This window comes from Pholcus phalangioides, unplaced genomic scaffold (genome assembly GCF_987345545.1).
Source record: "Pholcus phalangioides strain wild (caught in Gottingen) unplaced genomic scaffold, Ppha-v1.0 ptg000015l_1, whole genome shotgun sequence".
In the NCBI taxonomy this organism is placed as follows: Eukaryota; Metazoa; Arthropoda; class Arachnida; order Araneae; family Pholcidae; genus Pholcus; species Pholcus phalangioides.
The window spans coordinates 20,113,899-20,258,077 of record NW_028301608.1 but is presented as its reverse complement, the minus strand read 5'-3'; the positions used below and the strand labels follow the sequence as shown (position 1 = coordinate 20,258,077).

Genomic DNA, 144,179 nt, shown 5'->3' with positions numbered 1-144,179 from the left:
TTTATTTAATACTAGCTATAATACCCGGCGCTGCCCAGGTTTTCTTCAATGAGGCTTTTTTGGATCACGTGATATCTCCCTCTCTTTTTCTTGAGGGACATACAAACCATGTCCAAGTTAACCAATATGGCGACCTGCGCGATTCATGAAATAAACAAATCTAGATTTACACAGAAACGTAGAAATGAATATATATTTTTCTTTTTTTAAGGGCCGCTAGGTATTTCGACCCCCCCCCCCCACCCCTGAACTTCAAGTTATCCATCTGTCTGTTCCAGCTTCCAAAAATCCTTAGTTAAAGCTGTGGAATTTTTTCGATGCACTTTTCACGTGCTCGTAACTAATTTTAAAATATCCTAACCCACATGAATTTATGCAAATAAATATCAAAAGAGACAATATGGAGACATTAATTTTCATACTTGAGAAGATATAAATGAAATCAATGATATTGCTCGAATATCCAACTCAAAAGTATAGGTTTGGCTAATTACTTCATATTTAATCTCCTGGGCTTCGTATGTCTCTAAGCGAACTGAATATTTCAAAAATCGAGAATTCAATACAATTTTTAAAATTATTGATAGGGCGGAAAATCCCACTAATTTCCGCATTTCTATAGTAAAATCGACAATTTTAGCACTGATTTCTATGAGGATCACCCTTTTCCTGACTCTCAAAGCGATGCTGATGATGATTATGACGTCTATTCAAAAAGCCTCATTACTGAGAGTATATTGAAAATGTGGCAAACCATTATAAAGGCATAAACTATTATACATATACTAACAGGATTAAAGAAGTGACAAACCGTTGTAAAGGCATATACACGTCTGAAACGCATTGCTAGGGAACCACGGTAACCAAAGTAAACGTTCGGAAAGTGATTGTTGAGGCCCAAAAACCATTGTTGCCGGACAGTTTTTTGCCCATTTGTAGTTTAAAGTAGCCTATCGTTCAAGTCGGGCCCCATTTGGTATATATGCAAAATTTGTCGACGATCGATCTAAAATTGTAGATTTGTATAGAGAACATTCACACACAGACAGACAGAAAATCAATTTTATATATATAGATTTCGTCCGGTGTTCAGAGCCCCCTCCTACAAAGATGAGTGAAAGCTGCAGCAACGGCACATGGTCCCAAAATTTGATGAGCTCCACACTTGCGTAATAGAAATGTTTTTTCCCTTTTTTTTTCTAATAATAGTTATACTGCTCTTCATCTATTACAATGATTATCCATTTCAATAGTTGATTGTATGATTAGATCTTTCTCTAAAATGCTTCCCTTCCCCCACCTTGGTATTACTACTACTTAATCACACATGCACCTCGTCCATATTCCTCTGCAGAACTTCTAACAAATAGATACATGTTGGAATGTGCATGTATGTGTGTTGTGAACCTAATGTTAAGTTGGTTTCTGTGTAATGCTTGTTATGTGTAGTGCTGCCATCAATTTTTTTAACTATGAATGAAGTGTAATGATTGAATAATTGTATCGTTGGAGACCTGTTGTGTGCTCTTGTGGGGAGAGTCTGTCACCATGACCACTCGTCGACCACCACAGCAGTCCCTCATTGGTACTGAAAGCTTTCGTGTCATTACAGAGTGAAATACCATGTAATAAAGCTCTATTCCACAGGCCCGAATAAAATGTCCGAAACGGGGGAATGGTCATTATGGACAGTTTTTCTGTACAAGAAACTAGAGAAAACTATTTGTGTCTGTGAAAAAGGTCTCACGTATGGGAAGGACAGCCCTGTTGCATCTGATCTATTATGCTATGCATAGCGCAAGAATTTGAAAACTTTTATGAAAACTAATAGATGGAAATAAATCTACACACTTTTCAATAAAAAAAGCTCATGAATTTCATATAAATATTCAGCCTTTGGCGGTAAATGGGGTCTTTATTACAAGTCCCTACAGAGAGCACATTATTCTTGTCTTTGATTTATGCATACTTACAAAAAAAAACTGACATTCCATGCAACTTTAAAGCTCGGCAGAATACTGTATATTCACCAAATATTCCCTCATAGACGTGTCACCCAGTCTCCATGTGCTGTATATGTACATTGTCTATTGTTGTTTTATCTTAAACCTTATATATTGTTATATATTTATCTTTACACACAAATAACATCATCATGACCAGTTTGGAATCCACACATGGAAAAAAATATTACTAGGCATCTCTTTTTCTCCTCCTTATTATGGAGAAATATAGTTACTATTAGTACTTAATTTATTTACGGAGAATAATGCTCCTTATACTCATTTTTCGAGAATATTCTCACATCTATACAATATCATGAGATGCTAATAAATGCCATCTACTGTATTTCCAAATAGTGTCTGTAAGCCAGTATATCTATTAAATTCAACGTATATGTTTTATTTAAAGAGTGCTAGTTATAAATTGAATAGTCTTGATGTTAAAATATTACTATTGAAAATTTTCAAATTAATGGGGTTTTTGCGCATTCCTTTTTTTCAGATGTCTCACCTCAAAAAAGTCATCAGCTAAACTCTCCAAGAAAACCAGCGAGAGAAAGAAATGATTCAGATAGTGATATCTCACCAAGAAGAAGTGGAGGCGGTGGTACTGGGGACAATGAATTCATCAGCAAAAAACGTCGAAGACACGATTCTTCTGATTCTGATAAATCTCAGGAACCTAGAACTTCCGATCCATTTTTCAAAGATTTGAGATCTGCACCATCCCCATCTGAGAAAACTGTGAGACATTCGGGAGCTGTCGCGACTGGACAAGATTCGGACAATGATTTATCACCACCTCGTATTCGAGAAGAAAGCTTCTCTAAACCAAAAACAGTTGACAGCGATGGGGATTTATCACCTCCTAGGCAAAGAAATGATATAAGATCTGTGATGGACTCGGATGGTGATCTTAGCCCAAAAAGAATACATGCTTCATCCACTTGTATGTCTGTCAAGGGTAGCAGAGCAGATTCTGACAGTGATTTATCACCGGAAAGGATTGGCAGTGATAGCAAGGGCTCAAGCACAAAGTTTAAAAAGTCTTCCAAAGGTAATTTCTGAGGATTGATTATTGGGGAGGAACAGGGACGTCATTTCAACTTTTTCCAGGGGGGCAAAGAACATGTACTCAATGTATGTATATATATATATATAAAACATGTTATTATAATGTTAACATGTGTTATTATACATTGTTTAACATATGTTATATAACATGTTATATACCATTTTTAGTGTATTTGGGGAGGAAAACAATTATGCAAGCAAGAGAGTGTGTCAGTAGTGAAGATGTGTTCTACTATTCTAAAACCCCTTGTTTTCACTTATACGCCTATCTCACTTACACGTCTTTTTTTCTTGTCCCATTGCATGGACACATGAGTGAGAGATTACTGTAGTCAGTTTTAACACATTGTAGACAGATTTTTTTAATAGCTCACTCATCACTTCGACTATGCATAAGTTTCAAAACACGAGTTACTCTTTGACCGCTGAACAATGTGTTAAGATGCTTTGATCTGAATATATATATTTTTTCAAACTAATAGCCATATAGGCTGGTGACAAATACTCATATCGGTCTACAGGTAGGCTAAGAAGGAAGTGACGATTTTGATACTACAGTGCATAAGGATTTCATGGTTCTCAACAATGTGCCCCATACCTTTTTTTACCTGTGCAGACCTGTTGTTGCTGTGTGCACAGAATATTTGGTCGCTGCTTCTACGGTATGGTGAATTTCTTCTGTGCATGCAGAAGCATTTTTGGCCATGCACACAAAGTTTAGAGGGAACATTGGTTCCGTACATGTTAAAGTTAAAGATATACAGTGGTGGGAAAAAAACTGTAAGGCCAGATGAAAAATTCCGATTAAAAAAACTACAAGCTAGGCTTGTCCAAAACATTTTCACAGATGATGAATATGATGAGAAATAATACCTTGAAAACTCATCGAAAAATTGACCATACTCCTTCAGTAAATATTATGTATATTTTTTTCTGATTTGGAATTGTCAGTTTGGTAATGTCACTTATACCTTATTTGTGTATCCTTATGGCTAGACATTTCCTCAAGCTTTTCAAATAAGTCGACAGGGTTCCCCCCCCCCCCCCACTAAGTTTGATTCGTGAAGAGAGGATGAGGTGTAAGGCTATCTCTTATAGAAAAAGGTAAGATCCTCATTTCAAAAAAGGGGGAAGATTAATCTCTGGAGAAATTGGATAGAATTTAAATATATGTATATGACACTCTGTTAATAATTTTTTCAAAAACAGTGAATTTTATTCTGGTTATAAAAGGATGGTTAGGCTGTGTGTTCTGTTAAAGGTTAGCTGAATAGAAAAGCAATGATGCGGGATGTGAGCAAAAAGAATATCTTCAAAGGAAATTGTGAACGATTCAAAACTCTCTCTCTCTCTTTCTTGTATACCAGTAGAAATCCCCACAATAGAAAATTAAGAATTCTACATACAATGTGTTAAAAATTACAGGCTGCTGTGACCACCTCTTTACAAACAAAGTATATTGTAAGGGACTTTTTGTATGCATTTGTAAGGTTGTTGGTTGTTGCATTTGTCGGTCAAGGCAGCCTTCAATTGTGAATGCACTTTATGGGGAATTCTTAATCTTCTAGTGTGGACATTTCTATTGGCACGTGAGAGTTCCAAATTATTTAAAATTACATTTTTTTTTTTTATTGCTCCCATCTCAAAACATTGTTATAATTCTCTTCGACTTACTGTTAAAGTAGACAGCCTAACCATACTTTATCACTCAGGATATAATTTGTTGTTCTTCAAGAAGTTGTTGACCAGTGTCTTAGATGTATTAGTATTCTATTCAATTTCTCAAGAAATTAATCAAAACTATTTAAAACAAAGATCTTACTTTTTTCCACAAGATAAAAGTAGCCTTTCACCTCATCCCATCTTTGAGTATCGAGCTTCCCAGAAAGAAAAAAAAAAACTTTTAATTATTCAAGAAGCTTTTTTGGAAATGATGCCTGATGATATTCAATCGGTGGATATGCAAATAAGGTAAGTGGCATGAAAAAAGGGGAGTGGCCTTATGCAGTTTTTTCTAACTGCATTACACACTGTAAATCAAAAAATATATATTTACTAAAAAGTATTGCTAATTTTTGAATGGGTTTTCAAGATATTATTTCTCATCATATTAATCATCTGTGATAAAAAAAATTGAACAATTCCAGCTTATACCTTTTTTTAATCACCATTTTTCATCTAGTCTTATAGTTTTTCCACCACTGTAGCTGTTCGTCCACTTTTGTGATCCCTTTATTGTCATTAGCTTCATTTTTAATGGCAATACATTTTCAAACTTATATATTTCTTCATCACTATAGTCCGGATTACATGCGCTAAAAATGTAACAAAATATGTTCTGAAAATATTCAAATATGCACTAAAAACTCAAAATATGCACTAAAAACTCAAAATATGCACTAAAAAACTCAGAATATGCACTAAAAATTACAAAATTTGCTCTAAAAATCACAGAATAAGCATTTTCTTTCAAATGGAACAGAGCCCAGGCTCTATTGGCTTTAGCCAATTTTAGACATAGCCTATGTGAATGGGCGGGACTTGAAAAATCACAAAAATGTGCAATGGAAAATCACCAAAAAGTCACTGAGAAATCTAGAACATGTATTAAAACAGAGAAAATATGTGTTAAATACTCTACAAAAAAACACTTGCTTAAAGTGCATATTTATTGACAAAAGCAATTCTCATGCAAATAAATTTCATGTTTTTTACTCAGTATGTAATTTCTTGTGAGTGGGGCAGTAGCTGCTCAAAAATAAGAAAAAATAAAATTGCATTGTAGAGAAATGAAGTGTGTGTGTGCACTTTAGTAACAAAACAGAAATACCGTAAAAAGTGGCTAAAATAGTGGGTTTATACAAATAGCAGCTAAAAGTGACAAATTTTTTTATCTGAGATTTTAGGTTTTACAAAAGGAAAGCCATGTGGCAAACAAATAAATTACTTATCCTCTAGTGAGTTGGCCATACACATGGCTCACCACATTCATCAAACTATTACTTAAAATACCAAATTTTTCAAGCTTACATAAGTAGTTTAGCCTCATAATTATAATATTTTAATTTTGATGACCTTAGTGCTACGCTAGGATAAAATTTGTTTAAATGTGAAATTTCCGAATTTCCTGGGAAATAAGGGTAGGTTGGTTACCTTAGTAGTGGTGTGCAGTGCACTACAACTTATTATTTTTTCAGAAAGTAATTGGTTTGTCTTACATTAACTAAAAAAGACCTGTCAAAAATTTTAATTGCTGCTCTCGGAACAGCGTAAAAAAAGATAATTTGAAACCCAAACTCTATAAACTACCAGCTTGAGTAAAGGCTGCTACCATCTTTAGTAATTCACTTAAATTCTTCTTTCTTTAAATGTTGTTCAAATCTTATATATAGGGAGAATGCAAACACTTCACTACTGATTATTGTTCCTGTGTGGGGGAAAAAATTTATGTTATGAGCTTATAATAAGAAATATTCAGTTGGAAAATTGTAAAAATGTGATTGAGCTTTCATAAAACTTGTAAAATATGCATTTATTCTGAAAATTCTTCCATTTTATATGCATTAATACTGAAAAATGCCAAAATATTATAATGCATATAATCCGGGCTCTATTCATTTCTAGAGAAAGATTATATCACAGAGAAAACTGACACTGGTTCACATAGTTTCAAATAATCAATGATAATCTGTAATGTGTCAGTTTATTTTCCATTCAGCTGTATGGAATATAGTAATTATTTTAATAGGTATATTGTATTTTTTCATTGGAGATTATAGAAAATGAGTCAGTTCTTCAAAAATATTAGGGGGAGGAAGGGCCCTGTGGCCTTATGTTCATCCATGCACTTAAAAATGAGTTTTGATAATTGGTGAAATATTTTGATTTTTTAAAACTCTATTAAGTACTGTCTATGTAAAAAAAAATTAATGATCAGTTTTGAAATTCATCTGCTTATAGCTCATTCATTTTTTGCATATTTTGTACAGAGAAAAGTCGACCTGAAACTACACTGAGTGGGTTGAAAGCTGGACTACAGAATGCTTCACTTCTTCGTGAAGAATCCAAGAGATTTAAAGAGCGGCAAATGAAACACATTCAACAGGTTATTTACTTTTGCTTTCATAAAATTTTTGATGCAGTGGTTCCTCATGATTTGACAATAATCTGTTGCCAAATTAATGTTGAATCATAGGGCAATATTTCTCATAAGCAAGATATACGGAAGACTGAATGTTGTGAAGATATTTATTATTTGAGATGTTAATTTTTTAAGGAAGGGAAAAAAACAACTCATCTCTGCCTCTACCGGGAGTAAGGCAGAGATGAGTTTTTTTCCTTCCTTAAAAAATTGACATCTCAAATAATAAATATTTTCACAACATCCAATCTTCCATATATCTTGTATTAACAAGTGGAGAGCGACATTCATGTCATATATATAGCCATCTGGTAGCTCGTCGTCCATGAGCTATTAGCTGATCGGTTCACCGTCCATTGCACGGTTCCTTTCGGCACATATACGCTCTAGCGAAGGAAAATCTCTATCTCCTCTGTAGCTTAGTGGTCAGAGCACTCGTCCGGCAATCGAGGGACCCGGGTTCGACTCCCGGTAGAGGCAGAGATGAGTTTTTTCCTTCCTTAAAAAATTAACATCTCAAATAATAAATATCTACACAACATCCAGTCCTCCGTATATCTTGTATTAACAAGTGGAGAGCGACATTCATGTCATATTTCTCATAAGGGTCGTTTTGTTTCTTGGCCCTAACCTATTCCTATTACTATGAAGGGGGGGGGGGAGAAAAATACTGTATTCTAACACATTAGCCGGCATGCCAATAAATTTGAGTCGCATATTCTGGAAAATTCTAAAATATTGGGTTTCTAAGAATAGATTGAATTGGCTAATTTGTCTATTTTGACCAGGATCCTTTTTGTTTGACTAGATGTGTCAGAGATAGTTCAAATTTGATGTTTTCTTTTGCTACCATAAATCTCAGTTTATTACAAAGTAATTTTGAATTTTAAATTTGAATAGGTAGATGAAAGAATTGCAGAATTTCACAGCAAAACATGATATTTTAATACTCAAGGCAAAGCATTTCTTCAATCTCTGAACATGCAAAAAAGAAGTAGTAAACATTGTATCTGTATTTTGTATTGAGCTGCAATAATTGAGTTTGAGCGATAAGTAAATGCTTAGTTTCCATTACGGTTATAGAATTCCTGGACAAAACACGTTTGCTATAATGAAATACCATTAATTTATTCAGATTCATGTATTTATTCAGTATTTAATATAGATTGATATCAGTCTTTTGAATTTATTCTTTAATCCTTATTGAACCTGTTTTCTCCTGGCATGCTAGGAATGGACCAGCTCCAAAATTCGAGCCCGAGTGGCATGGTGGAAAGATGCTTGTCTACCACCGTGAAGGTTGCTGTCACTGTCCTGTGTTCTAACCCGTGGAAAGATGTAGATAAGATATTTTCCCTAACAAACTTGAGCCACCCACCAATAGACAACAGCTTCATTTCAAGCCCATCTCATTAATGGCAGTAAACTGCAATATAGCGATATGGCCAGAGTTAGTGTTTGGTGAAGTAGTAGCTAAAAAATTAAAGAAGCTGGTGTCGGATTTTTCATGGCTAATGTGGGAGAATGGTATATACAGGGTGATTCAAAACTCGTATGGGAAAACTTTGAGGAGTGATGAATAGAACACGTCTGAACAAGCAATTTCCATCATGCAAGGCATGGTCGTAATGCCAGTAGAGTACCCCTAGATGACGCTACCATGTAATGTGTAATGCAATGGTTTTTCCACAGTTTTTTCACTCTTCATGTGCAAAATGGGCTTTTCGTGTTTTCAGGGTGATGGCGGAATGATGTATGATGATAGCAAAAAGTTTTTGCACAAGCAATTGACACATCTCTCAGTGAGACATATGGGCAAGAAGTCAATTAGAATTGGCTGTGAGTCCTAGTCTCTAGTTCCTGACAATAAATGACATTAAGGTATGACAAGAATTATCAAATGAAAATCATGTAAATAGAATATCAAACGAGATCATGATTCTGCACATAAATTACGACTTTATGGGGGGGGGGGTCTAAATATCTGACCAAAGTATTGGAAAAAATAATAAAATATTTAATTATTAGATTAGAAAAAAATATCCTAGATTTTTGGAAACGTTAGTTTGATTAATTTAATATATTTTTACTTCTGATATATACATGCAAATAGATGAGTGATGAAATATCTGGGCGCAATGCTGAAGTCGTTTATAGGAATCGAGCTACTGGAGCTAAACGTGATCTGACAGCTGAAAAGAAGAAGACTGAAGAAGAACAGAAGAAATCAGCTGAACGAGAGAAAAAATATGCTGAATGGGGAAAAGGGTAGGACAGCCTTTTTTTCCCCCAATAGTTTTCTCTTTATTCCTTGATATCAAAAAGCTAATTGAATGCTGAAAATATGGGAGTTATTTGCTAAAAATTAAAGTTCCTCAACCTTTTTACAACTGTGGACCGGTAAAAGTAATTATGATGAAGCGACTGTATTTGAAAAATAATTCGCGAATCCACAAAAAATAAATGAATAGGAGAAATGATTTAGGAAACAAATGGGAGAAATAATTTAAGGATTGGTTAAAAACAAATTAATGGGAGAGATAATTTGCAGTCCTGCTGATTGCAAAGGTGATGGCTAAGACACAAATAGACATCGATATAGGGATGGTACAATATTTACAGACCTGTCAACTCTCCAGATTTTTTGCCCTTCCTCCCGCTCTCCAGATTTTGGCAGAAAATTAGATTTAGAAGAAAAATTTTTCAATTTTTTATAGATTTTCCCTGAGCTTTCACAATGTCATGATATCAATGACTATGATCGCCAGGGGGGAAGCACCTATAGATGGTAGCCAAAGTTCATGGAACTTACATACTCGGTTGACGACATCACTCTGTCAAGCAGCCATCAAAAAAGTCTTGGTAACTGCATTTAAGCAAACTAGAAACAACTTGACTTTGTTCACGTAGCATTTATTGACAACCATTCAAGAGATGGTCTTAGTTACCAAAATCCTGGTATAATCATCATTGTATTCTATTAACAACCACACCGCAAACACAATAGCAGAGAGAGATTGAGAAAATATAGAATTCAAAAGTTTCAAATTCAATCAGTAAAGATTATAAGCTTGAAAAAGCAAGACTGTTTTCCAAGATTGATTGTACACCACATGATATGTGATACCACTGGAGCTTTTTTTGTCAGCAGCTTTATATTTTGAAGTTTTTTCTGGATTCCCCCCCCCCCAAAAGTTGGCACGTTTGTATTTAAGTAATACTAAGCAATGACATAGATGCTGGAACCTAAGGTCATTTGAGCACTCCCTCCGAATAAGTAATGAATAAACGATGCAATGCACCTTCCCTCCCCTTTACTGCATACATGCTGGAGTCCTCTATACATGGGATGACCAGAAAGTTTCAGCCCCCTTCCCAGTGTTTTTTTCTTTCAATCAAAAAACGTAGAAAACTAGAATTTTTTTCGAAAAAGTTGGATGGGTGAAAAAAAACAAAAAACTGGGACCTATGCAAAACAATTTGAAAAATCACCCCTCCCAACAGCGAGTTCTAGATCCGCCCCTGGCAGCTATATACAAATACAAATGCAACGCCAAAACAGGCAAATTGCCCAACGAGGTGGCTGACTTAAGAACATCATGGATCCCCGAGCCATTTTTTGGAGGCCCTACCTACTACTGCTACAACACACATGCACCCCCGTCCCGCGGAACCCCCCCAATGAATCGGTACATGCGGGAATGTGCGTGTATGTGTATATATATATATGTGTGTGTATGTTATTGCCAAAGCCAAATGAAGTGACGTAAAGCTAGTTTGCTATGGGTGGGGGGGGAGCCTTCTCACTTTGCAAATTAGCCAAGAGTTTTGGCCAAACTCCAAACTGCAGAAATGATTCGTACTTTGGCTGGAGATACCTGGCCAGGCTTAATGGGCTTATGTAAGACGGGACAGTAGGAGCCAAATTCATTTTTTAATTGCCAACGTGTAATACATGTCTATATATATAGCATCTGTATTGGATTAGCTCCATGTGATGAAAGAGAAAAAAGTTATATTTGAGAGAGAAAAACTAAAGTAATTGTATAAACATATCACAGGTCTGGAAGCTAATAATGGGTGGGAAAACTTTTCATTTAGCGATACTGTATGCGAGGACAGTACGTAAACACGTCAAGTTTCACACGTGCTCAAAGTTCTTACCATTCATAGTTATGCAAATGTTTTTTTTTAGTTTTTTTTCTGATACATTCCTATGTGATTGTTTTGTTTTTGTGTTTTCTACCTTCCCTAAAAGTTTGTACGTTGAGTTTTGAATCACCCTGTGTGTGTATATACATGTATCCTTGGTCTGATGATGGGAGGGGGGCATCGACATTGGTGACAGGGGTGCAATATTGCACCTAAAAGAAATGATAACACACTTTTATGATTACACTTCAAAACCTCCTGCATAAGAAGTGTTAATGCATTGTATGAATTTTATGCATCTAAATCAACTCCTTGGTGTTGGAATTTTTTTTACATCCAAGTCTGCAGGGCCGAAACTAAAGGGGAGGGGATGACTGCCTGCGTGGCAAAATTTAGGGGGGGGGGTGGCAATTTTAGGTGGAAACAACAAAGAACACCATCATAAAATTGTGAATTTTAAAGTTGTGGGGCAGCAAAAATCTTAGTTATAGCCCTGAATGTATGTATGAAATTAGGCTTTAGTGCTATTAATTTAATACTTCTTTCAAAGTATGAGGTATTTAGAATTGTGTAAAATTACCCAAATTAAAATTGTGACACAGTTTTGTGGTGTAATTCAAACTTTGGTGCAATGTGGTTATTATTCCAAAACTCATGCATTTATATAAATCTCTCTACTATTCTTTTTACATAGAAAAATTGTTATGTTCAAGGCAGAGTTAAAAAAATCAAAATATGGTATGTTCTTTGTTTTTAATTGTTCTCAACAATATTTTATAGAATGGAACAGAGAGCTGAACAGACTAAGCGGTTTGAGCAAGACTTCTACGAAATGAGCAAACCGTTAGCCAGGTACGAAGATGATGATGATTTAGATCAAATTTTGAAAGAACAGGAACGACTTGGTGATCCGATGTTGGAATATATCATGAAAAAGAAGAAAAAAAACCAAAGTGAAGCTGGTATGTATTTATGTTACCATTAAAGTGTATAATTCATTTATTTCATAGAATAACTGAATTATACACTTTAACGGTAACATATACACACACAAAAAAAACATTCTCTCTCAGCATTTCACTTCAAATATACAAACAACATCTATGAACCAGGGGCAGTACTATCTGCTTATGCTTATTCTCATTCCATCTGAATTATACGCATAGGTTCATAAGCATTACTTTATTCCATATTTCCTAGCAGAAATTACAGAAAATTGTGATCTATATATACTGGAGAAAACTGGACATCACCAGTTGTTGGGAAAATCGAAGGCTATCAATCTTGGTCAATTGGAATAATTTATCTAAAAACACATTCAACGTAACAATAATTTCCACAGTAAATATGAGAAATTCATGGAAGCATTATTGTAAAACTGGACATGTTTTTAGAATAGTCGGGTGACAAATGATAACGAAAAATATGGCTATGTTTCTTAAATTATGGCAAGGTTCCCAGCGACCTGGAAAGTCAGGGAGAATCACTGAAATGAAAAAATGGTTGGAGAAAATGTAAAATATTTGGCAAAACTCAAGGAAATATTCAAATATCTGATGAAGGTCAAAGCAAATTTCTTTAAAGTGGAAAGGAATTGAAACTCGAAAAACAAAGATTGGAAATTCGGTAGGTTTAGATTTTGAATTATATTTCTTCTGGAGTTTTGGTCAGGGAAAGTTGGAAATTTGAGTTTTTATCAGGGAAATGACCAAGCAGATTTTGCTGGAAACACTATGTTTGTAGTGTGGTGGTAACAATATGAATGCTTCTTATTTTAGTTCTGATTATGCCCATAAAATATTTTAAAAGTTTAAAAGTATGTTAACTGCTTGTCAGATTTTTAAGTAAATTACCAGATTTTCATAAGAAAACTACAGGGTTTTAACCTTCTGAAAGTTGGCAGAGGTCTGCTGTCTTCAACGGAATAAAAAGATAGTCCCATCTATGATTAGTGCTTCCACGTGCAAGTTTTTCATTTTTCAACCTTCTTTTCTCCCTTGCTATAGTTTAGTGAAAAATAGTATTGCCTAGAAAAATTGGTAAACCTGGTCTCATTTCCCCCCTCCCCCCACCCACCTCCTTTCATTTACTATACGTTAACAATGATACCACTTTTTGCGATTTCAACTACTGCTACTAAACCACATATGCACCTCGTCCACATTTCTCTGAGAAACGTCTAACAGATTAGTACATGTTGGAATCTGCATGTACATGCTGTGAACCTGACTTGAAACTTGTTTCTGTGTAATGCTTGTTATAGTGCTGCCATATGCCATCTGCTTTTCGAACTGAGAGTGGAGTGTAATGATTGAAGACTTGTATCGTTGTAGGCCTGTTGCTCTCTGTGGCGAGACTTTTCAATGGGGAGATTTGCCTACATTCTCGAAAAGGGAAACCAAAGAGAACCAACTTCAGCCGATCACCACTGTAGTGACAGTGAGGTTTGAACCTGAGTTCATCACTATAATGACTCGACATCACAGTGGCTGAGATGTCAACTGCACGTTGTCCAAATTTGTTGCAAAATTAAAATTATGTAAAACAGTGACAAGTTATAACCACAATGACATAACAAATGCTGGTTTAGCAATAATAAAAACAGTGAAAATTGCAGAACCAGCTTTTGTTATGTCATTGTGAATTTAAGTTAAAAAGCTACATTGAAAACTCACATTGACGATGTGGAGACTTATCATTATTTTTTGAAGCAGCCTTGAATTGGCGAATTATTGGCTTCCTCACAATCTCACCAAGCAATGAATTCCATACGTGATCTGTCCAAATGAAGAAATTGTAGTACCTTGCATTATTTTGGCAGAATGGAATTCTAATTGGGAATTCATGAGTTCTTGTTGTTGAGTATGTTCATGTATTGAGATTGGCTGTGATGCGTGTTAGTTATCTCTGTATTTTGTTAAGCAATACTAGTATATTAGTAGAGATCAAGGAAGATCCTGTGCTATTCAAGTGAGGGTTGATTCAGATATTAGTCTTTCCTGCATAGGATCTTTTGCAAAGACCTGGTGGGTTTTTGGTGAATCTTTTTTGTGCTTTCTGAGCATTTTAATATGTTCTACCCATACCATATGAATTACAATTTATTTGAATTTCGGACAAATAATCTTAGATAACCAAGAGATATTTTCAGAGAGAGTATTCAGAGATTCAGTCATGCTTTTTTCCCTTTATTTTGGGAAAGTGTGTATTATTGTGTCAAAATATGCTTTTTTACATGTTACTTTTTATTTTATCTTGTTGAAACAAAAAAGTGGTATCTTTGTTCACGTGTATGCAGCATCTTTCATAAGAAAATTTAAACAAGCTTATCTTCCTAGCAGTGTACAAGAAAATAATTACTTTGAAACCTAATTACCTTAGAAAATATATATGAGAATATTAAAAAAAACCGTGTGTGTGTGTGCATGCGCAAGCATATAACAAGTATAGACGTATGCACAATATTTGTATAAATCAAACTTATGAATGCAAAATTGTTTTCTGTAATAAAACTCAGTAATTTTTTACTGTCTCTCGTTTCATTCTCATTTGAGAAAAACCTTGCACAAATAATACCTTTTTTTTTTGTTAGTACGGTATTTGGAGGGATTCTTTACTTTTCAATGATGAACTTTTTCTTGAGAATTTGCATTTTTTCTATTGCATCAATAATTTGTTTTCTTTTTTCTTTCAACTATAAAACTTTCAACTTTTGCTTTAAAATTTTTTACAAATTTTATGCTCAATCCAAATTTGTATTGATGTTGGAACACTGAATGAACTGGGAAAAAAATTATAACAATTTCGATGTGACCATACCTGCCATAGATGCAGAAACAGATGACCAAGTTTATTCTCATGTGTCAGTGTTTATCAGAAACACTGAAGTGAAAGGGGGAGGGAAGAAAGAGGTTTTTTTTACTTGTGAATTAAAGAAAAAAAGAATTACTTGAAACTAATTTGTCACTGGGAGGGTAAATGCAATTTTTTTATTAATCCATCTCATACCCAAAAGTTTCAACTTAAGGGAAAATTTTAACACCAAAATAGTATTGAAGGTTCTGGAGTCAAGAGAAAACTTTGACCAAAACAGATATTTGACTTGTTAAGAATCGACTGTTTATAATTTCATTATAGTCTGAACACACTTTGTAGTTTGTACAATTTTTTAATCTGAATAACGATATTGTTTTCAGGTTTGAGTTGGTTTTTTTTTTTCTTCTCCAGGTTATCCAGAATACAAGGGACCAGCACCTCTGCCTAATCGTTTTGGCATAAGACCAGGTTATCGATGGGATGGGGTAGATAGGTCGAATGGATTTGAAAAAAGATACTTTGAAAAAATGAATTCCACAAAATCAAAAGAAACGGAAGCTCATTTATGGAGCGTCCAGGACATGTAAAATGAAAATAAATTGATATTTTAAGACATGAAATCTTTCATTTACGCAACAACAACACCCTCAAATTAGGTAACCAAACTGGTTGCATACTCAAAAAAATTCATTGGGGAATGTACAGGAGTGTACGCAGGATTGACCTTTCAGGGGGTGGGAGGCACAAGGAATATCTTTCAGTAAAATTTTGAGTTTGCAACCGATGGGTGGAGATACAAGCCCCGCTTATAAAATTTCCCGCTTAGTACAACTTATTTTCGCCATCTAAACTCAGTAATTCACATTAAGATTTCCCATTTAAAGCGTTTTACCACTTACAATGTTCATTGTGATTTATTTTTTTTTAAACATTGTGAGCGGCATCCACTGTATATGAATTGGCATCATCATACCCTCACCTTTAATTATCGTCTCCCCCCAGCCTTTCATGCATATCTCCGCCTATAGTGTGACTGTCAAAAAACTTTTCAACTGACAAAAATTGATTACAATAGCATGTAAAGTATTTTTTTATCAATTTATTTTTGCACCAGCACCCTTGTGTACGCCTCTATTAACATGGAAATTGGTTACACTGCAAATGGTTGAGGTGTTCAAGAAGAATGTGTTTTTAAAAATACAGTGAAACACACATATGTAACCATACTTAAGGAATCAGAGAAACATATCGTTCTAAAGGAGTTATTGTTATAGATGGAATATACTAACACTATGAAAAGTGAATTGAGACTTAGGAAGTGGGGAGGAGGGCATTGGCCTTCATGTCACCTCTAAGGTTCAATCGGAGGCAGGTTTAACAGCGGCTGCACTGGGCTCCGAATTCTGAAGGACCCCACAAAACACAAATTTTACATTTTTTTCTAATTCAAGGGTTGCTCAATATTTTCTTCTACTCTCAGGGTCTTAATTCGCTTCTGGGTTAAATGACATATTTCACTGGTTAAAATATATTAGAATTCATAAAAAAAAAGTTATTTTAGAAAATTAATTATTGAATGTAATTCACTTCTAATTCATTAATTATTTATTGATGATTATTTTATTCAAAAAATAATAATTGATTACAACTTCTAAAAATCATGCTGACTCAGTGCTTGCACAGTAGTGATTAAAAATTTCTGGGCATGTCTATGTATCACACACACATGTAATAGGTGTCATCTGGTTCAATCTTGTTTTTCTTTTGGGATCACGAGAAATCAGCTCGAATACCCAGTTCTATTTTATGTGGGAGATCCAACAAGAGAAAACCCGCCCCCCCCCCCCCCCCCCCAGGGTCGGTCTTAGACCTAGTGGCGCCCGGTACAAAAACAGTAGTCAGCTCCCCATCCAACACGCGCGAATCCAGAGTGTGTCAAAGGAGGCTTTTTTTGCTAGTCATTACTGTCTCCTATAATACGGGGCATATTCATTCTACCATATTATCAGACTCTTGGTGTGGTGATCGTCCCCACACCTCTTGGTCTAGAATGGGATTACTGCTATTCAACTTGTAAACAAGCATAAAACCCAACTTGTTTGATTTAATTAAGAGATTTAAAAAGCAAAACGTCACACATTTATGCAGGGTACTTATTACAAAGGATCTATCTTCATACTTACTTTAATTGAGTTTTATGGTGAAATTCGTGTAGTGCACGCATCACGTACGGGCTAAGATGATGATAAAAGTGGTTAAATTGAAGTGATATATATTTCCGTATGATTTCTTTCTTCTTTATAAACTCATAAACTTCATTTGAAATTATCCCTTTCAGACCCAGTACTAAGAAAAAGAAGGGGGCAGGCAAACACCAGCTAAAGCACCGGGCCCTGCAACTTGGGAGGTGCGACGAGCCGAATGGGGGGCGCTTGTAACTCCTTTTCTGGGCATAACCATTTCAAAGAGACTCTAAGAAAAGACTGCCTCCGGGAAAGCACGCTGTGGCCCTGGGGAAGGGGCAGGGCCGTCTTAAGAGCATCATGGGCCCCCCCGGACCAAGTGGTTTTTCTGAAGCCCTACCTAGTATATTCTAGAGAATGGAAATGAAATTTTAACTAGATCTCATTTTCGTGAGGCCTCTACTCCTGAGGCTCCCGGGTGGGCGGGAGCAGGGAAACGGCACTGGGAAGAGGGGTTGTTTTTCATCTCTAGATTTTTTTTAAAACCTCAGGGACTTCAGCTTTAATTTCAACGATAATGCACAATTCTTGAAGTTTGAGCTGAACATCCGAGGTTAAAAAAAGAATATGTAAAGTGAAAAGAAGCTACCTCGTTTTAATTTCCAACATACGTTCCTCATTAGTTTCTTGAAAGGAAATGATGTCTTTCTGGAGTCCCGTTGTGGCCACAACTTACTAAGGCCTCCTAGACAGATATACTGTCTAGGAGCCTCATGTGAGGCTTTACCGTTTCTGACCGGGTATCTGGACAAGATCCATGAAACTCCGAAAAGATGTTCATTTGTGAATATGTACGGTTTGTTAAAATTTTCCATACACATATGTTGCACTCAGGGGCGGCTCAAGACAAAATCGCTACCCGAGTGGGACCTATTTTTGGGCTTCATGACCTCCCCAATTAAAATAACTTGTTTCAATCGCTTCGTTTTGATGCGTTCTAAGGAACAGCGATATTTTATGTCATAACATACGTCGAATTTCTTTCGGCCTTTTACCTTGGGTTTGGCGCTCCTACTAGAGGGGGCAGAAAACATTTCCCCTAACCTTTTCGCCCTGTCTACCTCAGACTTGGCGCCCCTCCTATAGGGGGAACAAATAATTTTTATAAATTTTTCTTTGCCCTTTCACTTTGGATTTGACGCCCTTCTAGAGCACATCGAACTGCCCTTGGTTGAAATAATAGGAAAATCTGACTAGTCGGGAGACTGGCCAGTGATGGGGAGCGCTAAAGTGCATGGGTTTTCTCGTGTGAGAACATTTTTGTTTCTCATCGTGTAACAGGTAGGAACGAGGCCCAAGTGGAGGACCCCTATTTGAAATGGTCAGCTAATCATAGGTTTTAATTCATTCATTTTTTTTCTTAAATGTTTTTTTCGAAATACTGTGTTATATTGGCTAGGCTATTCGATTCTGCGTTTTTAATAAAAGTAATACAAGTCGAGAAAAAAGGCATGAAAGGCCTCTGGCTCAATCGAGAAAAATCTTTCCCACGTCAGAAGGCACCTTCAATTCCTGTAATACTCCCCACAACACAGGAAAACACTTTTGCTCTCGTTAGTAAAAAAATTGGGTGACCGAGGACGATTCCTCCATTATTTTTATTTTTTACTGAACAACAGAGAAATTGCTTCTCCCCTAGAAAATCTCCTGCAGGGGTAAACGAAGAGCTCGAGAGTGTATATTTATCTAACCAAAATCGCTATGTACTGTAAAGTATATAGAGAGGTGCACGGCCCATCGATTATCTTTTCGAAAAATAACCGTAATATTGTATACACTCAAACCTTTTCTTTTTTTTTAAATTCTCATCTCGGTCATTTTTCATGTATATTTAAGTTATTTTTTTATGAATACGTATCTTAAAGGTATTTTTCTAATAATGCATATTTAACGCGTTCGGCGCCCCTTCTCATTTGGCGCCCGGTGCAGTTGCACCGGTCGCACTGCCCTAAGACCGCCCCCCCCCCCAGGTATAGTAGAATCCGAACTATCAGGCCGAATGTGATGGAAAGACTGGCCGAATTTCTACAAATGCTCAGTTCCGACCCCCACCCTACCATCAAAAACACCATTTTAATACCAAAAACCGCCTCCTATTCAAATTTTCAGACCTTTTGGTACAGGTCAGCACTTTATGCATACATTTAATGTCTTTATACATAAATTTATGTTACTGTGTCAAAGCCCGAAATTGTCCATTTCGTGAACTGTCCGGTTCAGGTGTCCGAAAGTCGAGCTTTCACCAGCCCCTATATACAGTGGGACCTCCCCTTTAACGAACACTTTTCTGATCCCCGGTCCCGTGGAATAGGGCTTTAATGTATTTCACTCCCCGTTAGCGGACAGTAACATCAAGCAAACTCTAATTTCTGAATTTACGTTCTTAAATCGAGAATTTATCATATTCAACGGCGATTATGTATAATCCCATTTATTATGGACGGATGACGGATTATCATATTGGTAAAAATATGATAATTCGTCAGTTAATTGCTTGATTAACTGAACATAACTATGATCCAGGATGCTAATTCCGCATGGTAATGTTAATATTTTGTTTGCATAGGTGATACGTATGAAGAATTTTTATTGCAAAATATGTGTAGTGCTCGCATAGTACATGATACGTGCACTACAATGGTGTGTACTACAATGATGCGTGCACCATTTCGGGTAAAAACAATTAATTGGTTTAATGAAGAGAAGAAAGGTTATAAATGTTTCTGTAGTTTTATTAGACTTTCCAACTTTATTTGGGAATTACGCATAATCACCGGTAAAAGTGATATACGTAGTGAAATTTAATCAAATTTTCTTCATCAAGACCATTGATGATTATTCACAACCGCCGGTGTATCACTTTTACACACAGTAACATATAGAAACCAAAAAATTATATTGGACTTCATGAATTCTGAATTTCCACCATGTCTGGAATTGCTTTTTTATCCCTAGTATAGTACTTGAAAGTAAATCTACGCTGAATGATATCTATATGAATCTACGTTTCTCAGACGTATAGGTATACTATTCTAGGGTTAATAAATTCTGAACTTTCACCAACTCTGAATTTTCAACATCTCTGAAAATTTTCACCAATTCCGAAAAATTATTTCTTTCATTTATTCTGAATTTTCAATGGGTGCTGGAATTATTTTTGACATTTATTCTGATTACTCTCATAATATTTTCATTTTCAGAATACTTCTGATTCCCCTCTCTCACACAGAAGAAGGGGAAAAAAAACATTGCCAAAAGGGCCCCCGTTATTATTTTTCGCACCGGGCCGCCCCGCGTCCGATAAAAGCGGCCCTGTTTTACGATCGTCTTTTTTTTTTTCAACCACCTCATTGGGCATCTTACCTGTTGTGACTTTTGTATTCTCAAAAAAAAGTCCGTGGTCATTTCATTCCCTCAAATGGTCTGCGAAACAGAAAAAGGTTAAGAGCCCCCCCCTTTCGAATGTTTTTTTTTTTGCAGTTCGGTATCCAGTGATAGATATTCAACCCAAAATAAGTCATTACAAGCAACATCTTTTTTTTTTATCACTTCTGTGATAAGTTTCTTTTTATTGTATTCGGGTCACTATTTCTCGCGCAGCCTATTCATTTCGAAAGCGGCTATAAAATAACAGAAATGATGAAAAGGAGAAGTTCTTGTATATAGTTAACTGAACAAGGTACATAGAAAAAAACAAAAAAATTAACTAAACTCAGGGGAGTGATCCAGACAGTGTCTGAGATGTAAAAGGGCGTCATTGGTACAGGTAGGGGCCAAAAAAACCGGTATTCGGCCTTTTGTCACCACATTTTAAATTCTTTTTTTTTTTTCCTCTACTCTATATAATACCGTCTCCTACAACTATCTGCATTCCTCGGCTCATTTTTGTTTTTGTCTGCTTACTTTTTTGTTGTAAGGATATAGGTGGGAAAAAAAAAGTCATTAAGAAGTTCTTACAAGTGGAACCTCGTTTATACGTCGCCGCTCAGTTACACGACTTTCACATTTATACGACGTTTGGCTTCGATCGCAATTGTGGTTCCTATACATCAGAGGTCTTCAACCATACGATTGCACGGAATCAGGATGATTTCAGTCCTTGAATTTAATTTGGGCACGAGGTGCTAAATTGGAATGTTCATCAAGAACACAAAATCGGACGCGAGCATCGAGCACTTTGGGGACTTTAGGGGAAGCACCGTGGTCAGACAAATCATTTACGGGGGTAGGGAGCGCTTGTTCCTTCCCCCGGCTTGAAAAATACACTAGAAATGGTATATATATATATATATATACATACACTGAGTACATGCTCTTTGCTCTCCCCCCCCCCCCAAGAAAAAGTTGAAATGACGGTCTTGACCGTGGTGCTCCCGAGTAACGGGTTGAACATGCCTGCTATACATCAATTGTGTTTCTACTCAACCTTTAATTTGTCTGCGGGGCACTTCATTGGTTTGAAAATAGCCCACTTAGGTGAGTTGTAAAGGTGGCGCGCTTCACTTGAGTGATCTGGAACTGCGACGCGAGTCACTTAACTAATATGTCAATGTGTCGCGGGTCACTTGCATGATCCGGAACTGCGCCGCGAGTTTCTGTAAAATGATCTATGAAAGTTCCGTGGGTCATTTAAGTGATCTGTTAATGTGTGCCGCTTTAGTAATCTTGTAATATGTCGTGGGTCACTCAAGTGATATGTACATGTGCCGCGTGTCACTTGAGTGTCATTGGTACTCTATCTTTCTTCTCTCTCTCTTCTTGTTAACTTCTTTACTTGTTACTTCTTTAACTTCTTATTAATGTCCCGCGAGTTTCCTAAATGATGTGTTAAAAATGCCGTGGGTCTCTAAAAGATCTCTGAATTTGCCGCCAAATTATTCAAATCATCTGGAAATGTGCCGCGGTCGCTTAAGTGCTCGTGAATTGTGCGCGAATCACGCAAGTGATCTATATAAATATTACGGGTCACTTAAGTGATCTGAAACAGCGCGAAGGTCATTTGAGTGATCTGTAAACGCACTCCGCACCACTTAATTGCTTTGGAACTGTGCCGATGATACTCAAATGATATGTAAATGTTCCACGGGCCACTTAAATGATATGGACCTGCACCGTAGGTCACGTGAGTGATCTGCTAATATCACTCAAGTGACGTGGAACTGCACACCGGCTCATTTGAATAATCTATTAGTGTGCCGCTTAGTTCATTTTTGAACTAGGCCACATCAGATGGCTCAGAGTGTCACGTGAGCATATATGCTATACATCGAGGGTGCTCAACATTTTGGGGAGGGCGGGCCACTTCATTAATTTGGAAACGTGTTGTGGACCGTGTTGTGTAAGTTATAAGGGAATGTGCCTCGACTCACTCACGTGATTCGAATCAACCGTTGGCTGGCTTGAATGATCTTGTACGAGCTACTTACATGAACTGAAGGTAGGGGGAGGGGGGTGCCGCGGGGCGAAGAGTGATTTTGAAATGTGCTTTGGGGTCGTTTTAATGATCAGGATATGCGCCGTTGGCAGAGTTGAAGATCTGGAAATATACCGCGATTCACTGAAATAATCTGGAATTTTGTGCCACAGGCAACTTAAGTAGTTTGAGAATATTCCTTGGACCTTTTGAGTGGTTTGGTTATTTTTCGCGGCCACATTAGACTCCGAGGGCCACATTTGGCCCGCGGGGTATAAGTTGAGAATGTATGTGCTATACATTTTGAAGTTAAAATCAGGATGGTCACAGAAGTGTTTCAGACCCGTGGGTGCTCGGCTTGAATATTATGCGGAGGGCGTAAAGATAGTGTTATCCTATAAAACATGTGTCTAGGTTATCCCGTTTAACCTTTATTCTATGTCTCTACCCGTCTTCGTTCGAAAGATATTAATTGTTAATCATCCCCTGCGTATTTTCTATCTCAAAGCTCCAATTATTGTTGGAAAAAAATAACTGTTGCGCCTGGAAAAATTTCGGAAATGATTGTGTTATAATGTAAACAAATAAAGTTCAATGTCAGGTCAAAACATTGTTGGAGGCCGACCTTGCTCAAGGTCATAAAAGAAAGCATTGTTGTTGAGAACGATGTTTATTTACCAACCACGGTTGCTAAGTAACAATGTTTAGTGGGGGGAAAAGAATATTTGGCAGGCAGCGCCTCCAGCGGAAAATGAAAGAACCTATCTCGTAAACAAGTGGGAAAATATCTATAATTTTTTTGCTTTTAAGGCAATGATTCCTAAGCAGGGATGGGCCTAAATATTCTGCGCCCCCCCCCTCCCCCGTTGCAAAAATAGCTTTGCAGCCCTATAAAACACGTTTTCCTATTCGTCCAGTGTCGGTGGCACCCTGGTATACATTGGCATCCGAATGAATATCAAACTACTATTTCATGTAATAAATAACCATTCTCTCAATTTGGATGATGGTGCCCAGGGAAAACAATTTCCAAGTGTGCCCACTGCTCTACAATATGTGTATGAAGGAAACCATAGTGGATGCAACGCCGTCTTAACGCACGGGGCTCACCTAGGCATACCCCGTCGGCCTCAAGCGCATAGAGGAGTCATGAAAATAAGATCTGGTGAAATTTTTCTCTCTCAGAAGTAAGCATGTAGATTGGTAACCGTGCATTTCTAACCACGTAGTGGCCTCGTAAATTTCACTTTGTCCAGGGGGCCCGCCTCCCAAAATGCTCTTAAGACGGCCCTGAGTGGATGGACTGTTGGGGGTTGAGAACCGATTACCTACCCAGAGAGGGCGGAACTAAATACTTTTTCCACCGGAACAAGTATGCGTTTGGCCGACCCATGTAATTTTGAGTAATCAATTACAGGAAGAATTTAGCGCCCTGTTGGTCTATCAGATCTATCTGCACCCCCCTGCCCGGTTTAAGTGGGGGGGGGGGAGATGTCGAAACCCTACGCCAGAGGGTTTGATGTGTGAATATTAGGGTTCCCCTGTCTTTGATAGAATTTTAAACCATTACTTTGTTAATAAGATGAAGTCAATTTAATACGTAAAAGCATTTTTATCCCGCTTTTGCGGTCCCTGAAATATAGCGGCCGCAACCGCTTTAGTCCAGTTATCGCCATACAGCAATTTCCAACCAATGAAGTTGGTTGGGTGGGAAATAGGATGCGCCATCTATCGATGGTCGCTCTAGGCTCGGTAGGTAAAGAACTTGTTTCTAATGCTCTTGCCCGGATTCGAGCCCCTGGACGGTAACCTTCATAGATTACGTGGAATACGAGCATCTTACCACTGCGCCACTCGGACCGCTTGTCGCACGTACTGAACTTAGGTGATTTTCTATGACCCCTTCCCAACAAGGACTCGTGGCTCTCTCCCTAGTAACATGGGCGAAAATACGGGGAGGCATGGGGGTGGTTATTGCCCCCCCCCCAGCGTCAAATGTGGAGTCGACTGATCTAATGTATATGTGTATATATGAATTTACATCATCATCATCGTGCCCCAGACTTCCAAGTCTATCGCCGCGTATGCCTAGTAACAGGGCCGTCATTTCAACTTTTTCCAGGGAGTGGGGGTCAAAGCACATGTACTCAATGTATGTATATATATATATATATATATATATACCATTTTTAGTGTATTTTCAAAAGCCAGGGGGCGACGGCCCCCTTAAATGACGGACCTGCCTAGTAACCATTTATCCGTAGCTCCCTTACAAGAGTTGCCAGCTAGGATGAATTAACGCCAGAGTGGTGCCGTGCTAAGATGGTCGTCTACCGCCGTGAAGGCTACTGTCAGGTCTGCGGTTCTATTCCGGGGTTGTAACAAGTTCTTTAATTATCGAATCTATCGCTATCATTTCCGATCTAACTCGATCGGTAGTAAAGTGCTGCAGGGTGATATGACCGGAGTAAAGTAATAGGAGCTGGGATGGATCCTACCAGACCGTGGAGATCCTGAACAGAAAATTATCGTGAAAAAGCAAATAATTTCCTTCAAATCCTTACATAAACATAAGATATTACCAGGGCTGGAAAAAATTGGTATTGGCAACTAATTTTTTTTTTTTTTTTTTTTGTGTAGTTACCAAACTGAAGGATGAGAGCAACACAGAAGGTTTGGAATTTGTAACAGCATATGCGCCGACATAAAAGAGGGTCACTATGGAAGAGTCACTATGCCCTGAAAGTCAAAAGAAGCATTATTTTGGAGCTTTTCCTTTTGGTAAAAAATTTTTTGGCGCCTAAAAAATTGATCTAACACCTAGATTTTTTTGCGATTCGTCCATCCCTGGTGTTACATATTTCAGGACTGTCTTATAAAAATCACCTCGGGCATGTGATATTTCGCCCCTCCCCTTAATAGCTGGAATTACCTACTTAAAACTTTTTATGCTTTCTCTCGGAAATTATGGTACTGGTTTTTATGCATTAATGCTAAAAAAGGCCAAAAATATGTATGCACATATGCATTTGCATATAAAATCCGGGCTCTAATTATTAGTATTATTATTCTTTGAATAAGTCTCAGTCGTGCGACCTAAGCATTTATACGACGTTCCGACCCGGCCTCTTGAACGTCGTATAAACGAGGTTCCAGTGTAGAAAAGAAAAAAAAAATGTGGCCGTGAGAAGGAGACAACAGCTTTCTTGGAAATTTGTGAGACTAGAAACACCCTATAAAGAAAAACAAAAAAAAAAAGGACAAGGAGTTCACCTTAATATGGAAGAAGGTTGATAAAAGAGGTAAAAAAATAATAAAATAACGATAAAAATGGGCGGTTGAGAAAAAAGGATAAAGGATTGTTTATCGTCAAGCCGAAACGTCGCCGATTCAAACACACACAAAGACCAAAAAAAAGTAACAATAAATAATACTAAAACTGTCTGAAAGTTGTGATTCTGATGAGTTTTGTGAAAATGGTTCTATTCAAAGAGGAAACCGTAGGAATTCGGAGAATGATCCATAAAAAGACTCGAATTACCTGTATGTGATCGTTCATATCCATCTTGTCTCTCAAACTCGTCTCATTTACCAGATAAATTGCTTTTTTTTATGATCTGCCTCAGCTGGTTTCACTTTTCTAGTCATGTTGGGGTCTTTAATTCAAGGATTCGTGATTGTGTCGTTATACACGTGTAATACAAGTGTTTCGTGTGTCTTGCCGCGTTTATTTAAATACAGTTGTTGAGATACTCATTCCGGTTATTATTATTTCTCCGTTATGTTGCTGTGGAAGTCTTTCAAATGAGAATGAAAATCTGCAATGGCTGTTCGATCGGGGCAGTCTTAGCGAATTTAGAGGAACCCCAATTTAGATCCCAAGCCTTGGCAGCATTTAGACGCGTGGTATAGTCCTCCGACCACGAGATGAATTTTCGCTGCGTCATGTCACGTCGCGTCGGATGATTTTATTCAATTTTTTTTGGTAAAACGATTGCACATCGAAAAAAGTTCATTAGTGACTGAGCTTTCACGATTGGTATGTCCTTCTTGGATAAAATAGAATCGTTTGACGTGACATGACGTGCCGTAGCCAAATCTCATCTCGTGGTAGGACTATACCTCAGCTTGAGTCCAAGACAGGTTGTTCACTGGAAGGGACTTCAAGGGATAAACAATTCGCGCTTAGTTGTTTGTATTCCCAAAACTGATCCTATTGTACAGGAAGGAGGAGTTAATCATAAACTAAGAAACGATCTTTTCCAATGACCGCATTAGACGACCGACCAAATCCGAATGAAATGGGATCGTATGTGTCCTGCGCAGGCGCAGCACAGTTGTTTACTTTTTTAGCGCCACTCACTCCATTATATTTTCGCCTCTGGTCGGTCTCCTTTCCGGCGTGAGCATGAAAGAAGATTTGATAATTGCCGCCTCATAGGTCGTGACGATAAGTAGCAAGTAGCAATCGATTAAATATTATTATTTATTTATTCACAACACGGACGCCTTCTCTGTGTTCGTGTCAGATTTCAGGAGTACTCATGGATCCATTCCTCAAAAATGTCAGTTTTTCAATATTTCCTCAAGTGGATGACTGGCCCAATGCAGAGAATTATTTTAAAAAAAAACGAATTATAGTGGGGCTGCTCGATCCCGACCTATAAAACACTATGGGTGCTCGAGCAATCTCGGCTCCGACGCCCTTGCTCCCAATCGAATAAAAAGTGGGTGGTGGGACGGCAGGTCAGCATCCAAAAAAGATATGCAGTGCATAGACGTACACAGAATTTTCTCGGGGGGGGGGGGGGGGGTACGTTTTTTCCTGCAAAATAACACTATAATCTCGGCTTGAGGAGGTGGGGGGGGGGGTTAGAACCCCAAATTTATGAAAACTCAGAAATGATTGTCTCGAATGAAAAGACAAAAAATGATTGTCCTACTATGCACATAATTTTTGATCAAACGATAGATATCTTGAGTGTTCGTAAATCAAATGGATCTTTCAATTCATCTGCAAAAGCAGTAAAAAAAATCCGGTCCTTCATATTTTATATCTGTTTAAAAAAACATTAATAAGGCCGACATTACATTATAAAAGTTTTGTAAAATCTTTTTAATAAAACTGGAAAAATGCAAAGAACAAGTGTATCGGTTACATTCGAGCGAATGTAACCAATAGTCTTATTTGTTTGTTTGTTTTTTTTTTTCAATTTTTGTAGAAGGTCTTTTATTAAACTTTCACAGTACGATTCCGGCCTTGTATAGCCAAATAACATTTTCGTAAGGCCGGGACCACACTATAAAAGTTTGATAAAAGATGTTTTGAAAAACTTAAAAAAAACCAATACGCCTATTAGTTACATTTATTCGAATGTAACTGAAATACGCTTATTGGTTGTATTTTTCAAGTTTCGTAAAAGATCTTTTATAAAACTTTAATAGTGTGATTCCGGCCTAATAAGAAAACAAAAAGCAACTCTATATTTAAAACGAACAACTCCATTTCTTTCTATGTTAATCCGCAGATATTTTCCATGTTATCTTCAAGGGCATTATCAGTCTGGAATTTTGTTTTTGGAATTAGACGCAACGGTATATGCCTGAAGCATATAATTTCTTCGTAAATGAAGAAATTATCATTTTAATTAAGCAAATTGTTGTTATTATTCATCTATCGATCCGGTTTTTTATATTCGACGGAGTTTATTAGGCGATAAACATTAGTGTTAATTGATACGTGAATGGATTAATCACCCTTAGAGAGAGAAAGAGATCTCACGGGGTTTCTTTCTACGTCTTTCGATAGTCCTTCGTCATTGACAAGAGTGACGTGTTCTGGGCTACCCTTTAAAACGTGTTAGCAATTTCAGCCCCCCCCCCCCCACCTTAAGCCTTTATTTTTATAAACAGTGGTGCCCCATAAATATCTGGCAGTAAAAAAAATCATGGAAAATCAATAAATTGACGTACCGAGATGCGGTTTGCGCCTTTGCGCTCTAGCTGGTGTTGGGGAAGGGGATTTGAATGAAGGGTCATCAACCACTCTTTATAAACTACGAAATATTCTTAATGGCATCTTTACTGAGCCTGCCAAAAACGAGGGAAAACTTTTCCCTAGTTTGTGGGCACTTGAATTAATATTCTCCCTATTGATAAGTCCCATATAGAGCCACTTGAGTGATCTCTACATGTTCCGTGGATTTTTTAAGTGCTCTAGAAAAATGTGTTGCGGGCCACTTCAGTGCTCTAGAAATGTGCGTCACTCAAATGGTCCGTAAATATGCCGCGGATTACTTAAGGTAATCTGGGAATGAGCCGCGGATAACTTGAGTGATGTAAAATCGCACTGGGCAGCCGCTTAAGTGCTCTAAAACTGTGCCACATAATCACTCAAGGGATCTCTAAATGTGCCATTGACCACTTAAGTATTATGGAACTGTGCCGCGAGTCAGTTGTGATTTGTGGATGTGCCGCTGACTTACTTGAGCAATCTGAAAATGTGCCACGGGCCGGTTAAATGCTCTGGAATTGTGTCATGGGTCACTTACGCGATCTCTGAATGTGACGCTTAAATCTTCATTTTTACAAAATTAGGTTTGAGATGGCTGGCCACATCAGATAATCTCGAAGGCCATATTTTGCCCGTGGGTCATGAGTTCGGCATGTATGGCCTGGAGGATCGAAACGAATGTCTTGAAGAGAAATTTCGAGTTCTTAACTTTCAAATAGCACAAAAAATATATATAATATAATATTAACAGAAATTTCTTATAATCTTATATATAAATGTGAAAGTATGCATGTTTGTTCTTATTATACATTTATATCAGAGGTCTTCAATTTTTTTTTAGTTGCGAGCACTGCCTGTACCCATCATCTAAAGAAGAGCACCCTTACGGCAAATTTGACATGCGAATGCACGAAAAATCAGGATGATTTCAATTTTTGAATGCAATTTGTACAAGTTGTTTAATTGGAACGTTGATCAAGTGCTCGCGAGCATGAAATCGGACACGAGCATCGAGCACTCTGGGTACTTCGGGGGAGCACCGTGGTGCTCGCGAGCAACGGCTTGAAGAGATGCCTGCTTTATAAAAATGCCCACCGTTGATCGTATCACTCGAAATTCTGTTTTAGGATTCTTCGCCAATATGTAGCAGGAATCCTGTGAGCAAATCACGGGAGAAAATATTTTTATTAAATTTTTTTTATCGCAGGAATTTCTTGTATTCTTTTTTTTTTTGGAAGAGGGGGAAGTAATATATCCGAAAAGGCATAGATAATTAAAGAACATACCGGAATGCTGAAAAATATCTAGGTAGGCCTATAAGAAAAAAATTAATACAGTTAATCTGATCGGATACAGATCAATGCAGTTGTTGAAAATTTCAAGTTGATGAAAATTTAGAAGGAAAGAAAATTTGAAATTAATGAAAGAAGTAATTCTCCAAAATGAATGAAAATTAGGACTTGATGAAGCGAAATAATCTAAGAACTAATGGAACTTTAAAATTGTGTGTGTGAAGAGTTAAAAATAAGAAAAAAATTAAGAAATAATTCTAACGCGTTCAATGAAAATTTGAAAGTAATGAAAGAAATTATCTAAGAATTGATGGAAAAAAATCCGAGAATTTATGAAAGAAAGAAATAATCCGAGATTTAATGAAAATTCAGAATTGATAAAATTTGAAACGAAAGTATTGAGCAAATTGGGCGGCTCAGCCCTCAGGCGGGGGAGACTAAGAGTGGTTCAAATTTTTCATCAACGTTTTTCGATCGTTTTTCTACTTTCTTATCAAATTTATAATCATTGATAATGAAGAGATATTGAAAAATTGAAAGAAAAAAAATATAAAGTGCCTTTTTCCTTTTTTTGGTGATACCATGACAAGGCAGAACTTTTGTGAATGTCTCGGACGTCTCCATAATTTCCTCTCGACATGCAATAATCAACCCAACCGTTGAGAAATTCAGTTCCTTTATTTCGTCTTTATAGCGGGAATAAGAATGCAGGATAATTATGATTATTACGAACCAAATTATTTTCCACATTTTTCGAATTAGCTAAATCCTATTAAGGTGTTACAGTTTCTATTTGAAAAATCAACTATTCCTATCCATACCAGCTTATTTATCTGCTTGCGGAGCTCCGACGAACGCAGAAATGACTCTTCCCCGAAGTCAGTTCTGTGGTTTGCTGCCTCTGATACAGCCATTCTTTGGTTGACCATCTGCGCCGTTGATATTCAGTACAAATACGAAGTTAAACCAATATTTCCAGCTTTGTGAAAATGTAGGCTACATTCAGAGACGGTGCCGGGGCTAGAGACACCCAATGCCACTTCTCGACTTAACACTTTGCTTCGGTCAACTGCAAGCCCGATTCCCTTAATCGAGCGAGCCGTGACGTCTCACGCTCTTTAGGATAGGGATCAGGCTATGGGTCTAGGATCAACCTCAGCACATGTTGCAGGTGCTCTATCGAACCATCTCTGCACGAAATCCTACAATTCGCTCAACCAGCTCAACGGAGATTTCCTACCACTGGAAAAATTTCCGAAGTTGAACTCAACTGAAAGAGGAAACGAAGTCAGACAACCAACCTTCATCCGAATGACCTTCATCGTCGAAACTCCAGGTAAGCATTCGAAAGAAGGTCTTTATATAATGTAATAGTACCAGAGGAAGTTCATCTGTTGCCACAACAATGGATTGCAACAACGGGACAAGACCTATCTCAATAATCAGGTCAAAATCGTTTTGCAATAATGGCCCAGCTGGATTAACTGACCTGCGTTACACAGTATCTAACGAGAATTCCATTTAAGTTGAAACCACATGAGCCTCGGTTCCCTTTCTCTAAGGCCTCTCCCTTCAATTATTGAATATTTTTATTCATATGCATAAACGCGACAGTACCCAATTGTCCGGGGAAAATATGTTGTAATGTGTAAATTAAGCACATGAAGTAATAATTCCTGGAGGTATCGGGCATTCAACTCCCATTTATGTGATAATAAACACTTCATTATTAAAATACCGTAATGTTGTACTCCATTTCCAACTTCCATACTGCTTTCAGATGATATTTCGAGATGTTTTTTTTAAATCCCAAACCATTGTAACAGGTAATTGAAAGATATGTGAGTATAAAAAAGATAAATAAAATAACTTCTGAAAAATATTTAAATTCCACTATTTCTCTGAGAGTTAGAGAATGTTCCAGTGGCGTCGGAGCCAGGGGTGCTGTGGGTGCTCGAGCACCCACGGAAGCTTGTAGAACGGGTCCGAGCACCCACAGAATGGATTCAAAAATCGAAATTTCCTACATGAACCTTACGACGTGCATCCACAGGTTTGAAACACTTCCGACGCCCCTGGAATGTTCCATTCTTGTTATTTTTGTGTGACTAATATATCAACCAAAGATTAATTCGTTAGGAAAGATAAAGCCTCCTTTGAAATTGAGAGGCTTAAGATGATAAGTATTGCAATGATGAAATATGGATGCATGTGGTTTGTCAGAAAACAAAAAAAAGTGCGTGTGGTTTCGTTTTGGTAAGGGAAAAATTATCGCTAATCTTTTTGTCGGTATGGCGACGTCATCTTTTGTAAACATGTATAAATGACGTCACCATAAGAGCGACGAGTATCCCAGTTTTCATTTCCTTGAAATCGTTTCTAGATGCCTTTATCTGGAGCATGGTAATCCTTTTTCTATATTGTAGAACTGGCAGAAACAGCGTTGCATGTATTGTGACCACTGCAGCCAACTATCAAAAAAATCAAAAGAAAATCGTCATAATTCTCTAAATTGTTTCGGTTTCTCATCTTAAATCGGAGTGCAGCATAAAAAATGTGTGCAGGAGCAATATGTCCTATGCATTGGCGTACGCAAAGGAGAGGGGGGGAGGTTTAAACTTCCAACCCCCTCCCTTGAGCAGAGATTATAGTGTTATTTTACTGGGGAAAAAGGTAAAAAAAAAACCCTCGAGAAAATTCTGCGTACGCCTATGATATTAACAAATTTTGAGTGCCATAGCTATGTTTGCTACAGAATTTCAGTGATCATGGGCGACTCCAGCTTACCTGTCACCTGAGTGCGAAGCCTCATGTGCCGCCCCCTAGAGGCGAACCTGGTAAGAGGCTGACAGGGTTCCAATCTTGGGGAACCTCGAGATAAACCTGTTTTTTTAGAAGGAAGCCGAACACCATTGTTTAGCGTCCAAAATGTTCGTGACCATACGTCCGGCATTAAAAATAAATTGTGTGATTGGCACGTATTCCCAAGAGATCTTGCTATGGATTTGAAGCAGATTTTTCTGCTTTTTAGGGTCTGTGGTGCTCCAGGAACCGGACAAGTGAGAAGCAGAATTTTTCCTTTGCCTTTATTTGACCGTTCTGGAAAAAATAATAGGTAAGGGAACCAAAATGCACACTCGCCTCTTTGTAATAGCGTACATTGGCGGCGTACATTGGCCATGCTACCCATTGCGGCCACACGCTCAAGAGGGGTGCTCCTCTCTGAGCTAACCACCCCAGGTAGATTACTACCTTGTTTCTAGTATCATGGTCCCAGGCTCCTGTCTATTTTTCCCAAGTTTTCTCATCATCTCCGTTGTCGAGGTATGGCTCAAAAGTGTGATGTTAATTTTTACTGTGTGAAATTTTTAAAAATTTTGGACTAAAGTCTACGCTGCCGCTCCTTACAATCTGCGTCCGGGTGCACCGCACCCCTTGCACCCTCGCTTAAGCCGCTCCTGAGACAGGGCTTGGGGACATTAATACCAGAAATAAGAATGTACTCTATCACAAGGAGCAAGTGTGCGTTTTGATGTCCACATCTAGTAATTTTTTTGGAACCGTCAAATGAAGTAGAATTAATAGTTCGGCTTCTTACTTATTCGATATCTGGCGCACCAGAAACGACTTCAAAAATAATTTTTAAATCAGTCACTTCGTTATATTTTCTCTTCACAGGGTAAGTTATAGTAACGATGACTCATCAGCAAGAGCTGAAATGTGAATCCAGTTACCTGGCCTAATTAAAAATGGTAAAATGACTGGGCCAAAAAACAGAACAAATATTATTAAAAGCGAGATGTATGGTAAAGCACTGTCAGCCTCCCGCAAGAGTCTTTTTTAGGGGCGGCACATGAGGCTTTGTGACCGGGCGGCAGTTAAGCTCGAGTGGACTTCCCGGCAGTTATGTTACGATAAATGTCATCAATCGGTTATTATATATATAACAGGTTATTATGCATATTTACCAATCGTCTTGGTAAGTTTGATAAATTTATCACTTTTACAGGCGATTGTGCATAATAACCAAGTATCATTACTGACTGATAAATACTTGAAATTTTTCCAATTTATTTTTGATTATGTATAATACCCGAGTGTAATTGAAAAAAATTCCCAATGAATCTAATACGTGTGACTAATACTAATACTATACGAGCACTGATATAATGATTACAAGGTTTGCGATCGTACCACGATGTGATGATAATTTACATGTATCACGTATAGTGTATCATATAGTTCGATTTATCATGTTTACCAACGACGCGTAGGTACTATGCATAATCGCCAGTAAAATTGATAAATTTAGGGAAATTTATCAAATTCACCAAATACTTGATAAGTATATGCATAATATTTAGTATTTATTACATTTACCGTAACAATTAACAACTGTGACCCAAGTCCCTCGGAGTCGCAGAGTTTCTGTGTCATATATCATTATTAGAGCCCGGAAGTTCAGGCAAAATGCCATAAATGCCTTTTATTGCCTATTTTCAAACATTTCTGGTAAAAATGTCTTTTTTGAAATTTTCGTGACATAAATGTGTGTGTGTGTGTGCCTATTTTGATTTATTTAAGTTTATTAGTGAATTTAAGAGGCCATAATCTGTAAAACTTGGATATTTTGAGCATTGAGAACTTCAAAAAATTGCTCTTTTTAAAAATTTCTAATTCTCAGTATTTATTATCATCAGAAAAAGCCCCCCCCCCCCCCCCAAAAGACCCATTTAGACGGAAACAAGTGATCTGACAGATTGGTGTTGCCACGCATTAACTTTGCTTTGACCGGATGGCATTAGACACATGAATGAATTTGTTTCACATGAACGAAGCCCCAGTTAGAAAAGCAGAGGAAAATTAGAAATTTTTGTTTCTCCACATGCTTCTCATAATATGTCTCGCTCAGGCATTCGACTGCATTGCATGTGTATAGTGGACCGATGATTGTCCCAAGAGGTCATGAATTGACGTTACGGGTCACACAAGGGGGATTAGAGCAGACATGATCTGGGGGCCCATGTTGTTTTGATTTTGCTATTTTTGCACCATAAATGCACCGTAAACAGCCATGGCTATTTATTAAACATACATATTCAGTTTTCGATTAAATTAACCAGAGTCGCCCTTAGGGGTGTGTGACAGTTGCGTCCACACAGGGCCCCCGCACTTGAAGGAATCTCGCATATGTTTTAATATAAAAGAAGTTAAATTTTTTTTACAAAAATATACAACAAGATGGCCATGTTTCAACTATAGAAATGATAATGATTATTGCAAACATAATACAAAACCAGAATTATTGCCCAGCTCGAAGAAGCCAACAGACATTTTCTCTACCAGCTTCGCGTCTGGTAGTGGTGGCCCTGGAATTGACCTAATCCTGAGGATGTACTAACATTTTATCGTGGGCTTGAAATAAATCCAACTTGGATAACAATGCAGTTATTATAAACTATAATTAAAACAAGGGATGGATTAAGTGGAACCAATTTTTAAGCTAGTTTTTTGGACCCTTAATATCTTTGTTTTTAGTTATTTTTTCTTCCTTCCAAAAATAATAAATGCCTTTTTTAGTGCCTATTTTAAACATTTTGGTGCCTCTTTGCCTGCCTATTTCGACCATTTTTAGTGCCTAAACTTCCAGACTCTAATCATTATATTATATGCAGGGGCGGGCTTAAGTACTTTGCGGCCCGGTGCAAGAATAAGCTTTGTGGCCCTCTAAAACGGGTTTCTGAATTTTCCAATGTGCATAGGCACCCTCGTTTACGTTAGCTTTACATTGGCAATTGAGAATAGCTATCAAACTACTATTTCATGGTCATAAATAAGCCATTCTTCAATAAATTTGGATAATAGTAAGTGCTGCCCAGCGAAAAAATTGCAAGTGTGCCCTCCAGGCACTTAAAGGTTGGAGGCATTCAGGGCTAGAGAACCCAGTGGCGTCGGAGCCGGGGTTGCTGTGGGTGCTCAAGCACCCACGATAATTTGTGGCACGCATCCGGGCACCCCCAGAATTGATTCAGAAATTAAAATTTCCGATATAAAACTAAAGACGAGCACCCACAGTTTCGAAACACTTCCGACGCCCCTGAGAGAACCCATTATCTATACACAGGGCAGCAATTAAATACTCTTTCAGTCGACAGATCTAATTCATATATGTATAGATGAATTGACATCATCATCACCGTGCCCCCGAGACTTTCAAGTCTATCTCCGCCTATGCTAAACATGCATATACCTCCTTCTTTTAATTTTTAATAAGTTGATAAAATAAGAATTTAGCGGCGCTTTCCTCTGGTTCAGCGCCCGGGAACCAGATCCGCCTGTACCACCCTAATTGGCTGGGAAGGAGGGGGGGGGGGAGGGGAAGGGATCTGTCAAAACCCTAAACCAGAGGAGGATTCCACGTCCGAATCCTGGAGGTTCTCTATCCAGGACAGAATTTTAAGCAATCGCTTTGTTAAGTCGAAACCAAAATGTAAATCAAAGTGGTTTATTACATTTCTGCGGCCCGGTGCGGTCGCACCCTTAGCACCTGCCTAAGTTCAGCCCTGATTAAATTTATGTATCTGTAAAAAAACCGTTCTCTATCAAAAACAATAACGACTTGGCGCCCTTTAGCGATGTTTATGGCAACCGCTTCATCGCCAAAGCTTCTTCACGGGCGCACAAAGCGACGAAAACAAGATGCATCATTGCATTTCATCAAAACTGAAGCGTGTGGACGGGCTCTTCTCTTTCTACATCATACCGCTGTTGTTGTTGTTTTTTATTAATGCAACTTGCCCTAATGTCCTTTACACGCGGAGGATTAGCATGTCTTCGGCCAGCCCTGGTTCTTGTTCGAATCTCTTGAATAATCTATCGTGTTCGACAGAGCTGAAAAAATCTCTTTTAACAGTCCAAATAACCCGTGGTATTTCGTGTGAGTGAAGAAAACTTGGGACGCCGCGTCTCCCTCCCCTTGTTGTTATTATTTAGCGGTGAAGAGAGAGATAGAACTTGTGTGTGTTGTGCGTGTGTTTGTGTGTGGAAAAGAATTTATCCATCAACGATAACTTTTTTTTCAATTAGTTCTCAAAGACCACATTTACTTACGACTTAACAAAACACTTTATTTATAATTGTTATTTCGTGGACCAAGTCGTTCGTTGTGTGTTGTGATTACTCCAAGTGCTTGTGTGGATTCTCACTCTTATTTAGGTATGTATCATTCTTCAATTGCAAAAGTTATTTTCTACAATTTTCAACCACAGTTAACAAAAAGGTACTCTATTGATGTTTACATATGAACATTTATATCGAAAATTTTTAAAAAAGAAGAAAATATGATACAAATTAAAAATTCCAATTAACACATCAATCAAATACAGTATATCAATAAAAAAAATACCCACTACATCAATTTCTTTTCTAATTTTTTAAAATTATTATTTTAGAAAATACATCTTTTAGTGGTGTCATTTCAGTACAAAATACGTACTATACATAAGTAATAGGTACTATACATAAGTAATATTATGCTTCAGTGCAAGGGAACAGGGGGAAAATAGGTGCATAGGTGAGAAAAGCATATAAGTGAATTGCATTATTATGCTTAGAGAGATGTAAAATTCTTTGAAATAATCTTTAGAAGAATATTCTCATCGAGGAAAACATTTTGAGAATATTCTCTGTAAGGACTACTATTATAAATTACTTGAGAATATATTCTTATTATTCTTGATGAGAATATTATCCAGTTATTTATAATAGTCCTTCCAGAGGATATTCACAAGAATATTTATAACAATATGTATATTATAATCAATAATTTTTATAAGTAACTTCAGAATATTCTCATGGAAGAGAATGTTCAAGAATATTCTCTGGAAGGACTTATAAATAACTTGAGAATAATTCTTATTGTTTTCGATAAGAATATATTCCAGTAATTTATATTAGTATTCCTAGAGAATATTCGTTTATCCCATCATAAAAATGGTAAAAATTGAAGTTTGCAGCCTACGATATTAAACTTTAAAAGCAAGAATATGAAACCAACATGCAAGCGAAACACAGAATTTTAGGTATGTTCATTGAAGAAAATAAAAGTTCTGTATCTTCTCTCTCGTAAAATGAAGGTGATTTTGCAAATAGCATCTTTTGCCAATCAACTTATGTTTAATTTCTTGCTGTGAAATTATTTCTGAAAATTTATCAAATTTTATAAATAAATTTCTTTAGAAGTAAAAATCTTTGAAGTCTTTCAAAATATGAATAACTTTAAGTACTTTAAACTTGAAATAACAAAACTCACCATGACAGAGAATATTGTCAAATTAAAAGCTGTCATTATGCGGTGATTATGCCAAAAATTGTTTTGTTTTAAATGATTCCAGCAATGAAAATTGAGGTATATTTCATAATATAAACAGTATTAATAGAATTTATTTTTAATTATATGAAAGAAAAATGAATATTCTCAATTATTCTCAATTTTTTACATCCAGGAGAGTATTCTCAACTCACATCTCTAATTATGTTATGTAGAGTGTAGAAAATAGTCTTGTAACTGAGAGAAATGTGCAAGCGAGAGATCACAATGCTTTTTTTACCTAGAAAGAGTTGATTCCTTGTCAGTGTCATTTTTGGAGAGCTGCTGAAATTTTATGTGAGAAATGTACAAGCAAACAACACACACACAGATGGAAACTACTGTATTTTACCATTAATTGATGATTGTAGTTAATTTTAATCTACTCTCACTAACTAAATTGCTTTGTTGAAATATGCTAACAGCAACATTTGCATAGCAGCATTTGTAAAAAAATAATTTTCAGTGGGCTATGTGTTCATGGAAGTGAACCATAGACGATTTCTTATAAATCCTAAATTTAAACTGTGACATATGGCATGGATATACAACACATTTCCAAATACCTATTAATCAATTTTAAAATTACATTGCCATATATGGAATGAAAAAATAAGAAAATGGAGTTACTGATTTCCAATACATTTTACTATAATGCATATTGTGTTGCCATATAATATATGACATGAGATTGTCACTTTCTAATATATTCTAATATTGTATCACATGATTATGTATGAATTATAAACGTCTGATTAAGTTTTATCATTGCAGTGCATGGCATGAGAATTGCAAATTTCTAATAAATACTGGAATTATATTGCAATTGATGACATGGGTCATTAGCTCCAAACATATTCTAAAATAGGATTGCAATATGTGGTATCATTTATTATTTGGCATTATGAATTACCACTTTCTAATAATTTCTAAAATTGTATTATGATACAATTCATTGCATTGCATAACTGAATATGCTCAGTGTAAATTTTTATTGTAGAGGGCAGGTGCATTTAAGTGTGATATATGTTCTAACAAAACATTGAAGTGCAAAAGTGAAAAAACGAGAAAAATGCACAGTAAATTTGTGAAGGCTAAATGCATTTTTGTTTCTTCTTGAAATGTAATTCCTCTTCGACATAAGGCCTATTACCAGTTGCGAGCACTGCCTGTATCCATCCTAAAAAAGAAAGCACTCGTTTAGGCAAGTTCGACATACGAATGCATGAAATAAAGATGATTTCATTCCTAAAATGCAATTTGTACAAGGAATTTAATTCAAACGTTGATCAAGTGCTCTCAAGCAACGGGTTGAAGGTGCCTGCGATACACTTATTGGTTGCATTTCTCAATTATGTGTTCAAGGTAGCATGACAAAATGCTCTTTAAAAAGAAATTTGAAAAACAAATTTAAAATTAATTGTAATTAATTTGGGTAGATATATTTACTTGAGCCATTTGAGTTAGGGACCTTCAAGTCATAATTTGAAAAAGAATCATTATAAAAACCATTTAAAATCATTAAAAATGAGGAACACAAACAAAGAGAATAAGAAATAACTATATGTGACAAACTTTTATTTAGCCCAAATTTTAAATATCCATAGAGAAATTTATAGAGAGAAAAATTTCTATTAAATATAATTATGTATAGAGTTTCTGAATTATTGGAATTCTGAGGGCAGAGATTACAAACCTATAAAGGGACATAAATGTGTTCCTCCGGATAAATTGGCAAGGGGTTAAAGAGATAATATGGTGATTGAGTATCTTCAAAATTGCTCCTACTTATGGGAAAAATCTTCGAATTGAAGTATCATGTGGATATGATAAGCAAAGTGTGTAAGGGGTCATTCAAGTATTACGTCAGCATCGGGGGGGGGGAAGGGGTTTCTGATTTGCTGACTTTTGATGACAAGGAGGGAGGGGGGTTTGAAGGTTACTTACGTCATCAACCAGCCCATTTTGAAGATATGAAATATTCTAAGTTGCTGACGGGGGGAGGGGGGGGGGGGTCAGTGTTTTGCTGACTTTTGCTGACAAGGATGCAGGGGTCAAAAATGGCTGAAAATCTGCTTACGTAATACTTGAATGGCCCCTAAGTTTCAAAGATTGTTAATATGAATTAATTACTTTTCTTGTTATCACATCTCATTAGGTTACTATATGTATGGTTATTGATCTTCATAAAGATCTCCTAGAGATGGGGGAGCGGGGTAGGTGTGTCCCATTATTCAATGTTCGATGATCTTTATAAAGGGCCAGACTTCCATTTTAGGTGGGGGGGGGGGGATAGGCTCTGAGGGAAGCAACCATTTGAAGCCTTAGAGCTTAAACTATATAGGAATAGAGATGTTTGGTGAACAAAGTATTTGAAAAGTAAAGTAACAACGTAAATTTGAACAAAGTATTCTCGTTGCCTAGATTCTAGGCCCTAGAATACTTTGTTCAAAATTGGAAGGCCCTGGGAGAACTCCACACTCACCATGCAGAAATCAACATCAGTTTTGACGAGTCATTTTTTATTGTTTCAGAATATTTCTAAGAGTAAGGATAAAAGGTAAGGATGAATCCTGTCATATTTGGAAAAAAAACCACGAATAATAACATTTTAGTGTAAAAATTCAATTGATAAATCAAAGAATGGAACAAAATTTTTTGTTTATAAATGGGTCTAAAAACGATATAGGCTTAAAACTTACATAAAGCACTAATAAGTTAAATAATGCATTGTGCATATTTCATTGCTTATTTGCTTTAATAAATTTGTACTTGAACTTAGCTCAATTTGAGAAAATATATCAGTTATATCATAAAGGTGCTAGTGCTTCCGATTTACCCGTAAGCCTTCCTATTTTTCAGTCTATTAAAATCTTCTGGTCGGAAATCCAATACTTCCGATTTTTCGTTATCTTCATAGAAAAATCCCTAAAAGTAATCAAATTGAGCTTTGCTTGAAGGGAAAATCCCTAAAGAAAATACTCTACCAGTTCTTGCAATTTCAGGCTGACCCCGTTTTCTCAGGCAAAATATGGGGAATCTAGATTTCAAGTACGAAAAATTGGTAATTGTCGCCAAATATGATGCCAAAAGCAAGCAAAGTGGCTAATTATAGCTTAAAAAATCGGAGCAGGGAAAAATGCGTCCCGGAAAAATGGGCTTTATATATGGTCACCGATTGAAATTTCAAAAAGTCCCCGGTTTTTCCCTTTTTATTTGTTTGATATGCTTTCTTTGATGGGAATGTGTCATCACGGGATAAACTACAGTTTTTTTCAAGTAAAAGTACTACTACTTTTTCAAGTCTGTGAATTGGCACCTATGTTATATTAAGGCTTTTGTAGTGATAATAGATTCTACACCAATCTCTCCCAGCCAAGGAAGGGTCACTGCAGCTGATAGCCCTGCTTAATTCAACCGTAACCGTATATATAGATCCTAGTGATCTACTACTTTCCAAATGCTGGGTTCTACTTTTTCATAGATACAACAGTCGAATCCCGTTACAACGAACTCCAAGGGACCGGAAGAAATCACTTCGCTGCAACGAAATTTCGTTATAAAGTAATTACAGGTTTATGCATTGCTCCTATGTAGGCTTATCTGGGGAATAAAAAAAGTGTTCGTTAAAACGAGATTTTCGCTGTGTCGGTATTCTTCTAAACGAGATTCGACTGTAGCATTGACTACTACTACTTCACCAAACACCAACTCTGGCCATATCGCTATATTGCAATTTACTGCCATTGGCTGGAAGTGAAGGCGCTGTCTATCGGTGGTCGCCTCGAGTTCGTTAGGGAAAATATCTTATCGATATCCTAACTTGGGTTCGAACCCGGGACCCTGACAACAACCTTCACGATGGTAGACGAGCATCTCACCACCATGCCACTCGGGCACTGTATCATTGACTAGCTGTGAACAATATAGTTAAATCTCTCAGTCGAGAGACAGAGCAGGCCTATGCCTTATGTTCAGTTATACACGTAGCCTATCCAATCATAAAGATATGGCTTCATTCACTTTGTTTGCTTTTCTTTAATTTAAATTACATGCTATAAGCCTGCATCATTCATTTCACATGCAAATTTCAACATGGAAATATGAATGTGATTGATAACCAATTTTTAAATTGATAAGGATGCTTTATAACACTACCATATCATTTATAGTTTGCTTTCTGGATATGTTGTTCTTACAAGAAGACTAGAAACGAATGTATATATTTAGTATCTGATCAGGGAGTTTGAACCACATTAGGATTTAAGATTTCAAATCGAAATATAACATGCAGTTGAGCACTTTATCCACTTATAGGGTTTTTCTCCAATCAGTATTTGTGCAGTCAATGGGACTCAGAATATTATCCATTTATTTGGTTTTCCAGAATCCACTTATAATGTTAAGTAATACGACTTATACTTTGGTTATAAAAAAAATTGCCTGTATAAAATATTAAAAAACCTATATGTGTGTAGATATCGTCATGCGACATTTTAATGGAAAGAAATACAGCATTTCGTGATTGTACTCTCGAAATGTTTGCTGTGATTCATTTAACTAAGGCTATATGTTTCAGCTCTTGGTTATTTCTATCATAGGCGAACGCAGAATTTTCTTAAAGGGGTGGGGGTTAACGTTTTTTCCTGCAAAATAACACTATAATCTCGGCTTGGGGGGGGGGGGGTGGTTAGAACCCCAAAACCCCCCTTTGCGTATGCTAATGATTTCGATCACATATTTACACCCTAGATCAGGGATTGATAAATCGAAAAAATATTTAGGCGCCATCCCAATTTCTTAGGAACCAAGCGTGGCACTTCTTGGAAGAGAAACGGTCCTATAATGTTTTCTCTTACTTTTCCCATATTAAAAGACGTAGTGTAATGAAATCAGAAAAAATTTTTGTCACCGGTTAGACTCCAATTTAACAACCACATTTAGAAAATTTTAGGGGCCTGTACCAATTTCCTTCGTGTAGTTACTAAATTGCAGGCTGACAGCAGCACAAAATGTTTGGAACTTATAGCAGCGTATCTGCCAACATGAAAAAGGGTCACTACGCCCTGAAAATAATCAGAAGAATCATTATTTTGGACTTTTTTTTGGCGTAAGTTGGGTATTCCAAGGTACACGATGCTCCAGTATTTGTGAAAAATATTAACAATTTTATATTCACAGTTGCTTGGTATGTTTCAGCACTTGGTTCATCAGGGGACTGACTGCATAGATTGTTGCAATTACTAGTGGAGAATGCAAAATGTGTGTCAAGGTCATAGACAAAGATTTGAAACCACACTCAATTGCAAAAACTTTATAAATTTATAAATTTTTTTTTCACTCCATAAACAACAGCTAGAGAATGCAATACTATTAAAAATATTTCAAGTGTTTCAAGGTTTGCTATGATAAAAAAAGATACAGCAGCTTCCTCTACATAAACGTCCATATGTCCATTCATTACGTCCGTGTATGTCCAATCCCCTACCAGTCCCGTGTTAAGGCATGGGCACGGGGGGCCTCACAAAAATGAAATCTGGTTGAAATTTTCAAGAATTTGCCTGGTAGGGCCTCAGAAAAATCACTTGGCCCGGAGGCCCATGATGCTCTTAAGTAAGACGGCCCTGTCCCCTACATATATCCATTCATTCCAATGTGTTTGATTAGAAGTTTGAGGGGCAAGACCAAAAAAATTCATTTCGATCTGTCGTTATTTCTTCTGTGTGATTTTCAAGCTTTCACACGGTCATTTCAATAAAACAAAATGCAGCTGTGCATCGCTATACGCGTCTGGCATCAGATCTGGATTGATATATTATGTTTGGCAATCCCAAAAAAAGCGAACTTCATGGTTCAACGAGTATATTTCCAGGTAACGCTTATTGTTATTTTTCATAAACTCATAAATCATTCATTAGGTCAGACTCCTTGGTTCGAATCCTGATCAGAAGCCAGTGAAGGGAGCTAAAAAAAAGCTACGAAAGGAGGAAACGAAGCTATAACCTTTAAGCGCTTGTTGAATTAATGAATTTTCAAAGATTACTCATGCGCTGTAAAATATATATAATCGGGGGGGGGGGGGAGATTCTTCATAACCGGTATCTATTAGATTCTGTTGTCCATACTGATCTGATAGTACGTATTTCATCAATCGATCCGGTCCTCTTCAATCCCAGGCCTAGATTTATGTTTTTGATTATGGACTCAAGTTCTCCATCGTTTCCCCCCCGACACGGTCACTGGTCAGTGTTTCGTCACCTGAACCAAAACTCGTAGTGCAAGGGTGCTCAACCTACGGGACAATGCGGACCATTTCATTGGTGTGAAAACTTGTCGCTGGCCACTTAAGTGATCTAACTAGAAATGCGGGCCGTTCAAGTGATCGGTAAGTATGCCGCGGGTCGCTTAAGTTATGTGGAAATGTGCCGCGGGCCGCTTGAGTGAGCTGGATTTGTGCCGGGGGGTAAGGAGTGTTACCGAATTTAAAAGTTGAAATGGCACCGCGGGTAACTTGAGTGATGAAAAATTGCACCGCGGGTCTCTAAGTGCTCTGAATCTGTGCCACACGCCACTTACGCGATCTGTAAATATGTTGCCGGGGTCACAGTGATCTGTAAATATGTCGTGGGCCACAGTGATCTGTAAATATGTCGCGGGCCACAGTGATCTTTAAATATGTCGCACGTCACCGTGATCTGTAAATATGTCGCGGACCACAGTGATCTTTAAATATGTCGTAGGTCACAGTGATCTGTAAATTTGCCGTGGATCACGTAAGTGATGTGGGACGGTAACCAAAGGTCTCGCACACTGTAGGTGTTTGAGCGATGTGGAACTGTATAAAGGTTTATTGGACTTCCGGTTGCACCCTCCACCTTCCCAGGAAAAGCTTCGAAATATTCTCTTGTTGGAGATGTGAAGCGGGGTGTTATATACAGGTCCATCAATGTACCAAAGGTCACAGGTCATCTGTAAATGTGTCGTGGATCGCGGTAGTGCTCTGGAACTGTGTCGTGGGTCACTCAAATGGTCTTTAAATATGTCGCGGATCACTTGAGTGATCTGTAAACGTGCCGTGGGGTCATTTGAGTGATGTGGAGCTCTGCCACAGACCGCTTAAGTGCTCTGGAACTGTGTCACGGGTCACTCAATCATCTGTAAATGTGTCACTTAAATTGTCTATAAATATGCCGCTGTCTGATAAAGTGTTCTGGAACTGTGCTACGAGTCACTCAGTGATCTGTAAATATGCCGCAGGTAACTTAAGTGATGTGGAACTTCTTGCAAGTCACTTATGTGACTGTAAATGTGCCACGGGCCACTAGTTCATTTTTACAAAATTGGGTTTGAGGTCGCAAGGCCACATCAGACGACTCCGAGGGCCACATTTGGCCTGCGGGCGTTGGGTTGGTCGCCGTGTTGGTCGAGTGGTCATAGTGACGAACTCACATCGCTAGGTCCCGGACTCAAACCCCCATCGGCGCCACAGTGGTGGTCCGCGGAAGTTGGTTTTCTGTGGTTCCCAACTTCAAGGAACGAATGCGATCCGATCTTTTCTTTAAAAAGTCTCGCCAAATCGAGCAACAGCCCTACAAACATTACAAATATTCAATCATTATACTTTACTTCTGAAATATAGATGGCAGCACTGGAAAAAAATATCAGACAACACCAGATACGCACTCAAGACTTTTAGGTACACACTTACACTTCTAGCACAACTCACTAGGCAGTAAATTGCCCATGGAGATAGACCTGAGTTGTGCTCGGTTTGAAAGAGAGGGCTTTAAGTTGAGAATGTATGTTTAGCGCAGGGGCCTTTAAAAAACCTTTTCCTAGTCGCGAGCACTACCTGTACCAATCATAAAAAGAAGAGCACCCTTACTGCAAGTTTGACATTGTCATGAAATCAGGATGATTTTAATCCTTGAATGCAATTTGTAAAAGACGTTTAATTGGAACGTTGAAATCGAATGCTTGCGAGCACGAAATCTGACGCGAGCATCGAGCACTCTGAGTGCTTCAGGTAGCAGCACAGCGGTGCTCGCGAGCGACGGGTTGAAGATGCCTGTTGTAAGAGTGTGTTCCAATCCCGAACCTCGGTGAACTGGAAGTAATTAGTAAGCATGTCATATTTTTCCTCCGGGATGATGAAGAAGAAATATGTCAGGGCCCCCCCCCCCACCTTATTACACTGTATATCCCTCTTGCATCATAAAAAATCGCGCGGTAGGTACAAGAAACGCGCGTGCACTCTTGACATGTCGATATTACCGAAGCAAGGAGTGGTGAATTACGATTAAAAGTAATAGTTCACCACAGAGACGCCCTTTAATTCAACCCGGCGGACATTGCTGAATATTTTATAAACTTCCACAGACAAGCAGGTATTTGAACTCGATTTTCGTTGTTGTTTCTGCTTCTTGTTCGTCCCCTTATCTCTACCACGTTCCACGTGTCTCGCTAGTTTTTCTTGTTCGGCAAAAGAAATATATTCGTGTCTATGATTTATTAAGGGTGGACGCTGGAGTTAGACATTTCACCTGAACGCTGTATCTATTTTCATTGAAGGGGGGGGGGGGGATTGAAAAAGAAACCAGTATCTGAATTTTTGTTAATTTTTTGATATTGCTTTGTCTGGAAATCCATTTTTTTCCCTTCAGAACATATGTCAGTGCAGACTCATAATTTGAACCAATCAGTCAAACCAAACCGCAGCACTCTCAATGGTAAGTCTCGTTTATCTGAGATTTTGTCAACTGGATTGATTGCCCCTTTCTTTTCTTGTTTTATCAAAAATCATTGTTTCGTTTTATATGGTTAGGGTGATCAGCGAATAAGCCCTTATTTCAAATTTAAATATCTCTACAACAAAGATCGATAGAATTATGCGGTAAACGGTACGTTTATTAGCAAAACCGTAAGAATGTTGTACAGAAATTTCGAGTTTTTTTTATAATTTTTTAAAATTAAAAAAAAAAAAAAAAAAAAAAAACTGGAGATTTTGGGGTTCCGAAAATCCTCATTTGTGTGAAGAGAAACCACTGCATTCGCCTAAAGTTACTGCATGGGCTGCGGTATGCGCCAGAGGCATTATCGGCTCCTTCTTCGTGCGAGAAACGATTACTACTGAACGTTACGTTACAATTTTGGAACAATTTGTCAGCACACATGGCGCATACCGCAGCTCATGCAGTAACTTTAGGCGAATGCAGTGGTTTCTCTTCACACAAATGAGGATTTTCGGAACCCCAAAATCTCCAGTTCTGTTTCTTTCGAACTAAATTTTCGAAATTTCTGTACAACATTCTTACAGTTTTGCTAATGAACGTACCGTTTACCGCATAATTCTATTGATCTTTGTTGTAGAGATATTTAATTTTGAAATAAGGGCTTATTCGCTGATCACCCTGTAGGGGGTGTTTGGTGAACGGTGTTTTTTACTTCTCTCTTGGATCTTGTCATTGACGTCTGGGTTTTCCGAATAAAAAGGGGTTTTTTCCACAGTATGGATGGATCGAATAGGAATTTGGCCGAATATCAATTTCCTTAAAATTCATCGAAACTATAAATAAAATTGCTATTTTTTGATTGAAAATAAAATTATTGGTAATTTCAAATGATTGATATTGAATTTTAGTTACGCAATATATTATTTAAATAAATATTTAAAAAAATAGGTAACTGAAAGATTTCTTACTGCCATGATACTGACAATCAGATTTAACGATGATATATGGTATTTTAATGGTAGTGATACCCGGCTAATGAGGATGATTCGCTCTGGAATCACGTTCGTTAGCCGAAACGTGATTTCCCCATAGATTTCTATGGAAAATTATTTGATTCGCTCCAGCTCCTGCCCGAAATTTAAAGATAAGTTTTTTAAGACATAAAGGGGAATGCTATAAAAAAGACAAAAACCGATTAAGGTATAATGTAAAATAAAATATAAGGTATAATGAACAGCTTCAAAATTATATAAATGAGAATATACAGAACGATGAGAGATGCTGATCGTATTTTCCAGTATGTACACAACCAACACCAGCTTCGGTATGCCCAGAATTTCGGAAAGGACGCCAAAAAATATTTGTTCCTGCTTGCCGCGTAACCATTCTTTATAAGAAGAGCGTGTTTTATTCCACTGTACGCATTATTTAAACTATCGGCCCCTCATCGGGCTTTCCATCGCGAAACCCCGATAATATCCGTGATCGTGCAACTGAGGATGGTTTGCAATGATCTTTCAACTTTAAAGCGCTAATGCGAGTCATTTTTTGTTTAAAAAAAAAAAAGTCGCCACTGGAAGCAGCAGAAATTAATGTAGTCGATCGTCATTGCGTCAAATCCCGATGTTACGTGAAAAAATTTTTCATTCCGGGACTAAAAAGCACATATCCGCCGAATTACGAAGGCTAATTTAGAAACTTAATTAGAGCGTTAAATCGCCAATGTTGCTGAATAACGAGTGTCGGATCGCCAATATTGCCAAATAATGAGTGTCGGATCGCCAATATTGCCAAATAATGAGTGCTGAATCGCCTAACATCGTGTTGATTCTTCTGAAATTCTTTCCTATTTTGCAACAATTTCTTTCCGAGTATAAAATATTGAAAACTTATAGAAATTTTTTAGCCCATTTAAAGTGCTGCTGTTCCAGACAGCAAAATAGTGCCCTCAGTAAGTTAAAATCATTTTAAATATAAACTGGTAACCGGCCTTTCAAACAAGGTGTCAAAAGCATGAGACACCAAAAACAAAAAACAAGCTGAAGGAAAGATGTTTGATAACAAAAGACAGTGCAGTTGTTTTATTTTGAAAAGGGGTGAGGGTTAACGAAAATATTCTTTTTAATTTTTTCTGCTCCAATTTATAAATATCTGCTCCGAATCCTATATTTTGCTGCTCCGAAACTGCTCCGAATCCTGAATTTTGCTGTTCCGAAATGGCCTTTGTACTTTGTCACTTCCCACCCTGTTCTTTTCACCCATGGATACATATATCCCATGCCTGGACCAAGTTTTATCAAAATACCTCCATCAGAATGGGCGCTACGGACGTCTGAGTAGTGTCAGTTTATATATAACCACCTATAATAGCATTATGTTGATGGTAAATGAGACCCGGTCCTGTGGATGACTCGCCATTTGCAGGAAACGATGTAATTTTGATTTAAATTCTACTAAAAGCGTGCGCATTAAAAACCACTGCGTTCAGTCACAAACTACTAAGATTGGAGATGGCTACGAAAATCTAGGAGAATAAAAAAGGAAATAGTAGAGTTAATTAATGCATTAGTTGACCTCTTGTTTATCCGTTCATTGATACCCCCAGTTCTCATATTATATCATTTTGGAAGATTAAAGAAGAGGATAAGAGAAAAATCTTTTATATATAATACGCAATAACAAGTTGCCAACAGCCTTTCCTTTTCCACAGTCTGAGAAAGGAAATTCTATAGATGGAGTACGTATGCATTCACTTAATTAAGATCCGCTAATTGACATGAGGTTGAGTGATTAGAGTTAAGGAACTAAATGAAGAGATCATGGTCGAACAGTCTCACCGAGTACTTTTAGTGAAAGAAGAACGCCAGAAAGATTATGCGTGTGTCAGTGATCCTCTGTAAATAAGATTTAAAGAGAGAAAAAAGAAATTGAGAGATTGAATAGAAATTAATGTGAATGTGGTTGGAATCATCACAGCAGGGGTTGTTCTCGTGGCTTTTGTGACAAGTTAGTGAATTTATGAGCGTAATATATTTCGTCACCTCGTAATCCTACCGCTTCTTACCCTCCTTCTTCTAGTATTGCTAAAAATACGTTTTAATTCAAGTAAACACAGAGAGACACATTCTCAAGGCAAACAAACTAATTTTTTTTCGATGGTCTAAGCCAGGGGTTCTTAACCTTTTTCAGTCGCGACACACACACAAAAATCAACAATAAGATTAGCTTCGCGACTGTTTGTACGGACTTTTTGTACTTCGAAATTAGTGAAACCAGTGACGTAATAAGTGCATTTACAACTAGGGTTGGGTTGGTTTTTGACATGACAAGCGTCAAAAACTGGTTTGAACCGCCAAAAACTGTCGAAAATCGTCAAAAACCTGAATAAATGCTTTTGGATAATGTTTTGAACACATTACGTATGTAACATGATGAAGAACTTACCTTTTTGCATATTACAATGTTTTATTTTTAAACATTGATTTATTACAATAATTAAAACAAAATATAAATTATAATTTGTAATTTTGAATTTTTTGACGTAAAAAAAGTGTAGAGCGGATAGACATATTTTATGGTCCATTTTATCTAAACCACTGATTATCTGTGTTAAATTTGCTTAGCAAAATAGAGCTGTTTATTCAAAATATGTGTGATAGGGCATTAAGTTGGGTTTTTTGATTTAAGAAACTAACTCGCTATTGAAACCGCAAAAACTTATTGTCAATATTGTGAAATATATTTTTTTTCAACCTGCCATGTTAAATAGCAAAACACTTACTTTTGTGTATATTAAAGGGTTTTGTATTCAGGAATTATAATTACTGAAGAAAAATGTCTATTTCGATATTTTAAATTTTCTGATGTGCCCAAAATTTTATGTCATATCAAAATTCTCGCTCAGAATCAGGTTTAAAAAATACGAATTTAACTGATTTATTCTCACCCTCACTTAAAAATTTATTAGCTCAGGTTGTGGGAACACAACCAAGCTTTGACACACAATCCAGAGCTTTGAGGACTATTTTCAATCAAAGCAGAGCTGACAGGACCAAAGTATTTGTTTTGCACGTTTCAATTGGAAAACAATTGCATTATATAAATGCTAGTACATATACCATATCATAGTCAAACTTATTATTACTTTTGCACTAAGAATAAGTTACAGGAGTTTCGTAAGTATCAGATATAAGCCAGTACTTCCAAATTAATGGACATTTTAGTCCTACAATTTAGTATTTTTATTGCTAGATAAATTCTAATGTTATACACAAAAAGGGTATTGTTTTAAGTGTATCACAGTGATTATATAGATAATTAAATAACAGAAATCAGATTTATACATACTGTATATGGTGTACATACTGGACACCCGTATGACTCATCTAGAAAGCTACTGCAAATCAAGTTTTGGTCATAAATTTTAAGCATTGCGTGAGAATCCTTGGTTAAGTGAATTTGTACGATCTATCTCGGAAGACCCTGCTAATCAAAGTTTTGGTTGCAACCCATAGCTCAAGAATCTCTGGCTGTAAGTTGATTCGTTCGCCCCATTTCACAAGCCCTTGCGAATCAAGTTTCGGTCGGGCCCCCATAATTCAACTATCTGCAGCTGTAACGGAGATAGACGATCCATACCATACCAACGGATTTGTACGACCCATTTCGCAAGCCTCTGTCAATCTCTTTAAAAAGTATCGCCACAGAGAGCAACAGGCCTACAACAGTAAAATCTTCAATCATTACACTTCACTCATAGTTCGAAAAATAGGTGGCAGATAGCAGCACTATAGCAAGCATTACACAGAAATAAGCTTCACGTTAGGTTCCCAACACATACACACACATTCCAACGTGTACCAATTCGTTAGAAGTTCCGCAGAGGAATATGGACAAGGTGCATGTATGGTTTAGTAGTAGTGGTAGCCTCTGTCAATCACGTTTGTGTCGTGGACCCATATCTCAAAAATCTCTGGCTGTCAGTGGATTTGAACAACCAATCTCGGAAGTTCCTGTGAACGAAGTTTCGGTCGTGACCCATAGCCCAAAAACGCTTGGTTGTAAGGGGATTTGTACGACCCATCTGGAAGCCCTTGCGAATCAAGTTCAGGTCGCGATCCATAGGTTAAGAACCCCTGGTCTATGCGTTTTGGCTGTGGCAATGGAGAACCAGTGTTCAAAACATAGATTTAAAAAAATGTATGTTTGTTTCCAAAACATTTTGTGTCTTTAAAACAGGCAAAATTTCTTTCCTTCCCTAAATTATTTCTAAGAAAAATTATTTCAGCAGACGGAAGAAATTTTAATTGATAATGGATTACCGCCCCCCCCCCCCAACCATTCATATTCAAGGTGAAAGATCACAAAGAAATCGTTGTTAAAATACCAGACAGAGAAGGAAACTTTCACCCACTCCTGTCAATTGTATCTTTCTCATTCGTTTCGAAATCTCAGACATAATCGACGTTAGAGAATCCGTATTTGTTAATGCGCATCCTGATTCTCTGATCTGTGTTTCTGTCAAACCATTGTTAAGACACGTGTATGTCTGAAACGCATTGTTTGTGAATCACGGTAACCAAAGCAACATTCGAAAAGTCATTTTAGAGGCCAGAAAACCATTGTGTTGCCCGACAGTTTTTTTGCTCATTTCGGGTATTTGCCCAACTCTGACGAACGTTCGAAGTAGCCTATCGCTCAAGTTGGCCCAAGTTTGATATATGTGTAAAATGGGCAGACAGACAGACAGACAGACAAAATCAATTAGATATATTTTGATGACGGAATGCCGTGTTCTTTGCTATTATTCCTCTTCCCCCTCCCCCACAACATGTTAAATGAAGGCTGGCCATACAATGCCACCTTTATGATCCTTGTTTATGTAATATCAATTAGAAGTTACTTTATTCAGAAAAGAAAATCGATAGCGTCATTGAAATCTGATCTTTGAGCCTCATAGACTAAACGAAAAGCTAGAATATTTCTTTTTCATAAGTGGGCTTCCTATGCTGGCTTTTATATAGCCTCATCATCATCGATAAGAATTTCTTACAAAATAATAACACAAAAAAAAAAAATGAGCAGAGATTGCCGATGGACCATTGCCAGATGCTTCTACAAGATGCCACAAGTTGAGGAAGAAGGGAAGAAAGAGAAGTGCCGCTTGTTTGGGCCTCACAACGGGAGCAGCTTCTTTTTTTTTATGTAATGAAGGGGAGTGATGGTTGAATTACTTGTAGTATGTTGCTCCCCACCCTTTCCTGTGTGTGTGTAGTAAATAATTAGGAGAGAATAAAGCATTTAATTAATGGCCTTTATCACAACCGTATCGTAATACTGATTGCTATCCCTAATTGAGAAATCGTCTGTAAATCATTGTATTATATTAAAGACGATATCATGGCCGTCTTAATTTGTGGCCTGCATTGTTCGCCCGTCGCTGTTATAAAGTGTGTGTGTTGGGATGTGAATTTCTCAGGGGCGTCAACTTTATATCTCTCTTATTATGCCTTCGGGTACTTCTTTGTTTTCCCACCCGAAGATGGATTTGCGCTCTCTAGTGGTGGCCAGGCCTCGAGGCTCTTAATTTTTGAAACTGTCATTTTATGAATTATGTCATTGGATGGGAATATGCGTTACGAGCTGTTTTCTTGCTCAGCTGAATGTTTGTGATTGATTTTTTCATGTGAATAAGTCTTGAACTTTGGAGCCGTACATGAGGCTCCCCTTCTCCCAAGAGGAGGTTGGGAAAAAAAGTCGATTTCGACCCATTCTGGCAACGTTGCAGTGTTTGTGAATTGCGAGTCGGATCAAAATGAAACACGTTTTCACGTATTCAGTGACATTTTGCTTCAAAACATCTATTATATATGTCGCATTATTTCGTTAATGTTCCGGAAATTCCCGGAGGAGACAAATCACTTCTTCCAAATATCAGTTTCGGTATAACATCCAGAAAATTCAATTTCTTAGTACTTTCGGGCCAAAAAAATACCATCTCTTCATATAGTCAAGATTGGTTACACGAGATCCAAAGTAAAGGCCAGAAAAAAATACACACATAAGATTAAGGTGCTCCAGTTTAAATCCAAAATTTGTAACACCAACTCCGAGTATTTCTTTAACAATCGCAAACAAAAAATAGACAAAATTGTCATCCGCATAGGTTTCATAATTCATTTGCCGTTTTCACTTCGAAGTACTACAGACAGATGACAGCACTAAAACACGAAACACGCATAACTCTGACAACACGAAAACCTTAAGGCCACACATACACTCAGAACAATCATTCTTGCACGTATCAATTCGTTAGAAATTGCACGGAGGAATATGGATGAGGTGCATGTCTGGTTTTGTAGGGGCTCTACCAAAGTCTCTCTTGGAGGCTTTGGCTCTACAGTCACTCTAGGAAAATAAAACTACTAAAGTAGACTCTTGCTAATCCGGGGTGTACCTAAGACCAGGGTGTACCGGATTATCGAAATCGTCGGATTACTGGATGGTATAGATAAAAAGGCCACAGACATATAGTGACATGTTTTCCTCTTCTATGTTAAAAAAAAACGCCGGATTACTGGATGGGTCAGATTAACGCACGGCCGAATTATCGAGGGTCTACCGTAATTTGCAAATTTAGTAAATAAAAAACAAGAAAGAAGAGTAGGGGGACTTCGCACAGAGAATTTTGTTCTGAAAAAAGGCTCCTCCAGTCAAAACGGTTGGGTACCCCGCTGCCCTATTCAGATCGATGGCAAGGTCAAGGGCATACAGACGTTGTTCAGCAGCAGAGGAATCGGCCTGTATTTAAATTTATATGAAGTCTATTTTTAATGTCTCATTTTTTTTTTCCGTTGAAAGGGGGGTGGTTTTGCTTTTATACATATGAGCACACAAATATTTTAAATCAGATTAAAGAATTTTTTTAAAACAAAACATACAAAAATTACCAAATAACATACTAATATTAGTGCCTAAGGCAGCTTCAAAAAAAGCAACGACGATGAAAAATGAAAGCAAATAGCTTAGTGCAAAAATGAAATACGAAAGTAATTTAAAATATTCAGTCGAAACAAAATGGAAAAATTATTTGAAGAAACAAAGCCATCTCTGGGTTCTTCATTAGGGGGAAACACCACAGAGAATGACTGAAATAGCAAAAACGTGTCGGAAAGCACTTAGGCCTGATATTTAAACAAAAGTGCTAAAAAGTGTTAAAAAAGCAACGACGATGAAAAATGAAAGCAAATAGCTTAGTGCAAAAATGAAATACGAAAGTAATTTAAAATATTCAGTCGAAACAAAATGGAAAAATTATTTGAAGAAACAAAGCCATCTCTGGGTTCTTCATTAGGGGGAAACACCACAGAGAATGACTGAAATAGCAAAAACGTGTCGGAAAGCACTTAGGCCTGATATTTAAACAAAAGTGCTAAAAAGTGTTAAAAAAGCAACGACGATGAAAAATGAAAGCAAATAGCTTAGTGCAAAAATGAAATACGAAAGTAATTTAAAATATTCAGTCGAAACAAAATGGAAAAATTATTTGAAGAAACAAAGCCATCTCTGGGTTCTTCATTAGGGGGAAACACCACAGAGAATGACTGAAATAGCAAAAACGTGTCGGAAAGCACTTAGGCCTGATATTTAAACAAAAGTGCTTGTTCCCCTACGTTTTTGCCCATGCAGCACACAAGTCCATCAGACAAAATAAACGGAAAAAATCCAATCACTCCGTACGTACACACAAACACACTTTTAAAATAAATAAACTGTGAACAATAAACAAGAGATGCAGGAAATAATTGAAAAACAACATGTAAATTGCTCATCCCTTTTCAAACAGCAAAAATTATCCTTGTATATATATATATCAGATGTACAGAAAGATTAATTTCAGGTGCAGTCCCATCCTATTGATTGTCTAAAGCAGGGGGGGGGGGGTCCTTAATAAAATATATTTCAGGGGAATTCTGTGGGATCGGAAGAGAAGACAATCCCCTTCATGTTTACATTATCATTTACTAGAAGGGGTGAGGATGGCAGAAAAAAAAAGGAAAGAAAAAACAGGAGCTTGTTAAAAAAGTTTGTGGATGCCAATATGCAGAATTTGGCAGTTCCCACTCCAACAAAAAAAGTGGAGAATAATCTGTTCATTCCTATGCCTTTCTCACTTATTATACAATGTATTTTACCACATATTCAATAATATCCATGAAGACACAAGAAGTCCGTGTAATACAAAAGATTAAGCATGTATGAAACAGACGCATTCGCTTGCTGGTGTGTCTCGGAATACATCCAGCTAGTTATAATAGTTATACCTGGTTTATATATATAACCAGCCTAATTCAGAGGAATGTTTACGAAGTGCGTGTATGGTCACGATGAAGCCAGCCTAGTTCTTGCATTAATTATAATTTTTTCGCATTATAATGCCAATTATACGCTTAAAAAAAAAAGCACAATTCACAGTGTTTTGGATTTGAAAATGATTATGAACATGTAACCATTTTTGATCCTAAGCACAAGATTTTCTGAATTTGTCAAGTACAACAATTGCAGGACCGCTTTCATGTTCAAGCTGATGATAATCTGTTCAAAACCAATCTTGTGTGTGTGTGTGTGTGTGTGTGTGTGTGTGTGTGTGTGTGTGCGCGCCAAGTTTCCAAAGGCAAGACGCGAATCTTCAATATTGATCGAGCCGTGCATTCAATTAACTTATCTCCCTTAATTAAATAACAGTATTACAAAAGCTTATGGAACCAAAACATTATTATTTTGGTTATAAAGAAGTCGTTGCTCTCTTTTCATTTGCGTGTCTTTTTTTTTTTAACCTAAAATTGACGGTCATTTCTTCTCTTCTTTTTATCAAGTAAATGTTTTTCTCTTTCTTGGAACACATTTGTGGAGATTTTTTTCCGTTGGTGGGAGCGAGGAGAAAAGTCAACGAGCAAATAAAATAAAATTGGCGACCGACTGTTTGTGTTTCAGTAGTCGAGGTTGTTCAACTGTAGCCGCTAATTACTTTAAGAAAAGAAAATACAGTGTATATTATAAAGAAATGCATTTTTTTTAGCTATAGAAAGAGCATCAGGGGTTACGAAATATGCCTTTCAGAAGGGACAGACAAAAAAATAAAAAAAGTAGAAGCTTCTTGTTAAGTTTGTGCATATGGGATGTCAATGTGCGGAATTTGGCCGTCTCCCAAAAAAAAGGGGCGGGGATGGGGGGAATCCTGTTTATTCTTTGCCTTTCTCTTCCCCCATTCACTTAGTATTTACGCTGCTACGCATACAATATATTCTATTTTGTGAAGGTGATTACTTTTCGTGAATGAATTTATTTTCCTTTTGTTGGTATTGGACGATGCCCTTGTAATTTTTCTGTAGGAAGAGACTATCAAGTTTCAGAAGAAATCTTAAATTTTTTCACCTTCGAAAATGCAATTACTCGTATAGGTTCATGTATTCACATTCGCGTGAGATCTAAAGATTGGTGCGTATACTTTTTTATAGCTATTCATTTGTATGCTCCAAGGAAAAGAAAAATAGTGCACTTAGTTGGTATTATTCACGTGAATTTTTCGAGAGCATCGTCCTTAAAATAAAGGGTTGATCTTAGCCAAATTGTAAATGCTCTATAACGCGAACGTAGTAATACTTTTTTTTTCCCAAGTGGTCTCTTTCAGAATTACTTCCTCGAGCTTACCTTCTCCAATATACTCTATATTTTGTAGCACTATGGAGCATTGTTTTAAGTAGAGAAAAAAACCACCCAACTATATATAAGAAATCGAAATCGTGGGAATGGACACGACAAAATTTTTCGAAAACAACCGAGTATTGTACAATGGGTTTCTTATACGAAGAGTATTCAAAAGAAATATATATTCTGGACGGGATGTTCTGAAATTAAAATAGGATATTATTGTTATTATTTTGCAAAATTAATACAAGAAGGAAATTGAGCGGTGATGCCTTTACTCCCGTTAAAATTCTTTTCTGGGAAAACATAGAAGTTAAAGTTTTAATATTTCCGTACTAAAAAAAAATTCAATTAGTGAAATTTGCACTTTTCTTGCAAATATGCTCTAATAAAAAAAATCTGCGTGCGAATCTCGAGCGATAGAAGTGCTGAGGGTAGATCGCTGAAATAGTGTGGGAACACACACTCGTTCCTATCCCACCCTAATCCAATTTTCTTTTTTTTCCCCCAAACTGAGTGCATCGCCCATCATACTAAAGGGGACATTATACGATTCCAGCGGCGTCCCGGGGGTGAGGGGGGGGGTGGGTGTAGGGATAGGTAATAAATTGTACATGTTCGACACAAAGTGTCCAAACCAACCCCCTATCCAACTTTATTTTCTTACATGGCTGAATCAATATCGACATCCCCCCGCACCACCATCACAACCCATCTGCTTCTCGGACCTTCATCCCACAATCAGTCATTCTACGAAACTGGTTTTGAGGAAAGAAAATACCTTTCACTTTCTGCGACAAAATCTTTCCCTCACAAAATTTCACTCTGTGTCCTTAAAAAAGTTTCATTTCAATAAAAAAAATGTCAAAATATGTACTAAAAAAACTCCCAAAATGTACTGAAATTGAGAAAATATTTGTTAAAAAAAGTAAATACCCCTTATAAAAAGCAAATATGCTCGTATGTTGTTAGATTAGTCGTGTTACTTGTGCTGCCACCTCTCTTCATTGTTTTGAAGTGAAAAAGACAAATGCTTGAGTTTTCATGTTATGTAAATGTCGCTTAGTAGGACTGCCTGCTCTCTGCGGAGAGACTTTAAAATGAGACACCACCAATTTCTAGTCACTAGTAGTTGTCCCCCTGATAGGGAGAAAATTTTGGCCTAAACACAAATGGAGTATAAATACGTGCACACCAGTAATAAAACAGGAATTACGTCAAAAGGTTTCTTGCTTGAGTGGATATCAGCTAGTGTGTTGAGAGATCGCTGAGGTTCAGATAACGGGAGAAAAATGTACATCGCAAATATTTCTGAAATACTATACCAGGCATCCTCAACCCGTTCCTGGCGAGCACCATAGTGCTCCTTAAAGCACCGAGAGTGCGCGATGCTCATGTCAGATTTGGTGCTCCCGAACACTTCATCAACGTTCCAATTAAATACCTTGTATAAAATGCATTCAAGTATTGGAATCATCCTGATTTCGTGCATTTGTATGTCAAACATGCTGTAAGGGTGCTTTTCTTTCGATGATGTGGTGCATGCAGTGCTCGCGACTAGAAAAAGATTGAAGATATCTGTACTAGACATAAACACTAGTTCACGAACTTCTCTTTCCCACCAGGTGGACAGATGGTAAACCGATCTTTGCTTTTCGTAGAATCTCGATCACAGGTGGTGTGATTTTTTCAGTGAGTGGGAGGAAAATATAACTTCATATCCTGCTGGTTTCTAGACAGCTTCTTTCTTTTTTTCATGTCGAATAGGAATCGTTTGAGGAATTCATATCAAATCCGCATTTTGGCTATATAGTGGCTTTTCAAACCCTCCTGGGAATGGAGGGTGCAACAATAACTTTTTTACGTTGATCTGACTTTTTTGATATGAGACAAGTGGTTATGATGATAATACGTTTTGTTAGACGATATGCTTATACAGTAAAACACCGCTATAGCGAACCGGGCTAACGAATGGAACTATTATTCCTTATACTAAGGGTGCTCAACCTTTAGGAGAGTGCGGGTCGCTGTCATTGATTTCAAAACATGTCGCGCTGCACTTAATTAAGTCAGGGTTCTCCACTTAATTGAGGTTAACTTTGGTCATCTGTAAATTTGCAGCAGGTCGCTTAAGTGATCTGTAAACGTGTCGCGGGCCCCTTGAGTGATTTGAAAATGTTTCGCTGGCCACTTGAGTGGTCTGGAACTGTGCCTTGGATCGCTTAAGTACTCTGGAGCTGCACTGGGAGTCGGTGGCTCTGGAAATATGTCCCCGGGCCAATCAAGCATTGGCGTACGCAAAGGGGGGTGGGGCGGGGCGATCAGCTCCGTCTGGATACGCATCTGATTATATTATTGTGCTGTAGCTCTCTTAACTAAACCTAGGGACATATTCACATCAATGAGGTGCTGGACTTAAGAATAATTATCGTTTGGATGGAACTGATTCCTCCATCAATTGTCTTTTTTTTTGAAGCTATGGTACTTATGCATTTGTACTCAAGAGAAAGTTTGAAAATGTGCATCCCCCCCTGTTTTAACTTAGTCTAAATCAATACAACAAATCGATTAAAACAGAGGTCTCTGACCCATATCAAATCTCGAGGAAGTTCCTTGTCCATCGTCAAGAAAACTTTCTTATGGCAGCTCTCACACGGACTCAAATCTGAAAATTCAAAATTCTTGGATGCAACTTTTATTGGAGAGTCCAGACTTGATTCCCGTTTAGAATGACTTATTGTCCTGTAATTAAACCTGTTTTTAAACTCTTTCTGATACTCATCGAGATTTCCTGTTTGAAGCTTTTATGAATGTTCATGAAAAATATAATAAGTGCTATTTATATATTCACTGTAAATTGATTTTGACAGGTCTAATAACACCTTGATTCGCCTTTGTATTAATGATTCAAATTATTTTTTGATGAATATGAGTGTCGTTTTCCGTAGGCATCACCCTATTCTTCCAACACTAACCAAACGGAATCAATCGAAGTACCTTCATGAATTTAGAAAATATATCGGTCAAGGCACGTGAACGCAGAGGGGAATATAATACTGGAATAAAAATAATGATGACAGCTCAAAAAAGAAAATTATTTCGCAAACTCTGATCCGAAAGATGTAATCAAGAATGTTCTTGCTGCTGCTGTTGTTATTGTTAAACCATTCCTCCCTTTTTTTGTATCTAGGCTCCTGCAAATGGTATTATAGAGAGAACTCAATTCAAAAAACCGGCTCCAATTTCTTATAACTCCATTCTATATATATTGTCAGCCAATCCCATCTTATCCGAACCGAACTGAAATGAGAGGAAAAATAAAATACATCTGTAATTTTAGAGCGCTCTCTATCTTTCCGCTTTGATTGTATGTGGTTTTTCTATTTTCAGTGCAAAAATTTTTATTATTATTTTTAAACTTCAATTCGCTTCTCTTCTTTTTTCACCGAGACATTTCTTTTCTGGTGAACTCGCTTTTGGGTCTTTCTTCCAGTCATGCTTTGTGAGTTGTGCGTGTGGGGGTCTTGGGGGGTTCCCTCTTCGGTTTTTGTGGAGGCTTTTTTTTCCTATGCAACTCCGCATAAAATTACGCCCCGAACCTGTTGTGGGGAACAGGGATAGAGGATAAAGAATGTTGTGGAGTGGAAAAAAATGATGCTGGCATGTGATGAAGAGCTCTCTCTCTCTCTCTTTGTTTCTTTTGCCCTGCTCCCTCCTATGCTTTTTTTTTTTTTTGCATGATTTGGGATGAGATGGAAGCACTGTTGCTGCTGCTGATTCTACTGTATTTCGTGTGATTCAGGGTTGCTACGAGCGGCAACTGCTCTCTGGACGTGACCACTGAACCTGTATTGGAACAACACCATCTATGGTAGACTATCTGCTATAGCTGGTGTTGACTTGGAGCCCTGTATTCTGAGCAGTGGCGTCGTAAATGTTTCGAGCCTGTGGGTGCTCGTCTTGAGCTTTATGTAGGAAATTTTGATTTCTAATCAATTCTGGGGGTTTTTCGGACCCGTGTCACAAATTACTGTGGGGTGCTGAGTACCCCCGGCTTCGACGCCATCGATCCTGAGGCTGAGGTGTTTGATGATCCCCCCGTAATGAATTTATAGTTTGTATGAATAAGATGATATGTTTCGGGATTCTTGACCATGGTCCCCACAGGGAAGGGAAGAGGTAGGGCAAGCAGGGCTCAAGCCCGGGGGGGTCCTCCTGACATTTTTTTATTTTCACACTATAAATTAAATGTCAATATAGGGGATACCGTCGGAAATCCAAGTCAAGGGGTCCCTGCTCCAATATGCGAGCTGTCATGCCTTGGCTGGAGCCATGTTAGCTTCTCCCATTGAGGGGCAATACAGGCGTGGCAATTTCTCATTGTTTGTTGCAATAAAAATGTATGCACTACCTACATTAAAGAAACACTTTACTTCCGAATATGGAAGTTAGGTGGCAGCACCATCAAGAACATGAACAAGCACAATTCTGACAATATAAATACGTTAGGGTAACATGACACAGACAAAACACGTAGAACACACGCATTCTGGCATGTAGTCAAGTTCGTTAGAAATTTCGTGGAGGAATGTATACCGTACATGTACGGTGAAGTAGTGTAGTAGTAGTAGTAGTAGTAGTAGTAGTAAGCGTACTGCAAATTTTGAGAGTCCACATTCTAGGTAACACCCGGGTGCTTTCATTGTCCAATCAACACTTCTCATGTGACATTAGCAGCTTACAGAGTCCTCTTCAGCTTAAAACTGAACGTCTTTTCCACTTTAGTGTCACTTCCTTCCTGTGCCACATCATCTTTTAATTCGTATTGGATTGCACTTTGATTTTTTTGGCGCAAGCTAGGTCAAGCTGCGCCAAAACAAATGTACATATAAAATTGATACAAGACTTGTTCTTGTCATGCAAAAAAGTAAAATTATTTATGAAACGTAAACGTGGCTTGTAAAAACTATAATTTATTGTAAAAACCAATGGTTCTTTTAATTCGTTTGTTCGATTCTTTGGAGATTTTTATGTCTTATTTTTGAATCAGCAGCTGGTTCCAACTCCGTGTGACGATGAAAAAAGACGTCCCAAATACAGTATTACTGTTCGTTTTATCTGGAAATTATAAGTCGTAAAAAAGATAGTTTTTAGTAAACTTTTATCCGCGCTATAAGTAAGGCTTCTGGAACTTACGTAAAATTTTCGGGACACCCGTATTTCCGACAAATGTTCAAAATTTCTTTGGAAAAGCCTCATAACCATCCAATAGTTCCCCAAGAGCTTTCACGTTGGAAACTCCTGCTCTAGACACTCATTAAAGATGACTGCTTTGAAATTACTAGGTCTTCCAATTACTTCAGTTAACGTTGCCCATTCTTGCTTTTAATATTCTTGCTGAAAAATCAAAAAATAAAAAGTTTCATATTCATCAGACATTTTACGAACATCCGCATAACATCAGTATGAAATTGGGAACCCGCCTCTCTCTAATTCCGTCATCAGCGGAGCCTGGAAGTTCAGGCAAAATGCCATAAATGCTTTTTTTTTTGTATTCTTCCAGTTGTAAATTCCTATTTCGATATCGTTGTATGCTCATTTAAAAATTTTGTAGTCATATTCTGTAGGACATAGATGCTTTTTTTAGCTATGAGAACTTTTTGAATTTTTTGAACGCTTTTGAGACAGAATATGTATATTTTTTTAATTATCAGCCCTCAGTATTAAAGAGCTAGGGTGATTGCCCTCCAGATAGAAAGAAGGGATTGAATTTTGAACGTGTTCCCGCAACAAGTCGATTGCACCTATTATGATTTTCTTCATCGTAGGTGATGGGGGGGGGGGGTGATTTGAAACTTCTGAAACATGCTATTTAAGTAATGGGAAATCATGTGTAAAACCCATGTACCATTCGGTTAAGAAATCGATAGAGCGATGAAAAATTTGTTGATTTTCCTGCCTGAGAAAAAATGGTTTTACTGGCGCCCTCTGCTGTTGACTTGAAACAGAAATTTCTGAATTGATAAATGTTATAAAAATATACTTATCTTTTGAAGAATTGGAGAAACTTATTATTACCTTGATAAAATTCATTTTAGTTCAATCTAATTGTAGGGAAATTTGATGCTATCAAATAGCGGTTAATATAATTTTGTTTTTTGTTATTTTGGTCGTTGGGGCAAATTCTGTTTCATTTCGGGTCGGTTTAAATTTCGATTTTATATCGCCTGAATAAATTAGTTTTATTTTTTAGCGTCATCTACCTTCGTTTTTGAACATTACTTTATAGTTTTACACATATAAATTTTGGTCCTATTTTTTCAGATTCTATCTTTTTTTTTCATTCCTGAAATCAATTCTTCAATTATTTCCAAAATAATTGATTATTTGGAAAAGTTGCGCCCACTTATGAAATAATCGGTATAGTGAAATATCAGTTAATACGATGTTTCTTCTGCTTTCACGAGCCTCAATCATTAAAACAATGTAAAAAACTTGATCATTGTAATGTATATTTTTAGAGTTTATTCTATTTTGAACGTAGGAAATGGCTAGACAAATTGCCCGACATGCCCAGGACATGTAAAAATTTTGACCGGGCATATTTTTTTTTATATGCCTATATCTTTAACGCTGGTATTTTCGGAATGGCGAGAAGCACCGATTTCTACTTGGAAGATTTTCTAAGACTTCTCACTGCTTTTCTTACGGCGCTGTTGTATACACTGTGCGATATTGCCATACGTATATCGTTTATAACGTTCCCACTGTTCGTTCTCCCGCTTAGTGCGACTTGTTTTCGTGGTCCCAACTTCCACTAACACTCATCGACGTTTCCCGTTTAAAATTTTTCTCGCTTACAACGTTCTTTTAGTGGTTTTTGAAAAACGTTATGAGCCTGATCGACTGCATTATTTGCCTCGAGTATCGGCTCTATTACTTGTGTCTTATTGAAAGGGTAGAGTAGTAGATTGTGAGTGCGGTCTATTTCTTACCACTTTTCGGTTAAATCGTAGCTTTTAATTACTTTTCCTTTTTTTCCATTATTAGTCATAAATATATTAGCATTTCAGCACCTTTTTGCCTGCCTATTTTGATCATTTTCAGTGCCTGAACTTCCGGGCTCTAGCCATCAGGTAGCATAGTTTTAGGGCTTGAAGCATACAACATTGGAACTTGACCATGGCCTTTGCCGAGAAGATGTTTCGGTGTTATTTTTTTCTTCTCCCTCTTGTTTTGAAAGATGCGCTATGTTATCGCCATCGCTATACGTATATAATAAATGTGTCTCTCTGTGGCTTTAGCGAATCTTGTTGATGGCAAGAATCACAACTATCTTCGGTCTCGTTTTTTTTTTTTGCTGGGTTTGCCACTCCTCTGCGAAGATTCTCGTCTTTCCTCTTTTTCGACTCACGAAATTCTACACCTGCTCTTGTGGCTTGTCTGGAGCACAGGGGAAAGAAAAATGTTATGTACATGCAAAAATTATAGTTCCTTGGGGCAATGCGAGAAAAAAAGAGAGAAATAAAGAAGAAGCATTTATGGGATGATTGGTTATGGGTGTGGTTTTTTTTACGTCTACATTTCCATATTTGTCATTCGCAATTATTGTCATCATTATTGGTTGATTGCTTCTTTAGGCGGGAATTGGCTGTAAAAGAAATGATAACTCCGGTTGCGTTGTCTTTGCTTCAGGGCATAGTTTTGATGATCCTAATGACACGTTAAAAGGTGAACACTGACAGGATTTTGTTTTTAATCGGTTCTTTTCTGTCTCTCCATTTTTTACTATCATTTTATTTATACCTTTTCTAATCATCCACGTTGTTTACGAAAATAATAATATCAGCCTGTCTCGGTAGAGATTTATATGTACTATAAGTCGACATCGATTCATGCTTGTTTCGTGGATGCCAGTAGTGTTTTCCCGTGATTTTTTTTTTGTTTGAGGTTTTAATTTCAGGTATTAGATAAGTCTAATTATGGTGTCTGATTACATGATGCCACTTAATATGCAAATTTATTTATAGTGGTGCCCGTCATTCCACTTCTACTGGAAACAGATATGATCCCTCTTAGGGATATTCGTAGACGCTTGTTGAGTTGTTTTTAAATTGGTGTTTTTTTCTAAATATTTTTATTTAGAAAAAATTTTTGTTCATTTTTTCTTGATTTTCCCGAACTTCGAATTGCTGTATTTGTGCTACGGCAACCATATTTTGATATTCCTCCACTCCACCCCCACCCCCAATATTTTTTTTATTTTATTACAGTTTATTTTACTGTATATGTATATAGTGAAGAAATAATGTTGAGTGTGTGCATACAACGACAGCTCAATCACCGAAAAAACTGTTTTTATGAGGGACTTCCGTTGTCTGCAGATTTAACTTGTTTGCTCTGTCAGGTAAAACTTTGTTCAGTCGAACTCCGATTCAAGGAATTCTTCAATTTAACGAATTTTTTTGAATTTCTGACGAAGATAAAGCTCAAACCCCTAATTGACGAAGAAAAATCCTCGATATAACGAATTACTTTTGAACTATCCATTTTTTTTCTCTTATTTCTTATTATCTAAAACCACAATTTGAAGATTCAACTTCTCTGGATTCCTCTTCTTCCACTCTTCTTCTCTGGAGACAAACAAGAAAAAAAAATGGGAGAGCAGGACCCTGTTTCTTTTTTTGAGTAAAGGATTGTCCAGTTGGTGCACACCAATACCATAAAACATTGTGAAGAATTACTTACATTAAAGAAGATACTTCAAGTTTTTGCTCTGCGTCCACAAGCAAAAAATAGCGGATCATCTGAAGAGAAAGCGTTTTTTGGTTAGCTAAAAAAATGACAATTTCGTCATATTATGACAAAAATGTTCGACATACTAACAAACTTCTATCAAACAATGTTTTCATGCATCTTGATTTAAGTTTATGTTTTGTTTTTTTTTTCTTCAATTTTTGTCAGAAATAAGTTGTAATAGCAACCCCAAAGTGAGTAGCTTTTAAAATTAGTTGTTTCGAGTGTGTGTATGCTCCTGATCAATATTACCCGGATTTAAGAATTTCCTCGATTTAGCGAATAAAAACGTCGGTTTCTTACAATTAGTTAAATCGAAGTTCGACTGTAATTCTTTACCTCATGATTATGACTATCTTTTATAGTGTTTAATTTTCATATTAGCGAATGAACAAGATTCCCAATCGTGAAATCGATTTTTGGCTCACAGCACTTGATCCTCTGAAACGTTTTTGCGCAGAATTTCCTGTTCTAAAAACGATTTGACTGGCCGGCGAACAATTCAAATTTTCAATTATTATCTCACTGCTCGATTACATGATTTTCCATCTGGACTCTTTTTCGCTGATCGGAAGGGTTTTTTAACACGATTTTTACAGCCGTTAGGAAACGAGACGTAAATTCCTGTGAGTAAAAGATGACCATGGTCTGGTAGTCACTGGAAGAAACAAACGTGGAAGAGTGGACTGTTTTTGGGAATTTTTTTTTCAACAAAAAAAAAGTATAACATAACATCTTCTACACACCTGAGAAAATTCCTTGTACGCTATTGAGCGACTAGAGATATAGTCATGGTCCCTCACAACGGTGAGGCTGACGGAGCTGCAGCCCGAGGAAATTTCTTTTAAACACTCTATATAGGGGCCCCAAGAAGGTCCCAGTGCATTCTGCTGCAAGATGTGGCGGTGGGGGGGGGGTGAAACTGTACTCGCGTACAGTTTGGCCTTCATGCGAGAAAAGATTGGAGAAGGTGAATAAATGTCCAGCAAGAGTTCCGGTAACGTTTCTAGAACGGGGAGGGGGGAGAAGAAAAAAACACCTTCATACGCTAACCAGGACACACCCCGCGGTACAGACTTGTCAACCCTAGCAGCTTCTGCAAGATCCATCATGGTTGAAGCATGGGGTACCTGTATCTTTCCCTTTCTTCCTCCAAGTACTACCCCCTTTAATAGTCCCAGTGTATAGGGGGGAAGGGGCCTGGCCTTCTCTCCCATCTATTATTACAGTTTTGTTGTTGTAGGTTCAAAAACCGAATGAAAGAGCGGAGTTGAAGCATGATTTGAAATATGGTGTTCTTGTTTTTTTTTGTAAGAGGGATGTGGACGAGCGCGACACGGCGGACAAAGCACAAAAGATTCCTACTCTTTTGTACACAGTATACTCGAATTTTCTTTCAGTTGTACAGCACGTGCTCCGCCTTCCACGCGGTTATTGTATTGTTCGGGGAGGAAACAACCCACATTTTTCTTTTCTATCCCGAACAGTGGTAGGAGGAGAACGCCGGGATTTCAGTATAGATAATGATGGTTAAGAATAGAGTACCCGGTATGTGTTTGTGTGAGTGTGCATATGTGCTGCAGTACTTCAAAAGAATGTGAGAAATTTTCCGATGATTTGGTAAGTGTATGGTACGTACAACAACAGGTAGAAGAGGAAAAATAAAAAATCACGGTAAATGTTTGGTTTCTTTTGTGGCGTGTGACGCATTGTACCTAAAAAATAATGATGTTTGAAACTTTTTTTGACGAGAAATTGAATTTTCTGGATGTTATGCCGGCATTGATATTTAGAAAGGAAAGTGATTGCATACTGGGGAAGTGCGCTAACCAATACACCAGAGACACGCGTTCCAATTCCTTACAACACGCATTAGTAGCGTGAAGCTCTAAGTGCAGACATAACAGCCTCCCTTAACTACAGCAATTTTCGCCCCGGTTGAAATTTTTGTATGAAGAGATGATATTTTTTCGGCCCGGAACTTACTGAGAAATTGAATTTTCCGGATGTCATGCCGAAACTGATATTTCAAAAGAAAAGTGATTTGTCTCGTCCAGGAATCGAACCCGGGTCCCCTTGCATACCGGGCAAGTGCGGGGCAAGGGGACCCGGGTTCGATTCCTGGACGAGAAAAATCACTTTTCTTTCCAAATATCAGTTTCGGCATGGCATCCGGAAAATTCAATTTCTCAGTATATTTCTGGCCGAAAAAAAATACATCGCTTCATACTTTTTTGACGTACATGTGTAGTCTGCGCATGTGTCAAATGATGTTTATTTATGAATGCGTGAATTTATTGATATTGTGATTTTGGATGGTAGTCTCTCGTAGTTCACACACGCGCACGCACGATCGTATATGAAAAATACAGAAAAAAAAATTGAACGTTCGACAATTTTTTTTGGACTTCCAAAGCATGTTTTACAAAAAATGTCTTGGAACGGTGATTCAGGCGTACGATCACAATCCAAAATCACATAGGAACATAGGTGTGCAAACGCCATCTGCATCCGCTGTAGGGAGTTGTTGCGTCACACACTTTCAAAGCAATCCCGAACTCAGCAAGCATTTTGGCAACACAAATACTTTAAGTGCCTACACACACACACACTCAGAACACACATCCCGACATGTAGCGATTCGTTAGAAATTCCACACGAACTGCATGCTACTTACTACTACTTAACTTCATGCACCTCGTACACATTCCTCAGCGGACTTCCTGAGGAATCGGTAAATGCCGGAATATGTGTTCTGAGTGTATGTGTGGGCCCGTAACGTATTTATGTTGTTAAAATGCTTGCTGAGTTCGGGATTGTTTTTAAAAGTGTGTGACGCAACAACTGCCTGTAGCGGATCCGCATGGTCCTAAGCGATTTTGGATTTTTATCGTATGCCTGCATTTTCCTTTCATTTTCGCGATGTTTTTCTGAATTGCCCTGTATATCTACAGGCGTACGCAGAATTCAGAATTTTCTCAGAGGGGGGGGGGGTTTCAATTTCTTTTTCTTCTCGAGGTGGGTTTACGTTTTTTCCTGCAAAATAACACTATAATCTCGGCTTGGGTGGGGGGGGGGGGGGTAGAACCCCAAACACCCCCTCTTTGCGTACGCCAATGTGCATAGGTAACAGGGCGAACTATTGATCCTAGAGGTATACTTCGAATTGGAAAAAAAGTATCTAAATAACGTGTAGTACTGAGATATGCCATTCATGTTGCTAGGGGTTGTATAGTTATTAAAACAAAAAAAAATAACTTTTTACACGACACCCTGTGCTGCTCAAGAACCCAATTACAAAGTTATTGCCCTGTCTCTCTTGATGCCAGCTAAAAAAAATCCACGTTTCTAAGTGCTGAGATATTTGAATTCGAAAAACTGAGGGAAGCTGGAAAAAAATGCATTTAATACAGGTAAACCGTTTTACCCGTACTACACGTTATTTAGATACTTTTTCTAATTGCAAGTACATCTCTACGATCAGCTATTCGCCAGTAAAATACCATACGCCATGTCACCTATGCACCCTGTATGGATATACAGTGCATCCCGCTTATAACGTTTTCCAAAAAACCGTCATGAACAAACGTTGTAAGCGGGAAAACGCTTTATACGGGAGATCTTAATAAGAATTACTTAGAGTTGACACTACGAAAATAAGTCGTACTAAACGCGAAAACGTTATAACCGGGAACTAAACGGAATCGACTATATCCATCCAAAATCACAATGTCAATAAATCCACGCTCTTATAACCAGGACCACAATGTGGGCAGGTTGAGAGTCATTGGGCTGATCCATGGCGCTGGTATCTCGATAGTAATGAAAACATGGCAGTACGGTTTTCTAGATTAAGTATATTCAAATAGATAAATGGTACTTCCAAGCAGTCAGGGAGCCCCTCAGAATATCACTTCGCCCGGTGGGGGGGGGGGGGGGATACTGTTAAGACGGCCCTGGTGTTAATTCATGCATACTTAGTGGATTAACAACGCGTGAAAGGCTGGATAATTGATAAATAATATCGATCAGCAAGAAAATCTTCAATTTCTCAGTCGTCAGTGGATTTACACGTTGGTATTCTTGATACCATTAGGTGCGTGCCTTTCTCTCGCGGTCACCCCGATGTTCGTGGCGTTCTTGCATCTGCCGGGAAGTACGCATGTATTAAAGACCAATTCCTAAAAGGGAAGGGAGGAATGAGGAAAAGTAAAAGAGAAAAAAAAAAAGGTTAATTTTCATGAACAGCGTTTGCGATGTCACGACCTCAGTTTGAGCTGATGTCTTAGTTTCTCGTTTATTCTTACTTTTTTTCTTATTCTTCGAAAGGAGGTGAGGGAACGTGGAGCTGTCTTTGCCCCCCCCCTTCCACAATTTATATTATAAAAGTAAGGTTTGGGGGGGGGGGGAAGCCTATACGAGAAACTGTCGTGCCACAGACATCCGAGGCGTGGTGGTTGTCTACTCATGCACGTAGGCGTTTCCGAAGGTTATCAGCGTTATTATTATTATACATTTTTTCAATTTTTTTTTTAAATATGTGACTGAACTATTAATCTTGCTCAGGTTCAGTATCTCCGTCTTCACGATTATACATGTGTGTCTACCTCATCCTCTTCTCTCTCTTTCTCTCTCTCTCTCTCACTGCCGTGCGCCTCATCTTCGTGATAACATAGCCGTTGCCTTGGGCGTCTGGCTAACAACTGGTCGTGCAGGGCTCACGTGCTTCTTGGAGCCTTTGCTATAGAGCCCTTTTCCGAATAGAGGAGGTTGGTTGGTCGGTTAGGACCAGAGCGTATGATGTTTTTCCGTACAGAAGCAAACTCACCGCATTAAATGTGTTAATAATGATTAAGGCGGCCTTCCGTTCCGAGGAGTGATGCCCTTTTTTTTTACCGACCGGGGTGTATGCGTCATGCTGGCGTAATATCTTGTGAAATCTTGCGGGGAATCGGTACGCATATTCAAACTATGCCGAGAGGGCTGATGTTTGTTGTAGATTATTTTTCAATGAAATTCAATTTTTTTTTGTGAAATGAAGAGCTACGGGGGACTGTTGTCCAGCCCACGAGTTTCTGGAAATTAACCGATAGTGCGGTTTTAAGTAGAGCTAGAATTTTTTTATGAAATGTTTGGCACAACAGTAACACTGGTTTTTTTTTCGAAAGTAAAAATTGTATGGTAAATGCATGATATTTTTACCCTTTAAGGAGCATAACAGAAATCACTAAACAAAGAAATCACTAAAGCATAGCAGAAATCACTGAACAAAATGCCATACATTTTTTAATAAAGTAGCCTTTATTTCGATTTTCAGCAGGTGCAAAGTAAAGGGTATGGGAAAAAGTGTTTACAAAATAATCTGGGCTTGTCAATTCTAGAATAAGAAGCCTTTAAGGGGTGAAGTATCCCTTCAATACAACCGATTCGGAAAACTGACTGAATGAAGAGATATCGGTGTTTCAGGGAAGGTAAATTCATCTCTTCCCTCACGGGGACTCGAACCTTGGTCTCTCGCTTGCCGGACACTATACCTATCTTATATCTTCTTTTATGTGCTGGGGACTGCGAGAATAACATCTTTCATGAATGTGCGAATGTTTTGAGATTTATTATTTGGTGTTAAAAGTTCAATCGGATTCAGGCCATGCGTTTCAGGCTTGTAAATCAATTTTGTATCACTATTTTATTTCACCGATTACCTTTCAGTACTGTCAGTACTGGATCAATATTACATGCAATATTGAGTAATAAAAATGATTTATTTTTGTATATACACGTTTGCAGCCTGATTTTTTTCCCCAACTCGGGTCTACTAAAGGGCTTCCTCTTTAAAGGCTCAGTACTCCGAGAAATAGAAGGTTGCCCTATCAATAGACTTCTGAAGGAAACATACCAGTGCTGGGCTTGACGAATGGGAACAAACATTTAGGCAAATCTCTTAGGAGCCAAGTATGGTTTTTCCTCAGGAAAAATAATCTTATAAATAATGTTTTCTTTTTTTCACTTTTCAGTGTTAATTGACATTTTTCATATTGGAAAACACATAATTACGAAATTGTAAAATTTTGTAAAATCTTTAGTCTCTGATTTAGCCATAAACTCGTCACGTAAAGAAAATTTTAGGTACCAGTACCGCGGTTACCATGTTGACCTGGTGCCTGAGATTTGTCTGGCTTGCATTATCAGCAGGGCTGGACAAATCACAGGCGCTAGGTCGCCATGGCGACTGAAAAATTGGGATTTCAGCCTTAAAATTTCTGTTGATAGGGCCTACTAAATTGGAGTCAAGACAACACAAAATGTTTTGAATTCATATCAACGTATCAACATTGAAGGGGAGGATGTGGCGCTACCTGTTTTTTCTTTGAAAAAAATTTTTGGTTCCTAAAACATTTTTCTGGTGCCTAGATTTTTTTTTTGTGATTTGACAAGCCCTGGTTATCAGTTTAATTGAATTTGATTTTTGGGTTGATGAGAGAGAGAGCTTGTGGATTTCATGCCAGTGAGAAATGTAAAATCTATTCAAATGCTCATTTTTACACTTGTAACTCCTTTCAGGTACAAATGAGGTGACAATAGAAGCTTCTTTGGAAAAAACAGGGACGTCGGTCTCATGGCTGGACGAAACGCCATGACGTCGTTCTGGCCTGTAGTGATGATACTCGTCGCCATTGTATCCGCCGGTAAGTGAAACTTCACGGGATTCCTTTTAATTTTTTTTTTAGTTTTATCTGAAGTTATACGGCCGCTGTGGTGGTCGAGTGGTTATAGTGACTGACTCGCGATGCGAGGATCCGGGTTCGAACCCCACAGTGGTGGTCGGCTGAAGTTGGTTTTCTGTGGTTCCCAACTTCAAGGCGCAAATGCGAGCCGATCTCCCCGTTAAAACGTCTCGCCACAGAGAGCAACAGTCCTACAACAATAAATCATTCAATCATAACACTTCACTCATAGTTAGAAAAACTGGTGGCAGATGGCAGCACTACACATAACGAGCGTTACAGAGAAACAAAAAGAAACTTCACGTCAGGTTTCACTACACGTACACGCACATTCCCGCATGTACCGATTCGTTGGGGGTTCCGCGGGGGGGGGGGGGGTTGTGGGCGGGGTGCATGTGTGGTGTAGCAGTAGTAGGTAGGGCCTCCAAAAAATGGCTCGGGGATTCATGATGTTCTTAAGTCAGCCACCTCGTTGGACAGTTTGCCTGTTGTGGCGTTGTATTTGTATTTTGATTCGATGTTCACGGATTGCGTGGGATATACCGTAGAGAGATGTAAGTTTGAGATTGTCAACAATAAATTACTTCATACAAAGCCATTTAGGAGTGAAAAAAGAGAAACCTAAATAAAAACCTTATAGATGCACGTTTGACAGAAATCTTGCGATGATAAATCTCGAGCCGTGAGAATTACGGTTTTGTGAATGTACATGCATTTTTATGAAGATGCCAAGTTTGGTGAGCGGAATGAGAGAGAGAGAGACATGGAAAACCTTTTTTGTTGTTCGCTTCAAATTCTCGGATCTAGCTAAAGATAAGTGCAGGAGCCAGCCTCTCATCCATCATATGGATTGTACCATAAGAAAAAAATCCCATCGTGGCCGGCAATCCTACGTCTTCTTGTTCGTCAACCTCCTTTTCATTTTTTATTTTCTTTTATGCGTCATTTCTTCTTGTTCTGATAACATTCCATCTGCCCCGTAATTATACTTTTTTTTTTTCATACATATACGTATATATTTTTTCTTCATTCCAAGTATCGGGCCGGAAATTCAGGTGGGGAGGAGATTGAAATAAGAAAGGAAAAAAAAAACACCAACATATTTTTCGGCTTTGTTGTTATTATATATTGTGTAAGTGTGACGTAATTCGTCTGTGGGTTCGTTTGACGATATTACATTGTGGTATGATGAAAAACTGCCAAAGGAGAACCTATCTATAACGTAAAGTGGAACCTCATTTATACGACGTTCAAGAACTTGGCCAAAACGTCGTATAAATTATTCCGAAGTTGCGTGTTATCGCACAACTGAAACTTATTTGAAAAAAATTACCCCCCCCCCCCCCCCCCATTTCCCAGTAGACATACAAAGTATTTCAAATTGAATGTGATTGATTGCATCCCCAATTCAGTTATAAAAAATCATTTTAGCCACACTTAAGGGAAAAAACCAGAAAAATTTGAACTTCAAAATCGCGCATTTGAAATCGTTGAGAGCAATAAAATTAACCGAATTGGAGGGTTGAGAAATGAAGTGGTGTCAAGTCCCGATTTGGTTGATGTGTACTTAGTCACATAAAATACATAAAAAATAACTAAGAATTTTGATACTCACTTAGAAATGAAGTGGCGCAAGTTGAAGCTGATGAAATGATGGCAACAGTATAATTTTCCTGACACGATAATTGCCAGAAATTTCCAATGCAAATTTCTTTTGTCTTGAAAAAAAATTTCAGAGTGACTTACACCACTGCATTTCTCAACCCCCCCCCCCCCACACCCTAATATTACCTTTGCTTGGAAAATTTTCCCATCTTGCACTCTCATCTCTTTGGCAGCAGATGATCAGCAGCCAACAGATTGGTCTTTGATTTTATTCATGTGCTTTATAATCGTTTTCAAAGGTGACACAGGGATATTCAAGGACATGTGCGCTAGATGAATTTCCCATTTATTGAATTAACATTTTTGTCAAATTCTTCCAAAATATCCAGTCTATCTTTTGAAGGAAAAAGTCAAGAAAAGACATTACGAGCGGTGGATTTGACAGCCAGCAAGCAAAGCAAAACAATGAAAGAAAATTCCACTGGAAAAATTGAAACGTTTTGTCATACAAAAATCAATGTGAACAAAAATGACTAAGCTTGTCTAAAGCTGTCAGCAATCACCCTGAAATTTATGGCATCTGCGGTGACAATATGCTAGAAAAAACTGTTTCAGCTAAAAGCCAATTTTGCCTCAGGTTTGAAGAGGGCCCCAGGAACCAATCACGACCGAAGCCAAACGTCGTATAAATGTGGAAAGTCGTTTAACTGAGCGACGTATAAACGAGGATCCACTGTGTATGAAAAAAAATTGGGCGCCAAATTCTTCAGGTGTGTATGAAGTATGAGTTTCTTTCACTCGCATACATCGTCCCGTCCGATCCCACGGATCGTGACTAGAAGTTATCAGCTTTCGAGGAGGAGGGGGGGAGGGGTATGTAATAAGTGACAACAGCAACAAGCTGGGATTCCTTGAGGCCCCCTCTACTCTCCATTGCCCGTCATCTCGACAGAACTCTTTTCTTGATTTTTTTTGCCCCCTGTCAGTGTCACCTTTAATTAAATCGGCTCGTATTAAGGTGGATATATGTATGGTGAACGGCACGTCGAATGTGGAGATTGGTATTTTGTGTGTGTGTGTGTGTCTCTCACGCTCCTCCTGCTTCAATATCTCATTACCGCTCACGAAGATGATGTGGGCGCGAAACGTAATTGAACCGGGCGAATGCGATTGGCATATTATCGGGTTTTTTATTTTTTATTTAGTGGTCGGATGAGTTTCTTTCTTGGCCTCTACCTTGTAAGAATTATTATGTGTCTGTCTGGGTTCTTTCTGCCGTGCCTGCCTCAATAATACTGGAACTTGATGACGGTATTGCTAATTTGATGGTTAAGGCTCGCATAAGTGCGTATGATCCGTTCTTTTTCAGCTAAGATTTATCGCCTTTTCGCTATTTTTTTTTTTTACTTCTAAGATGTGTCTGATGTTTCGCTAAGCATCCCCCCCCCCCTCTTTTTAATTCTTTTTATTTTCTACGCGGTCTTCTGCTGTACCTGTCATTACAGGAGGAAGAGCACTCTTATGGCCGCTTTGACACGTGTTTCAATCTTTTATTTGACCATGTTGCTCTCTAATAAGCAACATGAGGTTCTTATACTTTTCAAGTAAATCCTAAACATTCGATTTTTACCCGTGAGTTGTCCATGGAGTTTCTATATTTACCAGCAGAACAGCTCAAAGTTACGCGTGTGTTCTATTTCTTGGCAAGCCAAGCAGAAACGATTTTTAACCCTAGTATTTTGGAAGCAAATTTCGTTTGTGGGGATTGCTATGCATTCTACAATGGTAAAAAAGTAAATCGGCAAACAATAAATGACATTTCAAAACTTTTCAGATGTATGTGAATCCTATATAAATACTGTGTGTTTTCTGAAGTGCAACATCCTATATTTTTTAATGGTGACAATAAATTTTCTTTTGTCGTGTAGCAGTCAGTATACAGGGTACATCGTTTTCTTATTATTTTTCCTCATTTCCTCAAAATCTTTCTCTGGATATTTCAATGCTTGCCAATTTAATGGGTTATCTCAAACCACCGAAATTCTACTCCTTGAAGCGATTGCAATAAATTGCAAAAAAAAAGTGATTAATTTGGGAGTCGACCGACACCCCGGCGTAGGCAGGAAGAAGCACAGGGGCCCCCCGTGCTTCTCCAAAGATCAAAAATTAAATATAATATATTTTAAATATCTTGTCGTTAATCGCTATTCCAAGAACCGAGCTCATGGTGCCCTAATGTTCTCCATCATTGACACTCCATTAAAGGGGTATTTTCATTTGTTTGAAAACAAACAGATGTGAAAAAAACAGCATCAACTTGGCCATATGTATTATCATTGAATTTATTACCCCCTTTCCCCCCCCCCATGAAATATTAGCTGTTTTCCTTTAAAACGGCTAATATTCGATGGATTAAATAAAATTGGACCTTGAGCGCGGTAGCCCAGATCGATAAGATACTCGCCTGAAGTACCAAAGGATGTTTAAAGGTGTCACGAGTTCGATACCCGGTTCGTCATTGTCAGAAACTTTCCTGACGCAGGGGTACATCAGAAACGACGACATGACCGCAGAAAACGATTGCCACCGCAGGGAGTCCCACACATGGTGGGTTAGCGCACCAATCTCTCGGTGAGTATAAAAAAAAGGCTGCTGTTCGGAATCGGCGATAAATTGTAGGTTCCGGTCTAATTAGCCTTCGTGTGCAGAAAATAACCGTGTTGCGACCATAATCGAAAAGAGGTGACCCTTAGGAGCATTCTTTTTTTTTTACTTCATTTTCCTTTCTTTTCTACTCATTCCCCTAGTTAGATTGTACGTTCATTTGGTGTAACACTATTACTTCTTGCAAATTTCGTCTTATACAGTTATATTTGAGCTGCAATAGCGTTATGAAATTACTGGAATCTTGCTTTAATTTCTATGTGAAATGGTTAAAATATGAAACTAAAATACCTTTATATGTTATTTTAATAAATTTCTGTTAATTTTAAAGGCTTTCGGAAAGTTAATTGAAAATTCTCTAGAAAAAATTCGTCGTGCTCCCTCCCAAAGATCGATCTTGCGTACGCCCTTCCCATTCATTATGCTCCACTCACAATTCGAGACATAGATGGCAGAGCTGAAAAATCAGACATAACGCCAGATTCGCACTCGGACTGTTAACTACACACACTTAGTCCCAGACTGCCCCGAATATGCTGCTGGAAGAGGTCTCGGCAACGGGATAAGTCTAGTGGCAGAGTCCTGACGTTCACTCATTCGTACGCCCTTGCCATGACCTTGCGAGAATGATAAGACAAATCACAAAATCTCTAGGTGCCAGAAACAATTTTAGGAGCCAAAAATTTTTTTTCGATTAAAAAAAAAGTGCAAATATAATATTTCCTTCAATTTCAAGGTTATAGTGACTCTTTCATGTTTGTGGATTCGCTGATATTACAGGATTCCCAGAGACCCGGAAAGTCAGGGGAAATGACAAATGGTCAGGAAAATCATGGGAATACGCAAATAATTGGTAACTGGAACGTGGAAAACATTTTGAAAGTTGTAATTTCGAATTATATTTCTTTCTTCAGAAATTTTAGGTCAGAGATATTCTCGAGTTTCGTTCAGGGAAATCATAATCCAGATATAACTTCGAAGAGGCGCATTTGAGCCATGAATTAAGCATGTATAACGTTAAGACAAGCTGAGCAACTCACATCTTCATCTCTCGTCATAACTCCATATGAGAAATTTTAAAGTACATAACATATCTCTGGAGTAAAACTTGTGGAATGTACGGCTATGGCTTGATATTGGGAAACCGCGCCGATTTATGGTCGAGATCAGTACATCACGAACCACACGATGATAACGATTTCTTTCTTTATTGCAGGCACTATTTTATGTACATAGCAATAACATGGGTCTAGTGAGGCGAATATATTGCCCATCACCATCAATGATATCAAGCCGCCCGTCTTCGCGTGTTTACCAGTTCTTAGAAGTAGGAAAAAAAAAATAGTTTTTTTTCTTTCTCTCTCTTATTATATATATACGTCTAGTGAGGAAATAAATAGACGGGGGCGGGATGAAATGCTCTCTTCTTTATGTTCATGGCAAGAGAAACAGCCATTACAAAAATGGTGCATGCGTTTTAATAACAGCGGAACATACATATAAAAGCGGATATGAAGGAGGAAGGATGGAGGAAAATGGGATATAATGGCCTTTTCGTCTCTCTTGTGCTGAAAACCCTCCATCAACTTGTGAATTTGCTTCTTTTTTTTTTCATCCTTCCTTTGTCATTATCTGTTTTCTCTTCTATTTGGGAATCGCAGATATGAGTTGCTGAGAGAGTGAGTTGTGAGGAGTTGCGTATACATATTATCTCAACTTATTCTTGTCGGGAACAAGGGTTCAAGAAATCTTCCAGGATTTCAGATATCGTTGTTGGCTCTAGTTCAGAATCGAATTGAAATAAAGATTGGTATTTCTCTTCGAGATAGACAATACAGTCATAGGCGCCGGAACCTACGGGCTGAGGTCATTTGAGGCCCTCCAATGAATTTTTTGAGGGAGCTGAGCCCCCCCCCCCAATAATTTCGGAAAAAAACAATGCAATGCACCTTCCCTCTCTGCCTATGCGCCCGAGTCCCATACACACGAGACGACCAGCAACTTTCAGCCCCTCCCCTCAATGTTTTCTTCATGTCGGCGCCTCTGAGTACAGTACTGAAAAATGGAAACATTCATGTTGTTGTATTACTACTACTTAACCAACCGTACATGTACCTAGTAAACATTTCTCCGGGTTAATTTCTAACGAAGTAATACATGCAGGAGTGTGTTCTGAGTGTATGTGTTGACGTAACGTATTTATGTTGTCAAAGTTATGCGTATTTCGTGTTCAAGTGGTGCTACCATTTGTCTTAAATATTTGAAGTGACAGAGATACCGGAATTTTCGTGCAATGTAATTATAGTGTTGAAGGTCTGCCTTCTGCCTTCTGCGAAGAGGAATTGTACTGCACTCGTGCTGCGGTTAGGCTGTTTTAGCGTTCATTTTCAATGCTTTGCTTTTCCCAGCGAAATTTCAGTGGGCTGACTGCTCAGTGGTTATGCCATTTTCCATGCATTACTAACTACTACTACTACTACTACACCGTACAAATACACCTCGTAAACATTTCTCTGGGGGAATTTGCAATGAATTGTGCTGCGTGTCGAAAAGTGTTGTGTGTATGTGCGTATGTCATGTGTGGCTTGAATACGTTCATGATGTTAGGGTTTTTAAAATGGGGGATGTTCAACAGCATATAGCCACGATTAGATGATATATGAGCGATTAGATCATTAGGGGCCATTCAAGTATTACGTAAGCAGATTTTCAGCCATTTTTGATCCCCCCCCCCCCGGTGCTGACGTAATACTTGAATGACCCCTTATAAATAAATTACATAAACTAACCGGCGCTGTGCAGAACGTCTGTGCTAAATCAAGTGTCCAATTAAATGCGCATACGTGTATCGCCCAATCGTCAATATAAGATTGGAATCTTGAATTTTAATATGAACTGTCCTTCACTGTCAGAGAAGGAGCGCTCTCTCCTCGACATTTTTCTAACTATGCGTGCAGGCACTGCTTAATTCATGGGGAATCTTCAACTTGTTCCTGCGAAGTTGTCATCCTCGGTCGCATTACTAACTGGAATTTTTTTCAATGCAATACCATGATCTATGCTCAAGCAGGCACCGGGTTATGAAAAAAACTCTTGAAAATGAAGTATTGCAATGGAAGAGGCTGCCTGATAAATACAATTGAGTGTTCAAACCGTCTATGTCAAAAATTCTCGGACCGAAGCTGTAAAAAAGAATTACAGTGAAACTTTTCGAAGTTGATGTCATACTTAGTAGCATAATGTGCCTCATTTTGCCCACCCCTAGTCCATGTGCCAATTAAAGTCAGTTACCGACGTGTTTTCGATTCTGAACGAATTCTTTCAATTCTTAGGAAATGCAACAGGTACAGATACGCTTATCAACATAGCCGGAACCGAAATTTCTCGAGCATTACTCAGCGACCATGATGCATAATCTACATCCGTGCATTACGTAACACGCCATTAATGAATTTCACTGTTTTTTGAGACTCTTATCCTTCGCGTGATACCCACAAATATACCGCAAGAGAGTCATCATAAGATTATTCCATCTCAAAGGAGGAGCACCTACCTTATTCTTCCATCACGTTGCTAACCCTGAGAAATTCCAAAGCAAGGTGAAAAACAACGAGAAAAAAAAAAGTCGGTAAAAAATACCACAGAAAAAAGGTCCAACTCTCTCACGCTCTTCCCAACCACCATTTATAGATATTGCCGGATTTTCAGTATCTTTCAGTGGGTCTCTCTCTTTTATTTTTTTTATAAGCTGCCGCCGCAATAAATTCTGGTGGATACCTCTATTTTTTTTTTTAAAAAAAGGCAGTCCAGGGCCTACATTCCTCCTCATCACCTTTCTTTCCCCGAAAGCCATCATTCCATTTCACCAATGGTCTTTATCTCCTTTTTTAGAGAAGCAGCGGGAACTTTCGACCCCTGCCCAAAAAGAGTGTTCAACGTCTATTTTATAGGAGCATGTTGCTATGCTTCTGCTGCTCTTGTACTATTGGAGAAAAAAAGCAGCTCAAAAATAATACGAACGTGTATAGCTAGTTTTCATCGGACTCCATGGATCATTTTTACAGGTTCTTTTTTCCTATTTTCAGCTTTAATCTCTTTCTGTCTCGTCCGAAATCAGGCGAAAACACACGCAGGGTGCGGGGGAATGGCCCTTAGCCATTATTACTATTATTTTTTTTTTTTATTTCTTTTTGTGGCCCCATCATTTCGTCATTTACTGTTTCTAGTAATGGTTCCTTTCACTGTATTTTTTTCCCTACTATTTCTCAGTGTTTAAGGACATGGCGTTGATCCACTTGTATCAGCTTTGGACAGGATGGGAGAATAGGATGCGTGCTGTGCTTCTGCTAATGGCCTAGTGGGATGGGATAAGCAGCTGTGTGATTAGGTAGGCCTATTAGCGCACCACAGTTTTGATCATTAGGGACTGTGTGGAGAGGTACCCTTCAGTTTTTCCCCCTTATTCCTCTTGGTGAAATTTTATTGGCAGTGTATGGTGCAGTTTTTATTTTTCTTCCATACCCTGTTCTTATAAGTTTGGTCATTTTCCTGAAAAACAAGTAGGCGGTGTGCTTGAAGATTTTTTTTTTTTACTTCTACTTCTCACTACTTATCAAATAGTGTTTTTTTATCAATGCCGTTAATGGCACTCTTAAGATTTTCTGATGATATGTATTTACACTACTGAAGTATGTGAAAATGTATCCGTAAATGAATGGTTTTTGCGCTTTGAGGGAATCATCTCCATTCGATGAAATTCGGAGGAAAATTTTGTGTGTTATCAATTGAATGTAGGCGCCTTAAATACAGAGGAATGAGCAGCGAGAGAGAGAGATTCAAGAGCTTATAATATCATTGCGTAAAAGAATCCCTAGAAGAAAATACTGAAGAAGTACAGGGTGGGCAAAGGCCGTGACTAATTTGAAGAATTACTGTAAAATCTACTAGTTGGGGTATGAGATTGTGAGATGGTTTCCATGGTCAAGAATGTATTTTTTAATTTTTAAGATAATAAGAATAAGAAAGCTTTAGAATAAAAAGAATAAAAAAGCAGCAAAGCTTTCACACGAGAAACTTCAATGAGATATATTACAGTTAAGAATCATTTGTTTTTTTAACTTTGGAGTTAAAAATCGATGTGTATACGATCGATACCGTCTTCTGGGCTTCAATGTTGACTCAATACAAACGGTACAGCTCCATCTATATATAAAAGCTTACATAAAATTTTGAACTACTTTTTTTTTCATTAATCAAAATGATGTTCTTGATCGTGATAAGCATTTTAATACTACTTAATCGTATATGCATCTCGTAAAAATTACTGTGAGGAATTTCTAGCGATTTCGTGTATGCCGAAATGTTTTGCGTATTTACTGCTACAGCCCGAAGTTGGCCACTTCGCGAAGCGGCCAGCCCAGTTGATTCAGCCAATGTCCGAAATTCGGGCTGTCGCCGGCTCAGTATGTCGATACGTATACATGCCTATGTATGTATCTCTAAGATATCGATAATCAGATTCCCATGATCGTTAGGGTTGCCATAGCTAACCATGATTATGATTAGCTATGGCTAATTATAAATGGGCATAATTATCACAAAAAATACGCCAACGTGGTGATGACCCCGGATCATAGGGATCAATATAGAAATGTATAGGGATCGATATATAGGGGCCGGCTAAAGCCCGAATTTCGGACATTGACCGGACCAACTGGACTGTCCACTTCTGGCTTTGGCAGTAACATCTATGTATGTAGCCCCAACGTATTTATGTTGTCAGAATTATACATGTTCCGTGGAGACAAAGTTCTCACCCATGCGCACGCACACACGCGCGCACACACACACACACACACACAAATTTCCTTCAACGTCCCGTTAGCGTATAAGCTGCACCAGTAAAATTACTTTTAAAGTTGGAAAATTTATAGAATTGTTAAAAGGATAAAATTCTATACTAAATATTTTTATATTCTATGTGCATTAGCATAATATTTCATGTTTTCTCCTTTCCTTTCTTTCAGAATTGGAGTTTGTATCAGAACCTACATCAAGACTAGCAAAACCTTCAGATGTCAGAGCTGTTTTCCGTTGTGAAGTGTCACCTTCATCAGCTGAAGTCAGATGGCTTCTGGAAGGTCAACCAGTTGCACCAAATCGTTGGATAAAACTGTCAAAGCACAAACTCACAGCCCACATAAACAAGATGGAGACGAAATCCTCCTCTCATTCAATGGAGAATCCCTCTTTCCAGTGTGAGGCGAGGCACAGGGGCAAAGTTTTGGTCAGTGGCCCAGCTGAGCTCATAATTGCTGGTATGCTATGCAAGATCATTAACTTGTTGACACATTTATATATTTATACAGAGTGCATATATAATAGGGCCTATGGCATTTTACTGGGGAACTGTTGATTCTAGAGGCATACTTCCAATTTGAAAAAGTATCCAAATAACGTGTAGTACTCAGATATGGCATTAACGTTTTAAAGCGGTTGTATGTTTATTAAAATAAAAAATATCAACTTTTTATGTGGACACCCTGTGCTCGGACACCCAATTAGTAAGTTGTTGCCGGTGTCTTGAGTACATAGTCATGGTTGGCTCCTAAGAGATTTGGTTGACATCAAAATTTTTTTCTAATTTGTGAAGCCCTGTAATCACGAATAGAGATGGAATGAATATTTTGCTCCTATTCGGTATTCTGTCGGGCCGAATAATGCTTAGGTATCCGGCCGAATATCTGTGTAAATCTAAGCACAACAAACTAATTTTAAAAATATATATCAATTGGAACTTTTAGCACAAAATAAAAATTTATAGATACAATTTTATTGTGTGGTGTATATCCCTTTCTGTGCAAGAGGTTATGTCAAGGTGAATTTCTAGGATAAGTAAAACATGAAACTGAAAATAGAATCCTACTGCAATTGCACAAGTTCACTAACTGAAGGATGTACCTACCTAGACAGAAACATATTGAGCTAATGAAAGGAAAAGGGGCAAAGAGCATCTAAAGAGGAAAAATAAAAAAATAAGTTTTAAATTCAATGATGCATTACTAGTTCACAGTACACTTCTTCGGTTGACACTTCTTGATTAGAAAATGTCAAATTAAAAATATCAAATGTCAATGTGAAATTGTGTATTCTGTATTGAAATGCAATATATCATCATTAAATTTGATTGTCAGTATCATAGCAATAAAAATCTTTCAATTTCCAGTTTTTTAATATTTATTTAAACAAATTGCATAATTAAAATTCATTATCAATCATTTAAAATTTCCAATAATTTTATTTTCAATTAAAAACACTAATTTTATTTATAATTATGATGAATTTTAAGAAGATGGATATTCTGCCGCCAAATACTCAGTATTCAGCCAAATCACTATTCATCCCATCCCTAATCGTGAATGTTATTTAATTTATTTTATATTGCAGCATGTTAAATTTGCCAAGCTTAAATCCTGGTTTATTCCTATTATATGAATCATTCCAAGTATATTTAGCATAGGCTTATCGTATGGGCTGATGTCCATTCAACAGATGGCAATCATTGTTTTGAAAATCAGATGACATAATTACAGAGTCAAGTACACTATATCCCAAGGCAGCAACCTGGGATGGCCAGCAAATTTGGAGAATGGATGCTCAGAAAAAATTAGACTACAGCAGCAGAAGGGCCCACGATTTGCATAGTTCATGGGGCTTTGCAAGATTTGCATAGTTCATGGGGGCCAAAAACATAAATTCATCTCTGGTACCATTTTTGATATAATGTGTTTCATAATCTTTGGACTTTAAACATTTATTTACATTTAGGAATAAAGAGACAAAGACTTCTCAATCATGTTTTTTTTTTATTGTAAGGAATTTGACCTTCTCCTCTTTGGCCCCTCTATTCTCTGTACTTGTCAATCATCCACATCCTGGATTTGACATTAAGGCACTGATCATTTCCTTTCCTAATCTTATTTGAAGTGTTTCTTTTTGCCCAGTAGCAGGACATTTTAGAAAACCTCAAACTACTCACCAACTTCTTTCATGAATTTAACCACAGACAACCTTGGTTTGAGCACCGACTTTTCTTTCACTTTGAGAGGTGTCATTGGTTGAGTTTATGTTGACTTTTTTTTCATCTTTATCGTGCATCTATCTTTAAGACCTTAAAATGACTCTTTTGAATTAATTTTTTTCTTCACAACGCTATAGTTATTCCCAAAAAACGTTTTCTTTATACTGGTTTTAATTTAGATCATTTTCAGCCAATTGGTTTTTATTTTAAGATCAGCTGCTCAAGCTCTGATTTCATTGGTAGAATGACATTAGCAACCAAAACCTAACTTAAATTTTTGCCTTAGATGCTTCTGATTTTATCAAAGATTTCTTTTGACATACTATTATGTGTTGATACTTCTGGACTTCCATATTATAAATAGATGAATAACGGAATTTTTTCCCCTAATGGCTGCAACAAACAGAAGTTTCTTCTGATATGGAAGACTTGCTCCTTTTTGAACAGTTATGAAAATAATAGCTCTCTCCTCTATTCAGAAAACTATGCACATGTGACACAACTTGCTGTACTTATTCAACTGAGCATATTTCTTGTGCATATGGTTATTTTTATGGTTTATAATATTTTATCATGTATATATATTGTTTTCGTAATTGTATTTTTAATTAGGCTGCTTAATTTTTTAAATATATGACATCCATATTTGTTATGAGCATCTTTTTCTCAGCCACCTCGGTGGGCATTTCGCCTGTTGTGGCCTTGTATTTATATTTGTATTTTACTCAGTTTGAGAAAAATTTTCCCATTGATATACTACTTTACCATACATGTTTCTAAGGAATCGGTTCATACAGGAACATGTTGTGTGTATGTACATGTGTGGTCCTGACGTATTTATGTTGTCAGAGTTGTGTTTGTTTCGTGTTCGTGCTGGTGCTGCCATGTGTCTTCCATGCTTTTGAGCAAAGATGGTTAATGTGCTTGAATTTTCATGTTATTTAGGTATCATGTTGAAGGTCTGTCTGCTCTCTATGGAGAGACTTGGGAAAAAAAAATGAGCAAGCCATTAATGTGGCGAGGTGCGAGAAAAAATAGTGCTCACACCATAACAAGCAATGACCAGAAAAATGTAGAATATATTCATTATAAAAGAAACATTTCTGCTTGTTTGCAAACTCAAATTCTAGAACCCATAGGCATGTGCTGTGTGTGCATATACAGTGGATAAGAAAAATTTTGAGTGTGATTAAATATTTCTGTAGAGCTGTACATTGGCTGAAATAAGAGACTTTAAAATTAATAAAGGGTGAAAATATTGATGAGAAATTTTAGATAAAACTAGCAAAAATTAGCTCAGAAATTACTTCCTTCATTTTTCTTTGGTCACTGAAATGATATAAAAGTGGATGAAATGAAAACCGATTAATGGTTATAATTTGGGTTATTTTTGTATGAGTGTGGTGATATTTTCGAGTCGAGGTAAAGCAAAGGTATGGAAGGCAACCCTACTGGGGAATGGACTTGCCATAGGTAGGTTGCTCAGAAGCACACAGTATGTACTGGTGGCTAGCCAACAGTGTTGTCTGGCAGACAATATGTTGTTTTCCCCATCTGTGGAATATTTGTAGTAAAATGTTAGTAAGTAATAATGTTGTTAGTAAAGAAGAGCAATTTAGTGATATATTTTTTTAGTGGCAGAAAGAGTTGGAGCTTGCAAAATGCATAGGAAAATGAAGGAAGTGTATAAGGAACATGCTGTTATTGACTCATGTGCAGGAGTGGTGCAAGAGTCTTTGTGAAAGACTGGAATTTGTGAACGATGATACATGACTTGGTCAAGGTCACCTCGTTAGCACTAATGCTGTGGTGAAAGAAGTCGACCAGATAATCAGCTCAAACAGGCGACGCACCACAAAGGACATAAGCAAGAAGACGGGAGTGAGTTTTGGTTCCATTCGTGTCATTATTACAGAGAACCTCCACTACAGGAAAGTGAGTGCACAGTGAAAAAGTTTGCGACAGTCCTGCATATGAGTCAGTGACCGTGTATGTTCTATGTACACTGCCATCATTCATGATGCAGTTCGGGAACCCAACTTCTTCTGCCACTAAAAAAACAATAACACCATGTTGCTCATCTTTACTCGCAAAAATTCTGCAGGCGCACATAAAAAACCAACTACCTCGTAGATGATACTGTTTGCCTACCACTAACATATACATATATACATCCTTCCGAGCAACTACCTTGCCTAAAGGAACACAGGAAATGTCTGTCCTCTCTGTATAAACTAAAATAAAGGGCACGCGCCCGGAAAGTGTGAGTTTGGTGGTTCGATTCCGCACAGAGGAATGTGATTTTTCTTTTTAATTATCTTCATTTGGTATCCAGTCATCTGTACTTCATACAATTAGCGGAGAGGTTCATTGTTTCGTTCTAGTGCAAGTTCATTCCGCAGTTTTAAAAAGGATTTCCTTCCTTACCTTTACTCTACACAAAAATGTAGCCTCGTGTAAAAATAAACTAAATCATAATCACTGTTTCGTTTTCATTTGATCCACTCTTATACATGATGTCTATAGAAATGAATTTAAAAATTGTGTAACATGTAAAGGTTATTTAGATACTGGGAGGGAGACAATGTGAAATTCCACTGTATATACAAAGAACTTTTTGTTTCACATTTTAGTGGTACAGATGATTATTTAATGTTGTATATTTTTTTATTTATGCAGTTTTGGAACCCTTCACAACTCATAGTGATGTTCATATAACAGCTCTAAAGGGAAATACAGTTGTGATACCCTGTAAGCCACCACACAGTGTACCTACTGTTATTACTGAGTTTAGGTTTAACGATAGTATCATAATTGATAGGACATCAGGTGAGTTCATTTAACATGCTCAATTACTTTTTTAATTCGCAATTACTCATCTAGTAGGTACTGAAAAAATATATATAGGGTGTATACCACCTTCTGATTCATAATAACCAATCATCCATACATAAGAAGTGCCTTGAGCATCGAGCTTCGAATGCAACCATGAAGAGATTATTAAAGGCAATTGTTAAGGTCATGTGACGATGGACAGGCAGAAAAATTTCCCTTTTGGGGAATTTTGCCACTAACCAATTAGCGCCCGGCTAAAAGTTAACAACAACGTATTGTTGACAAGATGGGGGAAGAGGAAAAGAAATTTTAGAATGACGCTAGCCTGAAAAAAATGGGAGAGTTAATTTAAGGAAATGTGAACATGGTTGCGAAGAAATGATGAATACATAATGTTTTTTGAGCCATGTTGCAGTAAAAAAACTGAAACATATTCATACTTAATTATTCAATATGGCTCGAATCAAAGATTCTTCTTACGTCCACTGGGATGGACACATTTCCCCCCTCCCACCCCACCCCGCCACAGAGTGGCTATGCTGTATATGGTATGGTGAAAGTGCTAAAGAGCTTCTGTTATTATGAATAATCATCTGCTATTTCGATAAGTTTGATAAATTTTGCTCACATACCGCGAATCTATCTCATTTGCAGGTCATTTATGCATAATCGCCAATCTATGGTTAATGCAATAAATGAGTCATCAATGTGTTTACATTATGTATGTAAGTAAAGCTAACATTACAAGACTAACAATAATTTTTATAATATGCTTCTTGTTTTCTTAAATTATTTTTCATGGAAAAATGTGCATGGTACTGTACATGCATCACATAGCTGTTTAGTGGTCAAATAAAAAAATAATAGTAATCAGATAATAACCAATAATACACAGTAATAATAAAAATTGACATTTCTGTAATGTCTGCTTTTTTTACATACATTTAAGAGTGCAACAAATGCTGCAATAGATTAATAATGATTTTTATATTCATATGCAGTTACATTTTGGCCGATTAGAGCTTCTTCTCACATATTTTGTGTGGAAAATTCAATTTTCTCTCACTTTTTATGTTTAGAAAAATTGTCAGATTACAAATTCCCATAAAATAAAAAATTTGAAGTATTTACGACCCATAGATCATGATATTTACGGATTGAATATTTGAGATTATGCATAATCACTGGTAAATTTGATAAATGTAACAAAATTGATCAAACTTTATCGAGATGATCTGATATTTTATCACTATTACCAACATATGTGCTGCATATAGACTCCAACACTGTTTTCTACTCTCCCTCACAACCTTTCGATAACTTCAAAAGTTGGATGAATTCCTTATTCGGCAATAAAAGTGCATCTGTTAAATACTTAAAATATTTACGATAATATTTTTAAAAATATTATCGTAAATATGAACCAGAAAAAAACAACTTCTATTAAAGAAAGAATTTAAGTTATCTTTCATGGAAGAAAAAAATTGTCTACTAAGAATCGAGCTAAGAAGTGTGGTCACACACATGTGATTCTTAACTCAATTCTTAACTGCGGAAAGAAAACTATTCTTAGTTAAGAATGTGGTAGCAAAATTGCCTCTCGATTCTTAATTAAAGATCAAATCCGTAGTTAAGAACCAGATTCTTATTAAGAATCAGAAGGTGGTACACCCCCAGGGGTTTTACTGTGCTTTGTTCATTTTAATTTATAAATAATTTTTAATCTATTATATTTTAATCGCTGGATGCTTCAAATTTTTTTGTTCAAGTTTTTTATACAGTTATTTAATTATGTGTTTCCATATATATATATTATGTTGGTATATATATATATATATATAGGAAAATAATATAGCAGATTCAAAATGTTTCACAAAATTTAAATACAGTATCACTTATCAACTAATATTCGATCAAATAGATTAGAGTATCAAGCTGTTTTGACATTTCCATTCAAATTATTTGCAGATAGAAGATTCTTAATGCCTTCTGGAGATTTGCAAATAATAGATGTGCAGCATGAAGATGCAGGTGAATATGTTTGCATTGCGACCAACCCATATCTTGCTGAGAAATCTGAAGCAACGCATAAAGTTTTTTTACGTGTGAAAGGTATCACTGTTTTTGCTTTAATGAAAAAGTTCTGTTTCAAAATTTTTAAATGTTGAAATTTGTTGAGATGTAGAGAAATTATATATATAGTCATACAATGTATATAGTCAAAATTGTGTTAATTCAAAGTCAAAAATCCCTGGAAAAAAGTTTTAATTATCCAAAATTCAAACTATCCAATTAATCTATCCTGGATTTGTAACATGACCACTAATTGCAACTTAATCATCAACATTCACAAAGGATGATGATAATTATCAGGTATTAAAATGTTATCATCACTTACGAAACTCTTTCCAAAATTTCAATAATTTATAATTATAATAATTTATCTTAACTGCTACAATATTTCAATGTTCTGGGATAAGCATCACTACTACTACTAAACCACACATGCACCTCTTCCATATTCCTCTGTGAAATTTCTAACGAATTGATACATGTTGGAATGTGCATGCACGAGCAGTGAAACTGACGTGAAGTTTGTTCCTGTGTAATGCTTGTTGTGTGTAGTGTTGCCATCTGCTATCAATTTTTCTAACTATGAGTGAAATGTAATGATTGAATAATTATATCATTGTAGGCCCGCACTCCAGCTAAGCAATGTTCAAATAGGCATTAAATTATCCAAAAAAAAAAGAAAGAAAAGAGTAGAGAAAAACATAATTTTTTTTAACCTTATATTTGTGCTTAAATGTTTGTTTATTTAACAACTTGATCGAGGAAATCTAAATCTGGCTCTTTTTGTAGAATTTTTCCAAACTAAATTTGCTCATACAAAAATCAAGATTTGCTTTCTCCAACTTTAAATTGTCAAAAAATTTGAAAATTAAACAAGAATTTTTAACATTGAATTAGATAGAAAACTCAAGGGGAGTTTGTAAAACTCAAATTATCCAAAATTCAAATTAACCAAGTTCTAATGTCTATGAATATATCAAAATCAATTAATAAAGACCTAATCGGCTTACGATAAGTTTGAGTTATGATAAGTTTACATTGTTTGAGTCAAATTAAGAATTTCTGAAGTTAATTTCTAATTGTTATATAATGCCCTAAATGTTTATTTATTTTTAAATTTTTTATTTCTATCAAAATTTTGTTGTGTTTTTTTATAATTTTTCATATCATTTTGCAAATCAATATTTTTGTTATTTTTTGAAGTAATATAATAATAATGATAATAAATGTGAAGCAAAGATAATAATAATAATAATAATGATAATATTTAAGAATGTATTTGTCAGGCATATAAAATTTTTTTGGGCATGTAATATTTTGAGTTACATGCCTAACTACTGATGTAAATTTTTTGAGATTTGTCCAGTCCTGATAAATAGCACTGGAGTGGGGCAGTGGAAAGATGCTTGTTTTGTACTCTGAAGGTTACCGTCAAGGTCCACGTGTTTGAATCCAGGCAAAAAGATCAGAAACAATTTCTTTACCTACCGAATCTGGGGCAACCACTGATAGATGATGCCTTCATTTCCCACCTATCATCATCATTCTGTGGTGTCCCAAGCGGGAAGAGCTTGGGCAATTTTGCCCATTGCTCTGACACCAAGTGGTATAACATGAATTGTGCATCATGTAGGTGTGAAGTAACAGCATATTGTGGAGATTTCCCAGAGGTTTTGCAACAGTGTTGTGGATGGTATATACGGGTAATGGTATGGTAAGTGTTACCATTTTACTGAACCCCTGTACATGGGATATCATAGTATAACTGCAACCGATAAAGGCCAGATCTAAATAATTTCCCATCTAACTCTGCTAGTAGGAAATTCCTGTGTGGCAATATATGACCGAAGGTGGTGTGTGGTAAAATAGTCCTGATAAATTGTGGATTAATTCAGAGTTTTATTTTTCATTTAGTTTAGTTATATTTTGTCCTTGGAGATATTTCAGCAAACTAGATTTATTAAAGACATTTTGTAGGGAATGGGATGTAGGAGTAAAACTGCTATGGAATATTGTGTCACCAATACTAAGTGCTGTGTTATAAATTCCCTCTTTCTCATTTAACCTTCCCAATAATCCAAAACTATGTATTTTCTAGGGTATTTCATACTATTATTATCACACTAATCTGATATACTGTAATTATAGTCTGATAAATCTTTACTGTATCACCTTTTTCCTCCATTCAGTCAATTGGGTATTGCGGTCCAGCTTGGACCTGATAAAAATGCTCATAATTTTTTACTTCAGTTAGTCACATTTTTTTATTGTAATTTTCCCAGAGCCTGATAAACAAGAAGCCTTACATTTCCTTGTGTCTCCTCATCCAAAGACGTCAGTCGTTTTGGGTAGCAACATTACCCTAGCATGTGCAGCTAAAGGTTACCCAACGCCATCTATCATCTGGAGGAAGGAACATGGTCACTTGCCTCGTAACAGACATCAACAAATTGCTGGTGAGTTTCTGTTATTTTATTCAGAGAAGAAAGAGATGTCATTGGTTATTTAAATGAAGTATTTCATTACTTTTTTCTTTTAGAATGCTGATTAAAATTTTTAATTTGTTCTCCCTGTGTTGATAGTTCATTTGTTTCATTATATTGATTTCTTTAGCTTTAATAAAATGAGAAATATCAACATTTGTGTAAATATTTATTAGGGTCCTTCTCACGAAATTAGACAAAAAATGAAAATTTTTTTTTTTTTTAAATAAATGTTAATCGAAAAATCCAAAAAAAATTCTTAAGGACACCTTTTACTACCAACTAATAAATACAATATAGTCAGCAGCAAATCTGTTCAAGGTTAATGGTTAAAAAGATTAATTTAAGTTTTACCATGTTAAGAGATAGGATAATCTAACGAGGCATTTTTCCTATTTCAGCACTAATTTGGTATTCACACTTGACATTTGCAACATCTTCCATCTATTTTGGTTACTTATCTGCATTTTGGACAAGCGCTAATGCTTGGAACAATTTTTTTTTCAATTACACTTTTATTTATTTTTTTTATGCTTTTCCTTCCTTTTCTTGTCAGTTTTATGGAGGTAAACAAATTTCTAATTTGTGTTTAGTTTGCTAGAGCACAAGAAGCATTCCCTTGAAGCAAAGCCTTTAGATGAAAAATTATTTCAGCTTGATGTTGCAACCAAAAAAGTCTGGATTTCCTTTCGTTTTTATCCCCTCTGACTTATGATCAAACCTTCCTTTTCAATACCTAATGCCAGGAAAAAGACAATTTTATGTTTTGCAACACTGATCAAAAACTATGCATTTTGAAAGATGCCTTTCAGAAATAATAGAATTCTCTGAATTGAAACATGTAAAGTGAAAATAATCTTAAATTATATATTTCCCACAAAAAAAAAAGTAGCCTGGAGAAGGACATTTAAGAAAAGAAATTTGCCTCTTTTTTTCCAGAATAAATCTAATTTGTGAGGTAATTTACAAAGCGAATAAGTTTAAGTGATGGCTACATTTTTCTTCTTAACCTTTCCACCACAAAATTTGATAGGTGACAACTAGTGTTGTAGGACTTGAACCAATGTTTTCCAAATGTCAAGAATGAAAAAAAAAAAAGCTGGGCAAAGTTTTTATTTATCTATAAACCAGGCATCCATTGCTCACAAGCACCATGGTGTTTCCTGAAGCACCCAGAGTGCTCGGTGCTCTGTCCGATTTCATGCTCACAAGCACTTTTGTTCAACATTCCAATTAAACACCATGTATGAATTGCAATGCGGGGATTGAAATCATCCAGACTTCATGCATTCACATGTCAAACTTAGCGTAAGGGCGCTCTTCTTTTGATGGCAATGCTCGCAAATAGAAGACGGTTGAAGATCTCTGCTATAAACTATTGAAAAAAATATTTAAAATTATGAAAAAAGATGAAATATGAAAGTGCTGGTCCTAAAAATATATATTATTGGAAAAAAGAATATATTTTTGTTTTAGGATAGAAATTCAAAATTTGAAAAATAGGCGGGTGACAGAAAGGCATTTCCTTAACAAATGAAAATTTCTTCAAGAAAATTTTGAAAATCTATTGATTAAAACATTAAAAACTGAGTGGAGACTGGTCAGGAGCAGGAATGTAAATAGAAAGTGATGAATAAAAGTGTTTGTGTCAAATATATTTAAGTAAACTGCTGAAACATTATTTAGGCTGATTTCATGAGAGTCATCCATTAATTATCTTTAATGTATTTCCAGGCAACTTGTTGCTGTTTGGAGTTCACCAGGGTGATGATGGCACTTACTTTTGTGAGGCTGAAAACACAAGAGGTGACCATATCTCTAAAAGTACAGCTATTGAAGTGCATGGTAAGAATTATGTGATATATTTCTGTTTGAATGAGATGGAGGCCTGAACTTACACATGTGAGGAAACACTAAACAAATGAATAACTGAAATATCTAAACAAGTTGAAAAATCTGTGTTTGGCTCTGTAAAAACTTGTATCGATAAAGTTGGCTATGGGGAGGGGGGGGGGGGAAGGATTTTAACAATTTACAGGTTTTTCGTTTTTGATTTTCAGCTCAGTGAGAATGATATAGGCTACATAAAAATAACAGCCCATCTTAAAATCCCACTCATTTTTTCCAAGTATCATGTTATTTGCTCAATTCAAAACAATCTGAACACTTTACAAGCTTAATGAAAGGGTTGAGGCTTATTTTTTCATTTAAAAATGAATGGGCTAATAATGGCGAAAGAATACAATAGACTCTCAGTAATCTGGTTATGTGCTAGTCTGGCTTGCCCAGTAATTTGGTCTTTTTAGGCGGGTTGTCTTCAAGCTCCCCATTGAAGAGAAAAAAATGTTACTGTATGTCTTTGCGCAGAAGTGTGTACTATTTATATCGGCTTTTTCAATTGACTTCCAGTAATCCGTTCCACCCTGGTTTCATATGTGCCAGATTAGTGAGAGTCTACTGCATTTATCAAAATAACAACATCCTTCTGATATGTTTTTCCTTCATTATCAGGTATTAATGAAATGTGAAATTCATGATAACATTATGACAATCAAGTGATATAAACCATAAATCTCTAACAACATTCCTTTACAGAAACGCCACAAATCTTGAAACCACCCAGAAATGCAATTGTCAATCCTGGTGATAAATTAGTTTTACAGTGTGTAACAAGAGGTCATCCTAAGCCTTCAGTGACGTGGATGCATAATGGAAGGAGTGTCCATGTTGATAATACCAATAAACTCAAAGGTATGTAAAGCAGTAGAAGATTTAACTTCTGAAACTAATGTTTTTTATGAGTAAAAAAAACTGGCTTAGATAAAGAATATGATAATAATTGATGGCATCTCAAATTCAAATCTAGCATAATTAGATTTATTAATTTTGATATCTAACTACTAATGTAACTAACTTTGGGTTTGAAAAAGATCACAATATGCAAGCAAACTGCACAAGATGGCTGAATTAAAAAAAAAACATAAATATGTTTAATGTAGTTCAATAATTATTCAATAATAATTAGTAAATAAGCTAAATGTAGTTCTGACATATTAAATATTCAGCAATCCCAAATTTTATAGAACAAGTAATTCAACAAAATAAAATACCATAAAACCCCTTTTAATAGACACCCCTCAGATTCGGTCAACCCTTTTTAGGGCCAAAAAATAATTTCCCCTTATATAATTAAAGTATGCATCTTAAACCCCTGTCCGTAAAAGAGGTTACGGACCAATTTTTTTTTGTTCTGCAAAATATAGGTTATACTGAATTAAAATAAAATGCAGTGTCTATGAAAATATTGTTGTCATCTAAGAATGATTAGATAAATTGATGATTCCATAACTTCTTGATTTCCCACAGGTGCAATGGTATATATGCTAATTTTTCCTAGAGGGAACGTTGCTAAACTCTTAGTCTTTTTTAAGAGTATCTGGTTCGTAGGTATTAACTGTACCTCTCAGTGCCAGAGGAAACTAAGTTCCATTTTCTCATCTGTTAGTATTCTACCCTGGGGTGTTCACAGGTTAAAACAACTTTACAACTTTGGAGAGGCACACAAAGGGTTTGGGAGGGGCATAAGGAATCTGTTCCAGAGAAATTTTGAGTTACTACCTTCAAAAACATTTAAATTAAAAGAAGTTTATTAAAATAGCATATAAAGGTATTTTCTTTCAATATTTTAATTTTTTAATCATCTTGGGAGGGAGGCATGAATACCATATGCTTTCTCCCTAGCATACACCTTTAATTTTTTACCTTCAATTTTTTTTTTAAGTGTTTGGTTTTGCGTGTTCTATCAAAACTGGGAAGCTTTAAGCCAGTGTTTCTCAAAGTGTGTGTCCGGCTCCTAGGGGCATCACAGCGAGCTGGAGATATTAATTTTTATTCTTTGAAGTGGTTCTTTTATGTGGGAAAATATTCACCAGACTATTCTGAGGAGCCGCAGATGAATCACGAATTGGGAAAGGGAGCCGTAGGTGACAAAAGTTTGAGAACCACTGCCGTAAGCCCAAATGCTGTATTTCTTTCTCAAATATCTAACTGTAAAAGTATGGCTTGACTCTCCTGTAAAATGAGGTTTCCAGAATAATGTTCCTCTTTCAATCAGTATGATATACTGTGCTTAGAGATTGGAAACGCCTAACTTTTTATCTTTTGCTCCCAACACAAGATGGAGTTGATGTCAACTTTCGCTTTTCTTTTCTTGTGTATTTCTTATTATTATTATGTCTCTCTCCCTCTCGAAGGGGAGAAATGTGTGAGAGGGTATGTAACAACCCTCCAGTGGGAGGTTGTCTGATGTAATTCCCCTGCGTGTTATTGCGCGCATTATTGAATCACCCTTCTCACAGAATTAAATTTTGTTGAGTTTAAAAACGCAGTTGTGTGTTTGAGTTCATGGTATCGACCATGGCCTTTGGTCCGTCATCGCAGGAGCACCAGTGAACCTATAGATTGATATTTGATTAGTGAATCGAGCATCAGTGAACCTATAGATTGATAGTTGATTAGTGAATCAGCTCAACTTTGGATACTCAACTTTTCTACACAAGAAACTGTAAGTAGAATTTCACCAAATTCATATTGGCTTCATAATGGCGAATTTAACTGTGTTGAGTCGACGTAAGGGCAACGTCAAGGCCCAAATCACCAGACTTGATAAATTCTTGTCAGATAATGAAAGTGCTAGTGAGGCAGTAATTAAATGCAGAAAGGAAACATTAAACACGACAAAAAACAATTTTGAAGAGTTGAAATTGAAATATTATGAAGTGTTAAAAGATGATGAATTCGGAGTTCTAAATGTAGAGCTCTGTGAAATTGAAGAAAAATTAGAGGACATTGAAATCCGTTTGAGTTTGTTGAGTTTCGTTCCCAGTAAAATCGAAACTAATGCCTCTAAGCAAAACGTAAAACTGCCAGAAATTCCCCTGCCACAATTTAGTGGTAAATATGAAGAGTGGATCTTGTTCAAAAATCAGTTCAATTCTTTGATAACCGAAAATAATAACCTTTCCGATGTACAAAAACTGTATTATTTACAAGCTGCCTTAAAAGGTGAAGCTAGACAAGTTCAAAGCATTGAAGACACCTTTGATTCGTTATTCTCTGCACTAGAGAAACGGTTTGAAAACAAACGTTTAATTGTTGATATTAAACGTTTTATCAATGCATTAATTTCAGTCCCTAAAATCACCCAAGAGTCGGCTAGACAACGTTCTAAAGCACCTGAGAGCATTAAACATTGCAAATCTTAAAACAGATGCTCTGAGTGAAGTAATATTATCCAATTTAATTCTCAGAAAATTGGACAGAGAAACAAGAAAACAATTTGAAATGACCCTAGAATCTACAGAAATTCCTAGATGGGACAGTTTGATTTCATTTTTGGAAAGCAGATGTCAATTTTTGGAAGGTATCACGCGAACCATTCCCGTCCGTGAGCCTCACAATTCACCTATAAATAAATCGAGGACGTTTGCTGTAAAATCCTCTAACTACGGGAAATCATGTCCTGTATGCAAATTAGAACACTCCATATATAATTGTTCTGCGTTTCATAAGCTAAGCATTAATGAGAGGCAAAATATAGTGAAAAAGAAACACCTTTGTTTCAATTGCTTAAATGACTCCCATACAGTAATTGGATGTATGTCCAAGGGCTGTAACATCTGTGGTTACAAACATCACACCCTCCTTCATAGAGTTAAAAGAAATGACTTGTTAGAAGACAAAACAATAAAAGAAGGAAAGTCGCCTCCGCAAGCATCAAACGTACTCCCGCTTGCTGATAAACAATCCGATGAGATGGGGGAAGTCAGTCACACATCGACCCTCATAAACAGCACTCCTCCACAAGTGACGAATAACTACGTTCTTCTGGCTACAGCAGTGGTATACGTGAGGGATTCATGAGGTTGTTTACAACCATGTAGAGCGCTGTTGGATAGTGCATCGCAGTCAAGCTTTGTCACTACCGAATGCGCAAAGAGACTTGGGCTGAAAAGAAATAAAACTTTCGTCGCTGTGTCTGGGTTGAGCGGCTTACCAGTAAACATAAACCAGAAACTGCATGTGGTAATTTCATCTTCAGATGACAAGTTTAGGCGCTCATTGGAGTTGCTAATAGTTTCGAAAGTGATGGGTTTCAGTCCTTCCAGATATATCAACAAATCTGAAGTTTCCCCTCCAGAGAATATACGGCTAGCAGATCCCGACTTTAATGTTCCGCATAGAATCGACATTTTATTGGGTGCCGAAATATTCTTTGAGATTTTATGCGAACATCGGATTACCACATCTAAATTATCGTTGCAAGAAACTGTTTTTGGTTGGATAGTTTGCGGTGCTGTTCAAAACCAAACCGAAAGTAATGTCCGATATTGTCACTTATCGAATGAATTAGAACATTTAGATAACACCTTGAAAAGATTCTGGGACTTTGAATCCGTAAACGAAAACAAGCTTATTGAAAGTACTGAGGCATTTCTTTGTGAAAAGCATTTTTGTGAGACTCATTCCAGAAATGAGGCAGGTAGATATGTAGTGCAACTACCTCTTAAATCAGATCAAACACAATTGGGAGATTCTTTGGCCATGGCTAGTAGAAGATTGAACGTAACGTGCAAACGACTAGACAAGGATGGAGATATGAAAAAGCTTTACGTGTCCTTCATGAAGGAGTATGAGGATTTGGGACACATGGAAGAACTCACCTCTGTTGCAGTTGATTACAACACCTACTATATGCCACATCATGGCGTTCACCGACCTGATAGTGCGAGTACAAAACTTCGCGTTGTCTTTGATGCATCCGCCGTCTCTTCTTCAGGGGTGTCTCTTAACCATTTGCTCATGAATGGTGGAACTATTCAACAGGATTTATTCTCAATTATGATGAGATTTCGTCAACATAGATATGCTTTCACCGCCGACATTGTAAAAATGTATCGGCAAATTCTGGTTGAATCCGGCCATTGTGATTTGCAGAGAATCGTGTGGAAAGAAAATCTGAACGATCCTGTTAAGGTGTTTAGATTATTGACCGTCACCTACGGTACAGCTTGTGCTCCGTATTTAGCTACACGTGTGCTGAAACAGCTTGCGCTAGACGAACAACCTCGGTTTCCTTATGCGTCCAAGATTGTACTCACGGACTTTTATGTGGATGACATCTTGTCTGGTGCACATGAGCTACATGATGCTCTAGAGCAGTGGTTCTCAACCGGGGGCCATATGGCCCCAGGTGGGCCCTAGGATCTTTCAGGGGGGCCACGGATGAAAATCTCGCAAAAGGGGAGCCACGGCTACTGATACGGGGACCACGGAGGAGTTTGTGAAATTAAATTTTTCTACGTCATTCTGACTAAAAAAATTTAATTTCAAACAAAATGCATGAAAAATGAAATGAATGAAAATTTAATTTCAAAGAATATCTTTGCGCAATTTTTCTCCTATTCAAGTAACATTAGCATGAGAAAGGAAATAAAAAAGTGTTACATGTAATCTCGGTGGTTTTATGACTTTGGGGTGACAGGAACTATAGAAGAGGTTTAAGCAAAATGGAGTAATTGTAAAGACAGAAAGTGTTGTGTGTGTTCGAAGACTTTTCATTCAAAGAGGGCTGCCATAAAGAAAGCAGACAAAGATTTGTTGACCATTCATTAAAATTCTTTATAGTGCTGGTAGTAAATGTAATCCACAAGAAGTAGATGGGCGAAAAACGAAAGCTTGGTAAAAAAAAAACCCATCGTTTTCATGCAATTACAGACGGATAGCCATCTAGTTTAGCACAAAGCTATCTTCAGCCGGCACTGAGTGGTCTGATGGGGATCAGAAAATCAAAGAATGATTGCTCTGGGGTATTTTTTTTAATGAATTTTGGGAGGGGGGTGACAATTTATTGCATTTGCTGAAAAGAAATAAAGTCGAATCCGTTACAACAAACTGCAAGAGACCAAATCATACATGACGAAAAATACCCACGAAATTAAATTTTTTAAAACTACATTGCTGTATAACTTAAGAAACTGTAATTTCATAAATTTACTGTTGTTTCAATCGCAAGTGTTCATATGCCATTCCTTTCAATTTAACAGGAAAAACGAAATTTTAAACATATTTAAGACGATCTTAACGTCATTTGGTTTACTGATTGGTTTCTATATGCAATTCCAAGCAGATAATGTATTGAGACTTCCTCTAAGATTCACACCACACCTTTAAAGTTTTTCTTAATCGATACTGTAATGCTTCCTATTAACTGCCCTACTACTTATTAAGCCTGTTGCTGGCCTACTACTGGCCTGCAACATCCCAAATAATTTCAATGCAATTTTCCTATCCTGCAAGAACAATGTTGTGGACATTAGAAAAAAAAATTCTAAAGGCGTATCACCCCATTTAAAGCAATTTAAACCCGTTTATTTGAGACTCACTGCACATGCTGATTTCTCAGAAAAGTGCAATAAATTCTCACGTAAGTCTTCACTTTGAAATGTCCATAACTGGCTCAATGCGTCTCTTTGTATCTGTCAACCTAAAATTTATGGTTTTCAGTGCATGAAAAACAAATTCAGCGACGCACTGTGTTTTCACAATCTGCAAAAACTGTGTGGATTTGATGGTTGGAAATGATGTCTAATTGCCAAAGATTTGGAGTTCGAGTCAAAATGAAAATGTCAAACAATTGAAATTGTGCTTCGTATAAATTAAATATTTTAATATTGGAAGCTATATGTAGAGCAGGGGTGCAAGAGCTGTGCTAATTGCGCCAAACTGAGCCGAAATGGTTCTCTTACTACATGGTGCACCAAGGCGCCGAATCCCTGCGCATTTGAGCCAATTCTTGTTTGTGGTTCGTGAGAGATACCGCTAATGCACTGTAGTGCGTCAAATACCCGGGATTTAGGAAAAAGAAGCATGAAAAGTTTGTTTACGTGACGCGTTCTTTCCGACACTAGGAAAAAGATACGGAAGGGGAAACTTCAATTTTTTTCATTTCCCATCATCTACCACAATCGCGTTATCTCGTAACCTTGGAAAGTACCTTGAAGCACACTGTACTGTTGTTGGTATGACCCGCGGGCTATCAAAGTTCCTGAATGAATATACCGAATTTTCCGATTTTGGACAGCGTTTTTTCTCGTGCGTGTTACAGACTGAAAATAACGGCAATTTCGCGGCTACCAACCTGCGTTCAAAGACAGCATATCTATGGCGTAAATTCGCTCTATTTCCCGCAAGATTGCACACGAGCCTTTGCAAAGAATCGAAAAAGGAATTGGTTTATTCGTTTAAATTACCAAAATTTTTCGGAGATTTTTGGGAAAAAACGGGATCTGTAAAAAAGAAACCCCAGCTAAATAATGAGATTTTGGTGTTCAAGCAGCAGAAATTCTTGCTGCCTAGGTTTTCAGTACGCATGGTACTTAATTTGAAAAGAGTCTAATAATTTTTATTCATTTCAGTAATGCATGTTTTAGTAGTGACAGATAATATAATTCAGAAAAAATTTAAATGGACTTTAATTTGTGAAGGAAATTTATTTAGAATTATTCGTTCCAACCATTTTTGGCAAAACTTTTGTCATTTCACAGAAAAATTACTCCTTATATTGCAGATATAGTCAGCTTTTAGTTCTGCTCCGTTTTCAAAATTTCTGCTCCAAAATGGATGAGGGGCGCATGCACCCCTGATAGAGATTAATCGTAACCGTAGTCAAACGTCTCATAAATGTGAAATTTTGTCATAAAACTGAGAGTGAAGTGCGAATCCCCTTACGCACAAGTGGAATTTCGAGGAATTTACGCACAACTGAGCCCCTCTTGGCCATTTTTTTTTTCTCCCCACCCTTTCTTCCTTTTGTTTCCTTCCTAAATTTATAAAAGTAAAAGGACTGTTTTCAAAATAAATTGCCGAAGTTCAATTACGTTAGCGCAAAAATGTCAGATTTTTATTTTTGGTGGGGGGGGGGGGGAATACTGTCAAACCCCATTATAATGAACTCCGAGACCGGAGAAATCACTTTGTAATAACGAAATTTCGTTACAAAGGAATTCCATATTTTTATATTGTTCCTATTTAAACTTATCCGGGGGATTAGAAAAATTTTCGTTAAAACGATATTTTTTCCGTTATAACGATGTTCGGAAAAACGAGAGTCGACTGTATTTCATCTCAAACTATTTTTTTACGTGTTGCTTCATTCACGCCGGCGAATTCAGAATGGAATTCATTCAGAATGCCGTTTTTCACGTTGCTTCATTCGCCTGCGAGAGAGAGGCCACATTATGAACCAAAAAGCCACTTGAAGGCAGCTTGTCATCCAACGAAACATCAGATTTTCACCGTATCGAAATTGAAGTCAACAAACTGATAATTTTCTTATTTGAGGATCTGATTATTTATATTTTCCGATGGGCTTGAGAAATCCTGATAATGAATCTTTATTATGTTCACATGAACAGTTTTGTCAGTGCGGCATTTTTCTGGAACGAATAGTTCAAACAAATATTTAAAAATTTTTCAAACGTATTTTAGTTCATTTTTTTAAATTCAGAGTAGGGCTACAACATGAACCTATATCCTTGTGACATATATTGTTGAAAATGTTGAACTTTTCAACTGTGATTCATTTGTGTGGCTACTTTCTCATTACTACTTTTATCCGCATGAAGAGAATAAAATTAATAAAACTGCTTTGCTACCACTTTTTGTGATTTTTATCATTATAAAAATGCGTATTTTGGAAGCTACAACTGACATTTGTCAATGAAAAACCATAATTATTTACACACAAAAAACTAATTTGGAAATAATAAAAATTTCATCCAGTACAGTAACTTGATGACATTGTGTCGTCTTCAAGCGTAGAGTTTACATTGATCGAAAATAATGTATTCTATTTTTTTACTGTATTCTATTATGTTTATTTTTCTTTTACGTTATTTTATAAATTAAAAATTAATCAAATTCAATTCAAACATATTTACACTTAAGAAAATTTTTGAATAACTATCTTCTAATGGCAAAACCGGGGGGGGGGGGCGGGGAAAAGAAAGGGGGAGTAGAAAATTAGTCATGTTCGTAAGGGGGCCACAGGGATGAGAAATGGTTGAAAGGGGGCCATGGGCAAAAAAAGGTTGAGAACCACTGCTCTAGAGCTTCAGCGTCAATTGATACAGATGCTCCAAACTTGTGGAATGACACTTCACAAGTGGTGTTCCAATTCGACACTGCTAAACGCAGTCAACCATGGCGAGAATGGATACAGTTTTGATGCCAAGGACAATGTCACTGTGAAAACATTGGGCTTGGCTTGGAATCCCCAAAAGGACTATTTCACGTTCAAGGTAAACTCAAACCTATCTTCCGATTACACCAAACGCACCGTTTTCTCGGATATAGCGAGACTGTTTGACCCTTTGGGTTTGCTAGGGCCTATCATAGTTAAGGCCAAAATATTCATGCAGCGTTTGTGGCTGTTGAAATTGGACTGGAATAATACGCTTCCAAAAAAGGAAGCAACCGAATGGTGCAAGTTTATTACTGCCCTGCATGTTGTTAATGATGTATGCATTGATCGTTATTGCTTATCTGGTAAAGGTCGATCAATTGAAATACATGGATTCGCCGATGCTTCTTCTGAGGCTTATGGCGCAGCAGTTTACGTGCGGTGTCTTTCTGAAAATGTGTACAGCGTTAAGCTTTTGTGTAGTAAGTCAAGAGTGGCTCCACTCAAGGTGACTACTATACCTCGTTTAGAATTGTGTGCAGCAGTATTGCTGTCCAAGTTGATCAGTAAGGTCGTAGAATCTCTAAGGTTAGACCTTAAGAAAATTATTTTGTGGTCAGATTCAAAAATTGTTCTGACATGGATAAACACCTCACCTCATTTGTTGAAAACTTTTGTAGCCAATAGAGTGGCAGTTATTCAGGAAATAACTAGTATGCATAAGTGGTACCACGTTAGATCCGAAGACAATCCAGCAGATCTGGTGTCACGTGGCTTGTCTCCTGACAAACTAATTCACAATGAATTGTGGTGGAGCGGTCCTGATTATTTGAGATCAGAACTTAGTTTTGATTTAGATCCACCTACGTTCACAGCTGAGGATGAGACATTTGCTAGTGAATTCAAGAAATCCGTTGAACATTCATTGGTAGCAAGTGTTGATGATGTTATAACACCCATAATAACGAAAGCCAGCAGATACACAGCCATGATTAAAATAGTTGCTTACGTGCTTAGATTTTGTTCTAATGCGAGATCTAAGACAGACAAAAAATCAGGTCCACTCACTGCCCAAGAACTTGACGTGGCAAGAATAAAAATAATTCAGACAGTTCAAAGAGAATTCGGTGAGGAATTGAGGAACTTGAAGCAAGGGGCTCAAGTCACCACTAAAAGCAAATTGAAAAATCTTAATCCCTTCATCGGTCAGGAAGGATTGCTTCGCGTTGGTGGTCGCATAAATGAAGCAGACATTTCGTACAATCAAAAACACCAGATAATTCTACCAGCCAAACACCGACTAACGAGACTGATTTTCGAATACTATCACCGTAAACACCTGCATGTAGGTTCTCAAACCTTACTGCATCTCGTTCGCCAAACTTTTTGGGTTGTTGGTGCAAGAAACCTTGCAAGAAAAATAGTTCATGAGTGTGTAACATGCTTCCGTGCACAACCGACCACTCTTGAGCAAATAATGGGCAACTTGCCTAAGGAAAGAGTAAACAGAACTTTTCCATTCAACGTTTGTGGAGTAGATTTTTGTGGCCCATTCTACGTAAAATTCAAGGGTCAGAGAAGGGGTCAATTGCATAAAATCTATGTTGCTTTATTCGTGTGTTTTGTGACTAAAGCAATCCACCTAGAATTCGTGTCAGATTTGACAGCAGACGCATTTATTGCATGTCTAAAGAGGTTTTTTGCTAGACGTGGAAAATGCTCATCAATATTCAGCGATAATGGCACTAATTTCGTCGGTGCCAACACAGAGTTGAAACATCTTCATCAGATGGTTGTGAAACCTGATGAATCTGTGGCTAATTTTTTCGCCTTCGAGGAAATCACATGGAATTTCCTACCTCCAAGAGCTCCAAATTTTGGAGGTTTGTGGGAAACTGGTGTCAAGTCCTTCAAGCACCATTTCAAAAGAACTGTTGGGTCTTCCAAACTCACGTTGGAAGAGTTCCAAACTGTTATGACCCAAATTGAAGGAATTTTGAACTCCAGACCACTTACACCTCTATCGCCAGACATTAATGACTTTGATGTCCTAACACCAGCTCACTTTTTGATTGGACGATCGCTTAACACCTTTGTTGAGCCTGACCTGTGCCACCTTGGTGATAACCGACTATCTCGATGGCAGCTCACAACACGATTCGTTCAGACCATCTGGAAGCGTTGGCAGATGGACTACTTAAGTTCGCTCCAGCAACGAAATAAGTGGCACTTCTCAAAATCTAATGTGCAACCAGGTGCCATGGTGATTGTCAAGGAAGATAACGTGCCGCCGTGTAACTGGTTACTTGGAAGAATCGAAGAAATCATTCCAGGTCCAGATCACAAGGTTCGCGTTGTGACTGTACGAACTAAAAAAGGACTAATCAAACGATCCATAGCAAAAATTTGTTTGCTCCCTCTTCAAGAGAAATGAAGTGACTTTGTCTTCATGTACTTTTTTATCTAGTGTTTGTGTTTATCATATTTTAGCGGATATATTTTAGTATTTTCATTTGTGCATTTTAGCTGCATAATTTCATTGCATATGATATTGATTTTTTTTTTTAAGCTTTTCAGAATGGATATTAATTTGAATTGACTGTACATATGTTTGTTGCATTTTGAATCAATTGCAACGCGTGTTTGATTGCAGCAGTTATGTGTTTAGATTTGTTTCAGTTCATTTTGATGCCTAAGATAGGATATGCCTACACAAGTAAGATGCATTTATCTTGCAAATGTATTATTACCATTATAGTTATATGCTCATGATTCTTCATAATTATTTTTACAATATGTATTGTGTACAAGTTTTGATTTCAAGCATTTTTTAATTTCTTTTGTACTGTGTTAAATATATATTGGTTGTAATTAGTATTACAACGCTGGGCGGGATGGAAACGCCTAACTTTTTATCTTTTGCTCCCAACACAAGATGGAGTTGATGTCAACTTTCGCTTTTCTTTTCTTGTGTATTTCTTATTATTATTATGTCTCTCTCCCTCTCGAAGGGGAGAAATGTGTGAGAGGGTATGTAACAACCCTCCAGTGGGAGGTTGTCTGATGTAATTCCCCTGCGTGTTATTGCGCGCATTATTGAATCACCCTTCTCACAGAATTAAATTTTGTTGAGTTTAAAAACACAGGTGTGTGTTTGAGTTCATGGTATGACCAGAGATTTCAGACTGAGACAATGATGTATATATATATATATATATATATATATTTTTTAATTTAGATCCAGAGTTGGTGCTTCAGAATGTCAGTTCACACGATTCCGGTGTATACCAGTGTTTTGCCACAAATGAACTTGGAACAGTATATGCCAACAGTCACATTATTGTTTCATCTGCTAATGGCACTGACCATGATAACGATGATAATGATTATGATGGTATGTATAGTATTTATATTTTTTGTTGAGCTTCTCTACATTTTTTTAAAGTTTATATTTATATGTTTAGTGCTGCCTCTGGTAGGTGATATATATTTTATGTTTACATGAACTAAAAATTTAAATCTGTTTCAATGTTTTCCTGCATACATTAATTATTATTTTTTTACTGCACTAAAAAATTACTTGTGTGATTATGAGCAACATAATCATTAAAAATACACTCAGCAGCCGAAAAATTATGAACACCCCTCACTCAAAATTCGACTCATCCGTGCAGCATGTGCGCTGATGTAATAAACCAGATTTGCTGATAAAAAGTTTTCTCCCGGTCAGAAGCATCGGTTAACATTACAATTTACCTGTTCACATGAAACATCTTTCTTTTCTTTCTTTCTTTCAAACCAAGCACAACGCAGGTCTGTCACTGATCATGAAATGAGAAATTTGAGCAACTTTAAATGTGCCATGATTGTGGGTGCCAGAAGGGGCAGTTCCAGTATCTCAGAAGCTGCTAACTGTCTTGACTTTTCTCGTACAACAGTATCTCGAGTCCTCAAAGAATGGCAGCTAAGTCTAAAAAATTTGAGTGGAAATCGCTTGTGAGTGAAAAAGATGCCAGGCAATGACACGCATTGTGTGCAGCAACAGAAGAGCTACAAAGCAACCAATTGCAGCACAGTACAACTCAGGATAGCATATTTGTATGCTCTACAAGACGGATCTTAAAATACATTGGTTTTAATAGCTGGGGACCAACAAGAGTCCCTTTGATTTTGCTGCAAAACCAAAGAAAACAGGTTTTTTTTTGGGCTAGAGAACCAAATTGGACACTTGATGAATTGAAGAAAGTTGTCTGGTATGACGAGTCAAGATTTCTTCTCCATGACGTTGCTGGCAGGATCCATGTGTGGTGCAAGCAGTATGAAGCCATGAATCCGACATGGCAACTGTTCAATCAGGTGACGGTGGAATCGTGGTCTGGGGAGCATTTTTGTGGTATGCTCTTGGTCCCTTATTTCCATTGGAAACATCTATCAATGTCAGTGCCTACCTTCACATCGTTACTGGCCATAATGTTTCCTGATGATTATGGCTATTTCCAGCAGGACAATGCACCCTCCCACAGGGATAGAATTATCTCAGATTGGTTTTAGGAACATGATTGAGAGTTTCGATTGCTTCAATGGCCCCCCCCCCCCCTCAGTCACATGATCTCAACGCAGGGAAATTCAAACTCTTTTTTTTTCACAAAAATTCAAAATATGGAAGGTTAAGATTTTAAATTTTACTTTTTTCTTCCAGAGTTTTGGTGAGGGAAGTCAGTTCCCTTAATAAATTCAAAAATTGTCTGTTTATGTCATCATGGAAAAAGGGATTTGCCAACTATATTTAACAAATGAAAGCACCCTTCAGTTCACATATCATAGGAAATTTTTAATCTAAGTCAAAGGCAATTGTGCATCTGAGGATTTGCTATTGTATTTGAATGGATTCTCAGTTAGCTAATGGCATGACTAAATATATAGTGGTACCTCTTTGGGGGACCACCTCCCTTTGGCGGTTTACTTCTGTGTCCTATCAGAGATCAATACTACTAGGCAGTCATGCAGTCATAGTGACAAACTTGCACTGCAAGGACCAGTGTTCGAACCTTACCACTGGCGCAATTTGGGTCAGCTGAAGTTGGCTTTCTGTGATTCCAACTTCAAGGTTAGAATGCAAGCTGATCTCCCCATTAAAGCGTTTCGCCACAGAGAGCAACAGGCCTACTGTGGAAATATTCAGTCAATATGCTTCACTCATAGCGTGAAAAATAGATGACAACACTAAAAGTTCATGCAAAACACTAAATGCATACTCAGACTGTTAGGTTTGCATGGGAATTTTTGGCACAGCTCATTCGGTAGTAAAATGCTGTTAAATCAGAACTGTGCTAGTCTTGAAAAGAAGAAAGTCAATGATTGGCTTGTCACTTTAATAGAAAAGAGCTTTAAAGAAAAAACTTACCTATATACCTCTGGGGGAACAGAAAAGAAAAGGTAAATAACATATGATATACAATTGATCCTTGCTGAACAGATAAAGTATAAGAAAGCTTCAGTTTTCCTTGTGAGAATTTCCAGCACTCCAGCATATACATTCAAGTTGAATCAGGCATGAGTAGGCATAAAGAATGGGAAAAATGTAATTATGTAAAACTAATAATTGATCCCAGATGATATAGATTGAAGCAGGGGTCTTTAAGCCATGGTCATCCGATCTTTTTAATGTGGCCCTCAGATCATTTTGAGAAAATAGCTACTTTACACATGAAAACGATTAAATTACAAAAAGAAAAAAAAATTGTTGAAGAGCAGGGACCACTGAAATCTGTACTACAAAATTTAAAACTGTGAAATGCTCTTCAGATTTAATAGTAATGCTGTGCGCATTTGAACATTAAATTGGCCGCATAACAAATCAGGAGGAGGGAGAGAACCCAGAACCAAAACACTTTTTGTAACCTGTGGTTTCATGTAACTATTTTGAGAGGCAAAGTTTGGCATCCCAAAGGTTTACATAATATTTCAGTTATGTAGTAATGCTACCTGGCAGTCCAGTAGTTACGTAGCTAGCTTCTGACTGTGCAGGTCTGGGTTCGAATCAATCACATTTTAGGTATGGATGTCTACTAACATTAACAAATTCCCTGCACAGATCATACAGATCTTTTGGGAATATGCGAGGATCACATTACATTATAAATAATTACATAAATAATGCCTCATCTTCCAAAATTTTGAATTTAATTTTTTATTTTTCAGATTATGAAACAGATGATGTTGGCCATTCATCAAAGTTCCATCGATGGAAAGGTGGACGACATTCACCAAAGAAGCATCATCCAAATCATAACAATGATCCCACGGATGATTCAAACTCTGATGATGATCTGATTGGCAAAAGAAACAGAAAGAGAAAGAAACACCGGGGAGGTAATATAATGTTCAATTCACATATTTGTATTTCCAATTTCTATCTCAATTTCAGTTTTCTACTGAAATTGTCAGTCTTCTTCTTCTGATTGGTGACTAAAATTTTGTCATTATTTATTTGACTGAAAATTTCATCATTTAGCAATCCTGATAATCCAACACATCTGGTTAAAGTTCTCATGCGGTGTCTGGATTGCCCCATGCATTGAGGTGGCCCCGTGAAGAGCTCGTGAATTATTTTATAATTACACAGCAAACTTCCGTAACGCGAGCTCTTCGCAAAAACATGAAAAAGAAATCTCCCAGCATTTTAATATGAAATTCTACCAAAAAATAATTTTCGAGATAATCATTTAATTTATAATTTTGCAATTATAATTACCATTAACTTAAATTTACTTTCAGTAATATCACGTAATGCACTACGTGACCTGAAGTCTTCAAAATTATCAAAGTTTTTTTGGATGACATCATACAAATCGAGAAAAACTTATGAAAACAACACTGAATTTTCAAGAAAAGGAAAGGGAAATTGAACGAAAATCTCTCCACACCTGGTGGATCAGAAGGAAAAGGAATGCCTCTTAAAAAATGGTCGCCTTTTAACAAGTTTGAGTCACGCCTTAGTGATTTACGACATGCTTGATGACAGGTGTGCCAGTGGAAAGCGCACTGACGCAAAAAAAAAAAAATGCACCAGTGTAGACATACCTTATCACCCCCTTTCGTCTGGCATAACATGTCAGGTTCACCCTGTATGGTAAAAAATTAAAAATGAAGTTGACATTGGGAAAATCACTTTTATTCTTTTTTAAACGATGATATTTACATATGGTATAAAGATAAATAGCAAGAAAAAAACCACAAATTACTAATGTGTCATCTTCAGAGGATATAAATATCCTATCATAAATATAACTTCTATCATGCTGACTGGGGATCTCACTTTGAGTTGATTATCAGATCTTTAAAGAGAGTAGGCTTACCTAATCGTGAATGATAGAGCACTCATCTGACTGCTAGGAGATAATGTTCGATTCCCCACAGTGGCATTGAATTTTCTTTCCAAACTTCATCAAACTTATCTCTGCTTGGTATCCAGTCTTTTGCCTTGCACGAACAGCCACGAGTAACATTATTTCTCTCTGTATCAAATCTTTACTCTAGTTTTTCAGCAGAAAAAGTTCGGGTCAGACATTCAGAAGTGTTGCATTTTTACATACAAGTAGTCAGTGAACAAAAACACGTTTTAATGAAGAATACTATTTTTACAGTTTACTTTAATTTAAAACATGTTTTCTGAAAATATATTGATTGTGTCATTACGAAATTTTAATATGATATTTTGCTGTATATTGTCGAGATTATGAACTAAAATCTGAGGTCTATCACACATCTAAGGTCTATCTCATTGTAATTTGTCTAATTAAAATGTTTTATAGATGAAAGGCAGAATGAATTTCCAAAAATTCACATGTACAATCAAAAGATTTGAGTGTAATTTATGAGCATATCTTACAATCCTTCAAATTTTACTTCATAACCTGCACCATTGCTAGCTGAGTGTGCTGTAAAAATAACAAAAGAAGTCATGCTTGGAATATCATGCAAATTTTTTGCTTAAAATTTGACTTTTTCATAGAAAATGGTGTAGGTAGTCCAAAATTTATTATTGTTTTTATCATATTGGGACACTTTCTATCAAATAATGTTTTTAAGGTTCACTCCAGCACCAGTGACACAAAATGTAGTCGGATACCTTAAATGATAAATAATTGGAATATCTAATGAATCCCCCATATGATTTCCTCAACAATTTTTTTTAAAATAAATTTGCTGTGTGTGTATATTTTTGGTCATCTGAACTGCAATTTAACAAATCAAACTATAGGCCATTATCCATTTTTTATTTTATTTAGAGTTAAGCTTTATATGCATACAGTTTATACAGTCAAATCCTGATTCTTTGCTAAATCAAAGAAAAAAGGCAGAGTACCACCTTCTCATTCTTAATAACTGCTAATTGAGTAAGAACTGGTTCATAATGAGAGAGATCATTAAAAATCAAGCTCTTTAAATACAACAGCAGAGACAACTTTCCTTAGTTTTGTACTTAACTGCAAAATTTCCCAGCTTCTTAATTGAAGTCCAACTCTGTTGTTAAGAAGTGGAATTTTCTTAAAAATGAGATGGTATCAACCCATTACTGGGATGAATACAAATATATTCACAGACTTTGGAAAAATTCATCAAATTGAGTACATTTGTTTAATCAAAGTAAGACTGTATGTACTGTATATATACATATTACATTTTTTATATTTCCAAACACAGTGAAACTGGTACCACCATCAAGACCTGAAGTGACTAGACTGTCTGACACATCAGTGATGGTGCGATGGGGTGTTCCCAGAAATGATGGACTACCGATCTTGTTTTTCAAAGTTCAGTATAAAGATATGGGAAAAAAGAATAGCCCGTGGGTTACTGTTGACGAAGACATAGCAGCTCATATCCATTCCTATGCTGTGACTGAATTGAAAAATGGTAATCCTCAAAATCAAACAATGTATTGAGTTCATTTTTGTTGTTGAGAAAAGTACTGATATGCAAGATATTTGTGATAAAAAAATTGTTCAATTTATTTATCATAAGCAGGCTCTCTGTAATCCAGCACATACAAGACCAATGGTATGCCAGATTACTGGAAGGTCTTCGGAAAAACAATGCGTTCAAATTATTTAAACCATTGCATTATCTACGCCAGATTTTTTATTACCCAAATGTCGTATAAAGCAAAAAATGAACTTTATGAGTTTATAATATTGTATATTTTATAAATTTACTGAAATTAGTTTGCATAATGAACCTGTACATTTCTTTTTCATAACAAAAAAGAAAAATACAATTATACCTGGTACCCATATTATTCCATTGGAGTCAAAAAATGGGTTGTGCAGGGGGCATATTACTAATATGGGCTTATATGCAAATGCTTTTCCTGTAAAAAAAATTGGTCCAGAGAGAAAACAAAAGAACTGGCCAGAGAACACAAGAATATTTTATGGGCTGGATTATTGAGAGTTTGCTTTCAAAAGCCATTCAGTTTCAGATATTTTAAAGTGTGTGTATAAATCAATAATAATTGGCTGAAATCAAGGAAATAAAACCCGATGAATTTGATTCTGGAGTTTTGTTACATCAATCAATCAAAAAAATTGGCTGGAGTAAATGAAGTGTGATTATGAATTTTGTAAATGAGACTGACTGTGTACCCAGGGGTACTGTAAGGAAGAATGCATTAGAGGGCCTAAAAACTGAAATAAACATTAAAACCTTTTTTAAACTCTCTTTCAATTGAAATAATTAAAATATGAGTTAATTAAAATTATTAGACTTCTCTCAAAACCAATTTCATTTGTTCTCACTTTCTCTTGCACAATTCAAATGTGCACATAGAGTTAATATCACATGATGGAAAAAATATACACATGCAAATTGTTTCCGTAGTTAAGCTTAGTGTATATAATATGGCAGATTCATAATAATTGTTACACTAGCTAAGCTCACCTCAAGTAGTATTTTAAAGACGTTTGGGGGATCTAAACCCATACCACATTACCATGTGATATGGGGAAAATTACAATGTGCGCATAAAATGTTGCAACATAGTTCTTAAAAAATTCAGTTGTAATTGAAATTTTCATTTTCAGGTGGGAAGTATCGATTCAGAATAGCTGCAGTGTATTCTAACAATGACAACAAACTGGGTCCAAATTCTGCTAAATTTGTTTTGTATAAAGATCCTCCGATGAAAAAACCTGTTGTCGGTCCAATCATTACCCATGCTGAGGCTATAAGCCCATCTGCCATTGCACTTTACTGGGAGGTAATGTCAAATGTTTCCATTTTTAATAAACATTAACATTTTTTATTTAATTCATCCATATGAGCTTAATTGTTTTGTTTTGTAATATAACCTCTTTCTTATTTCTGTCTGCATTTAGTATGAAGATTTGGATTCTGTGCCGATTGAGGGTTTCTTTATCTACTACCGTACAACTCACAGTGCTGGAGATTACTTGAAGGTTACAGTTCTTGGTGCCAGCACAAGATCCCATATAATTTCCCATCTCCTTCCTGACACCTCATACGACATCAAAACTCAGTGTTTCAACATTGCCGGAACATCAGAGTTCTCCAATATATACACAAGCAAAACAAAACGTATGTTTTCTAAAAATTTATTTCTCATACAGAGTTTTAATACAAGCAAATTATACAAAGGAATGATGAACTTACAACCTGTACTTACATAACCCAGAGAATTCTTGGTTCCTTCAGTATTTGACCTGAGTTACTCACGCATAACTCTGGAATCATAAATATATTAGGGCCATGTATATGCACATGTAACACATCCAGTGTGCATGAATTCATTAGAAATTCCCCCGTAGGAATGCCTATGACGTGCTAATACAGTGTAGTAACAGTAGTAGTTGGAAAGGATGAAGGTTAATTAACTCAAAAAAATGACATACTGTAATCTCCTGCCTATAATCCACTGATTATACATTAAAAAAAAAAACATTGGAAAATTTCAATGTGGAATATATACCATTTCATCTTATCTGCAGCTTTTTTTTCCTGAGGGAAAATAGAAATGAATATTCAAAAAATAATAATCAGCAAAAAAAAACAACAATTTTTTAATGATTTATACCTGGTTTATAGATATGACTACAGTAGAGTCTAATATTTTATAACACCAATTATACCTATTATAGGGCTGAGTGGGGGCTGCCTAGTTCCTTTGGAACTAAAATTACTGTACAATACATAATCTTGAAAGGGCGGGTGTAAAGAAGTTGGTTTCTTGTGGGGGAGGGTGCAGAGAAAAGAAGGTCTCAAGAAGAAAATTTAAAAATTTTCCCTGCTTTGGATTTTCGGGAAACTCAAACTTATGGGGCTCCAATTTTCAAGGCTCTACTGTGGTAAAAACATTTTCTTTCTTCTAAAAAGTGACTAATAACCCCTTTCATTAATTAAGATTTGAATATTCATGGATGAAATTTTCACAGGGGGATTATACGCTGCTGCAGATTTGAAAATGAATTTTTTTCAAACTAGAGATATTTTTATCTGCAGATTATATGAAACTGACTACGTTATATACAGAAATTAAAATAATGTTTTCTTCCCATGCAATCAGTGCTGAATCCAGCTCTACTTAAAATGATGACATAACTGTATGGGGCGAGAGAAAACACGCCCTGCCTTATCCATAGATTTCACCATTTCAGCTATAAATTGCAATGCATATTTTGAAAGAAGGGTGTTTTAACAAACTTTTATTCTTTTTACATTTCATTACTATTGAAAGAAGTACATTTAGTGCAATCTATGGATTTTGTGGGCAAAAATGGACATCCATTGTAAGTCTGCAGTAACAAGAGTTTACAGAGTATGCTGTGCATTGCCCTTATTTGTTGCATATTTTTCTAAAGAGTAATTTTGTTCAAATATTGCTAATCATAAAATTCTGAAGAAATTTTTTTTTAAACATTTCATTTTTGAATTTTAGCGTCAGAAAATGTGAATGTGCGGACTCGGAATAGCAAAAGTCATCATCTTGAGAATGATGAAGCTTCCAGTTTATCAGCTACTGAACCTGTTTCATCGAAAGACTCTGAAAGCAATGGAACTCTTCACATTGTCTTGGGTGTGATATCAGCTGCTCTACTAATAGCTATTACCATTTTTGTTGTGATATACGTTAGGCAGAGAGCCAACAGGCAGCAAACTCCAGGTGAGTGTGTTTCACAATTAGATATTGCAATTTTTAATGTTATTTAGTGAATATGTTGCTTTAATGTGTTCAGGTTAACTTGATAAAATGATACACTATGCATGCTTCTAAATTCAGATGTTCAAATAACATTTATTTCAACAACAATATAAACATTTCCCATTCTCATTGTTTATAATTCCTAAATACAGTGGTTCTTAAACTTCGGTCACCTGCGGCTCCCCAGAACAGTTTAGTAGATATATTTTCACTAAAAAAAACCACTTCAAAGCATGAATAGGTAATCAAACATCAACACAAATCAAAATCTCCAACTGGCTGTGACTTCCCATACAAAGGTTGGCAACGCCAATAACTGCCACGATGCACACTATGAGGAAAAACTACCTAAATACATAGATATATTTTCAGGCCAAGGTTAAAAATTGACAGCAGATAGCAGCATTACACAATAATATTATGTCACATTAGGTTCATAACATGTACACGCACCTACCGGCATACACCAATTAGTTAAAAATTCTGTAGAGGAATGTGTACAAGGTGCATGTACGGTTTAGTAGTAGTAAATTTCAGGCCCATCTCTTGTTTTTTTAGAAAAGATTTGAATATGTCTAACTTATTTATCAACAAAAAGATTTAATAATATTATGTTCATGTCAAATAAAATAAAGTTACATTATGTTTTTCTTTTTTATGGATGCAGATGATGACAGTAATGAAGAACCTGGTCACAAAATTGGAAATGGTCACATCACAAATGGCTATATACCTGTGAATAAAGTCAACATTAGCGTTAATCCCCTTTCTGAACTAAATTCAGAAAGTCCAGTGAAAGATGACGAGGTATGAAAATATATCTATTTGCAGTGAATCTATTATACAATGATTCCCTTTATAACAATAATTGTCTATACACTGGCACATTGATAGACCGATAACACCCTGCTTCAGATCTCTAAGAGGAGATTTTGAAGCGCTTTCCCCAAGAGATGGGTGCATCCAGAAGTCCAACAAGCCTTTATTAAATTCTGAAGACGTACAAAAGAAAAAAGAGATCAATCTCACAAATTTTCTCAAGTTAATGTAAAAATTTAAGAAAAATAAAAATAATCATGAATGTATAAGTCATAATAAATCATTTTGAATCGTCAATATATAAATTGTTATAAATAATTAAGAATCATTTACAAATAAAGTATGATAAATTATTAAAAATCATATGTAAATCATGTTGAATTATTAAGAATTGTCAATAAACAAATGAAAGTAAATCAGTGAAAATATGTGAATGGATTATCATCAATCAATAAGAATTGTCAAATTGCCAATAAAAGGGGAAAAAATGATATTCTTCCAATGTCAGTTGTGCATGAATTTCAGCTCCCCACTGATATCACCAGACCGAGATTGAGTATCAGAATATTCACTGTTTTTGGTGACATGTTTCCATGAATTCTTCAGCTTCAAATCCACATGCAAGGTATCATTTGTCAAAAATCCCCATTTCTATTCCCATACTTTCCAATGTTGAGTAAGAGACTTATACGTAGCTGAAGCTATATGCTTTGCATCACTGATCCACTGCTAGGGCATTTGTATATTTATGTATGTGACCAAATTTCCATCGTCACTTATTTTGTCTTTTTATTTCTTCACGATCGTGATCGTGTCAATGGTGGCGAAGCTCATCCACTCATGTAGCTACTTCGTCTCATTTGTGGATGTACATAGTCATGATCCGACTGGTGGTTTGCCTCATTTACTTGCGACATCCTGATCTGCTTGTTATTCAATAAGTGTAAATTCTTTTTAAGGAACCACAGAAGCTTCTTCAACTTGACATTGTTGACTGGGCTTTGCAGTGTCTTTTTCTTCCAAAGAAAATTGCCCTTACAACTGTATTACTGTCTGGTCCTGGCACACTTATCATAATATATATATTACGGTGATAATGCTTCCATGTGCATGGGGAATTCTGAATTATATCAAAGAGAGTTTGAGAACCCCTGTTCTGGAATACTGTTGCACCCTTTCATCATATGAGAACTGACCCCGAATACCCTCTGGCACAAAGTAGAGTAGCACAAATCAAATTTGCTGACAAAACAAAAATTTAAAGACAGCAAAAAAGACAATTCTATGATTTTTGTCCAAACTGCGTCTTCTCCCACTATATTTTAGCTATGGTAGTGAAGTGGCAGATGTAGCAGAGGGGCAAAATTCTGAGAATAGCTTTTGCAGCAAAAGAAGAAGAAAAAAATTCCAGAGTCTCCTCATATTAAGTAGGACTGTATTTACAGGAACACACCACTCAAAAAAAAATTTTTTTTTTCATGTTCTTAACGAAATTTCGATGGTTTTGAGGTATATTGGGGCTGCTGATTTGAAACCTGTCATTGGTTTTGTCAGATTGGCTCTAGTTTTCGAGATATGTGATAATAAGTGAAAATTAAATTTCAATGGTAGTACATAAGCAGCATACCAATCACATTGTTGAGAGAATGCATTATCCAAAAAAATAAAACCAATTTGGCAAAACCAATGCTAGATTTGGAATTAGCACCCAAAAATGACTAAAAGCACTGAAATATCTTTGCCAATGATTTACTGTATTTATCCATAATACACAGTTTCACTGTAGTTACTTTGTACTGTATTACCATTGGAATTTGTTTTCACTTTATCTCAAAACCGAGAGCCACTCTGAAAAAACCAATGCCAAATTTGGAATCAGCAGTGCCAATATATCACTGAAATATCTTTGAGAACAAAATTAGTGTTATCAGTTCTCTACTACTCTAATTTTATTTTGATCAGTAGTTGAAAAATGTTTAAAGCATGCGACTCAAAGATAGGTACTGACAACAATCCAGTTATGATCGTCACACTATGCAAATGTAGGCCTATTCATGTGAATATATCCTACCATTGAAAGATGATATACACTTATCTTTTAAATATTCTATTTGTAATAGTTTTCTGGCCAATTAATTTCTCTTTCCTTGTTTCGTTCAAAATTTTAATTTTGTTCTTTGTTGTTTTTCAAAATCATTAACAAAAATGAATTTAGCAATTGCAGCTATGGTGGTCGAATGGTCATAGTGACGGACTCGCATCGCGAGGACCCGGGTTCGAACCCCACCATTGCCATAGTAGTGGTCGGCTGAAGTTGGTTTTCGGTGGTTTCCAACTTCAAGGTGCGAATGCGAGCCAATCTCCTCATTAAAAAGTCTCTCCACAGAGAGCAACAGGCCTAGAAACAGCACAAATGCAATTCAATCATAACACATTGCTCACTTCCCTTCTAAAACATAAATGGCAGCACTGAAAAATCAAAACACAACACTACATATGTACTCAGACTGTTAGGTACACACACAGTTGCACCTCCGGCACAACTCACTAGGTAGTAAATCGCCCATAAATTGTGATAGACCTGAATTGTGCTCGGTTCGAAAGAAAGAAAAGAAAAAAAGAAAGCAATTGAAGCAATAATTAGTTTTCTAAATTATGCGGAAGATGAGCATAATGTGCTATTCCAGCAGTCAGCTGACTCATTAAATCTACAACCATATCATTTTTATGTTTATATTTTGTGCAAGTTCATGACGTTTTCATAAAATGCTTACATTATTTGTTTCTGCAGAATCTTTCTTGTAATCTAATGTACTTTACTCTATCACATAATTTACTAGAATTTTCGTTCCATTTCCCTCCTTCAAAAATTTGTTTTTCTGATCCCTCCCCCTCCCCAAACTGAAGCCAACCCATAGGATCCTATACTAAGCCCATAGCTTATCGCATCTCTAGACCATTCCATTACCAGAACATAGGGGTGGAGTGATATTGCCCACTTTGGGAAACTGCTCTGTGATTTTAAAACTCTTAAATATTCAACTATTGTCCATTAATTAACCTTCATTTAGAATCATGCCTAAGCCTTCAAGTTTAGGCGTGTTGTTATATGGTTCTTATTGTCTCGAATTATTAGGAATCCATTACTTCATATTAGACCTTACTATGAATCTCATGAAATAACTTCAAAGTATAATAATTAGAGCTCAGATTATATTCACTAAAAACATGGCAAAATATGCTCTAAAAATATGCAAATATGTGCTTAAAAATGTCAAAATATTCACTAAAACACCAAATCATGCATTAAAATGCCAAAATATGCATTTAAAAAGTCCTGGGAAAATGTTGAAATTTTTTTTAATTGATTCTAATTATGTACCGAAAATGAGAAACTATGCATAAAAAAAAATCACCCATAAAAAAACAGACTTGTTTTTAAAATGCATCTTTTCTATCTTTTAGTGCATATTGATAAAAAAAAATATATCCCCACATATGCATATACTTTGCATATGGAAATAAATTCTACATATTTTTTATTTAGACATTTTTAATTTCTAATAGTCGTTGCTGAATCACAATACTTTTTATAATGTATGGAACAAAATATCACATTTTTGCTCCCGCATTTAGTCTCATAGCTGTGTACATATATATATATATATATTTTTTTCTTGCAGCACGAGGGTGTTGTCTCAAACAACAACGAAATTATTCGAATGCAGACGTTTAGCACAAATGAAGCACCTCATTTGGAACCTCTGCTAGGTAAAAGTTTTCTTAAATTATACTATAAACAACTTTTTTGTGTTCTAAACATTTCATTATTGAACAATGTTAAAAAAGACTGAAAGATCATCTCTTTTTATACTTAATAAACTTTCATAATGCAGTCCACGCCGCTTAATGCAATTACATCAGGACTCTGGGGTTTCTGATAATAATAACCAAATAATAACTTTATCCAAAAAAGTCCTCTTTGCAATATGTGGTAACCATACTTCCCGTTTGGTTGAATGGTATGTATTTTAAACTGGATGGTAAAATTGGGCAACCGTTTTGCTTTCCACATAATTGGGGTTGCAAAATCTTCAGTCGTTCCATTTTTAAATTCTATTCTGAAACAAGATAGACTTCTTTGCCTTTAAGCTAAAATGTTGCATTTATTTATTTTTTTATTCAGCCATTGTGAGCCATGAGAATGGAACTGTCTAATGCGTATTGTGAATCACGATACTTTTTATAATGTATGGTATGTTCCATACATTCCCTTGAAAAAGTCTCTGGGAAAAATGAATTTAAATCTGGTCAACTGAAAGAAACTGATCAAGAACTGAATGGAAAAGGGTTTTTGTCATACATTTGCCTTCACTATAGGAAGGCCATTGGAAAGCAGCTCAACATGTACATGGGCCACAGTGACTACTACAGACCAATTATGGAATTGTTTGTCAACACAAGGGAAGTGAAGGCGAATTCCTAGTCTTCTACATTGACTTGTGGCGTGATAAAGTGAAGGATAACTTATGAGGGAAAAAATAAGTTTGGTTAAACCTTAGCTTCAGAATGCACAAAACTTTCAGGGGAACGGAAAGAAAAAATAAGATAACTGCAGTCAGTTCACGATAACTCGAACTCAGATACTTTGAATATCTGTTTAAGTCAAAATTTTTACTCTGCCCCAAAACTTTTTTTTGTATTTTAATGTTACAATTTTCCCTTAACTCGAAGTTTTCTTCCTCTAAGTCAAAGTTTTCAAGAGTGAGAAAAATTTAAAAAAAAATGGTATTTAGTCTTCCAGAGTGGGGAATTGAAGGTGTGGCATTTGTTGCACATCTGGTCTTGTCAAAATCTCGAAATCGGTATTTCCCCTTTGCCCAGTTGCGAGTGAATTTAAGGTTCAACTTCAACACAAATTCTAATTGTGCTGATGAATTGTAGATTTTTCAAAAACTTTGACGTAAAAAATGTGAAAGCTTTAGATTTGAAAAAAAAACAAAACAATAATCGATGAAATGAAAAGAAATGCAATTCTCAAGAAATATTTGTTGTTTCAAAGTGAGGAATTCAAGTACTGTATCAAAATTCTTGAAAAACAAGGACATTATTTTACCAAGACCCTCTTCAAACTAATTATCCATTTCACACCACAGTCAGCCCCCCCCCCCGTATTCGCTGGGACATAAAGCCTCCGTCCCACAAGAGTGGGCTAGGGGACCATTGGTAAAATAATTAAAGTTAATAAAAGTCTAAAGATAATAAAAGTCTTTGTTGAACATAACGGCAAAAACCACAGCCGGCGTGAACCCCGGCGTGAAGCAATCCCTACTTGTTCCGTTATTCACAAAGGAAGACACTGGTTCCGCTACCTTTGTATTGAAAGCCATAAAAATTATTGCTTCCCGGAGGCCCAAGACGACCACGAATCCTGACAAAGACTTTTATTATCTTTAACTTTAATTATCTTACCAATGGTCCCCTAGCCCACTCTTGTGGGACGGGGGCATAACGTCCCCAGGGGTGACCCTGAATATGGGAAATCCTTGAATAACCAAAACCACAGTTTTTTTTTTGTATATCTCGTTTATTGAACAGCATGAAAAGATCAGTGTAACACAGAGGTATAAGGGAATGCAAAAAAGGGTGCAGCGATTGTTGGTGATGTTTTCTGAAAGAACATAGTGATTTCTGTTTGCCATTTCTTCTTCATATCATCAAGTATGTTAGAGTATGTTGACAAGGCTTCCTCTACCAATTTTTCTGCATGTGAACAGTGTACCATAGATGGATCTATGTCATGAAAACAATCGATAGCTGATTTGAACTTGCGAAGCCCTTCCGCTATGTTACACATGTTTAAGTTGTCTTCCACATATTGATCTTCTTCCTCTGGTACAGCTTCAGTTTCAGGAGCAGTCAACTGCATTAATCCTTCCTCTGTGTTTTTCCCTGTGGTGGTGGTCATGGGGAACACATACTGCTGTAATAAACGATTTGGAGGCATTCTGTTCACTATTTGCATATCTTTTCTTTGACTTGTGTACGCCAGCGCTACCTATCTGCTGTTTTTTGATTTTTTTTTCCTGTCTTTAAAAATTCCTTGACCTAGCGATGCTAACCCAGCAAATCATTTTTTTTGTTTTGGTTATTTTTCCGGTTTTCATGAACTTTTAAAATTTTTACTGACTTTTTGCCCACCCTGTATATGACCTCCTTATTTCTATGGCCACTTTTTTCTCAGCCACCCCATTGGGCATTTTGCCATGAGGTGGTATTTGTATTTGTCCTCTAATTACTATTTTTTTTTATGTTTCGATCTATGAAAACCACCAATCAATATTTTTGAATCTAACATTAATTTTTCCTCATTCAGCTGGGGAAGCCCAGGAAACCACAGCTGGTGCAGATGAAGAGGAAACTGTGATAATGCAAAGTAAGTTTTATTCTTTTCCATGTTAGAGATGTTCGTTTTTATTTACCAACACACAGCCGCTTTGATGTGAGCACATTCCTATTAATTTGATTTAATTTCTTATCTTTTTTTGTCAGATGGTGCGGAAAACACACCAGAAGTGCCAAGAAATGTATAGTGAAACGGCCTAAAAAAAATTGAGGTTTTTTAAAATGAATGTGCCAATATTTTTTTATCTGGATCTGGATTATTCTATTTATCTGGAAGCACTTTCAATTCTAAAGACATTGTCTTAGACAACGAACAACACAGACTTGAATATTTTTTATGATAACCTTTTTATTTTTTTATCGCTACTTACAACTAAAGGATGCGATGATCGAGGAAAATCTCATTTTTTGTCAACTTTTAAAACTTGTTTTTATATATATAAATATATATAAAGAACACGAAAACCAGCTCAAAACTGCTGAAACCTGTAACATAATTGTATCTGTATTTGTTTGTCTGTATGTGTGTGTGCGTGTGCGTTTTACCATGTACAGGATGTTGAAACATTTGTAACTTGTTGATGTTGTTGTAAAAGTGTTGTGAGAAATTTATTTATTTACTTATATTTTCACTTCTTTTATATACTTTGTATGCATAATTTGATAATGAATTGTTATATTTGTTATTATGTAAGATTGAGTGATGTGATGTCATTAAAATGTCGTGTTGCTTTCTTTTAAATATATTAAAAAAATGTCTTTTAATCCGTGAGAGATTTAATTTTTGAAACATAAATTCAAAAATTGTAAAGTATTCTTTTGATTATAGTCACAGACTTCTTAAGTGTTCTGGGAATGTGCATGCAGGTCACTTAAGTCATATGGAAATATGTGTCGTGGTCATTTGAGTGATCTCGAACAGTACCAAGGGTCATTTAAGTGATTTGTAAATATGTCATGGGTTACTTTAGTGGTCTCTAGCTGTGCTGAGGATCATTTATATTGATCTTAAAATATCAACAACGTGGTCCCAACTTTCACTAATGCTCATCGAAGTTCTTCATTTTACGCGTTTTCTCGCTTGCAACGTTTTTTCATGATTTTTTTTGGAAAACATACAAGCCGGATAGACTGTATTATTTGTCTCGAGATTATCTTCCGGCTCGTAATTATGAACTAATTCCGTATTCTAAGTTTCTTGAACCATTTTCATCATCATGGACTTCCTAATTGTGTGTATTATTTTTTTTCTACATATATTTTCTATACTATTTTTTTCTATATATTTATGCCAGTTATTATAATCTCTCACTGAAACAGCAGATTCAATGGGTGCAGCCACTTTTTAGAAAGTTTTCGGACGTTTAATATCACGGCTTTTAATAATTTCCTATTTTTTTCCATTAATTATATACTTTTTTTCCCTTTTCATGCCCATTTCAGACATTTTTAGTGTCGTTTTGCCTTCTTATTTTGACCATTTTTAGAGCCTAAATTTCCGAGCTCCAGTGGTAAGTGATACATATGAATATAAGGGGGAAAATGTGTCTACGTTAATGAACAATTTTTGTTAATGGTCGATTTCAAGTGAAGAATCATTTTGAAATCAGATGATTCTTCCTTAATCACCCTGTATACGAAAATTAAAGACCCATATACTTCGCTTCATTTTGATCTTCGCATAAGGGACACCAAGTACATCAAAAACAAAGTAAATATTTAAATGATATAAAAAAATATATATTATCGTTAAAAGTGCAAATATATCGCCTAATTAAAACCGCAAAAAGCGTTCTGGAAAGTGTTTTCGGTGCAGCATATTTATTGGCGAAAAATCGGAACGTGTAAACAAACCTGAACATGTGGTCAGTCCATGTGGTGGGGGGGGGGGGGGTGTCACTGATAAATTTTTTTTGTTAAAAGGGGGGTCAGGCTTCAAAAAGTTTGGGAACCACTGCTGCTCTAGGTCATTCTTCTGGTCATTCATACGCTTTCGCCATTTCTACGTCAATTATTTGATCACTCACATGCTCGCACACCATTTTGGTCACTCACATGATTGTACACGCTATAGTTCACTCTTTTGGTTGCTCACTGACAAAGTTCCTTGCTTTTATAGGTTGGTTTTTTTATCAGTCATGTTTACACACATGCTCTAGGTCTTTCTTTTGGTCATTCACATGATTTAACCCATTCTATTCCAATTTGTTGGTCATTCACATGATTTAACTCTTTCTGCTTCAATTAGTGGGTCATTCCCATGATTGTGCACATGCTCTAGGTCACTCACTGACCTGGTCTCTTGCTCTGCTTGTCCCTCTTTTGGTCATTCATATGCTTGCAAACTCTAGGCCAATATTTCGGTCACTCAATAACCTAGTCCCTTGCTGTCAGGGCAAATTTATTTAGATTTATTACAATTTTGTCTCTTCTCCCATTCTACAAAGTTTCTTGGCCATTCGTTCTTCAAATTTGCTACCCCTCTGAACTTGTCCCTCTAGGCTACAGCCACACTGTAAATACGCCACTGCATGCTTGCACACCTTTTCGGTCACACACATTTCTGAACACGCTAGAGGTCACTCATTGACATGATTTAATGCTTTATAGGTCACTCTTTTGGTCATTCACATGTTTGTAATCTCTCTAGGCCACTCTCTTGGTTACTCACTTACTTAGTCCCTTGCAGTCCGGGCAGAGGCGCATTTATTGAGGGTTATACAAGTTTCGCCGCCTTTCTCCCATTCTACTAGTTTTCTTGGTCACGCATTCCTCAAACTTTCGACCTGTCTGACAGGCTAAATCCCCTGTAAATACGCCATTGGGTTGGCTATACACTGGCCCAGCTTGGCCCAATATTCCTTGGTGAATATTTGTCTCCAGAACACTACGTGTTGTGACTGTTGGTGTTCTTTGACAAATGTGTGGCCACACAGATTGTAAAATCGGTAAGGGAAGAGGCATCTTTGATTTGGGTTAGGAGCAGGAAGGTACTGGTCGACAAGAATTCTAATGCCTTCCAGCCTCTAACATTTGAAGCTCATTGATAATGGCGAAGTGGCTGCACTACTTGCCCATGATCAAACTCAGAACGCATTGGGCCAGCCTCGATAAGAACGTGTCCCTGGTTTTACTCGAAGAACGCCAACAGTCACAGCAGTTGCTCCATATTGGAAGTGAATATTCACCAAGGAGCTAGTGCTTTATTGCAGCAAGGAGGAGGCAAACATTGAAAGCAGTTACAGGAAAACTTATCTTTTGCGAACATCGATGGGACAAAAAAATTTCGTCCATGAAAGAGGGGATGACCATTAGTCTGGGGGGAGGGGGGGCGGGGGGTTCGAAATGCACGCTTTTATTATACAAGGGAAAATGTTAAGAGGAGCTTTACTGTTCTTGTGAATGACTATTAGAGCAGTCTGGACATAAGTGTGGCCCTAGCTTTAAAAAGATCACACATGATCCCCACAAAGGACCTGAAAAAGGGCTCTATATCTTTCTCTTGCCCCAGAGCAATTCTCGTCATTTTCTATTGTTATTTTTTTACGATCTAAATTTGTCATAGAGGGTCCCGTGAAAGTCGGATTTGAGGTCCGCCGAAGATCTCCACCTAGAGGCCCTGCTGCAGCCTGTGGGAGGGGGGGTGCATGTAATTATGTCAGAGATCTCTTAGTTAGTAATGTTAAACAAATGAAACAGACCAACTACCATATCATAAAGCAAACCTGGATTATAATTTAAAACATAAATATCAGAGAAGCGGTGTACAATACAACTGTATAATCTGTCCAATCAAATGTTTGTAACTTTCTTGACACACTGTTGATTTTTGATTCCTTGATGACCACCTACGCAAGAAAAGTACGCCTGGTTTCGGATCCTCCAACTGTTGACTGGACAGCTCGCTTCAGTCGAGTTTGACACACACCTTCTGAATAAGGGCTTTCAGTCCATCGTCGGTTTGGACCGCGTTCTGGATGTCGGCTGTGGTCACGGTATTGGCTCCACGGGTCACACAAGCGTTTCCGGACAACTCCAGGATTTCTGCGGCAACGTATTCCACGACGGAAGTCAAGAAGAGGATGCTCTCCGGAGAGCACTTCATATTGCAGGTCCGTTCCAGGTATCGCTTTATGTCGTCGACAGAAAAGGCGTGCTCCTGCGGGCGTATATTGCCTGATTTTGACATCTGGAAGGCCCGGGTTTTTTTTTATCTGGATGCGGAGAAAGTCTGTCTGTATTTGTTCCAAGTGGATTCGGAATGTGTGAGTCAGTTGGTCACTCGATTTTCTGTTGACGATGGTGAATAAACTAAAGCCTCTTCATCAGGTCCACTTTTCTCTGGAACAGATTCCGAATTGAACAGATTTTGACGATGGCTTTGTTACTGTTAAGGCCCAGTTACACGCGTGATTAGTTAACTATTTTTTAAGTTGTCAAGTACTTTAAAATGTATGCAGACTATAAGGGCCATTTACACGGGTTTAGTTGGTAAGTGATTAAGTGATTTAGCAATTTAAGTGGTTAAGTAGAATAGAGTCCGATCTATATTTTTTTAATTAGGTAGGCATAATGCGCAAGTGGGGGTGGGCTCGTATTATCTATGAGCATTTACTAGATCACTTAAACGTGTAAACACTTGAGCACTTACAAACTTTAAATTAATTAGTTAACTACTGAATAACTTAATGCGTGTAAACTGCCATTTACGGTAAATTTGATAACTCGGTTATTATAATCCGGTTATTATGCATACCTACCAACAGGGCCGTACTAGGCAGGTGCAACAGGTGCACCATCGGAATTTGCGCAGGACCCACTTGGAAGGGGCCCAGAATGGGCCCAAAAATGAGCCAGAAAAGGCATAAATTCAAATTCTTGCACAGGGCTCGGGAATAGCTAGCAAAGGCCCTTCCTACTAATCATCTTAGCAAGTTTGATAAATTTGCCACTAGAGCCAGCATCACCTTGTGACATCACTGAAGAAGGCTATCTGTAGCAGGCCGACGCATGTGCCATCTTTACCCTATTTTTTGTGGTATATCCAATGGATACACCCATCCTTCGGGAACGCTTCGATATCTCTCTGAGAAAGAAGGCTATCTGTAGCAGGCCGACGCATGTGCCATCTTTACCCTATTTTTTGTGGTATATCCAATGGATACACCCATCCTTCGGGAACGCTTCGATATCTCTAGATGGGAAGCGGGGGTGTGTCCGGTTTTCATAGGTCAAAGGCTATAGGCTATATCCAATGGCTATAGGTGAGATGTCCTTCTTCAGTGACGTCATGAGCTTCGTGCGGAGGCCTTCTTCTATAGGTGGTATTTTCAGAGCCCGGATGGATTATACCTTACTATACATAGGATTTTAACATGAGTTCAACACGTTCATTATCTAATATCAGAATTACGCTAATATCTGAAAAGCGAAAGATGTGGTTGTTTATGGGCTTTACAGCGCCATCTAGTTCAGCCGAATAGAGATTGAGAAATTGAAAGCAGTTCAAATGATATAATATTGTTAAAAACAATGATTTTTTTTTCATTTGCGTATTAGAATATGGATATTAGTTTTCACTAATGCAATTTGCTTTTTTTTTTTTTAATTTGTTGTCTAGGGAAAAAGATTCATAATCTTTTATGCTATTTAATTAATATAGTAAATCCAGTTAGTATGCATAATCACCGACCATTTTGGAAAGTTTGATGAAGTTACTACACTTTTACCGGCGATTTTGCAAAATACCAAAGAGTCGTCGGTATAAATTTGATGAATCGTACTAAATTCATCACATTTGTCGAGGTTATTATGCATAATCGCCATTTTGTATCGGTGAATATGGTAAATATGTGAATATGGTGATATCATTTAGATGTCCGTACTAGTGAGAAAGTTTAGTCCAAACCAGATATAAAGAACTTGGATTTAACGAATTTTTTTAACATTCCGAAAATGACTCCTATTATTAACTCCGAAATCGGACCTCGATATAACGAACTCCTATTCAAGAAATTTTACGATCGTACCCCCGATATAACGAACTTTCATTTAGAAAATTCTTAGATTCAACGAATTTTTACGAGTTCTTGGTATTATACGAGTGTATGTAGACTCCAATTAACAAATGGGTTTTAACGAAACCTAGAATTGGACCCTGATCATGGCCACACATCCTGGAGCAAGGTTCCTAGGCTGGAATATTTCACGGGTCCCTCTATAGGGGATTTATAGCGAGAAAAAACGAAAAATGATGAGACTTGTCTCGGGCACCAGGGATGTAGCACTTGTCAGCCCCACCCTTGAAGGGGCTCCTATATAACTATAGGTGGAGATAGACATAAAAGTCTGGGGAGACACGATGATGATTGTGGAGGGGGGGGGGGCGTGACGATAATGATGTCAGTTCATATATACGTTCCGATAAGTTAAACATACTAGATTATTTATTTGGGGAATTTTTTTCATATTTAAATTCTTCAGTTTGACCGGTGATTATGGATATTCACCAGTGAGAGCGATAAATTTCAAGTATTTATAAAATTAACCAAATACATTAAATGCGTATTATGCGTAAGTGCTGGTAAAAAGGGATAAATTTATCAAACTTACGGAAACTATTGGCAGTAATGCATAATAACAGATTTTTATCACGTTTACCGTAACAATACAAATACAACGCCGCAACAGACAAAATGCCCAACGAGGTTGCTGAGAAACAGATGCCCATAAACAAAAATATGGATGTCATATATTTCAAAAATACAGCAACCCAATTAAAAACACAATCAAAAAATTATAAACAATATATACACATTATAAAATACTATACAATGCCCATAATGTATTAATATATGCACAAAAACATTTTGAACTCCTTGCCTCTTTAGCTCCACCTCGCATTTAATGACGTAATAGTGATCTCAGCCAATGAGCGTAACTCCAAGTTAAAATCATATGTATAGTATGGAATAACACAGCCCGCATTAGATGCGCTAAAAAGTAGCAAAATATGCACTAAAAACGCTGAAACATGCACTAAAAATAAGATAAATCATGACATAAAATCAAAAATATGTGCGAAAAATGAAAACAAATGAATCTAATAATTAATACGGGACTAAACTGAAAAAAATATGCATTTGGAAACACCGGAAAAGGAAAAATTCATAAGTTCCGAAATATGCATCAAGAAGTGTGGAAATATGCCTTTAAAAATACCGAAATATGCATTTAAAAATACTGAATTTTCCATAAAAATGGAAAATATGCATTTAAAAATACTGAATTTTCCATAAAAATGGAAAATATGCACAAAAAATGAAAAAAACGGGCATTTATAAATACAGAAATATGATCTAAAAATATAAAAATACAAAAAGAGAAATGTGAAAAAAAGGGAAAAAATCCACAAAAATAAAAGAAATGCATACTAAAAGCATTGAAGTATGTCCTAAAAGAAAAGAAAAATAAAGACTAAAACGATGTATAAAATTATTCGTAATTGAGAAAATTCAGTATTTTCATCTCAATTCTAGAATTTTTTTTCTCTCATTTATTCTGAATTTTCATCACAGTTTTCTGGGATATTTTTCTCTCATTAACTCTGAAAAATATCTGAGTTGAGGATTTAGAATTAATGAGAGAAAAAAATTCCAGAATTGATGGAAATTCAGAATTAATGAGAGAAATAATTCCAGAATTGAAAGAATAGAAAGTAATTCGTGTTTGATAATAATAATAATATATAACAATTCCTTGTTTCTCCACAGCAAGAGTACAATGAATTGTGATCAATCCGCAATAGAATACAACTCGCGCAATCGTTGCCTCCTGGCTACAGAAGGCGGGCACTGCAGTCATAATTACAAATGTTTGACATCACATTGAGAAAACAATGTCAGAAATTAAGACTGAGGTACATTGACACTCATTTGACACTCGAAAGTGAAGGGGGAAAGATTACTTGGTCATTACTTGCCTGTCTGGATACACAGATCGCAATAACTTGGGCACGGCCTCAACCTTGTTCTTCAGATAGTAATTTATGTTATAGAGGCGTGTCATTGTTTGGTTATAAAGAGGCCAGACCATCATTCCTCATGGTAACTTCCGACCTCGTTTCTGCGCTGGTCACTTCATTGCGAGCATTCAAGACTATTTGTTTGGAGACATAATCGAATGAGTTTCACACCAAATTAATACAGGAAAGAGAAGAAATAATTTGAGATATGGTTCTTGCCCTCTCAGAATATTCGGGGCATGATAATTTCACACTGACGAATCTTTGTAAAAATTCCAGATTTTCCCGAAATAATATCTGTATTAATTAATGACAGGTCCCTATGTGATTAAAAGTAGGGCTGGGAATCGTTTAAAATTTTTAACTGGTTAATCAAAAACTTTTTATCGATTAATCGAATTTTAATCGAATATTTTCAAATGCTATTTATTCATAGCAAACGTAGTGTTGGTAATTATATAATATTAATTAATGCTATAAAAAATATATTCTATTCATTTTACACATCTATCCACTGAATTTGATGTAAACAAATATAGAAATAGATAAAGAAATAAAGGCCACCCGCTTGAAGCTATTTAATATCATTCCCCTTTCCCCAGGAACATGATGAATGTGCAAATTTCTAGGACTTGGAAATTGACATTTGAATGTTTACTCTACCCATGTTACTGTATGGAAGTTGTTCTCCTAAAATGTGTTCCAATAAAAGATATGCGTTTGCGTTTCTGGCAAAATTTAGCAAAATAAGTGATTCAATCAGCAGATAAACCCATGTGAAAATTTACACATTCATGTCTCTAGTGTAAGAGGACGATATGCAGAACATGCTTGTCATATCCTGGAATTTCTTAACTTAGATGCCTTTTTATTTTCATCAGTAATTTCATAAATCATCACTAGTTCTCGTTGAACCGACTTGTGCTTCCTCATGTTTAAAAATTCGATCAAAATATTGATTTAAATATTTTTAAATACGTATATTATGTATAGGAACATAATTTAAGACATATTCGGTTTCGTCAAATAAATCAAGTTAAATTTATAAACTTTTAATAAAAATTATAAATTTTTACTAACCTTAAAATAAAAATTTTAATCGAACTTTGATTGGATTGATTAACTTCACTAAAATTTTCAACGATTAACAAGTTGATCGATTAACCTACCCGATTAATCAGACCAGCTCTAATTGAAACTTTTTCTGCTGAAAGTTCAAGAGTACAAGAGCTTGATAGATTTTCTTAACCCGTGGAGGGGGGGAGGTAGTTTGCATCTGTAAAAATTTTTTCCTTGGTCTGGTGGTGGTCTAAGGGGGGTTGATTTGGAAAAATATGTTTTCTAAGATTCAATAAAGCTATTATAGATGACAGCACAAAGTTATTTGTGTTTTTTACTGACTTATGTGTGAGCAAACTTTAGCTTCGGGAAGATGAAAAAAGTTTGATTTTTCTCATTTAATCTCCAAAAAATGTGACAATAGCCTGGACAAAACTTACAAATTTTTCCACCTACATACTCTCTTATCTGTTAAAATCAAGAAAAAAATTGATGGTATAATTTCTATCCTTTTTTTTTCAACGTTTTAATTTCATGGATAAACCCTCGCCTACTAAACCCGCGCTGAGAAGTGTGAAATTTTCTTGTTGCCAGGCTATAATACAAATATGATATATAGAGATGTCCTCTCCACTTGCCAATACAAGATTCATCGAAAGACTGGTTATTTGTGGAGATGAAGATTACAAGGAAGAAAATTCATCACTGCCCCCACGGGGACTCGAACCCCGGTCGAGTGCTATGGAAACAGAATATTTCAACCTTGGAGCGTATATATGTGTTGAAAGGCACCGTACATGGACGGCGTCAACAATCAACTAATAGCTCGTGAATGGACGACGTAATATACATATATATATTCATGTGGCCATCTGGTCATTCACGAGCTATTAGTTGATTGTTGACGCCGTCCATGTACGGTGCCTTTCAACACATATATACGCTCCAAGGTTGAAATATTCTATCTGTTTCCATAGCTTAGATGGTAGAGCACTCGACCGGGGTTCGAGTCTCCGTGGGGGCGGTGATGAATTTTCTTCCTTGTAATCTTCATCTTTTGATGAATCTTATACACTGAAGAGCCAAAAAAACTGGTACACCTGTCTAGGGCCCCCGCGAGCACGCAGAAGTGCCGCAACACGACGTGGCATGGACTTGACTAATGTCTGAAGTAGTGCTTGAGGTAATTGACACCATGAATCCGTAGGAGTAAGAGGGGGTGGAGATATCTTCTGAACTTCTGAACAGCACGTTGCAAGGCATCCCAGATCTGTTCAATAATGTTCATGTCTGGGGATTTAGGTGGCCAGCGGAAGTGTCTAAAGTCAGAAGAGTGTTCTTGGAGCCACTTTGTAGCAATTCTGGTGTGGGGTGTCACATTGTCCTGCTGAAATTGTCCAAGTCCGTCGGAATGCACAATGGACATGAATGGGTGCAGGTGATCAGACAGGATGCTTACGTACCAAATTTTTCGTTACATTTTAAACAACGTAAAAGGTTTTGAAAACTTGCACTTTCTATTAATATTTACCAATGAAATGGCAAATAATCATTACTAGCCTATATTTGTATTTGGTATGAAACTAACATCTTGAAAATTCACAAATATCATAAAAATTATTCAAGAGTGCTAAACTACCACCCACTTTTCCTCTCAGGGATGCTAGAAAAAAAAATTCCTCTATCGATATTTAACATTCATAAAATCCAGGCATCACAACATTTATCAAGTTATTTCACTTAATTAAATAAATATTGCAGAAAATAAAATGTGCTCCTCAAAAGGGAGTGTCACGATCGTTGTTTAAAGTCGCGCTTGCCGTCTTGACTCAGTAGGCGTAGTCTTAAGTGAGATATTTTCTAGTTATTTTGGAAAAATCGACATTTTTTTTTTGAGCCTCAGAAGTCGTAACCATTCTTAAGTTAAGGGGGCGCCGGAAGTGTTTCGAACCTGTGGGTGCTCATCTTAAGCCGCTGTGGTTGTAGATCAGTGACGGACTCGCATCATTTGGACCTGGGTTCGAACTCCACTGTCGCCACCGTAGTTGTCGGCTGAAGTTGGTTTTCTGTGATTTCCAACTTCGAGCCGATCTCTTCGTTGAAAAAGTCTCGCCACAGAGAGCAACAAGCCTACAATGGTACAAATATTCAATCATACACTTCACTTCTGAAATATAGATGGCAGCACTGAAGAATCAGACAACTAGGGTTACCAATATTTCTCCTTTTGGTGTCATTTTCAAACGTCCTCTTACCTTTTTAAAATTCGCCCTTTTGCAGGTTTCCGGAATTTTTTTCCTTTTTTCTAATGAATTTTTTTTTCCACTTTGAAACACATATTTCTTCATTAATATGAGTGTTTTTGTGTCTTTTTCCCCCCACACTCATTCACCAATAGCCGTTGAAATTACCAGAATTTTTTCCGTCTGCTTTTTTTAGCAGTTCCTGTTTTAGGGTTGGGAAAAATTATTGTTGTGGCCGCTTTTTTTATTAATAGTGACGCCATCTATTGTGAAAATTGGAATAAGTTACGCCATTAAGGGTGCGTGCGTCCCATGGGCGGAAATACGAGGGGGGGGGGTGTGGGGGCCCCCCACCCAGGATAAAAAAATGTATATGTGTATATATGAATTGACATCATCATCATCATCGTGCCCCCCCAGCAATAATGACCTTGTTCCCCCCCAGACCTCCAAGTCTATCTCCGCCTATGGTACGTCCTCTTTTCTCAGTTTTCGAACATATTGACCCTATAATAATAGCTTATAGCTATAACCACCATTTGTTCACTATCAAAAACTTTTGCTGCCATCTAGTGCCGTTGTCTTCAACTTCTAATTTTTGGTTCAAAAAACCGTCGACAGATGGCAATAAAGTTTCGTAATTTTTCAACTTATTTAAGGGAAAGATATATATATAATCAATAGTTCTTTTGTTTTTTTTTTCTCTGGAAATGTAACAGTTTTGAGTAATTTTAAATGACAGAAACTTAAAAAATATCATTATAAATAAAAGTAATGAATCTGATGCTAAGTCGCAATCCTAACTCCAATGGAAGTGCTGTTTTTGTCGGAATGAAAACTTTCTGTGCCTTTAAGGGATAAGGAGGGAGAGCAAAAATTGGAGATACGCATGTTTAATTAGATTGAACGATGATAAAAAAATATATTGAGCACTCCGATCAAGCATTCAAAAAAACCTTTCATATGAAATTACGGAAAAACAAAGGCAATAATTTTGATTCCATATAAACGCGTCAAAAAATTATCATGTTATACCGATCGAATGCCTTTTGAAAGCCCTGGCAAACAAAGCCATTCATTCTTGGCCTGGGGGGGGGGGGGGGGGGGGGGCTCAGAAAAATGAGAAGTAATAGAATTTTTCAAGAATTTCGCCAGTTAGGGCCTCAGAAAAATACCTTAGCCCGGTGGCCGAGTTATGCCTGTACGGGCATCGTAATCCTCGCTACTAACTTTTAACGAAAAGTAAAAATTTAACTAAATCGGCACAAACGCTATGGTTTCATGCCACATTCGCCTGCCGATGGTGACACTAGATGAAGAGGTCATGAACTGCCGTTATAGCGGTATTTGGGACCCCCCGATGATACCAATTATGATTCTGGTAATCTGTTACGCTTCTGTTTTGATTTACCAGTTTTTCTGTTTTCGTAATCTTTGCCCTTAGAAGGCGCTAACGAACAGTAAAAATTAACTAAATCTGCGCCAACGCTATGGTTTCATGCAGTAGTAATAATGATATACATAATCTTATAATATAACTACATAGATATATAATCTAGTTCAGTTACGTAATCTATCCAAAAACTAGATTATTTATATTCAATGCAAAAAAAAAAAAAACAAAAAAAAAAACACCCACCCACACACACACACGCACAACTTCAAATACGAGCTTTGAAAAAAAAAATGTCAATGAAAGGTAGGTAATAAGTGAATCAGAATCTTAAGATTTTCAAACTGAAAACAAAAATGAGTACAGTCGGCCCTCCCGTATTCGCGGGGTTTTTTCCTTTCTGGAAATGTTTTTTGCAACACTCAGAAATCGTCACTGATGTGTTTTGTTTACAAAACTTGAGTTGTGCATGTTTAGAATGGCTCGCTAATGGCATTACTGTCATCATTAGAACCGTTGCAACTCCCAAGAGAGAAACGGTCACCTCGGGTTGGATTAACCCCTTTGGCCACAATGTCCGCTAAAAGACAAAACCAATTCTACAGAGCCAACTTAAGAGGCATTTCACGTTAGCGAAACAAGTGGGTGGAGAATGGTTTAATGATATAGATATATAAGTCTCGAACAGCTAATTAATAGCAGTTCAGAGGTATTGATCGAAGAACAATTAATGCAGTTGACTGCTCCTGAAACTCAAGCGGTACCAAATGAAGAAGATCAATATAAAAAAGTAGAAGACAAGTTCACCATGAGTAACATAGCGGAAGTGCTTCGCACGCTCAAATCAGCAATAGATTGTTTTCATGGCATAGATCTCTCTATGGTACGCTCTTCACATGTAGAAAAATTGGTAGAGGAAGCCTTGTCATCATATCCCAACATACTTGATGATATGAAGAAGAAACTGCAAATAGAAATCACAATGTTCTTTCAGAAAACATCGTCAACAATTTCTGTACCCTCTTTTACATTCCCTTACACCTCTGCGTTACCCTGCCCTTCTCATGCTTAGTCATAGACATGAATATAGAATGAAGAAATAAAAAAAACCTGACATTTTTTCAGTGCAGAAAAAATTACAAACCCCTCAGGCAAGTGGTCAAAGTGTAATAGCCGGTCACCGATAATTTAAAATCTTATACGCTGTTGCATAATTAAACATTTTTTTTTTCAATTTTAGTCTCATCAATTTAGGCCCCCTATACCCACTTGGGGCCTCCTGACCATGTCCAGGTGGACGCAGGCGTTAAGAAAGCCCAGCAAGTATAGCCGATTCGAACTAAAAGTTGACCCTGAATTTTCTTTCAAATCAAAAGAAATTTCTTAGTATTCTATCCTTCCGATTTTGTGTTTTCTCTAAATTTTGAAGACTGCCATTTCTTTCCCCGAAAAAATGGTGAATTAGACATTTATGTGTATCATTGCTTATCCGTTTTCGTTAGACATTTCAGCAAAAATGTATCAGGGAAACTTTTTTGGCTCAACCTACGGCCCGCGAATCAGAGGTGGTCCGTGACGATGGCTTAGGTGATCCACAGGCAGACTTGATAATTCCATTCTAACTGCATGGAAAATTAATCAATTCTTGTAATTAATATTATAGTAATATCAATATGGATTCACAAATAAAAATTGTACCTTCATACTTAGGTTTATTATACCTCATCAAGGAAAATGAGGGAAATTGCGATCCTAAATACGGGATATGACTAATTTGCAGCCAAAATTTGCTATTTTACGACAAATTTGCTAATTACTGTAAAAAGGAGTAAAGGATGGAGAAATAAAAGGTTGCTAAAAATTACAGTAAACAAAAATTTGACGGAAAAAAAAACATTCAAATGACCTTAAAAACATTAAAGACCTTAAAAAACATTAAAGACCTTAAAAAACATTAAAGACCTTAAAAAATATTAAAGACCTTAAAAAACATTAAAGACCTGATTACTGTAAAATACGGGACATCGCCAATTGTCTTTATAAGTTAGCAAAATCCCCAAATGTATTAAAATTGCTGCGAAATTGAGGACAAACAGTTTAACGTGACAATTTGAGATGAATATTTGTATTTATATCCAAATTATATGTTATAAAAATGCTGTTTATTAACAATTTTAGTGGACATTATAAATTTAAGCAGACATCATTTAAAAAACGTGACAAATGTATAAAAAAAATTCAGAGCCACTAAATATACAAAAATGTCCCGTAATACGGGACGAACGTGGTCCGTCGAATTGTTTCAGACATTTTGCTGGTCCCTGGGTTCAGAAAGGTTGAGAAACACAGACCACTAGACTACAAAGGCAACGAATGAAAAATACAAAGGCAAGCTCCAAGGAAAGAGTGAGATATTCGTTGCTTTTGTAGTCTAGTGGTCTAGGGCAGTGGTTCTCAACCTTGGCAAGCCCGCGGCCCGGTTTCATTCATTTTTGTACGCGGAAGCCTCAGTCCAAACACAAGAAAAACGGAAAATGAATGAGGAAAAATGAAACGACTGATCATTCGCGGGCTCGGGCAGCGGTTCGGCAGTTGAGAAACACTGGTCTAGGGCGTTCACTCGGAAAGTGAAAGGACGTGGGTTCGATTCCCCGCAAGGGCAGTTGACTTTTTTCTCTTTCCTAAATATATATTCGCATCAGCCAGCTATTAAAGACCTTCGAATGGAAAACTTTTCTAGTGAAAAGTAAAAATCTTAGATATTGTAATTGAATATAATTTTCATTTCGTTTTTGATGCCTGATTTATTCGAGAAACTTTATTGAGATCCTTCATCAGTTTTGAATATACAAACCATATCAACATTGTAAAATTTCAACTGAATTTTTTCTCCCGCATAATCGAATATTGTTTGCTGGAATCGTTGATATACGTTTGAGCGAGGCCGACTGTATGACGATCTTTGGGATGGAAGGGAAAGTTAAGGTAAACAATACAAATTGACGTAATTAACTTGAATTAATAAATTTCTATGACTGAACTCATTTGAATAAGATAAATTGATTTGATGTGATAAATACAGCAATGGGAAAGAAGATATATATATAGGTCATGGCTTGCTCCGTTTATCGGGACACTCAGCTTAACAGGGTAATTATTTGGCTCTCCCAAGAATGACGACATTAACATGTTTTCACTGTACTATCGAATAATAGTAATTTCTCTTTGTATTACGATCGCTATAAATATAAAATCGAGGGTTTGAAGATCATAATAAAATAAGGGGAAAAGATTCATATAAACTATAGACTGTGTCGAGGGAAACAAGACCAGGCACCGTATTTATTTCACGGCGCATTGCGAAAAGAAACGAAACGAAATCTGAAACAAAGAAAAAAGAACCACTGAAACTCGAGACCTCAAGCTATTCCAAGAGAACGAACCTTTGTCTACTCTCCTCACAAGAATCTAGATTTCTTCCATAGAACTGGAGTGGATGATATAAGCCTTTCCCATCTGAATAAAGGACGGAGGGTATCGTGTAAGGAGCATCGCGTGACCAAGTTTTCCTTTGCAGTAAGAAAAAGAGGGGAAAAATATATAATCATAATCATATCACATATATAATGTCGAACATTCAAAGCGACAAATTCCGCTCGACCTAAGATATTTCATGACAAAAAAAAAGTATGGTACATACAGTATATGGTTGCATTGAACGCCATACCTACTCGATGTTATCATTTACTTCGGAACAGGGAGTCGTTACGGTAGCAACAACTTATGTTTTGAGTGGGAATGCTCAGTTTACGGGCAGCATGCTGCTCAGGACGGTTTCGAATACGACCCAGTGAGGAATTTTAAACTTACATAAATAAGTTATCAATATTTTTTTAGTACTTTTTTTATAGGTGATTTTTAGATTTAATGTGGCAAAGTTATTTTACCGTTTCTTCTAAGCACAGCACTACTTCACCAAACACCAAGTCTGGCTATATCGCTATATTGCAATTTACTGCCATTAACGAGATGGGTCGGAAATGAAATCGTTATACCTATCGGTGACCGCCTCAAGTTCGTTAGGGAAAACGTTCTATATCCTCCCTCGGGTTTGAGACTGGGACCGTGACAGCAACCTTCACGGTGGAAGACGAGCGTCTTACCACCGAGCCACTAGGGCCAAGCGCAGCACTGGCGCGATATTGCAACCCTAACGAAGACAGGGTCATTCCATACACTCTCATCTCGTTTTTGCTTCCCCCCCCCCCCCAACCAGGGACTGGGCCGGTCCTAGAAATTCTGAGGCGAATTCTGAGTTTTTTGCTGCGCAGAAAAAAAAAATCCTTGTATTTCATAAGGCAGCATGTTATTTTTTTTTCATTTCGCACAGATATCGAAATTCTGTGAGCAAAGAAATAGGTCTGTACAAGTGAAATAAAAGGCAATGTGCCCCCCCCCCCACATCAGAAAAAAAATAATTAAAGGACACATTTCATGTAAGAATAACATGTTTCCTTTGCGAGCATCTCGGTGTTCATCATTCCCCCCCCATCATCCTGGAGCTAGGCTTCCCCCAAGATGAGATCTAGGGTGGGGCCTCTTCCATAGTGAATTTATAGCGTAAAACAAAGAAAGAAAAAAAAAAAAGAGGTTTGTCCCACTGCCCCGTGCTCAAGCGGTGCCAGCCCTACCCTTGTAGGTAGCCATAGCTGCTCTCAAAAGTCATTGAGGATAGATGCTTGATTTTCACTACTCAGGAGAGATATTCACCGACTACTCAGATGAGCACCATATGATGAGCATGTGCTTTTCTTCTGGTGATGGTTATAATAAAAGCTCTCGATTCGTAAATATGCTTCCCAATAGGCTGAGAAGGCTCCAACCTCGTGAATCCCAACCATGAGCTCAGCCGGTACGGCACGGAGACCCATGGCCTCACATCCCGTAGTAATGTCAATTGGAAAAATGTTGATAAAGCGTGAAAAGATCCCATAACGAAATAAAAAAGTATCTAATTTTTTTCTTGAACCAGCTTGTCTAGAGATAGGCGGAACTTTTTTGGAAGTGCAAGAAAAGGAGGTGTGTTGAGATAAATTAAGCATTGAATAGTAAAGAGTAAAGTGGTATTTTTCAACGATGAAAAGTATTATACAGTATTCACCTGGGCTTATTTAGCTACTCAGCTTTCCCTTCAAAATTATTTCGATGTGTAGGAATAAATCTGTCAGGAAAAATGCCTCTTCTGTAATCATGCCACCCTTGGCGGCCGTCTCGCCACCTCATGCCTGGCACCTTCCCCGCCCAGGGCTACATAATAAGGGCTGTTTGATGACGCGCCGGTGTCGGCACTAGCTGACATCATATGTGACGGAATTGCTCAAACAGAACCGAGTGCGTACGCTTTGACACCATTGCTAATAACGATAGTTTGTAGTCACCGTACTGCTCGAGTGGTCATAGTGACGGACTCGCATCGCGAGGACACCCGGGTTCGAACCGCACCGTCGCCACAGTGGTGGTCGGCTGAAGTTGGTTTTCTGTGGTTCCCAACTTCGAGGCATAAATGTGAGCCGAGCTCCCCATTTAAAAGTCTCGCCGCAGAGCACAACAGACCTACAACGGTATACTGCTCAATAATTACACTTCATGCATAGTTAGAAAAATTGATGTCAGATGGCAGCACCACGCATAACAAACATTACACAGAAACAAACTTCACGGAGGGTTCACTACACACACACACACACAACATGCACTAATTCGTTAGAAGTTCCGCAGAGGAATATGGGAGAGTGTATGTCTGGTTTAGTAGTAGTCGCTTTACTGGTTGTATGTATAACTATTTCTGAAATGTTGAAATTGTGGAATGCGTATAAGATGAACATATATACACTGCTGGCCACCCAAATTGCAACATCAAGAAAGACAAGAGATATCGCAACAATATTTATTTTGTAGATAACATGTTGACCAAGCATCAAATGATTAAATTTATAGACGTCTGTGAAGTGTGGTTCCTGCCAAAATCAGTAGCCAGAGTAGCCGCCATTGTTGGAGATCACCGCTGCCACACGCCTCGGCATAGATTCAAAGAGACTTTGGATGTGTTCTTGGGGTACAGCAGACCAAGCAGCTTCCACGCGTTGCCAAAGTTGATCTGGTGTGGCTGCTGGGGATGTAATCTGGGTCAATCGTTGAGCAACCATGGACCACATGTTTCCTATCGGCGAAAGATCCGGAGAGCGAGCTGGCCAGGGAAGCAATTCAATCTGGCGATTGACGAAGAACTTTTGGACAATGCGTGCCACGTGTGGTCGCGCATTATCCTGTTGAAATATGGCTGTGGGCAAGCCCTGAAGGTAAGGAAGGACAACTGGCTCCAACACCTCGGAGATGTAGCGCTGGCTTTTTAAAGTACCGGCAATGCGTACTAGAGGAGTGCGAGAGTGATATCCAATACCGCCCCATACCATAATACCCGGTGCAGGACCAGTGTGGCGGTGCATAACGCAGCTGTTCAGCATCCTCTCTCCACGGTGTCTCCAGACTCGAATCCGACCATCGTGGTGTTGCAGACAGAAGCGTGACTCGTCAGCAAAGACAATTTCATTCCATTGTGCCGTCCACATCCTTCTTTCATCGCACCATTGGCGGCGGAGACGTCTGTGGTTCTGCGTCAAGGGTAGACGAAGCAATGGACGTCTTGCGGACAGACCACTCTGCTGTAAACGGCGTCGAATGGTACGCGCAGACACTGGATGATGCGGTACAGACTGAATGTGCTGTGCTATGGTTCGTGATGTGGCTGAGCGATCCGTCACTGCCATACGCACAATACGCCTGTCATCACGTGAAGTGGTGCACTGAGGTGGATGCGATCGAACACGTCGGTCCGTCGTACTGTTAGCCCGTTCGGGTTTGAGGCCGTTCTCTTAAGTACGTAAGCGAATGCCGTTCAATGATTTCAAATTTGCGTTGTGTATATTTAAAGTATAATAACCCAGGCAAAGTTTACACAAAGTAGTCATACACGAGATGCTGGAAGTTAATTAGTTTATTTACACTCTAGTTAATGGAATTAATGCAACTTGTATTTTTCATGCCATATCATCATCCTTATTAAAAATTATTAATACATATTCCATTCAAGGATACTTAACAAAATCTTCGGTTGGCCCCCAAAACAATTAGGTTCTTGGCCCTGAACATTATATGACCCGTGATTTTCCATTACATCTCAGTTCGCCCCCAAAACAATTAATTACTAGTACCTACACTATATGTCACATATGGGAGAGAGAATATAATCCATGCATCACTCACCAGGTGAGACCCTTCTCCAGTCTTTAGCTTTAGCCCCTTAGACACTCATCGCAGCCAAGAAACGATTCCTCTGATTACAACTCTCGTCTTCACAAGTCATCTCTTTTTCAGTCTAGTTTCGTTACTGCATTTCTAACTCTCCAATTCTCAATTCCCCCGTATCCAGATTTTCTCATCCCTTTAAGATTTCATTTCGGACGTCCCCCGTCCCTTGGAAAACTCCACCCATTTAATTTG

The 144,179-nt window shown here is 37.0% G+C and overlaps 2 protein-coding genes across 2 annotated transcripts in view; both read left to right on the top strand.

The window, feature by feature from the left end:
* LOC149075636 (uncharacterized) overlaps window positions 1-15,795 on the top strand; it is a 21,458-nt gene extending 5,663 nt beyond the window's left edge. Inside the window, exons 3-7 of the mRNA XM_089243122.1 lie at window positions 2,506-3,060; window positions 7,067-7,182; window positions 9,332-9,486; window positions 12,151-12,332; window positions 15,598-15,795. Coding sequence (XP_089099248.1) covers window positions 2,506-3,060; window positions 7,067-7,182; window positions 9,332-9,486; window positions 12,151-12,332; window positions 15,598-15,773 — 1,184 coding nt within the window. The 3' untranslated portion in view covers window positions 15,774-15,795. The remainder of the gene's footprint in view (window positions 1-2,505; window positions 3,061-7,066; window positions 7,183-9,331; window positions 9,487-12,150; window positions 12,333-15,597) is intronic.
* Window positions 15,796-36,843: 21,048 nt separating this feature from the next.
* Window positions 36,844-124,643, top strand: LOC149075635 (interference hedgehog-like). The gene is made up of 18 exons (XM_089243121.1): window positions 36,844-37,362; window positions 73,312-73,436; window positions 83,771-84,061; window positions 88,504-88,653; window positions 90,628-90,771; window positions 93,015-93,188; window positions 94,950-95,060; window positions 95,811-95,966; window positions 107,696-107,851; window positions 110,659-110,829; window positions 113,164-113,376; window positions 114,543-114,718; window positions 114,837-115,056; window positions 116,414-116,638; window positions 117,345-117,484; window positions 121,180-121,267; window positions 123,873-123,932; window positions 124,049-124,643. Exons 2-18 carry the CDS (start codon window positions 73,367-73,369, stop codon window positions 124,087-124,089), a joined length of 2,586 nt encoding a protein of 861 aa, XP_089099247.1. The 5' UTR covers window positions 36,844-37,362; window positions 73,312-73,366; the 3' UTR covers window positions 124,090-124,643.
* Window positions 124,644-144,179: the final 19,536 nt, after the last annotated feature.

Coding starts and splice junctions, on each gene's coding strand:
- LOC149075635 (XM_089243121.1), top strand. CDS start 73,367: ATGGCTGGACGAAACGCCATGACGTCGTTCTGGCCTGTAGTGATGATA. Junction 73,437..83,770: donor CGTCGCCATTGTATCCGCCG/GTAAGTGAAACT, acceptor CCTTTCTTTCAG/AATTGGAGTTTGTATCAGAA. Junction 107,852..110,658: donor CGATGATAATGATTATGATG/GTATGTATAGTA, acceptor TTTATTTTTCAG/ATTATGAAACAGATGATGTT.